The sequence below is a fragment of the Sarcophilus harrisii genome, chromosome 1 (assembly GCF_902635505.1).
Source record: "Sarcophilus harrisii chromosome 1, mSarHar1.11, whole genome shotgun sequence".
NCBI classification, from domain to species: Eukaryota; Metazoa; Chordata; class Mammalia; order Dasyuromorphia; family Dasyuridae; genus Sarcophilus; species Sarcophilus harrisii.
In genome coordinates, this window is record NC_045426.1 from 468,629,872 (window position 1) to 468,764,164 (window position 134,293).

The 134,293-nt window shown below is 34.1% G+C and overlaps 1 protein-coding gene across 1 annotated transcript; it reads right to left on the reverse strand.

The window, feature by feature from the left end:
* Positions 1 to 12,156: 12,156 nt before the first annotated feature.
* RGS20 (regulator of G protein signaling 20) lies at positions 12,157 to 90,204 on the reverse strand. The gene is made up of 5 exons (XM_031946401.1): positions 89,723 to 90,204; positions 41,872 to 42,020; positions 24,986 to 25,072; positions 17,537 to 17,771; positions 12,157 to 12,681 (listed from the first exon to the last, which is right to left on the reverse strand). The coding sequence occupies exons 1-5, from the start codon at positions 89,825 to 89,827 to the stop codon at positions 12,493 to 12,495; spliced, it is 765 nt and encodes a 254-aa protein (XP_031802261.1). The 5' UTR covers positions 89,828 to 90,204; the 3' UTR covers positions 12,157 to 12,492.
* Between the last annotated feature and the right edge of the window lie 44,089 nt (positions 90,205 to 134,293).

The window sequence follows — 134,293 nt, forward strand, 5'->3', positions numbered from 1 at the left end:
ATAAATGAAGTGAAGAGGAAGAATGGGCACAGAAGCATTAGAGGGGGGAGGAGGGCTTGTTTTAAAAACCTGTTCACATTGGGAATGAGTTAAATAGGCAACATTGCATATATACCATGACGGACATAGCACTCCAAAATCTATAAAGAAAGAGGAAGAGGGATGAGTGGACAGGAAAGCAAATGGTGAGGGAAGAAGACAAGGAAGGGGTCCTAAGGGTGAAGGAGATTAAGTAATGGGAAGGCAAGTTAAGAGCAGGATTAAAGGGTCATCAGTGATAGGAAAGATGTGTGTAGGTATGTGTGACTGAATATATTTACATAGTAAACGTAAATATATGGGGGGAGGGAGAGGAAAGAATAAAGTAAAAAAGGTACACAGCACAGAACAAAAGAATATTTACAAGGAAGTAAATATATATTTGTATATATTTATTATATATTATAATTATTATTATATAATTATATTTATATATATATATATATATACACACACACACACACACACTTTGTTGGGGTGTGTGTGTGTGTGTGTTTATCCCCAGCAATTGGGGTTAAGTGACTTACCCAGGGTCATATAGCTAGGAAGTGTTAGGTGTCTGAGACCAGATTTGAACTCGGGTCCTCTTGACTTCACAGGGTTGGTGTTCTATCCACGGTGCCACCTAGCTGCCCCTGTTATGTTTTGAATCCTCCCTGATGTATCAGAGGCCTCACATCATCATAATGGAATGACTTAAGTACTTCTCCCTCATGATTCTTGGTTAGTGAGAGAGTCACCTCAGGTATTCATTGTACATTTGGTATATTATAAGTCACTATTTAATCAAATGGGTCATAATATGTCATAATTGTACCCATTTCTCTGTCACCTTTGTGCCTCAGTAGCTGTGAACAACTTAACTATAGGAAATAAGCTAAAGACCTTCACCCTTGTTTTGCCTTGGATGGTCACCAAGCTCAGTTTGGCAGAGGTGACAACTACATGGAAAGTCCTCCCAAATATTTTTGTTCTTTCAGACCAATCACTTGTCCAACAGGAGCAAATGATCATCTTATGACTATTTAGGTCACTGACTGTGATGGCTTGTACTCTTTCCTCCTACCCAAATTAAGCAGAAGCTTATCCATCTTATGTGGAGATATTGCTTCATCTGACATGTGACCCAACTGATTATTCTTATGCAGTGGGATTATTCTATATTTGGTATAGATGTTCCAGAATGACTGAACATTTAGCCCTATAAAAATAGTATCTTGGAAGGAGGAGACATCTGAGAGTGTGAGGAAGATCTGAGATCCACTTAATTAGAAGGGACCGTGGACCCTTTAATCAAGTGCCATTGACTCAGATCTTTACTCCAATCTTATTTTAGATGGGATCATTTTATCTACACATGAGATCTGCCATTACTCTCAGACAGAATAGTCTGTAAATATGCTTCTGTATTCCTGTTTCAATCATAACTCTAGAGAAAGGAAGGAAGAGAAGAAGCATTTATTAAGTGTCTTCTATGTCATTCACTTTACAAATAACTCATTTGATCCTTCCAGGAACTCTGTAGGTGCTGTTATCCCTATTTTATTGTTAAGGAAACTGAGACAGAAAATTAAGGGACATGTCCAAGGTCACACAAACTTATGAAGCTAGATTTGAGCTAAGGTTTTCCTGATTCCATGCCTGATGCACTATCCACTGTTACCTAGGAATGGTATTTAATTTTGTAGAGTTTTCTATTGATAATTTTATTTTCTGTTATAAATTACATATCATTACTTAAGAGCTTCAACATTGGGGTTGTCTTGGTAGAAAATAAAAATGTGGTTTCATTATTTTGACTTTTCTTTCTACTGAAACATTCTTAAATCTTACAACTTAGTTTTCCTTTATATTGGCTGAAATCTTTCTGTCATGGTAGGATTTGTCATCTTGATTTCATCAAATGAGTATGTGAAAAAAGAATTTCTATAAACTAATAATCATAGTTAGGATTTATATAGTGTTTAATATGCACCAAGCACCCAAACATTTTACAAATATTATCTTATTTGATTACTCATAACAACTCTTACAAGGTAGGTATTTTTATCCCCATTTTAAAGATGAAACTAAGGCAAACAGATTTAGTGACTTGCTTAGGATCACAAAGGTGCTAAGTATCTGAGGCTAGATTTGAACTCATCTTTATTCATTGTTACCTAGCTGCTTGCCCTAGGTTCAGTGTTGGAACATATGAGATACTTTTGGGTATTTTTGAAGGGCCCCACAAAACCTCTGAATGATGCCTGTAATCAAGGAAATTCATAAAATAGTTTGTAAATATGCTTCTGTATTCCTGTTTCAGTCATAACTCTAGGGAAAGGAAGGAATGCTAATGGAACTTCAGTTGAACTTTTTATCAGCTGGATGCTATGTTGCATTTTGGAGCTCCTCCTTATGACTAAAACTGTACAGGGACATCATCTTCATTTTTTAATCCTAAATTCACTTGGCAAATTTTCTTTTTTTTTGCCATTTTTTCTTTAAATTTTATACTTAATGATTTTTTTTTTTTATATGCATGGGTAATTTTACAGCATTGAGAATTGCCAAACCTTTTGTTTCAATTTTTCCCCTCCTTCCCCCCATCCCCCCCCCTGGCAGGTTGACCAATACATGTTAAATATGTTAAAGTATAAATTAAATACAATATAAGTATACATGTCCAAACAGTTATTTTGCTGTACAAAAAGAATCGGACTTTGAAATAGTGTACAATTAGCCTGTGAAGGAAATCAAAAATGAAGGTGGACAAAAATATAGGGATTGGGAATTCTATGTAATGGTTCATAGTCATCAACCAGAGTTCTTTCGCTGGGTGTAGCTGGTTCAATTCATTATTGCTCTATTGGAACTGATATAGTTCATCTCATTGCTGGAGATGGCCACATCCATCAGAATTGATCATCATATAGTATTGGTGTTAAAGTATATAGCAAATTTTCTTTTAAAAACTTTTTAGACTGAATTTTCAAAGTAAAGGAAAAGATTTGGTTGCTGCTCAAGTTCTGTGCATGTCAAAACTTTAGAACATTTCCTACATGGAAGTAATTTCAAAGTGTAAGAAAAAAATATTCTATATTGTGGTCTCTCTCTGGTTAGTATTTCAATGAGATTGTCCATGATAACAAATCCTTAAAATCTGGAATTTGGTATTTTTTTGTTTCTTGAGAAAACAACTAAGAAAGAACAGGAATGTGTACTCTCTGGACTGTTGAAGTCTTCAAATCTTACAGGGCAAACTACTCTGAAATTGGAACTATATATAGAGACAGACTTAAAATGTAATTTTTATTTTCTATTCAAATTTCTTTCTTTCCCACTTTTTATTTTCTAAATGTTGAGAAAGCAAGAAAAACAAAACCCATTATAGTCATGTAAAGCAAATGTCTGCATTAGTGGTCCATCCTATACCCCACAACCCTCACTTTCCCCCCCACCCCTCAAAAAAAAGGGAGAGGAAGAAAGAAAGAAAATATGCCTGCCTTCTCTGAGTTCATCAGCTTTTTTTTTTTTTTTTTTTTTTTTAACCTGGAAGTCAGTTTTTGGTGAGAGCAATTAAGTGAATTTGTTTTTTTAAATTCATTTGTAAAACTAGGTATTGTAATACTGAAAATCTCATAACATCTTAGAGGTCATTTAGTCAAGTTCCTGATGCATGCATATTCACCATAACAAATGGCTCTCCAGTTTTTTGCATGAACTCTAAACAAGGAATTTATCCCATCGTGATTCAACCCATTCTAATTTTGTATAGATCTAATCATTAGGAAGTTTTCTATATATTGAATTGAAATCTGACTTGTGCTTTCTATTCATTATATGGTCAATCACATATGAAATCCTTCTTTCCATTTGAGAACCCTCCAAATATTTGAAGACCACAATTAGGACCCTCATAGGTTTTCTCTATCATAGAACTGTAGAATCTAATATTTGAAAGGAACTTCAGAAACTCTAGTCCAACCATGAATAAGAGTCCAGCCTGAGATATACCTAACAAGTGATTATTGCCCAGCCTTTGCTAGATAATATCTGTTCAGGAGGAAACCACTGTCTCACAAAGCAGTCTATATTGGAGAACTTTTATGAGGAGGCAGATTTTCTGTACATCAAACTTTAACTTGACACTCTCCATCTTCTACCCTTTGCTTTAAGTTCTATTTTCTAGGATTGAATAAAACAAATACAATTTTACTTTCTTGTGACAGTCCTTCAAATACTTGTAGACAATTATAGTCTACCCCTCCCACATACCAATATTTTTTAGGCTAAACATCTCTGATGTTTTCATGATCTTGTTTCTTTATAAATGTAGTTGTTCTAGTAACACTATGGTTTGTTACACCTTGAAAATTATATTTTTGTTGCACATTTATGGTATTCCAACCCAAAGGTTTTTATGGAAGTAATTCATGAATTTTTGAAGTAGCTCTTACATGAAGAGTTGTGAAGGAAAAAATTGTTTAAACTTTGAGTTTGTAGAATTACTTACTGCCTACTCCTAATATCAATTAACCCTTACAAAAAATTTTAAGTGGGGATTTATTAGCAATTAACACATTCCTAGAGATGTGGTAGCACTTTACCACTAATACTAGTGACTATTTTGAGCATGTGATATTTGACACATGTAGGGATGTGAAAATTTTCCACATACGTAGAAGCCAGGTACATTGAAAGCTATGGGACCAGCTCTAGTCTCATAATCATAGTTTTAAGCTGAGAAATTGAGATAAATTTTGAAACATACCTTGCCTCCAACCTAAGGTTTCATGACCATTTTCACAATGAGGGACCTTTTTTCTTGAATAGTCCAGCTGAAGCTGTGTCCAAAATTGTTCTCTGCATGCCAGACAGTTTGATACCTCCTAAAAATGTAGCTTTTTCATGTTATTTCAGTGCAAATTAGATAAGAATTAAATTTTGTAGTAAAATTCTGAAAGGTATGTTCCCCAATAAGTAGGTGAAATGGACCATATACAGGGCCAACTAATAGGGAAAAAAATCCCATCATCTATGCTGCTGCATTGCATATCTAAAGCATGAGTGGGCACAATACTTATTTGTTAAGAAATTTATGGTCAGGAGTTGTTTTAGGTTCATAGCAAATATGTGTTCTAAAAGTGTGAAACTGCACTTATTGATAGGATTTTGTGCAACTCTATAGGCCAAGGTCTAGTTAGGGAAGCAGATTTGATTTCAGGGAAACCAGTGCAGAATAGATTGATAGAGCAAAGAGAAAGTCTATCTGATTTGTAAGGTTCTTTCTCATTCCCCATTGGAAAATATATTCCTTCCTTAAAAGTAATAAAGGAAATGGGACTAAGACTTAGGAAATCAACCCTGTGCTTGAAATCTTTTAGTATATATAGTATATCATTCTTTTAGAGTTGAGCAGTATTCAATATTCCTGTCCACAAATCTGCATGATATCCAGAATTGTCACAGTGGCAGGTGCATGTAGTCCCCAATAATCATAACCTTTTTTTTTTTTCCATCCTATTCTCCCAGTGTTTTATCCTTACCGAATGTAATCTTGAGAATAGTGATAATTTCACTTTTTTCTTTATATCTCATGTATGTAGGGAGAGTACCTTTGAAAATAGTAGATGCTAAATAAGTTTGTTGTTAAATTGCCTTGAGTTGAATTCATGTTGGGTCACAAGGAAGAACATGTTAAAAAGGGAACTAGACCACTGGCATCACCTGATAGCATTGAAAGATACATTTTCAAGGACTAGGCATGGAAATAGATGGAGAATGTACAGCTAATCAGTCTTTCACCACAAGCACCTAGAAAGGCCACAACTGCCTTCCCTTGGGAAATGGGCAGGGCAGAAGCTTTAAGTCATAGGATAATGTTGGTGAAAAAGTCCTATTTGAACTCAAGAACATGAGTCTTCCTGACTTCAGACCTAGCACTCTATCCACTGTACAACTTAGCTGTCTCATAGGGTTTAAGTATAGCACCATACAACTCAACCTTCATTTCATTAGGTTGTGAGCTCCACCACATCAGGGATGTGTCTTTTGCATATTTCTGAATAAGGATGGCATGTTTAGCTCTAGGGTATGGCTCCAACGTAAATGATATCTTTGAATGTAAGGGCAGAAGGGTTGAGCTGAGTGTGCCCCAGAGGTGAATATTAGGGACTTCATTTTTATTTGCTGGGTATTTTATTAAACCACCTCTGTACTTCTTTTAGTGCCCATCCTTTTATACCCAGATCACTCTGACTCTCACTGATTGACCTGTAACACCTGCTCATGGTTTGGGTTTTGATGACTCAGAATGAGAATAAATACCAACTGTTTCTTTTCTAGCTAGAAACCCTGAAGGTCTCCTCCCAGACGGATTCTTTTGAATAGACAAGCAAGGCTATCTTTTGCCTCAATTGTAATCTAGCCTCAGATAATGTGATCTTAGTTTAAAAGGCCAAGCTTCCCACTACATCTAGGGCAATCTCCAGTTGTCCTGACCTACATCTTCCCTGGACTTGGAAGGGAAAGTGAGGCTGATGACTGCACAGCTCTGCCTCACTTAAATCCAATTCATTTGCAAATAGAGATATCACCTTCCTGGTGTCATTAGTTGTCTTCCATGAACAAGGACAGCTAGTATCTTGGGTGTATTGGTCTAGAATTTTCTCTTGATCTCTCACAGAATTTTTTTTTTTAATATCTTTGAGAAAAGAGTCATGAGCTCATGAACTTGCCATCTGTTTCATGAACACATGAACATGTTCATATGAATTTGGTATAATTTGGGGACCAAAATACAGGTTACATACAAAAAGGGATTTGAATATTGATATGTACTACAGATTTTAGTCTTTGAATCTTAACCTTCACAAGTCCTTCACAAATCCTATGTATAAATTGTACAGATTGTGATTTGCATTGATAGAAGGAATATACATGAATGAAATCCCAAATTCACCAAAGTGTCTATAGTGCCAATAAATGGCTTATGTGTGTGTAATTCCCCTCTTCCCTTACTTTACATTGTACTGATATTGAGGAAGAGAGGCTATGAATACCAGGTCCCCTCATCCTCCATGGCAGTAGGAATTATTTGTATAGTTAAGAGGTTTGTCTCTTAGGAACTGCCTTATTAAACTAGGGAAATTGTGGATGAATCACTTATTACTGCAATTTATATGTTCTTGAGGCATTTGTGAAGATAGAAATTAATAGACATTACAGTAAAGAAACAGAAAATGTTTTCAAAGGTTGTTTTTGTCTTTCTTAGTTCCTTTTTCTTCCTTTTTTTTTTTTTTTTTTTTTTTTTAAGAGACAGTTGGGGTTATGTGACTTGCTCAGGGTCACATAGGTAGTAAGTGTCTGAGGTCAAATTTGAATTTGGGTTCCCTCCTAACTCCAGGGCCAGTATTCTACCCTCCACACTGCCTTGTCCTTTAAACAAAGTACATTGAGTAACTTAGCCTGTGTAATTTGTCATATTATTCTTTGAATTGTATGGGAAAGTAAAATTCCATGTGTATTGTTGAAATAGATAATTCAGATTATTAAGGGAAATAAAGCAATTTCTTTCTCCGAAGATCTTGAAGAATAGAAAATATTCTTTCCTATTTGTTGATTGTAGTTAACAAGGAGCAAGGTAATGAGCTAGATGATCTCTGGAGATTTCTCCCAGTGTTGCAAAGGGATGTAACAGTGTTATTATTTTTTATTAAATCATTTTTAAAACCCATCTGTGTACTCTTACACTTTAGCTTGTTTATGGCTCTTGTGGATGGAAAATTAAAGCACAGGTGACTGTGCCACAGATGACTTAGTATGTTCCATATCCTCTCCCTTGACACCAATGAGAGCTTATTATTTTTTTATTGGCATCAGCTACAAAGATAGGAACACACATTTCATATATGATATGCTAGACAGCTATGTTCTCTCAGTAGGCAAGTTCTAAATTCCTTTGAACTCTTCAGAAGAAAAAAAATAGAGATGGTATATTTTTTGTTACCAATAGTCTAGAATCTTTTAAAATTCCATATTAGCATTTTTTTTACCATCCCTTATGAACCCCCCAGAAATGATTTGGAAGTTTAGTTGACTTTCCCTACCAGTAAGCTAGTAGTCTATATTTTTATCTAAATATATTTTTGATATGTAAGATATTCTATCCTACTTTTCACTTGGCCTCTTCAAAAAAGCCAGGAAAACTAAGGGGCAGAGGTGAGAAGGGAGAACATCCCAGGCATTGGGGACAGTCAATGCAAAGGCATGGAGATGGAGATAAATCCTCCTATGAGAGGATCAGTAATTTGGCCAATATGGATGGACCAGATATGGATGTAGCATGGAAGGAGACTGGAAAGAAAGGAAGAGGCCAGGTTGTAAAGTGTTTAAATGTCAAAAGGGCTTTATATTTTATCCCAATGATAGTAAAGAGCCACTGGAGTTTATTGAATAGGTGAGGGTCATGATGAGACCTTTGCTTTAGGAAAATTACTTTTGAGAGGACAATCAAAGATATATACTGTTATAGTAGTCCACATGAGAGGTGATATGGGATTGAACTAAGATGGTGATTATATGAGTGGAGAGAAGAGATCAATATATAAGAGGTATTGTAGGGGAAAATATTTGGCAACTGATTGCATATGTAAGGTGGAATAAAAAGTTGAGGATGACACTGAGGTTTGGAATCTGGGTAACTGGTAGTAGGATAGTGGTATCCTTGATAGTAACAGAAAAATTTGGAAGAGGGTTGAATTGAGGGGAAAGATGATGACTTCTCATTTGGACATATTGAATTTGATATGCCTATGGGGCATTCATTCCATTTGATATGTCTAATAAGTAGTTGTTGATGCAAAACTTCAGGAGAGACTAGAATTGCATATATAGATCTAGGAGTCTTCTGCCTAGATGGTAATGAAGTCATTGGAGAGGCTGAGGTATCACCAAGTAAGAAAGTGTAGAGAGAAAAGGATCTAGGACAAAGTCTTAGGCAACCAGTAATTAAAGAGTATGACATAGATAAAGACCCAGCAAAGGATACTCAGGAGAGGCAGTCAAATATAGGAGAAAGAAAATTAAATAAGACAGAAATTTCATGAAAACTCAGAAAAGAGAGTGCAGCCAGGGAGAGAAAGTAGTCACTAATGCCCAATTCAAAGATGTCAAGAAGAATAAGGAATAAGAAAAAGCAATTAGATTTGGTAATTAAGAAGTTATTATAAAAGCAAAGATCCATTTCAATTGAATGATGAAGTTACTGCTTCATTGTTATACTATATAGAAGTATTGATGATATGATAATTTTGAAAAATCTGAAGGGGGAGAAACTAAATAAGCATACATTACTTCAAAAGACCTCTAAATTCTTTGAACCTAAAGGGGAAGCTACTCATTTGTTTTGCTGGAGTAACATTTATAATGATTTATGCTTTTCTTTTACCTTCTTTTTTTTTTGAACAGTTCTTATATTTTCTTCTGTGGCCATGGTGACCAGACAGTTATTTTCACTCCACTAAGAGTAATAAATGACATTTATAAAGTACTTTGGGATTTGCAAAACATTTTGCACACATTATTTCACTTGAGCCTTACAAGAGTCTTGTAAAATTGGTACTACAGCTATTATACAAATGAGTGAACTGAGCTCTTTATGAGTTTTGCCCATTGTCACAAAACCAGCTTAGTGTCAAAGGTAGGATTCAAATCTATATCTACTTGATTCCACATTGAACATTTTCAAATCTATGTCTATTTGATTCCACATTAAATTCCACATTTTATCCTAAATGCCAGAGTACTACTTTAAAACATCTTCTATTGATATAAATATCAAAAATTAAAGATAACTTTTAGGCTTCTTATGGCTAATCTTTTATTCTGATCACTAAATTGAATTTACCTCTCTCTGTTTCTGAGTTATGTAAATCGACTGGTTAGAAAGAAATGCTAATGAGATCAAAGTTATAGCTTTAAACACTTAACTAACAAGTTAGCACCAAAAGGAAAAATCATATTCTGTGATCACTAGTCATCTATGATTACTCTACCAGTACCTGACACAGCAGGTAAAAGATTGTTTTTGTCTTTCATTCTTGAAGAGGACCATCTCATCAGGTAAGTGATAGTATGACATGCAAGTGAATTGTATTTAAATGAGGGAGGGGTGTGTAAAGTCACCAGCCTCACTTTTTCCTCCTGTAAAAGATTGCAGATGACGCTAATGCACACATGCCTCACTATTAGTGGGGGGAAAGTTTTTTTTTTTATATACTAATGGCTAAGTAAAATAATTATATATATGAAGGCTGTACATATAAATTTGTTTTCAACTTTTCATAGTATGATGTCTAAAATAAGATGCAGAACTGTTGAGTATTGGTTCATGTCAATTGAACAACAACAACAAAAAGTTGCCTATATTGAAGTGAACCTGAAAAACATCCAAAAGTATCTTTTGTTGCAAATATAATTAAATTATTACAGGCGATAGTTAAACTGTTTTGGGTATCAGACATATCCAGCATATAGCTGTAATAACAAAATTATGATGATAAAATGTTATATATTTTAAAATATTTGTTATATAAAGTATAACAAATATGAAGTCACTAAGCTCATTGTAACATTAATTACAACAATTTTATGATGTTCCTATGAAACAAACTATTACTTATAACATTGTTTCATTTAGCATGTTTTTATATTACTATATTATATATCATTTTATATACATATTATATTATGTATTCTTTTACATTTTCTTGTCATTACTTTCTAACTTATTATCTTATAACCAAGCATATTACTAATGTGCCAGATTTGCTGTTTTTTCCCATATTGGTGAAGACCATATTGGCCCAAGTATCCTTGTTCCCAATGATATAGGCAGAACATGTCTTTGAAAGAGTTTCTTTTCTGTGTTCCGCCTATTAGAAGGCTAATTCCATAACATTTGCTCCTGAAATATCACTCTGTCCAATTAATTTAATAATTTCAAATGATAATTTTCTTTTTTTGGTCTTGACCTGTTTTTTTCATCTATATACAGAAATTTCTGCGTCTAAAAGTTGTTCATTGATGCATATATGTAGCTCTTCCTAGAGAGTTGTTTAGGGGTATTAAGATATCACTTGGTTTGCCCAAGTTTACACAGCCAATATGAAGCCAAGGCACTCTTCCTCCAATCTTCCCATCCCTACATGGCATTATTTCTGTGGCATTTTATATAAAAGAAAAAAATAGTCATGAATGCCTTTCAGCTTCCCTGAAAATTAAACAAGATTTTTCTTTAGTAGTTTTTTAGCTATATAAGTATTTCCCATGCAAATCAACAAAGAATTATTCCCATTTACTATGTCAACCTTATTGATTTGAGGGTAATTTTATTTTGTTTTCTTTGGTTTGTTTGGCTTTTTTGGAGGCGATCAGGGATAAGTGACTGACTTGCCCAAAATCACACTGCTAGTAAGTCTCTAAGACTGGATCTGAACTCAGGTCTTTCTGGTTCTGGGCTGGTGCTCTGGAAGGTAAATTTCTAGACCTGGAAGTAAGGAAACTGTAACAGACATAATTTCATTCAATCAAATTCTCTCCCTTCTATATACATATATGTAAGAGAAAAGAAAGAAACAATGAGCTAAAACGCTTGTGCTTTATTTTTTGGAGTGTAAAAATGGAAGCAACCTCAATTGACACCATTTTTGTAAACATGAATACTTCAGTAACTTAATTCATTTTTTATCCAAACCTTGATTTTAAAATAACAGTAACTCAGTAAAAGAATTTTCTAAGCAGTGTGTTTCAATGTTATTGCCCACACATTTGAGATTGTTTTATATTAAGAGAACACTGCTTACATATATTGTATATACATATATATGTATATTCATATACATGTGTAGCAAACTTCTTTACACATCTTCTAAAGAATACCTATATGTGAATTTCAATCTATTTTGTGCCCAATGGTAATGGCACAAATGTATGCTGCATTCAGAAGTGAGAGTACCAGTGGAAGGCAGGACTTAGCAGATTTCTACTGAGTAGCTTTTCTTTTTGGAATGACAATTAGCCATTCTTATAAATCATACAAAAAATCCAAATGTTAACCTTTCTTTTTTTCAGTGCTTATACCAAATCAATCAGAATGGAAATCTTCTATAAGGGTAGCTTTTACCTTTGAGAACATGCTGCTATAATTTTAAGAATAAAAATATTATCTTTGTAAAAGGACAAACTATATTTTCCATATTGCTCCAAAACTTCACTAAAGGTGATTGGTAAATATATTTTGGTTTGTGGCTTTAAAGCCCTCTGCCAAAGAAAACAATGTCCATTATTAAAATATGCCTGAGTATTAAGTCAGATAAAGATACTATCATCTCTAAATCTCTTGTCCTTAGATGTGGCTCACAAATTTATTGTTGATTTTGTTAATGTTAATAATAAATACAGTTGAAAATCCTATGCTTCAATGGATTTCTCAGATAAGGACTGAAGTAGATCCTTATAAAGAGCAGAGTTCATAAATCGAGGATATGAGTCTCTGTGCATTAAGGTATAAATTTGAAGTTGTGCATCATCAAATGTATGTTGTGATGGCTCTAGCATGTTCCTATTGATGACTTCTCTTACTCGGGAATCCAGGCTAACCTGTGAATAGAAACAGATAATATTGACATTAGACTCTGAATTGTTCCATTTCTTATCCTGTCTTCATCTTACCAACTTTATTTTCCCATTCTCAAGTCCCTTTTTGGAATAAAAGTAAAGAATTTCCAATATCTGACATTTGTTATTTTCTTAAAAATAAAAGAAAAGGAAAATATAAGTGGTTTGAGTGCTTCATTTGGAACTGGAAAAACTTAATTCTTTTAAAGGTCCTGACCTCTAGCTTTGTGAGCATGAGTTTGACTATGTTGTTTAACCTGAGACTCAGAAATCTCTTTAATTTATACTTAGAAAGTAACAGGTTATGATATGTTGGTAGAGGGAATTGGCATGCAGAGGATATCACATGTCCTTGACATAAAGAGGCAAAATTTTCTTTCTTTTGAAGGCTTTGAAAATTTTTCTGGAGCACTAATAATTAGGTTGCTCTCTCCCCAGGTTGCTGTAGAGTCTGATATACATACATACATATATATATATATATATATATATATATATATATATATATACACACACACACACACACACACATACAGAGAGAGAGGGAGAGAGAGACACACACACACTCCTCTTTGAAGTAGTGAACTAAATAGTCATATCTTAAAGCTCATAGGCATAGTTACATTGAAGGGTAATATATTTGGTAGGATCAATGAGACTAACTGAAACTGCCTTCTATGTTCCCTTTTGCTCATCTATTACATGACAGATAGTAGCACATCATAGTGTAGAGTGCTAGACTTGGAGTCAGGAAGCCCTGGATTCAACTCCTGATTTGGATACTTACTAGGTGTGTAATCCTATGAGACTCACTTAAGCTCTCAGCTTCAGTTTCATTTCTTTAAAATAGGGAAGTTAGACTTGGCCTCTAAAGACCCTTAAGTCTATGATCCTCTCATCCATATTTCATTACATAGGCAAGCCAAATCTACCAAAAGCATGTGAAAACCAAAACTTTAAAAAAATAAAATGAGTACTTTTTCTAGTTCTAGTAGGTCTGTGCTGAAAGAACAGAAGTTTATAATAGTAAGTAGTGATCTGTAAAGTAGTATTACATGCATATACTGTATTTCATATGCAAAATAAATATGGAAATATAATTATCTTTCATCTTCAAGTTATTCGGTGATGTTTTTATTATTAAAAAAAGATCATTTTCGGAGAAATAGTTACCACGGAACACATTTGGCTATACTTTTGTTCACTAAATAGCCAAGAGACACACTGGTATTTAGGTAGAACACCAAGAGGCTCAAAAGCAACCAGAATTTTGAAGGAATTTAATACCCATGCACATATTCTTCATAGGAACTGGGGATGTTGAACTTGTATAAGAAAAAATCTAGTTGGTGGAGAGGAGAACATAATAGTTCTCTTCACATGTTTGAAGGATCGTGTAGAACAAGGGATTATACTTGTTCTATATAATCCCAGAAGGCAGAGTTAAAAACCAGTGGGTGAAAATTATAGGGAAGTAAGTTTTGGTTCAGCATTTATTTTTATTTCTTTTTTTTATTATAGCTTTTTATTTATAAAACATATGCATGGGTAATTTTTCAACACTCACCCTTGAAAATCTTCTGTTCCAAATTTTCCCCTCTTTCCTCCCATCCCCTCCCCTAGATGGCAGGTATTCCAATACATGTTAAAATATATGTTAAATCTAATATATGTATGTAAATCCATATAGTTATCTTGTTGCACAAGAAAAATCAGATCTAGAAAGGAAAAAAAAAAAAAAAACCTGAGAAGGAAAACAAAAATGCAAGCAAACAACAACAGAAAGAGTGAAAATACTATGTTGTGGTCCATACTCAGTTTCCACAGTCTTCTCCCTAGGTGTAGATGGCTCTCTTCATTACTGAACAATTGGAACTGGTCTGTGGTTTAGCATTTATTAAGTGCCCATTGTGTGTTAGAAGCTGGCGATATAAACATGAGAGTGAAACAATTCCTTCCCTCAAGGAATTACATTTTAGTAAAGGGGTGCAATATATTGTTAATTAAATAAGTAGAGCATATAAACGCATATATATTTAAGTGCATATTATATGTATGTATATAAAAATTACACAAGGAAGCTAGGTGGTGCAATAGATAGAGCACCAGGTCTGGAATTAGGAAGATCTGATTTCACATCCAGCCTCAGACACTAGCCATGTGACCCTGGGCAAGTCATTAAACCCTGCTTGCCTCAGTTTCTTCACCTGTAAAATGAGTTGAAGAAGGAAAAGGCAAACCATTTCGATATCTTTGCAAAAAATAAAAACCCAAATGGGGTCTCAGAGTCAAATATGGCTGAAATGACTGTGTGTGTGTGTACACCCAGCATATGCTGCATTACAGATACATATGTAACAATATATAAATGATGTTTAAATGAATATATTTGTATAAATGTGTTGTATTTGTGTCTGCATAATGATTTGAGAAGGACACTATGATCAGGTGAAATTAGGAAAAGCTTTTTGAAAAAAGAAGCAATGTGAGATGAGCCTTCAAGTCAGATATGCGTTTCAAGAGGAGAAAGAGGTGAGAAGAGCACAAACGCAAGGAGGTAAAAGGTGGAAATATCATGGAATGGAATGTCATGTCCTGGGAACAAGTCAGTTTGTAGTGTTCATGAATGTCAGCCTAGAAAAAGATACTAGAGCCATATTATGAAGGGGTCAGTGTATGGAGAAATTTAACAGATCTGCCTAAGAATGAGAAGGGTAGTAAGAGAAAGTGAGCTCTTTGTGAAAGATCTTCTGGCAGAGACTTTCCCACTTATCTAGGATACTGCAAAGGAGATTCTCATTTACTTTGATTTAGATTAAGTCACCTCTGAGATCCCTTTGAGATCTGTGGATTTTATGATATTATAATGCATTATAGAAAGTATTTGTTGTCATGGCTCATAGATTTGAATCCTGGCTCACACACTTACTAGTTATATGAGCATGAGTGAATTAGGTAATCTCTCTGAGCTTCAGTTTCCTTATTTGTAACAATGAGGATAATAATTTTCATAATGCTTCTAAGAAACATGTTTTATAAGATTTAAATTCAATGTACATATGAATTGTCATTATTATAATAAAGCACCATATCCTGGAAATCAATCAAGGCCCTTGTTTGAGATCTCCTGGGCAAGGTGGTCTCCTCATTCATATAATTAATGAGGATAATGGGGAGAAGATCCTTGATCTAACATTGATGAAATTTTAATTAGGTATGAAACTATCTTGCCCTAGGTATTAACTGACCCCCTGACACCATATTAAGGAGAACCAAGTATATGTAAAACTAACTGTGCACCTAAGCTATATCATTAAACTTGGCCTTTAAAAGAAAAGTGGCCATAGATAGAAATAGAACCAGAGTTAAGATGGCCAAAGAGAAGCTTCTTTCCAGTTCCCTGGGCACTAAAGGTGGTAGTGGAGGAGACAATAATAGCTCAGGAGTTCAAAATCTACCTCACTGGGCAAATCACTGACCCTCTCTGTGCCCTGGACACATTTCTTTCCCAGCTCTGCTCCTAACTCTGGACTTAACCATTTTTCTTCATTCCTTGGCAGCTCCTTATTATGTGTTGTCATTTCTCATTACAATATAAGCTTCTTAAGAGCAGAGAGTGAGTAACTTTGTTTTTTTTTTTTTTGTTGTTGTTTATTTATTTGTTATTTGTATTCCCAGGAAATAGTATAGTGCCTCGAACAGAAGGAACACTTGGCAAAAGGATGTAGTCATTGCCTCAGTTTTCCCATCTGCAAAATGGAAATGGGGGTTGCACTGATGATTTCTGAAGCGTTCTCCAACTCTAATTCTAATTTTACTCTAATCTAATTCTAATATCCCAACCAATATGTTAACACCAATTTCTTCTAAAACTCATCTAACAAATTGTCATATATCTGGCCTTTAAAGAGCAAAGTAGTGATTCCTTAGTTCCCCATGTAGATCATTTAACTTCTGGAGTAATCTAGTTAGGTGTTTTTTTTTTTTTTTTTTTTTTTTTTTTTCCCATACATAGCACCTAAATTTGCTGATTTGCAACTTCTTTCTGTTGTTCCCAGGTCTGACCTCAGGCTCCAAGCATAAGTAATTCTTCTGCCATATTTATTCACTTGGAATTTTTGTGGTATATTTCATGTTACCTTTCTAGAGTTTTTGGCCAAGTGAAGAAATTCTAAGACTTAGGACCCTAGACACAGAAAAAGAGTTCTTAGACAATGCCAAGTTGTACCCAACTGGAGCAATAATTGAGGACTCACTTTGAAACAATGCCATAATACAGGAAAAACTTCTGATGCTGCGATCCAGTATGGATTATGCTATTATAGGGCAGAAAGGGATTGACTTATAGTAAATTCAAATGTTTTCCCCTTTTGGAGAAGCTCTCAGCCTTAAGATTCTACTATAAATCTGAAAAACTACATAGGTCCCTGAGGGGAGGTGAAGTACACTGAGAGATGTGGATTTTTTTTTTTTTTTTAAATCTGTTAAGCAAATTCAAAAGTTTTTTCCTTGGGATGGATTCCCAACCTTTAAGTAGTACTGTATGTCTGAAGATCATATAGGATCCTTGGGAAGGTCAAGGAAGGACAAAAAAAAAAAAAAAAAAAAAAAAAGGAAAGAGGGAAGAAAAGAAAGAAGGAAACTGTTAAAATGAGTTTACTCAGGTTCAAAGACAGGAGTTGGACGTATCTTCCAGAATGCTGAATTGAAATGTGGGATTAGACCTCTAATGTCAGAATAAAAAAAGTATATATGCCTAAACAATTGGAAAAAGTATATTATCAAGTTGACTGAAATAGTTAAACTAATAGAAATAGTCTAGAGAATTATCCCCTACCTCTTTAGGAGAAAGAATGGAAATATAATCTTCATAAATCAGCCTTGCCTTTTCTTCTATAACACTTTTGTTAACCTCCTGTTTCAGTTCTTCACAGGCCATCCAAAATAGCATATTTTCTTCACTGAATTCTGTTCGGAGGAACTCCCGGAAAATATTTCTTCCCGCTGGAGTGACCATTAACTTGTCAAATGATTGAGCCCAGGCATTCACTTCTTCCAGAGTAGGTGTGGGGCTTAGGAGAGACCCCACCCCCACATACAAACAAAACAAAAAGTAGAGAGGAAGAGAAATTAATAATTGTTTATCTTATTTCAACTGTTAAAAACAATCTCCCCCAACAGAAAGAAGGAAAAGGCCTATTTAATATAAATTTCTCTTATCCTTGGGCAATTAATGCATTTCAATGTGTTATTTCCAAAGCATCTGAATGAATTATTTAGGTAGGACTAAAATATCTGCAATCCAAAGTTGTTGAATTATTCCTTGGAAATGGATATTTTGACTATTAACATCGGCCTTCAAAAAAGGAAAAATGAATTTTGTAGTTTTGTATGTTATAAAACTATAGTTATTTCTACTTTTTCTCATTCTATTTTTCATTTATTCAAGAGTACAGAGGATAATATATTAGTTTCATATTTGAAACAATTTACTTTTGTTTGCATATGAAGTCATAATTGTCAACAACCATCATTCTAATGGTTTTCTTGAAACTTTTTCCCTCAACATACTTACATTTTAGACTACATACAGTTGGAATTTGGCAGCTAAGAGATTCAGTGGTTAGAAGGTTGGATTTGTAGTCAGGAAACCCTGATTTTGAATCCTGCTTCAGACATACTAGCTGTGTGATTATAAATTTTCCTTTTCTTCTTCTAACCCTATTTTCCTTATCTGTGATAGCATTTTACCCAAGGTTGTTGTAAGAATCAATGTAAAGCACTATATAAATTAGCTATTACATTTGATAAGACAACATAAATTTGTTGCTAAGTGGGACAATGGGACATAAAAGTCATTTTTTTTGGAAAGCAAATCTTTTTTTCAGTCCAGCACAGCTTGGGGAGACAGAGAGTTCTGTAGATGTTGCTGACAGTGTCCAGGAATGCACATTGTGGAGCATCCACTACCCCAGGGGCTAAAAGAGAGTGAGACTAGGCAACAGGGCAGGGAAGAGATCCTAAGGGGTCCTTGAATTAGTGCAGCGTGAAGGAATTGGTGCCACCTGATAGCTCTACAGTTCACTATCTAGATCAGGGTCACAGATCCAGGGCAGAAAGGATGAGAATGGTCCCAGAGGAGTTGTTGCTAATAAGGACCTAGCTATATATTGAACAAGGAATAAATTCTGGAAGAAAACAATAGCTCTGATCTTCACTTCAGAGTGAAGAATTGTTTCTAGCTTGTAGTCCAGGTACAAACTTGCAGTAGAATTACCAGGACAGACATCCCAGACCAGAAGGGAGCCTGCAGTTCAATTGCTCTGAATCCACAGAACCTTCCAGCAGGCTAATAGTGGCTGAGCACAGAAGCAGTGTACTTGAAACTCCTAACTAGGAACAAGGCAACAAACCCAAACCTGGGTCAAGAACTTGTGCTTAGACCAGAAAGAACAGTGAGCAAATTTCATTCCAGACTACATCACTTTAGTAGCACTGAAAACTTGCAGGCTCTTGGCCCAAGTTGTCAAAACAGTAGGACATAAGAGGACAGAAGCTCAGACCAGACTTCCTGTATCCTCCTCACCCACTTTCTAAAGTACACAAAACCTGGAACTAACAACAAAAGAAGTCTAATGTCAAGAAGTATGGAAGCTTTTCAGAATGTTGTAAGAATGAATAAGCAAATTATCATATTGTAAAGAGCTATTATGGTGATGGACACTCAAGACAAAAACCCATAGGAAGAGAATGTTTCAAAAACAGCTAAAAATAAAACCTCAAAAAAAAGTGTACCTTGGCCAGAAGTCCAACAAGAATTCCTGAAAGAATCAAAACGAGTTTTTTTTAAAGGTGAAAATGATTTAAAAATCAGATTAGAATAGGAAAAAATGAGAAAAAAATTAGAGCAATGAAAGAAATATGTGAAAGAATATTAACAGAATAAGAAGTACAAAACCTTATCTTAGAAATTAACTCCTTGAAAATTAGGCTTAACATTCTCCAGTTGATAAATGGTCAAAGGATATGAACAGACAATTCTCAGACGAAGAAAGAGATTTTAAAGAAGGGAAAGGGACCTGTATGTGCATGAATGTTTGTGGCAGGTCTCTTTGTAGTGGCCAGAACCTGGAAACTGAGTGGATGCCCATCAATTGGAGAATAGCTGAATAAATTGTGGTATATGAATGTTATGGATATTATTGTTCAGTAAGAAATGACCAACAGGATGATTTCAGAAAGGCCTGGAGAGACTTACATGAACTGATGCTGAGTGAAATGAGCAGGACCAGGAGATCATTATATACTTCAACAACAACATTATATGATAATCAATTCTGATGGATGTGGCCCTCTTCAACAATGTGAACCAAATCAGTTCCAACAGAGAAGTAATGAACTAAACCAGCTACACCCATCGAAAGAACTCTGGGAGATGACTATGAACCACTACATAGAATTCCCAATCCCTCACTCTTTGTCTGCCTGCATTTTTGATTTCCTTCACAGACTAATTGTACACTATTTCAAAGTCTGATTCTTTTTGTACAGCAAAATAACTGTAACGAACATGTATACATATATTGTATTTAACTTATACTTTAATATATTTAACATGTATTGATCAACCTGCCATCTGGGGGAGAGGGTGGGGGGGGAAGGCAGGGAAAAATTGGAACAAAAGGTTTTGTAATTGTCAATGTTGAAAAATTACCCATGCATATATCTTGTAAATAAAAAGCTATAATAAAAAAAGACTTAAAAAAAAAAGAAAAAAAAAAAAAAGAAAATTAGGCTTGACCAAATAGAAACCAATGACTTGAGGCATGAAGACATAATAAAGCAAAGTCAAAAGAATGGAAAAAATATAAGGTACCTCATAGCAAAAACAACTGATCTAGAAAATAGATCAAGAAGAGATAACTTGAGAATCATTGAATGCCCTGAAAACCAGACCAAAAAAGGAGCCTAGACATATTTTAAAAATATTATCATTTATTATTATATATATAATATACATAATAATTATTATTTAATATGTTAATTCTATGTTACATAGAATTAAATATGATTACCAGGATCTCTTAGAACCACAGGCAAAGTAGAAATTGAAAGAATCCACCAGTTACCTTCAGAAAGAAAGCTCCCAAATTAAAATTCCCAGGAATATTATAGCCAAAATCTAGAACTCTTAGGTCAAATAAAAAATTATTGCAAGGAGTCAGGAAGAATTCAAGTACCCAGGAACCACAGTTAGGATGACATATGACTTAGCAGTCATCACTTTGAAACAGCTTAGAATATGATATTCCATAAAATAAAATATCTAGGGTAACACCCAAGAATAAATTATCCAACAAAACTACATCATCATTATATAAGGAGTCTAATAAGACTCAGGGCCAAAAAATGATTCTGTTATGTTTTGATGATCTTAAAAGAAGAATGGAAAGAGTGGGGAAGAGGAATATGCTGAGAGATAGGGGGAAGGGAAAGAGAATGAAGAATTATCTCACACAAATTAGTTGAGAAAGTAGAAGTTTATACAACAAGGAAGAGGGAGTGAAGGAGAATGGGTAACAATTGAACCTCACTCAACTGAACTGGTAACAAGAGGAAAGAATACATGTGGGCACACATGCACATATACACACAGACTTGGGAACAGAAAAACATTTCATCCACTGGGAAAGGAGAAGAAAAGGAATAAGAAGGAAGGCAAAATTAGACGTTAGAATAAGGGCAGAATTAGACAGAAACAAATAATCTCTTAAGGTCAGGGAAGTCAGAAGAAGAAAAAGTATAGGATGAAAAGAAATACATATAAGGAGACATAATTGAAAAACTGAATAGGATAAATTCATATATAAAACAGAAGAGGATTAGAAACCAAAATCCAATAAAACATTGTTTACAAAAAAACATAGTTGAAATAGAAAGATGCATACAGAATGAAAATAAGAGGCTATAGCAGAATCTATTATGCTTCAGCTGAATTTTTAAAAGATGGGGTGGGGCAGGTGAGAAGGGTAGAAATGATAGACAAAACAAAATAAAAAAAAAAGGCCTAGTTAAAAGTAATTAACAGGGAAACCATGGCTAAAGGAAACCATATATAATGAATTAATATCAATATTGAACATAGTAGGCACCAAATAATACAGCATTTGAATTCTTAAAGGAAAAATTAAGAGAATTAAAGGAAGAAAGAGCAAAACTAAAAAGGAGGACCTCAATTCACCCCTTCTTAGACCAACATAAGTCTACCCCCAAAAAATTAGTAAAAAAGAAATAGAATAAAATTTTAGAATAGTTAGATATGATAGCCCTTTGGAGAATATTGAATAGGAATTGAAAGCAATATACTTCAGCTGTGAATGGTACCTTTATAAAAAATGACCATGTATTTAAACATAAAAACCTCAAACAAATTGGGAAGAAAGGAAATACTGAATATATGTTTTACTGATTAAAATACCATAAAATTGCATTCAATAAATTCCCTAGGGAGAAAAAATTGAAATGCCAAAAATGAACTTTCAAAGACAAAAATTCCAGGACTAGATGGATTTCTTAAGTGAATTTAAAGACAATTAATTCTAATACTATTACTACATTGCATCAAAAAATAGGGAAAGATGGAGTTAAAATTCCTGTTATGATACAAATATGGTCTTTATTCCAAAATCAGAGATTCAAAACAGAAAGAAAACTATAGGCTAATGTTCCTAACAAATATTGGTGCAAAAATTTTAAATAAATTCTTAGCAAGGAGGCTATATACAATGCCATAAAAATTAAATACGCTATCATCAAGCTGGATTTACAGTAAGATTGCAGGACTGATTCAATATCAGGAAAACCATGAACATAATAGACAACATAAATAATTAAAATAACAAAAATTATGATTATATCAATTGATGCAGAAAGTTTTTGATAAGAGATGATATCCATTCCTGTCAAAACTCTAAAAATTATAGAAATAAGTGGAATTTCCCTTAAAGTGATGAATACTATCTACCTAAAACTAGAAGCTAGCATTGTTCCACTTGAGATTAGGAATAAAGCAAGGATATCCATTACCACCATTACTACTAGAAATGCTATCTTTAGTAATAGGAGAAAAAAATAAAATAAGCACAAGCAAAGAGGAAACAAAATTATTAATTTTTGGTAGATGAGGTGATGATTCATTTGCTGAATACCAAAGAATTAACTAAACAACTAATTAAAACAATAAACTCCTCAAAGTTCAGGATATAAAGTAAAATCATAAACATTTCTGATATTATTAAAAAACTTAGAAGAGATAGAAAGTGAAATTCCATTCAAAATAACTATAAATAGTGTAAAATATTTTGGAGTCTATTTGCCAAAATATACATAGGAACTATATGAACACAATTACAAAACTTTATATAAATATAACTCTATAAATAATCAGAGAAGTGTAATTGCCTCCTAAAACAATGTAATTCAAAAATAATTCTGCCTAAATTAATTTACTTATTTGGTGCAATACCAACCAAACTACCCAAGTATTACTTTATACATTTAAAAATAATAATAAAATTTATTTGGAGGAGCAAGTTCAAGAATATTAAGGGAATTGATTTTTTTAAAAAAGTGGGAAGGAGCCTGGCAATACTAGACTCAAACTATAATACAAAAGCATAATCTTTAAAATAGTTTGTACTGGGATGAGAAATAGATTGATCAATGGAATAGATTAGATACTAAAAATTTATAGAAGCAAATGAGCACATTATTCCAATGCTAAGACCCAAAGGTCCTAAATGTTAGGACAAGATCTCATTATTTGACAAAGACATTTGAGAAAACTAGAAAGTAGTTTGGCAAAATTTAGGTATTAATTTCTCACTCTAAATTAAGATAAGCTGCAAATATGTACACAATTTGGAAATAAAAGATCACATCATAAACAAATTAGAGGAACATGGAAGAAATTATTTGTCAGATCTCTGGATAGAGGAAGGATTCACTACCAATCAAAAGATAGAGGGCTCACATGAGATTAAATGGAAAATTTTGATTATATAAAATTAAAATCCTTCTGCTAAACGAGACAATGCAGCTAAAATTAGAAGAGAAATTTGAAATTGGGTAGGAAGATTGTTGCAAAAAGCTTACTCTAAAAATATTTCATTTCTAAAATATATAGGGAATTGTAATTTATAAGCATAAACTCCATTCCTTAATTGTTAAATGGTCAATGGATATGAATAGATAATTTTCAGAGGAAGAAATCCAACCTATCAGTAATCATATGAAAAAATGTTCTAAATCACCAATAATGAGAGAAATCAACATGAACACTACTCTTTTACCTTTCAGATTGGCAAAGTTGATGAAAATGAAAATGACAAAAGCTGGAGGAACTATGGGATAATAGATATATTAATGTACTTTTGATGAAATCATAAACAAACCCAGCCAATGGAATCATAAACTAGTCTAGCTGATGATATCATAAACTAGTCCAGCCATTCTGGAAAGCCATTGGGAACTATATCCAAAGATCTATTAATTGTGCAAATCCTTTGACCCATCAATACCAACTATCTCTATATATCAAAGATATCAAAGAAAGAGCAAAAGGACTAATATATGTGAAAATATAATGGCCCTTTTCATGGTAAATTGGAAACTGAATGCCTATCAATTGGCAAATGGCTAAAAAGTTATGGTATAAGAATATAATAAAGTTATTATTGTGCTGTAAGAAATAATAAAGGGGATGATTTCAGAAAATCCTGAGAAGACTTTTATGTACTGATGCAAAGTGAAATGAATAGAAGAAGGAAAACAATTTATCCAATAACAGCAATACTGTAAAGAAAAATAACTTTTAAAAACTTGGGAATATTTACCAATGCAATAAAATAGCTCTAGTGGACCCATGATAAAATGTGCCATTTGCAGATGGAGAAGTGATGGATTCAGAGTGTAGACTGAAGTGTTTTTTTTTTTTTGTTGTTGTTGTTGTTTGTTTGTTTTTAAGGGAGAAGAGGTTTGGACATGGCTAATAAAAGAATTTGTTTTACTGGAGTATACATTTTTGTAATGTATTTTTTTTTCTTGCTTTCTCAGTTGGTTGAGGAGTCAGTGATGGGAGAGGGAGAGAGAATTGGGAACTGGAAATAAACTAAAATTGAATATAAAAACTTAAGGTAAAAAAAGGAATAATATGACTTCTAGTTTTCGGATCCCTGTGAGTATTTCTGGAACTGTAGTATATCCTATCTAAATGTTAGATTTTTACCTTTCTTCACAGGTTGGAAGTCCTTCTGTTCTAAGTTCATAGGAAGCCCTCCTTGCTCTTTCATCTTCTTGGTTTCTAACAGTAAGACTGTAAAGAACAACATGTTCACAAGTCAAATTCAGATAAACCTATAGCCATACAATTATCATTAATATTATTTGTAAAAGAATTTTAGTTCTGAAAACAGAATTCCTCCCTTTTTTCAAAAAATGATTAGATTGGGACAGCTAGATGGTGTAGTGATAGCGCACTAGCCCTGAAGTCAGGAGGACCTGAGTTCAAATGTGGCCTCAGCCACTTAACTTGGCTGTGTGACCCTGAGCAAGTCACTTAACTCCAATTGCCTCAGCAAAAAAAAAAAAAAAAAAAAAAAAAAGATTTTTCTTTCTCCATGTAGATCAGGTAAAAATGGCAACTCAGCATTAACAAAAATATACAACCTTAATAACATTGTAAAATAAATTGAGTAATTATAACTTTACATTCATGTTGTTGTAGTCATTTTGTTTACCTTTTTTTTTTTTTTTATACACATCTAGGTGGCATAATGGATGGAGCACTGAGCCTGGAATACAGAAGACCTGAGTTGAAAGCTCAGGTTTTTTTATTGGAAACTTGGTGGCTCAGGCATAAAGTGCTGCACCTGGAATCAGAAAGACCTTGGTTCAAATCTAGCTTTGGACACTATTGTGAGGATTAAATGAGAGATGTATAAAGAATGCAGCATAGTTCCTGGCCCATAGTAAGTGCTGTTTAAAGGTTAGCTATTATTACAACAATAAAACAGTATTTTCCTTATTCTGCTTAATTACATCAGTTCATATACTGTTTGTCTTTCTCTACTTTTCAGTATTCATCACTTCTAACATACAGGATATTCCATTACATTTATAGACCAAATTCTTTAGCTCTTCCTCAGTTAATGGATATATACTTTTGTTTCTAGTTCTTAGCTACTACAAAAAAAAAATTCTCCTATAAATATTTTGGAGAATAAAGGATCTTTCTTTTTTCCATTGTCCTCTTTGTGTAATATGCTTAAAAGAAAGATTTCTGCATCAAAGGTATGGACAATTTAGTTACTTTTTTTGAACATAATTCTAAGTTGCTTTCCAGAATGGTTGAAAAACCACCAAGAATGTATTAGCATGTCTGTCTTTCTATAAGTATTCCAACATTATTATCCTTGCCAATTTGTTGTACATAGAGATTTCAAAGTTGAATAATTTTAAATTGTAGAAGATACTTAATTTTTTTTCTCTTCATAAAAACAAAAGTGTTTAACATAGTATCTGGTAAATGGTAAATGCTTAATAAGTTCTTGTTGACTGACTAGGACTAAAAGGATCCTGGCCACAATGTTGGGAAAACGAAGGGATTATCAGTTGCACAATGAATTTCACTTTATATCTTAAACAAGAAGTAGCATTATATGAATTTTACAAGTTTAGCTTAGCTTTCAGTTTCTTTCACAGATAGTTTTCAGAAATATGGTTTGTTAAGTTTTTGATTTATGCCTACCACTGTGTTAGGCACTCCAGGTTTAGGGGAAAAAAAATGAATATATTCCTTGCCCTTGAGAAATTTCCAATCTAAGATAAAGAAGAAAAAAAAATCCTTCAGATAAAAAAACAAAATAAAACAGTATTATTATTCATTGCTACATTATATAGTATGGACTGTCAGTATTGAAACTGTTACTGTATCTTTTGTGTCTGTGTTCTGTTTTCATTTTTTTTTAATAATAAGCTTTTTATTTTCAAAATACATACAAAGACTCTTTCTCTTGTTGTTTGCTTATGTTTTTGTTTTTCTTCCCAGGTTATTTTTCCCACCTTCTTTCTAAATCCGAATTTTTTTTTTGTGCAACAAGTATAACTGTATAAATATGTATACATATATTGTATTTAACATATACTTTAACATGTTTAACATGTATGGGACTGCCTGCCATCTAGGGGAGGAGGTGGAGGGAAGGAGGGGAGAAGCTGGAACAGAAGTTTTTGCAAGGATCAATATTGAAAATTACCCATGCATATGTTTTTTCAATAAAAAGCTATAATAATAAAAGTAAATAAATAAATATGTGCCTATAGAGGAGGCAGTAATTCCTAATGGCTTTACAAACAAACAAACAAATAAAAAAACCAAAATACATGCAAAGACAGCTTTCAACAGCAAAACCATGTGTTCCAAATTTTTCTCCCTCCTTTCCTCCACTTCTGCTAGACAGGAAGCAATACAATATGGGTTAAATATGTGCAGTTCTTCTAAACATATTTCCACATTTATCATATTGCACAAGAAAAATCAGATCAAAAAGAAACAAAAATGAGAAAGAAAAAAGAAGCAAGCAATCTGTTTTCATCTTTACATAGTCATACACCTTACATCTTTAAGGAGGTATCCTGGAATATGGCTGTATTTCAACCAATTTTAGTAGATATATCCTATGGCATTCCTTGAAACACTTGGACAGAAAGTGAGCTGTCCATGGTCACATAGTATGTTGCAGAGGTAGTATCTGAATCCAGATTTTTCTAACTCCAAGTTCAGAATACTATCTATTTCATAGTATTGCCTCTAATTAAGGCAATAATTCCAATCTGTTTTCACCATATTTAATTGATAAATATCACACTGCTCTAGAAGCTCTTAGTGTGATTTTGACAAAACATTTTTATGTATATACCAGTATTGTCAATTCTGTTCTTATTAAAATGTAAGAACTCTTGAGTTTTTGTCCTTACATAACCAGAGCAAGGAGGTATTGTGAGATGGAGGTGGATAAAGAAAAAGTAGAAAGGCACTTGGCTGATTGGTATATAAACTGCTCAGTGGGTTAAAACAAAAAGAAAAAATAGAGATAAAAATGGGAGAGAATGATATAGGATTCTATAATGGTTGAATTGAAACTATATAGTAAATATTGGCACTTAGGCTTTGGAATTATCTTTCCATGAAACCATTTATAACAGTACCGTATTTTAAACAAGTTTCATTTAATGCAGCATGTTTGCATGAGGAAACAGATTATATTTTGTTCTCAATCTTTACTTGTCTATTTGTCTATTTGGTCTTTATACAGGAAAAACAAAATGGAGAGTAGGGAGGCAAAATACAATAACGTGAAGATATGGTTTCAGAATTCTGACATTCTTCAAAGCAACAAATTATACTTCAGGAAATTTTAAGTCCCCAATTGCCAACAAACAATATTCTCTTCATTGAGGACTACTATGGGGCTGAGAATTAGTTAAGAAAAGGGAAAAGGGGGAAAAAGGGAACTTAGGAACAATAGGATAAAATTTGAAATCACTGGGGCCTCAAGCCATCTCAGACTCATGTTGATGATAGATGTTACTGTTTTTTGCCTTATTTTTTCCTTCTTCCTTAAACTTTGCCAGGTTTAATCCCACAGATTCCCTTCCTTCTAGCTATCTCCTCCCACTCAAATTACTGTTTCCTTTTTTCTAAAGATGATGAAATTTCTTTCTTTCTTTCTTTCTTTCTTTCTTTCTTTCTTTCTTTCTTTCTTTCTTTCTTTCTTTCTTTCTTTCTTTCTTTCTTTCTTTCTTTCTTTCTATAACTTTTTATTGACAGAACCCATGCCAGGGTAATTTTTTACATTATCCCTTGCACTCACTTCTGTTCCGATTTTTCCCCTCCCTCCCTCCACCCCCTCTCCCAGATGGCAAGCAGTCCTATACATGTTAAATAGGTTATAGTATATCCTAGATACAATATATGTGTGCAGAACCGAACAGTTCTCTTGTTGCACAGGGAGAATTGGATTAAGAAAGTATAAATAACCTGGGAAGAAAAACAAAAATGCAAGCAGTTTACATTCATTTCCCAGTGTTATTTCTTTGGGTGTACCTGCTTCTGTCCATCCTTGATCAATTGGAACTGAGTTAGATTTCTTTGTCGAAGAAATTCACTTCCATCAGAATACATCCTCATACAGTATCATTGTTGAGGTATATAATGATCTCCTGGTTCTGCTCATTTCACTCAGCATCAGTTCATGTAAGTCTCGCCAATCCTCTCTGTATTCATCCTTCTGGTCATTTCTTACAGAACAATAATATTCCATAACATTCATATACCACAATTTACCCAAACATTCTCCAATTGATGGGCATCCATTCATTTTCCAGCTTCTAGCCACTACAAACAGGGCTGCCACAAACATTTTGGCATATACAGTTCCCTTTCCCTTCTTTAGTATCTCTTTGGGATATAAGCCCAGTAGAAACACTGCTGGACAAAGGGTATGCACAGTTTGATAACTTTTTGATCACAGTTACCAATTGCTCTCCAGAATGGTTGGATCCATTCACAATTCCACCAACAATGTATCAGTGTCCTTGTTTTCCTACATCCCCGCCAACATTCTGCATTATCTTTCCCTGTCATTCTAGCCAATCTGACAGGTGTGTAGTGGTATCTCAGAGTTGTCTTAATTTGCATTTCTCTGATCAATAATGATTTGGAGCATATTTTCATATGGCTAGAAATAGTTTCAATCTCTTCATCTGAGAATTGTCTGTTCATATCCTTTGACCATTTATCAATTGGAGAATGGCTTGATTTCTTATAAATTAGTCAATTCTCTATATATTTTGGAAATGAGGCCTTTATCAGAACCTTTGACTGTAAAAATGTTTTCCCAGTTTATTGTTTCCCTTCTAATCTTGTCTGCATTAGTTTTGTTTGTACAAAAACTTTTCAATTTGATATAATCAAAATCTTCTATTTTGTAGTCAATAGTGATCTCTAGTTCTTCTTTGGTCATAAATTCCTTCCTCTTCCACAGGTCTGAGAGGTAAACTATCCTATGCTCTTCCAATTTATTTATAATCTCATTCTTTATGCCTAGGTCATGAACCCGTTTTGACCTTATCTTAGTGTACGATGTTAAGTGTGGGTCAATGCCTAGTTTCTGCCATACTAATTTCCAATTTTCCCAGCAATTTTTGTCAAATAATGCGTTCTTATCCCAAAAACTGGGGTCTTTGGGTTTGTCAAACACTTGATTATTAAAGTTATTGGCTGTTTTGTCCTTTGAACCTAATCTATTACATTGATCAACTAGTCTATTTCTTAGCCAATACCAGATGGTTTTAGTAACCGCTGCTTTATAATATAATTTTAGATCTGGTGCAGCTAGGCCACCTTCATTTGATTTTTTTCCCATTAATTCCCTTGAAATTCTTGACCTTTTGTTTTTCCATATGAACTTTGTTGTTATTTTTTCTAGGTGAAATTTCTTTAGAGAATAACTTTTGGATATAGACATACCGAAATAAATAAGAAAGTTTTCATTGGAATAGCATACTTAAGTTCCCATTATGTTAGAACAACATCTTTCTTTGAAAAGTAGTTCTCTTGTTAACTAAAACAAGGTTTTTCCACAACTTTGTTCTAAAGACCCAATGACAAATCATATTGTTTATTCCATTAAGATAAGTTTCACACACAACTGTCTTCTTGTTCTGCTATTCTTTATATTGGGGTAGAGTTAAAATTGTTAATCCAACTCATTACTATTAACAATTTAGTAACTTGGACCTCAGACAAAACTTGCTTGGCCCAAGGGAAGGATAGATCTCTGAATTATTGGGAGAAAGATTACTTGAGATTAGTTTACAGTTTCTAGAGAATTATGTATTTGTGTGTGTATGTGAGAGAAAGAGAGAGAGAAAGAGACAGACAGACAGAGAGACAGAGTTAGAGACAGAAACAGAGACAGAGAGGCAGAAAAAGAGAGAATGTGTGTGTATGCATTCTTGGGTGCATATATGCATGCATTGGAGCATAGGTGCCATTAGGACTTCCTTAGGGTTTTTACAAGCAATTATGACTTTTGTACATGATAAATTATTGTCTGTTTTGCTGAGGCCTAAGGAGAAATATTTCAGAAAGTAATTGTAAATTCTTCATTTACTAGAATACTAATAAATTCCCAATACCTGCTTTGAGCTGGGTAACAGAGATAAGCTAAGATTGGGTCTACCCCAGAGAACAAAATAGTAGATTTAATATTCATCTGCCCGAGTAATTAGGTCTTCCAGTGCAAGAAATAGTTATTAAGTTGCTTACTATGTATAAGGCACTGTGCTAAATATATAGCAAAAGTAGTCTCTCTTAGCAGACAAGCCCTCTGACTGACTACATGTTAACGTGTTCTGGCAATGAACAAGACAGTGGTAGTATTCTTCATGGATAACACCACCCATTACCTGGCAAATAGGTAATTTTTTTTTTCCTGAAGCAGTTGGGGTTAAATGACTTGCCCAGGGTCACACAGCTAGGAAGTGTTAAGTGTCTGAGACCAAATTTGAACTCAGGTCCTCCTGACATCAGGGTTGGCGCTCTATCCACTGTGCCACCTAGCTGCCCCGTGGCTAATCTTTTAATACAGAACTTTTAAAGTAGGTGTCCCATCATATTTCTCATTTTACATGAAAGTTTTGGATTGTGTATATCTTATTTGGGAACTTATTATTAATCACAATTTTTCCTTCCCAAGAACTTTTTTATTTTTAAAAGAAGATACCCACATAAATAAAATCAGATCTAAACAATTATAAAAATATTAAGTGCTCTTGGATAGGTCAAGCAAATATAATAAAGATGATAATACTACCTAATCTATTTATTTAGTGCTATACCAATCAGACTCCCAAGAAACTATTTTACTGAAAAAATAACAAAATTCATCTGGAAGAACAAAAGGTCAAGAATTTCAAGGGAACTAATGAAAAAAAAAATCAAATGAAGGTGGCCTAGCTGTAGCAGATCTAAAACTATATTATAAAGCAACAGTCACCAAAACCATTTGGTATTGCTAAGAAGTAGACTAGCTAGATCAGTGGAATAGGTTAAGTTCACAGAATGAAATAGTCAATAACTGTAGCAATCTAGTGTTTGACAAACCCAAAGACCCCAACTTTTGGGATAAGAATTCACTATTTGACAAAAACTTCTGGAAAAATTGGAAACTAAGATGGCAGAAACCAAGCATTGACCCATACTTAATATCGTATACCAAGATAAGGTCAAAATGGGTTCATGATCTAAGCATAAAGAATGAGATTATAAATAAATTAGAAGAACATAGGATAGTTTGCCTCTCAGACCTGTGGAGGGGAAAGGAATTTGTGACCAAAGAAGAACTAGAGATCATTATTGATCACAAAATAGAAAATTTTGATTATATTAAGTTAAAAATTTTTTGTACAAACAAAACTAATACAGACAAGATTAGAAGGGAAGCAACAAACTGGGAAAACATTTTTACAGTCAAAGGTTCTGATAAAGGTCTCATTTCCAAAATATATAGAGAATTGACTCAAATTTATAAGAAATCAATCCATTTTCCAATTGATAAATGGTCAAAGGATATGAACAGACAATTTTCAGATAAAGAAATTGAAACTATTTCTAGTCATATAAAAAGGTGCTCCAAATCACTATTAATCAGAGAAATGAAAATTAAGACAATTCTGAGATACCATAATATACCTGTTAGATTGGCTAAGATGACAGGAAAAGATAATGATGAAATGTTGGAGGGGATGTGGGAAAACTGGAACACTGATACATTGTTGGTGGAACTGTGAACAAATCCAACCATTCTGGAGAGCAATTTGGAACTATGCTCAAAAAGTTATCAAACTGTGCATACCCTTTGATCCAGCAGTGTTACTACTGGGCTTATATCCCAAAGAGATCTTAAAGAAGGGAAAGGGACCCGCATGTGCAAAAATGTTTGTGGCAGCGCTTTTTGTGGTAATAAATTTTTTCTCATTTTTAGTCATTTTGGTCATTTAGACTCATTTTAGGCATTTAGTCATGAAGTTATTTTTAAAAGTATGTTTCAAAGCATCTCTCTAAAATCAAAAGCAACCCGGGCAATGGAAATACACTAGAAGCTTTCCCAAAAAAGATGGACGTGAATCAAAGTTGCCCTCTTTCTCTATGATTTTTGCTATGGGTCTAGACATGCTAGAACTAGCAATAAAACAAGAGAAAGAATTATAAAGTTATAAAGCTAGACAAAGGGAACACACAACTATGTCTATTTACTGAGAAAATACTGGGAAATTAGCTAAGAAACTAATGATGACAATGACTTCAACAAATTGGTAGCTACAAAATAAACACACACAAAAAAAAACATATAATAAGAAAAAAAACTTTAAAAAGTCTTTTCATGACTAAAGTATCTGCTTATTTCTCTTGTTGGAAACACTATTATTATTATTATTTGCCCAAAATCATTGTACTAGCTACCCCTTTTGAATAACCATTTATTAAACTGTAGGAACATATAAACTCTCTTACATATAAACATTACATATAAAAACATATGTAACATATGTAAAAAAAACTCTCTTACATATAAAAATTTAATGAGAAAATAGTTGTGAAAATTTCTCCCCTTACTTGTATGTGCCATAATGTTTGTGGCAGCCCTTTTTGCAGTGGCTAGAAACTGGAAATTGAATGGATGCCCATCACTTGGAGAATGGCTGAATAAGTTGTGGTATATGAATGTTAAGGAATATTATTGTTTTGTAGGAAATGACCAGCAGGATGATTTCAGAGAGGCTTGGAGAGACCTACATGAACTGATGCTGAGTGAAATGAGCAGAACCAGAAGATCATTATATACTTCAACAACAAGACTACACAACGATCAGTTCTGATGATCATAGCTCTCTTCAACAATGAAATGATTCAAACCAGTTCCAATTGTTCAGTAGTGAAGAGAATTAACTACACCCAGAGAGAGAACTATGAATGAGTGTGGATCACAACATAGCATTTTCACTCTTTCTGTTATTGTTTGCTTGCATTTTTGTTTTCCTTCTCAGATTTTTTTACCTTCTTTCTAGATCCATTCTTTCTTGAGCAGCAAGATAACTATATAACTATGTATACATATATTGTATTTATCATATACTTTAACATATTTAACATGTATGGGATTAACTGCCATCTAGGGGAGGGAGTGGGAGGAAAGAAGGGAAAAGTTGGAAGAGAAGGTTTTGCAGGGGTCAATGCTGAAAAATTACCCATGCATATGTTTTCTAAATAAAAAGCTATAATAATAATAAAAAAGAAGGTTCCGCTATAAATCAAGACCATTATGGGACATTTAATTTCATTCATTTCATTTTGTTTCATATTTTATGGTATTCCAAGACAATGGTTCTTAGAAAATGATTGAGTTTTAAAATGAAAGAACTATCTTTTGTAAAACTTGGGCTGAATTCCCAGACCTTGAAATTGATATAGATATGGAATTAGGGTTAAATCAAATAAAGTTTTTAATTGTAATAAAAGCTGTTATTTTAAAATTCAATTGAGTAAACTTAAACAGTTTACTCTTTTTATTATCTACATGCACATGACAGGTTGAATTGACCTGAATAGCTATTAAAATAGGGTTTTTATTTATTTAGACATTAAAAAATTAATATTTTATCTGAAGATCAGTTGAAGGAATTGGGTGTGTTTAAGCTGCAGAAGCAAAGGCTTAAATGTAGCATTATAACTGTCTTTAAATATTTGAAAGGTTGTTGGGGGGAGGATCAGATGTGTTCTGCTTCCATCTTTGCAGGTTTTCTTTTGTTCTTTGCTGTGCACTTTTTTATTTTACTCTTTTTTTTTTTTTTTTTTTTTCCTTTTCTCCCTTCTACCTTCCCCAAGAAGGCTACAATTAAGGGCAGGATATGTGTGTGTGTGTGTGTGTGTGTGTATGTATGTGTGTGCATACGCATATCCACAAATACAAAGATATCTATAATCATACTCGTGTATGCACATATGCATTCATATATATCTATGTAAAGCTTCTCTAGCACCCTGATTCAACAATCATTCCAGCTTATGCATATTTTACCATCTTCTCTTTATGGGCTTTTCCCCAACTTCTTTGTCCTCTGTTTCTCTGAAGGTAGATAACATCATTCTTTATAAGTCCAAATCTTTCCACATTTTTCTCAACTCATTTTATACAACAGGGCGATATTACAACTTTATACTATCTAGTATTATTTTAGTATGTAATACTATCTAGTATTATTTTTAATAGTCTAAAACAATATTGATTAATATGATTGACACAGTTTCTTTTTTTCTTTTGATTAAATCTATTTTAGCTTTAACTTTATCTGAGGTCCATAATTATTTTTTTCTAATAAATTCTACACCTAATCATTATTATTGTTTATTTTCTATCCCTGCTGACTCCTCTGCTTTACTTCTACCTTGCCTTGCTATTACTTTATCCTCCCAAGGATTCCTCCCTTATACTTTTTCCTACCTTTTCCCCCCCTTTATTCCCATTAATCTATACACTTTATCCCATTCCTGTTAATCTATACACCCTTCTATACTCATTTTATCCTATTCCCTTTCTTCTTATTTCTTTATGAATTTAGAAGCCTTTTCTATGCTTCTTAATATATGTATGTATGTATGGTTCCTTCTTCAGCCCATTTTTGATGTGAGTAGGATTTCATTCCTCATCTAATTCCTGTGTCAGTTCTTGCTCTCATACTTCATTTGTATAGCATTCATATAACATAATTATTCTTTTTTAACTTTTCCTACATGGTTTTGCTTTTTAGAATAATATACTCAGTTCTAACTCCTGTTTGTTTAATCTTGAAGGAACCTGCAAATTTAACTTAAAATTGGTATAAAGTATTAAGATATTTCCCTCACACCCATGCACACCCATACCTACTTATACCCCAATACATGCATTCACATGACTGCACATGCACAAAACACACAGTGCATACACATATGTATATATGTGGGTATACACATATGTATATACATGACCATCTTATTTCCTCTGTGCCATTTTTTGAGCAGTGGTAAGTAATGAAAGAAAAGAATAATGACCATGGCCAAGAAATTGTGCTGGTATAAGGGAATGTATAGCAATCTTTCTCAACCTTGTCATTTCTCTTTAAATGCCCAACTACACACTCATGCTTCACATTAAAGCAGATGACAATCTATGTTGTTGAAATGATTAAAACTGTCCCAAATGCTCCCTCAACTCTCTTATTTCTCAAAACTTCCCAGCATCATTACTTACCCCCTTTGTGTCCATCCATAGAAGAAGAGGATAAGAAGAGGTATCCTTACTAATTACTTAAGGTTAATTCCTCTTTGTCCTTGATTCTAATCCCCACTGGCTTCTCCAGCACCCTGATCCAACAATCATTCCTCCTTATGCATATTTTATCATCTTCTTATGGGCTTTCCCCCAACTTCATAAAATAAGTTTAGATCTCTCTTACCCTTTAAAATAACAATGACAACTAAACATAAGAAAAAAACAAAACAAAACTTCCCTTGAACCTTCTATTCCCATCTAGCTATTACATCTTTTTTTTTTTTCACTACTAAGTTTCTTGCAAAAGTAACCTCATCTCCATGACCCCTTGTCCTCATTACCCACTCTATTCTTTCTGACTCTTTTGTGTAGGATAGTGGGGAAAGAGGTTAGAAGCAATAGGAACAGCTAAAAAGTTTTCATCTAGAGTGTGTCTGTGGCAATTAAATGGAAGGGGTGGATTTGAGAAATATTTCTGAGAAAGAAACTGAACTGGGTGACAGATATGTAGGTGGCAAAGGAGAAAAGAGAGAACAATGATGATCTGAGTCTCATTAAAAGACAGTGAGGATGTTTACAAAAAAGAAAGCTACATTTGAAATAGAGGGAAAAGAAAATTACTGAATTATTCAATTCAACAAATTTTTATTAAGCACCTATTATATACAGAACATTGTATTAGGTAGTGGGCTAGAGACTGGTGGTGAGAAGATATGAAGATAAATAAGGAAAGGTTCCCAAAGGGTCTTCTATATCATGAGGTGTGTTGCAAAGAATAAGATGCCAAAATTAAATATTTTATATACTTAAATAGCATTTACTATGTCTTTAATGTCTTCTAGTTTGTATGCTTCAAATGGTGATTAAAAATTCAGTCCCTTTGCAAGTACAGTGTTTCATTTGACATGCCCTGATACCTCAATGGATCTGTGACTTTATACAACTCTCTTTTCCATTGGGGCATATCACAATGCATCCTTGCTTTCTCAACTTCTGTGGTTATTGTCTATGCTCTCCCATAGATTGTTCTTTCATAGATCTTCTGCAGAGAAGAAACCAAATGTGTTGGAGGTATTGCTCTAGGTCATTTTACAGTTTGCAGTTGGTGTCAACACTTGTACCATCCCAACTGTTATTATTTCTTCCCACCACAGGCTAACCTGCTTTTTCCATTCATACATTTCTTCAGTGCTTTCTTTTTTTTAATCTTTCTGCTAGAAGGATTTTCCAGTAGATCAAATTTGAGTAATCATGGATCTCATTGAAGAGGCCCTGTAATATAATCCACAAACATGAAAATTGGGAGGGTCTTACTTTAAAGGAATTCCTCTTTTATTTTGAATCCACATTTGTTAAATTTGGTGAGCAAACAGCTCCGTGTTTTATGCCTTGTTTCAAAGTATTAATCAGAAAATTGTTATCTCTTGTTCCAATTATCAAGGAGTCTTGTACAATCTTAACATATGCATGGTTGAAAGAGAATCTTTGAGGTTACACTGTGTGCATTTCTGTGTGTGTCTTGTTTGTATGTATATAGTTTTTTATATATTGTCTCCTCCATTAGAATGTGTGTTTTTCGAGGGAAGAAATTGTTTTTGTCTTTCTTTCTTCTAATACTGTGCCTGCTACAGTGTTAACTGATAGACAATGTCTAATCAGCAAATAATAAATCCAAGGGGTATCTTGTATTCTTTGTACCTTTCAGTCATTTGTGTAATTGAAAAGATGTGGTTTATGGAAGATCTCTTGCAAATGCCTTCCCTTCTTGTATTTTTATCAAAAGTATCTTTAAGAACATTCTCATGAAGGGAGTTTAAAAATAAGAGAAATAGGCATAAGGGTTGATAGTTATAGGTGCCTTGTGGGGATACATTATACTTTCTTTTCCCCCCATTCTTTTGATATTTTTTCTTCCCAGTAATATGAAAAATGATCCCAAATGTTTTAAGATTATGTTTTCCACAGTATGGGTTGATTTATGGTAGTTGACCTGGTAAAGCCTTTCTTCTTGATTTTGTTTTTTAAGTCCTAATTTGACTTTTTTTTTTTGTATAATTCATTAGGGATTAGGATGTTAGGTTCAAATGTTATACTTCTTCAGACTGTATCTTGTGAAAAGACACATAGAATCATAAAATTTCAGAGCTGAAAGAGAATTCATTAGACATCTGGTTCAACCCATACCTCCAGATTCCTAGTTCAGCATCTGATAAGTGCTCATTTGCCTCCCTTCTTGAGGATGAAAAAAAGTTACGAGTGTAACAGACTTCTACTCAATCCTATGTAAAGACTAAATAATTAGTAATTTTATGTATATATGTGTATATTTTCATTTTCTTATTGTCTTCCTGCCAGTTTTATCTATAATGCTTTTGGGGAAAACACAAAAGATTATGGAATCATAAAGTTCAAATTGGAAAGGACCTTAAACACTATCAAATCCAAATCTCCCTCCTACATCTTTTGCCTTCCCCCATTTTATAGATGAGGAAATGGGCTGAGATAGATTAAATGATTTGCCCAGGATAAAACCAGCTAGTAAATATTTAAGGAAGGATTAGAATTCAGGTTTTCTTGTCTCCACGCCTCCTTTCCCATGTCAACTAGCTTATTTGTAAAGCATGAATTATGTCTCCATGTCCTATTTTAACTTTGTCTCATGTTAAGTTTTCTAAAGACTCCTTTTAATTTCTATACTTTGCATTGTTTTATGGGGCAATGTTACTTATAATCTGCCATCTTCCACTGTAGTGTCTTACAAATCTTTGTATTATAATAAATAAATATCCAATTGTGGATTAGATTACTATTATATCTGTTGTTGACATAAGAATAATATAAATGAGATTAAGTGCTCTCTGATTTACTCAGCTTCTTCATATATACTGGAATCCCATTGTGATGGAGATGTTGCAATTACAGATTAAAATCCACTTTATAATGTATCAGATCATGTTTTTGCTGTATAGACTGAAGATGTGATTTATGTGAATTGGCTTATAAAAATTCATATTCTATAATAATATTATACTCTGCCTCAACAGATATCCAGCCCATTTTTCAAATATAGCAATATTGGATAAGTAACATTGCAATAAGAATTCTTAATTATGTTTGACACCAGGACTAATTTTAATTTTGTTTAAAAATAGGAGGTTCAATATGACAAAAAGATCTTTAAAAGTTAATTATTTAGTTTTCACATAGGATTAATAGAATGGTCTGTTTATATGTAAAGTTTATGTCATATTATGAATTTATAAATACAATTAAGGTCTTATTAAATGATCTCTACTATCCCTTTGAATTCTAAAACAATATAATTCTAACAATATGCTGTAATATAGATATGAATTTTTTGTTTGTTTATGTCTCTCATTTCATCAGTGCAGAGACTTCATTTCTATCAACAAAACAATAACTTTATTGTAACTTATCATTTTAGAGAATTGTTTGGGGCATAAAAATACATAAGTGACTTATCTAGACTCATATAACCAAGTATGTCAGAGGTGTCCTGACTTAGTGACCCTTCTATTTACATTGCCATATTATGAAAATATAACTATATCACACTTTGAAGTTTAGTGAGAACTCTGGCACTTTGAACTGGTGCTTTGAAACTAAATTTAAAAATAGAGCTTCTTCTGTCATAATAAAAGCCTCTTCTAAGTTGTTTCTAGAAAGCATCACCAAAAATAATTACTCTGGTTCCACTCAATTTTAATCCTAAACTGAATGATACTGTATTTAAAAGAAGGAAGCTTAGCTAATTCTTTTAATTCAGTTACTGTAATTTTCAATCTCAACATTTTGATTAAAAAATACTTACAGGTTTTCTTGGTTTGCTTTATAAATAAGTGCTAACTTTTAAAAGAAAGAAACCAGACTGTGAAGTAGCATCTATTATGTTGATGTGCTGACATTTTAAAGAAAATGGCTTTTCTCCATTAGATGCACTATAAATATTAATGTTTTTCTTATGAAGTAGTGCATGATTTCTAGCATCTCTAGCATGAAGTAGAATGCGATTTTCTCAGATTCCCATAATCATATAAGAACACTTTGTAGGGCTTAATTTATAAATGAATGCATTTCTGTACTTTTGCTCAGTCTCTCTCTCTCTCTCTCTCTCTCTCTCTCTCTCTCTCTCTCGCTCTCTCTCTCTCTCTCTCTTTAATAGCTTTTTATTTACAAGTTATATGCATGGGTAATTTTACAGCATTGACAATTGCCAAATCTTTTGTTCCAATTTTTCCCCTCTTTCCCCCACCCCTCCCCCAGATGGCAGGTTGACCAATACGTGTTAAATATGTTAAAATATAAATTAAATACAATATAAGTATACATGTCCAAACAGTTATTTTTCAGCCTATCTTTTGATTTGATATTCATTCAACTTTACTCTTTGAAATCTTGGAATTATTATAAGATACTTGTCAATTAAATATTAAGTAATCTAATATTTGATGAAATCATGTCTTTAGAAATATGGCATTATATATCTAAACTAATTGAAGAACATCACATCCTCCAGCCATTTTTGAATTTTGGATTCATTTATATTTCAGATTTATCTCAGACTATACACCATTAGAATATTCATTTGAATATTCTATATATTCTATATATAATATATGAATTACACAGTAATTCTGGTCAGGTCAACTGACTTTTTATTAAACTTGGCCACTTCTCTGTTGTGTAAAACAGTTAAAACAAACCTCAGTAGGAACATGTTATTAGGGTGGGATATTGGAAAGATCACCGGATTTGGGACCTAGAAAATCTAGATTCCAATGTGTCACTTTGGAAAAATTACTTCATCTCTTTGAGCATGTTTCCTCCTCTACAAAATGAGATGGTTAGTTTAGAAGACTATCTCTAAGATTCTATAGACTAGTGATATAAATTGGACCCTACTAAATTAAATGAGATCAGGGATATTTAGTCATTATATGTCACTGTTTTGTATGAACTTAATACCTAAAAGCTTGCAAAAATTTTATTAGCATAGCACTACGTGCAGGATTTCAAAGTTCAACTTAATTTTCCTATAATTCTGACATATGGTGTGCTATTTATCAGATTGTTAATGGTAACAAAAAAGATTCTGCATAACTCTACTCATATTTCAACTAAGACTATGTGTCTCTATCTGTGACACAGCATCCATCAATATAAGACTCTTTATTGTAAATTCTTTGTGGTTTTCTCTCCCCATTTTAAATAGTTTACTTCTGCATTAATTTTAATGAGAGGAAAAATTCCTTTGGCATTCTCTTTCCTGCATGAAATCTTCTTTGTTAGCTCCAGACCACACTGATCTGGTTTTCTTTCTTTCTTTCTTTCTTTCTTTCTTTCTTTCTTTCTTTCTTTCTTTCTTTCTTTCTTTCTTTCTTTCTTTCTTTCTTTCTTTCTTTTTTTAACTTCTTATCCTCACCTAGTACTTCATGTTTGTAATAAGATTTTTAATTTGATTGTATATGATTTCATATTGTTATTCAGTTGTTTCACAAATGCAAGTTTTATCTCCTTATGTGTTGATGTAGAATGTAAGCCCCTAAAGGGGAAGAATTATAATCTATTTCTTTTGTAGCCTTCATCATATTGAGTACTATTAGGCATATACTAGGTGTTTATATAGCTTTAGTCATTTAAATTAAGAAATCTGAATTTGTTCTATTCTGGGGTGCAATAACCCAAATGATTTAAGTGTAGAAACTGAAAAACATACCATGAGCAGCTACAACAGCAGCACCAACAAAAGCAACAGGCATTAGATGCTCTATTCCCCACTTCATGTTGGCCTGTAGTACAGTCTGCTGTCTCCTGGGGTACTGACATCTGCCGTTTACGCATCTCCATCCGCTCTGATCCCATGGGCTGTGAAAGTGATAATGAAAATGGTAAGTTTAATATAGAATGGTACTAAGATTGAACCTATTTTATCCATTGCATAGATAAAATCCTTTGCTTGGGAGATAAAAGCTTCAAAGAACCTAAACAAATTTGAGATGACTTATTGCTGACAGGTAGACCACATAAGTGAGATTGAAGTGGAAATGAGTAGATGGTCAGTCTTTTAACTTTCCCAGAATTACAGGCTACTCAGGAGAGAGGAACAATAGTGTTTTAAAAAGATAGCTATTAAAGATTATAACATCATCTCTTTCCACATTTGCAGGTATAGATGTTAAGAAAATCTCAGTGTCCTAAAGGGATAGTTCTATAGCTATGTTTGTGTCAGGGGAAGTCACAGATTATGTCCCAAATGTAAACTGGACTTTCTTGATGCATAATAAGCTGGAAGGGAACTTAGAAGTCATAAAACCCAAAATCCATAATTATTATAATAAGTAAACTAAGACCCAATAGCTAAATGACTTCCTCAAAGATATATAACTCTTTAGCTGCAGAGTACCAATTCTAGAATCCAAGGCTCCTGACCCCTAAACTATCTCAAGAATCCTGAGACTGCAGAGGAAATGAAAACACCTCATTGGACTAAAAGAAACTCTAAACTCTTTATATTGCATATAAACTTGGAATTGTCAAATATAGGAATAAACAGAAATTAGTTAATGATGGAGGGAGAGGCATTTAGCCTGGAAATTTCAGCCATGTAGGAAACTCCTGGTACCAATGGATTTTAACAATTCATTTATAACTTAGAGTTTTAGAGATTTTCCTGAGGTGTCAAATGACTTGCTTTTGATCATACTGCTAATACATGTCAAAGACCTGGAACTCAGCTCTTCTTGATTCTAAGGCCTGCCTGCTATCACCTATATGATATGGTTTCTCAATGTCTCCATTTACTTAGATGTAAATACTTTAAAGAATAATTCATGTTTAATAACAATTTTAAGTTATCACCTATTGAATTTATCAACAATCTGTTAATGGCTAAATCTGGTGATCTTTTTTGGATTTTGCATCTGATTTATCTGTAGCATTTGATGGTATTAACGACCCCTTGCTTCCTAGATATTTTCCTCTCTGAGTTTTTATGATGCTACTTTCTCCAGATTTTCTTATTTGTCTAATGGATTTTTCAGTCTTTTTTGCTGGCTTATAAAACATAGCACATATCCTAAAGGTGCATGTACCCAAGGTTCTATTCCAGATCCTCTTCTTCCTCAGTACTATTTTTTGGTAACCTCATTACCACCCATTTATTTAATGTTATCTATGTCAGCAACTCACAGATCCAGTGAAGTCTTTCCCTTGAACTTCATTTCATCACAGGATATCAAACTGGATGTCCTGTAGATATATCATACTCAAAATGTGTAGAACAGAACTCATTATCTCTTCCCTGAAATCAGCTCCTCTTCTAGACTCTCCCTTTTCTATCAAAGATGCGACCATTCTTTTTAAGTTCATTAACCTGACATTATACTTAACTCCTCCCTTTCATTCTCCATATATACCACCAATTGCTAAATCTTGCTGTTTCTACTGCCACAATGCTTCTCTTATCCACCCACTTTTCTTTACTCATACTGCTAACATTTTAGTTGAGGTCCTTTTCATCTCCCACCAGATTGTTGCAATTGCCTCTTAAACTGGTCTCCTCCACATCAAGTCTCTCCCCATTTCAGTCCATTCTCCATATAGCTACCTAAGATTTTTCTTAAACCCAGACCTGACCATGTCACCCTCCCACCCCAACACATACCCCTTTATTTCATAAACTTTAGTGGCTCTTTATTGCCTCTAGGAAAACACACACACACACACACACACACACACACACACACACACACACCTTCCTTCCTTCTTTTCTTTTTCTTTCTTTTCTAGCATTTAAAACTCTTCACGACCTGACCCCAAACAATCTATCAAATCTTATTGCTATTCTACCTGCTGCTCTCTATGATACAGAACAAATTGGCTTTCTCCCTATTCTTCATTGTTCCGTCTTTCCTATACACAATACTTGTAAAACATATTTTCCTGGGGGCAGCTAGGTGGTACAGTAGATAGAGCACCAGCCCTGAAGTCAGGAGGACCTGAGTTCAAATTTGACCTCAGACATTTAACACACGTCCTAACTGTGTGACCCTGGGCAAGTCACTTAATCCCAATTGCCTCAGGAAAAAAAAAAGGCATATCTTCTTTCCCTTCATCTCCTAAAATCCCCCTTTCTTTCAAGAAACAACTGTAGCACTACTTTCTAACATAAAACTTTCCCTATCCCCTCAATTGTTAATTCCTTCCCTTCCCAAACTACTTTTATTTAACTCATTTATATTTATTTGTATTAAAATTTTATATTCTGCATATGCTTATATTTGTACTGTCTCTACTGTTATAATTACACTACTTATAAGTAGATATTGTTCCTTTTTCTAAAAATTTGTATCCCCAAGCACAGTGCCTGACACTTATAATGATGTTAAATAAATGCTTCTAATAGGAGTTAAATAAATGCTTCTAATTTATTGTTGATTAATTGATGAGAATTCTGTATTAAAACTGAGAAAGATGAAGGAAAACAGCCAATACTTCAGTAACTCAAAAAGGAAGATTTTATAAAACAAGTAGAAATTCATAAACTATTTAAATTGTAGAAGAGAGCAGACAAATAATACATTTACTGAATGTTTACTATGGGCAAGGCACCATATTTTTGTATCACCTTACTTTGAAAAAGTTGAATGGCCCTATTTTTGAGAAGATAGGTGTGGTTCATGACAAGCTCAGGTACATAAAAAGATAGAATTTCAGAAGTTATTTAAACAGTGAAAAAGAGGTGGTTTTACAGACAGATGGAAGTGGTGACTGTGGTTGTAGGGTGGGATAGGCCAACAATTTATTGAATGTTTACTATAGGCAAGGTCCTATATTTTGTTTGTGGTCCTACTTTGATAAAGGATGTTTGTTGAAATAAATTGTTAAAATAAAGGATCAAAGGTGGATGTGGGATGAACAATGAGAGGAGACTGGGTTGATGCTTCTAGGATTCATTTAAAGTCCTTTAATTCAGTTGAACAGAAATTTATTGTTGGGATGGTAATCTGGTGCTAACCCTATTGTAAGACATTGAAGTACATGGTAAAAATCTTACACTTGATCTATATGGCAAAAGGAAATCATTATAGAACTTTATGAAAAATATCTAAAATTATGGTTGAATGTGGATGCTTTGGTGGCATCAGCTTCTTTGTGAATGCTTGCAATATTTTTTCTTTTCCATATGAATTCTGAACTTTGGGTTTGACTTTCCTGGAACTTCCCTTTGGGACTTACTTTAAGGAGTTTATCAGTGAGTTCTTTCTATCTTTTCCTTTCTTCTGATCTCTGGTGTTAATAGATCTGGGCATTTTTCATTTATGATTTCTTGAAATATAGTATTCTGGCTTTTTTTGTCATGGATTTCAGGGCATAAAATGATCTTTAAATTATTTCTCCCTTTTTTATAGTTTTTTTTTAATAGGTTAGTTGTTTTTATTATTTGATATAGATCTTTTATTTTATCAATTTTTAAGTTTTGAAAAAGATATTTTTAGCTTTCTATTGAAGTCATTGTTTTCTGTTTGAGTTATTTTAGTTTTCAAGAATCTATTTATTCAGCAAGGTTTACCACTTTCTGTTCTTTATTCATTCTTCTTCCAAGTCTTTCCTTCAAATATTTTATTTATTTATTTTAATCTCTTGTTTTATTTCTTCTAATACTCATGTAATCTTTATGGAGAATCCATTTTTCCTTTGAGTTTTTGCTTATAATTTTTATCAGTTTTTTTGCTCCTTCTTATGGGGGATTTCTAGATCTATAATAATTATTGATCCTGGTAGGTGCTTTTTTTTTTTTTTCAAATTCACTCAGTTCTAGAGCTGTAGTTATTAAAGTGGGGCTGTGGGTAGCTTCATCCTCTACTGTGTTTTAGGGTGAGGGTAGTCAATCTTGTTTGTTCTCCATCTGGGGCCCCAAACTCTGACCTTCATAACCTAGAAGTAAGTTTTGTTGGCTCTTTGAAGCTCTTTCCATTATATTTCTGTATCACAATTGACGTAGTAGTAATATTAGTCATGCCTTAACATTCACTATACTACTGACAAGCTAATTATGCATAAAACTACATTGAACATGTTATACTTGTGTATATAAATATTTATAATTATCCTTATAACAGACTGTTCAGACTTACAAAATTGTAAGGATAAATGAATATAAAGGTAACATAAATGATGTTAGGTGCTTTATTCTATAATTTATGGCATTTCAAGGCAAACTGAGGAAATGAGGAGCAGCCAATTCTTTAACAGGCTTCAAATTGTTACCAAAAGAGAATCCCAGTTAAAAACTGAATTTTCTTCCTCTTTAGGACTTCCAAGAACTTTACATTTAAATGATCAACTTTACATACTACATATGATATAGATTCATCAGATATATAAACAAATTGAGTTTGTTAATAATGTATCCTTTGCTGGGGAAGCGGAATTCAGCCTTGCAATTGCATAAGTTTAGGAAACTCCTGGCATGGAAATTTCTTATTCCAATGCAGATCATCAATTCATCTATAATTTATAATCTTAGATATTTGGCTGTAATAGTGAGGGGATAATTGATTTGCCTATAGTCACCCATCTAGTTTATGTCAGACATGGGATCAAAATCTAGGAATTTCTGATTCTTAGTACTAGATGGTGAAAATTGGTTTGATTGGTATGACCCTAGTCCCTAAGACACATGTATGTTGAAGTTTAACTCTCCCCCAAACTAGGTATTGACCCCTTCCCCAGCCACTTGCTAACACTCATTCCTCATTCATTATTAGGCAACTCAGAAAATTCTGTTTGCAGTGGTTCAGATTATCCTATTGCCTTGTCCCATTGAAGTGTCATGTCAGCTGTATCTAAAACTCTCTATAAGTTTGAGTCCTGAGTAGCTTTGGGATCAAGTATTGGAATGTTCAGCTTGTTGCAGGTCCAAGTCTTTAAGGTGGAGAACAATGAAGGAAGGAGCACTTGTGCTGTTCCATGTTGGTATCTGTCCCTCTGCTATGGTTACCATTCCTATGTGGCAATGCCACGCCTTGCTAGTAGTCCCCTATTTTTTTGCCTTGCACTAAGGCTAGCCTGCTATCTGCTATGTCAGGTTGCTTCTCTAAAACAATTAACTAAACTATTTTATTTTTTACTTTTGTAAAAAGCATTAACATAAATGATAGATCTAGAGAAATATTGATTCTTTGAAATGCCACCCATTTCTTACAGAGTACCCTTTATTTTTCAAGTATTCCATCTCTCTTGAAAGTAAATTGTGAGCTTACACCCAAGAGGCATCTAGAATTGTCTGAATGAAGATGTAAAAGTGGATCCTCAAGTACTTTTTAAAATGTAGAAGTTGTAGGGTCAAGTTGTAGTCTATGGAAGAACACTTTATTTATTGACATTTGGATGATAAATCCTACTGTATACTAAAGTTCCATCAAACACCTCCCCCAAAGCCTTGAAACTAGAGTTGTCTGGGATGCATAATTTCGGAGAATTGTTTCAGTGAAAAGGAAGCTGAACTCTCTCTTCATCAAGGCCAACCCTTTTAGACATTACCCTTGATTCCAGTAGATCACCCTCATTATCATCCTCTGTTTCTCTCTAGTCTTCAACTCTAACTACTGGTTTCTTTTCTGCTGCCTGCAAACATGCCTGTCCTTGCCATCTTTAAAAAACTCTCACTGACTTCTACAACTTTTGCCTTCTTTCTCCTTTTTTTTACTCAACCAAACTCCATGAAACAGACTCCTGTATATACTCAGTGCCTTCATTTTCTCTTTTTTCATTCTCTTCTAAACCTTTTGCAAATTGATTTTTTTATTCCAGTATTCAAATGAAGCTATTTCATTCAAGTTACCAATAATTGGTTTTGGAGTCAGATGACTTGGGTTTTTCTTAATACCTGTGGGACCTTGAGCAAGTCACCTTATGTTTTTTTTTCCTATTTATAGAGGGAATTATATTAGTTAATCCCTAAACTCCTCTCTAACTGCATATCTGTTATCCTTAATTGCCAAATCTAATGGGTTGTACTTAGTTCTTAGCCTTCTTGACACTATTAACTTTTTATAAGGTAAGTGGGTTTATATGACTTGCCCAAGGTCACACAGCTAATACATGTTAAGTGTCTGAGATGACATTTGAACTCAGGTCTTCCTGACTTCAGGGAAGGTGCTCTATCAACTGTACCATGTAGCTGCCCCCACATTATTAACTTATTCTCTCTTCTTGTATACTCTGTCTGGATTTTTTGTTTCACTGTTTTCTCCTAGTTCTCCTACGTCTGCCCCTTCTTACCTTCCCAGTCTTCTTAATTACTCTCCTCCATAAAATCTGTGACCAGATCCTGGCACTTGACACTCAATCTTCAGATTCTATGCATTCTTACTGGCTGTCCCTCATGCCTGGAACTCTCTCCCTCCTCATCTTTGTCTCCTGGCTTTCTTGGCTTCCTCCCAAACTCAGATAAACTTCCACCTTCTGCCAAAAATCTTTCCTGGACCTTCCCTCTGAGATAATTTTTAATATCTATGTAGTCAAGCCACTGGTCAGTAATTAAAGAACTTCTGGGTCTTGGGAGAGCTTATTTTGTCATGCTGGTTTATTGGTTTAGGCCCATGATTTCAACAATGTAGAGAAATCTTATTGTGGAACTCACTAGAGTTCAACTTCTCTGGAAGTGACAATCTTGAAAAGTTGGTTAGGATACTGAGAGATTAAAGTTACTTGTTCAAATTCATATGACCAGTATATGTGGACAAATTTGATCCCTGATTTTTCTCATTCTTACCTTTTATTCACTGCATATTCATTGACAATAAGATATTCTTATCTCATCCATGCTATTATACTCAGAATAAAAGGCATACATTTAGTTTGTTAAAAATCATGGTATCCATTTGATCAGCAGCTCATGAGAAAGGTATTCAGACTTTGGTTGAATACAATATGCTGATAACATATATAAACTGTTAAAGGAATATGTAAAACAGAAAATGTAAAGCAATATAAGGTTTGACATGTAAAAACCATTTTTAAAACTAGTTTTTTTTTTTTAATTTTGACTAACAAATTCTCCCTCTTCCTCCCATCCTTCTTCATTGAGAAAGCAAGCAATTTGATATAGGTCAACTATATGCAATCATGTAAAATATATTTCCATATTAATCATGTTATGAAAGAAAATACAAATTAAAAAAACTCTCCATACAAAAATAAAGTGAAAAATAGTATGCTTCAATATGAATTGAGACTCTCCATCAGTTCTTTCTCTGGAGGGGAATAACATATAGAATAATCCATTTAACCAGCCTATATTTAATCTCACTATAGGAGATTGTGCCTTCAATTTAATAAAATAAAGATATTAATATACATATGAATAAAATGCATTAGAGAATTTTTTTTAATCTCTTGAAAAATAGAGGTAAATGGGACACTTGAAAGTAACCTGCTTAGTTTATTATATACTTTAGAAAAGCAAGCTGTTCATAATACATATTCATAGCTTCATATACAATCTTCTTTTTTGTATATGAAATGCTCATTTTATTTGGTATTGATTAAGTTAAAAATAAAAATAATAATCAGGGATTATTCCACAGGGAGGGGAGCAGAGTGTAAGAGAAGAGGATAGTTTTTTGAAGTGACAATACTGTGCAGTAAAAGGGCAACAATGAAAGTTTTTTTTTCTTTTTAAAAAATCATTATTTATTTATAACATTCTTTTCTTTTTAAATTTTGAGTTCCAAAATCTCTCTCTCCCTTCCCTCCTCCATCCACTGATAAGGCAAGCAAAGTGATATCAATTATACATGGGAAATCATGCAAGATATATTTTTATGTTACCCATATCACAAAAAAAATGTGGAAAGTGAAAATATTATGCTTTCCATTTTACACTCAGTGTTCATCAGTTCTCTCTCTGAAAGTAAGTAATATTTTTCTTGACTATCTTGGATCACTATATTGAACAAAGTAGCCAAATCTTTCGTAGTTGACCATTATAATGATCTCACAACTTTTCTCATTTCATATTGCGTCAGTTCATCTAAGTCTTGCCATATTGTTTTTTTTCCCTGAAAAAACCTTTGTCATTTCTTATAGCACAATAGTATTCCATCACAATCATATTTTACAATTTGTTAATCCATCCCTCAATAGATGGGCATCCTCTCAATTTCAAATTCTTTGCCACCACAAAAAGAGCTACCATAAATGATTTTGTATGTATAGGGTTTTTTTTCCCCTTTTTTCTTTGCTCTCTTTGAGGTACAGACCTAGTATCAGTATTGTTGAGTCAAAGGGTGTCTATAGTTATAGCCTTTTGGGCATAGTTCCAAATTGTTCTTTAGAATAGTTGAACCAGTTCACTGTTCTTATCAACTAGGCTTATTAGTGTGCCTATTTTTCCTCATCTCCTCAAGAATTTGTTATCCCTAATAGACGTGAAGTGGTACCTGAGAGTTCTTTTAATTTGTATTTCTCTAATTAATAGTGATTTAGAACATATTTTCATATGATTAGAGATAGCTTTGATCTCTTCTTCTGAAGAAGTTAATATCTCCTTGATATATTATTTATTTATTTGTAATCTCCTAGTCATTTGTCAACTGGGGAATGGTGCTTATTTTTATAATTTAACTCAGCTTTATACTTAGTATATATTTGAAAAATGAGGTCTTTATCAGAGAAACTTGTGGCAAACATTTTGATATTACTTCATTGTCTGTGGTTTGGCTCCCCTCAACTCTCGGTCAAGGAATCAAAAATGATGAGGTTTGGCACAGGTCAGAGTTGTAGGAACCCACTTCTGGTCTGCGCAGGTCCTTCATAAATGAATTTACGAACCTATAAAGTTAGACTGGCAGAAGAAGTTTTTTGGCATTGGGAAGTCAGCTTTTTGCTAGGAGACTGACTTCCTTAGTGGCAATGTCCCAACAGAGAAGTAAAGGTCTAGCAGAGAAATCCTGACAGAGAGATAAAGAGGGGTGAGGTCTTGTTAGGGAAATAGGTGAGAGAGATAAAGAGGAGTTAATGTTGAAAAGAGAATGTCTTTTCAGAGGGCAGAGAGTCCCTTGCAGGCAGCTATGTCAAGGGAGGTCCCTTGGCCTGGCATGATTCTTGCTTTTGGTCCTCTGCAAAGGAATTGAGCTGAATGAAGCTTGCTATATGGGTAGCTCTTGGTGGGGGCTGGGAGCAGTTTGAGTTGAAATCAGAATACAGAATCTTCCAATTGAATGAGTGTCCCTGGGCTAATGTCCAACTCAATTGGGTCTCTCAGGGGAAAGCTGAGGGAGTTTCTCAAGCGTTTCCCCCAAAGTCTGAGACTGGGGGGGGGGGGGGGGGGGAGGGGGGGGGGGAGAGAGAGAGAGAGAGAGAGAGAGAGAGAGAGAGAGAGAGAGAGAGTGAGAGAGTGTTTCGGGGTTTCCCTCCTCATTGTCCTTTAGCAAAATGTAGTTTCCCAAATTCTCTCTTAAGGGCTATTTTTGGATTTGCATTTTCTGAGATTATGATTGCCACTTTTGTTCTTTTTACTTCAGGTGAAGCATACTAGATTCTGCTCTAGCTTTTTATTTGAAGTCTTTCTGTGTCTTTCTGGTTTCTAATCCATTCTACTATTTTCTCATCCCATTCACATTCACAGTTATGATTACTGTGTATTTACCTCCATCCCACTTTTGTTTATTTATAGTTCTTTATATCCTCCTCAAAAGTTTGTTTTGCTTCTGACTACTACTTCCCTTAATCTGCCCTCTGTTTTGTCATACCTATCTCCATATCTATTTTTACATGAGAAAATATCCCCATTCTACTTCTCCCTTTCCTTTTCCCTTCTTTTCTTATTCCTTTTATTTATTTATTTTGGATAAAAAAAAGCAACTTGCTTAGGATCATTCAAGTTAGTATCTGAAGCAGGATTCAAATCTATGTCTTCTTGGCTATTTCCACTAAAACGTGTTGCATCCGTATCTTTTATATCAGCTCTTGCTCTTAACATATGATGTAACTGCTGAAGTCATCATCTACCCATATACCTACTATATCTCTCTCCACTGCTTTTGGATTACCAGTTTTCATTCTTTATATATTATTGTGGTCCGTAACTATATGTATTCCTGCCAGTTTAGTGGGGTTAAAATGATCAATTTTATTTGAGGGAACATTTTAGAATTGTTGAAGAATTTCTCAGATATAATCCAACTGGCTCTTTTCTTCTTAGTCAATTCTGGACTTTGTCCATTGTTCATTTATCTGTCCAAATAGATGTGCTGGTGGACCAGTCAACCAATTCTTTAACTTAGTCTGGACCAAAGGCATTCTTTATATACTTTTCCCCATTGTGTGTATTGTTAAACTAAATTTTTTGTGGCTGGGAAATATTATCAAGCAGGCTTTGTAGTATTCTGAGGCTCAGTGCAATCAGAACAATAGCATCCCCTAACAGGAGAATCATCTGGAGGACCTTCCTGTTCACAGAACAAAAGAACCCCTTTTCCATTTAGAACTTTCACTGGATGGCCCCCATCATAGGAGCAGACACTTCTCAAAATCTATTTAATCAAATGGTTTCTTCATTCAACTTTTCCTCATTTAAAAAGTCAATTATGATAAGCCATTCCTAACTAAAATGTTTATTAAGAGATGTAATGGGCTGAAGCTCGAGTTGATGCACTGAGGTCCCAAGCATGTGAGGCTAAATAGTAATTGGACCATACTCTATTAATATATACTCTTGGAGAAAGAATGGCCTCCGCCCACTCTGTGCAAGTCCCTGTTGTATAGGAAATGACTATTTTGGTGGGTGGAGGCAGAGGGGCAAGGAGAGAGGTGGAGAGAGACTGCTGGATTGCTTTCCCGATCCTTCTTCACCTCCACAAAGAATAAAGATCGAAGATTTTCCCCTAACCTGAATTCCTGACTCCGGCTGATTTTAAATACGTGGTCATCACAAAGAGATTAATTTTTACATTTTCAAATGTCAAGTTTCTTCTTACTAATACTGCATCATACCAATGAATATTAAAGATTGCTTCAGAATAACAAATATTATTGCTTTATATCTTCTATAGTTCATATACATGTAAATCAGTAAATTTTAAAATGGAAATAGCTGAATAGAATCCTCATCCCTAATCTCACAGACACCCCCAATTTTTGCCCTGAGGTCCATTGAAGCAGCATGCTATTGTGGAAAGACCATGTGAGTAGGATTTAGGAGACCTGAAGGTTAATCTCAGCGTGTAAGTATTAGTCTAAGTATTTTTCCTTATCACCTCAAGAATTTGTTATTCCTAAGAGAAATGAAATAGAGTTGTTATGATTTGTATTTCTCTAATTAATAGTGACTTAGAACACATTTTCATGTATTTATAGTAAGTTTAGTTTCTTTTTCTGAAAACTGCCTGGTCATATTTCTTAGTCACTTATCAATTAGGGAATGGCTCTTATTTTTTACAATTTTATAATAATATCTCTCTGAGCTTCCATTTCATCACTTACAAAATGAAATTATAGCATAAATAGGTTGTTATGCATAATGTATTTTATAAGCTTTAACTCCCAACATCACTGTCTCTTGTTGTTATTCTAGAATTTAGTTTCCTTATCTGTTCAATATGGAGATTGTGTTAGATAATCTCTAAGGTACTTCTCAGCTCTAACATTCTAATATTCTGGGATGGAAGTAGATTTTGAATATCCCCCCAATTTACTGTTTCTTTATATCCTTTTTATAAGTAGTTTTAGAGTTTCCATGTGAGCTATTAAAGTGTTAATTGCCTTTCTCGAGTTTTGTTTTTTATAATCCTTCCTTTAATGATTCCACAACAGTTTAGGAATATTAATATACTCTAATTTCTGTTCTTGAGCATGAAATTCCCTAATTTTTTTTTTTTTAACTGAGGAATATATTCTTTTCAAGCAAAGAAAAAAGATTTTAACATTTGAGTACAAGCCAATAACAATTGAAATTTTGTAGTATGTTTATCTTGTTTCCTGGTTTGGCCTGATTGTCTAAGGTGAGGATTATGGGAATTATATAACAATTCTGGAGGTAATTAGAGGAAAGCAAACTTCCCTTGTTCTTGACCTCTACTTGCTTCCTTCTCTTCATGCTTAGTTCTTTCACATTTTTTCAAAGTTATTAATATTTTCATTGGATATTTGGATATGTGTGTGAGTTGTAAATAGAAAGAGTGAGGTTGTCATTCCATGCTTGAAGTTGTTTTGAGAATTGTCTCTCCCTCTCCTCCGCTATCTGCCTGGTGGAAGCAGGGAAAGGTTCTAAAATAGAATTGTGTTTGTCGCACTTTTTTCTGCAAGGAGGAACCAGTAAAGTTATAACATGATGTAAAAGAAGCACAGAAATTCTTAAGGAAAAGGGAAAAGTCACATATAATCTGCAAATATTCAACTATTCAGTCACATGTAGGATACTAGCAAACAGGATGGACCTTATTGTTATGGGCCAGAACTCTGAACTTGAAGCAAAGAATTCTTACAAGGTACTAAGTCAGTGGAATTGATAGGGACAATAGTTATTTAATTTAGGGTGGTTCAGTATGATTGATTTAATCTTACAAGGAGATGTTATGGGCCAGAACTTGAAACAAGGTACTTGGTGGAATTGAGGAGATGATGGTTAAATCTAGTTTAGCATTGATTTAATCCTACAACAAATAATGGTTTCCTAGTGATATAATAATTGATTTTTACTCAGTGCAGAGCATATAAACTAAAAGCCTCAGCCAGGGAGATTCAGAGACAAGCAGACAGAAGCTGGAGGCTGAAGGCTGGAGCACAAACCCTTGCTTGGACTCAGACACATTCATCCCATCTCACACCACTTTGGTGGCAGGCTTTCCTCCTTTGCTTCTCCACTGAGACCAAGACTCTGGAAGGCCTCCAGAAAATTAGTTGAGCCCCAAATGAAGGAGATAAGATTTTGAAGGAGACAATAAAGTATTTGGACTTTAACACCTGGGTATACTTGTGGTGATTACTGAACTGAAACGAAGACTGCCTCCAGAGATCCCAAGAAAACCTCAATAGAGAACATTACATTTTTGAGAAACATTACACCTTATTGTTGCCACTCCTTTTCCCTCTAAGGTACGCTGAGAAATAGGCATATCAATCTCTTCCCTTATACTAGTTAGTATTTTAGAACCCATTTCTCCTTTTCACTATTTGCAAGTAGAAGGCTGACTCTTCAGCATGACTCAACTATCATTTCTTTCTTTACAATTTGGTGCCTGATATATAATATAAATCGCTTAACTTGTCTTTGAAATACAGACTTTTTAGTTTTGTTTCCACAGCTGGTGTAATACCCATAAACATATGAATATACTAAAATTTGCACAGCTTCAAAATAATGAATATTCACATTCAAATGCACAAAATCACACAACTTTAAAGTTGGAAAAGATCCTATACATCATTTGTTTCAACCTTGTCATTTTTCAGATGAGGAAATAAATCTCCAGAAATTAAAATCACAGAATTATAGAATTCCAAATTTGGATGAAATGACAGTGATCATCTAGTCCAACCAGTTACTTAAAAAACAATTCTCAGGAGAACCCACCTGATAAGTGATCATCCAGCCTTTGACTGAAGACCCCTAATCAGGAGGAGGTCACTACTCCTGAGCTGGTCTAATCTAGCTAAAGTGCCTTCATTTCAGATCTAAACCTGTTCTGCACCTTAGAGGATGGTTTTTTTCCCCTAAATAATATTTTTCACCCAATTATATGTGGAGACAGTTTTCAATATTTGTTTTTTTATAAGATTTTGAGTTCCAAGTTTTTCTTCCTCCCTCCCTGCCCCCTTCCCAAGATGGCAAACAAGTTGATATAGGCCATATATATGCAATCATGTTAAACATATTTCCATATTAGTTATGCTGTGAAAAACGAAACAGAAGAAAAAAGAAAACACATAAAAAAAATGAAAATAGTATCCTTTGACTGTATTGTGACTCCATAATTCTTTCTCTGTAAATAGCATTTTCCATCATGAGTTTTTTGGAATTGTCTTGGATCATTTTATTACTAAGAAGAGCTAAGTCTATCATAGTTCACCATTGCACAATGTTATTTATTATTACTGTGTACAATGTTCTTTTGGTTTTGTTCCCTTCACTCAATATCAGTTCGTGTAAGTCTTCCCAGGTTTTTCTGAAATCTGCTTGCTTATCATTTCTTATAGCACAATAATATTCCATTACATTTACATGCAACTTGTTCAGTAATTTCCCAATTGATGGGAATTGATTCCCTCAATTTCCACTTATTTGACACCACAAAAAGAGTTGCTAGAAGTATTTTGTACATGTAAGTCCTTTCCTCCTTTTTATGATCTCTTGGGGATATAGATCTAGGAGCTGCCCTTTAGAGTTTTAGAGATATGTTCAGGATGAAATAAGTTGTCCAGAACCATACATACAATGTCTGTTACAGGCTAGACTTGAACCAATCTTGCTGAATTGTTTAATCAGTGGAAAATATCTTAACAGTCATCTAGTCCAACTTCTTCCTTATATAGATGAGGAAGCTAAGGTAAACTAAAGGTTTAGTTATTTGTTCAGACTCACACAGCTAATAAGTGTCAGAAACAGGGTTTGAACTTAGGTGTTGAAGCTTTCAAATCTAGTATTCTGTCTATTATGCTATTCTGTCAACTACCCCATGCTGCCTTTCTCTTCACTTATATATATAACGTATATACACAAACATACACAATTTCAGGCATGTATTGAGACCCTTATATATTCCATCTTTATTTTTATTTATCTATTTTTTTGGAAGAGAATATTACATCTTCATTTCATTATGACTGGTTTCCTTGGCAATCCTATTTACTTTATTTTATGCATTTTAAAACATTATTCTGAGTAGAGGGTCTATAACACACACAAAAAAAAATGTTTTAGAGTTTCTAGAAACCAGAAAAAAAATTTTTCTGTCAGTGACAGATTGTAATCTATTTAGATGTAAAAAAGGCTTCTAATATAGTTATGCCATGGATTAACCTGCTTTTTCTTTCTGATTAGAATACATAACAATAAAATCAAGGACATTTTCTTTTTATCCCTCCCTTATCCTTTTGTGTTCTATAAAGATATATATATATATATATATATATATATATATATATATATATATATATATATATTTTTTTTTTTTTTTTAAAAGGCCACAGAATATCTAAGAGTTTGCTACAGTTGAAACTATCATTTTTTTGATGTGTGATTAAGTCAGGGGAAAATATATTATAGGTTTAGACTGACAGAATGAAAAGGGCAGGTTCCTGAAATGCAGTGAGATTCTGTGTTTGATTTTTAAATATATAATATCTGTACAAAAAGTAGAGGAGAGTTTTAGGATTGATTCAAGGGTTAAAAACAGTAAAATCAAGTTTTATAAAGTTGTATTGATTTTGAAATAATGAATAAAAATACATTCTCATTGATTTTTTTTTTAATTGGGTGAAATTTTAAAGTTAATACTATTGCTTCTATATTATGTAACTCAATATGTTTCCTGCAATCTGATGAATTATTTTAAAGCCTAGTTCTTTTGAAATCAGTAAAAAACATGTTAGTTCTTCAGGAAAGCAATGCTGTGTAATAGAAAGGACACTCTACTGCATATCATGAGACCTGAGCTTGAAATCTGGTACCTACACTTAAGAGTTGTATGAGAAGGAAATGGATAGGAATATATAGGCAAAGATGTCTGATTATCTTTGTTCAGAGCATGTCTTGCCATTAGTTGTTTCACAATAAAATTTAGGTTTAAGTCTGGGAATTTGATTTCCAGAAATGTTATCATGACACAATTGTTCTTGTCATAAGTTCTGTCAACTTAACTTGACAATTCCACAGTGACAAGTGTAAATATTCTGACAAATCATCCCAGCTCTCCAAGCTTCAGTTTATTCATCTGAAAAATGGGATTAATCATACTTGGCATTATGAATAAGGTATTTTACAAACTCTAATGTATTATGGAAATGAACACTATTATAGATATGAACATTTTTAAATATATTTAGAAGATCAGATTTTCACTTTTCTCTTTGCTTGAGAAGATCCTATCTACAATTTAAAGGTGAACTAGTCTATTTACAATAAGTTCAGTTTCTGCCTGTAAACCAAAAATCATTTTGTGTACTTAAAGATTATGTTTCTGTGGAAGAGTTAATTTTAAAATCTCTTTAAAATGAATAGAGCATCCAACATTTTGTTTGGAAGTTCATTATCACATTCCTAAACTGGATTTCAGATGTAAGTCTAAATTTTCTAAGTAAATGAAAAGATATGCCATGAATGCAGAGAATCATGGCTTTATTTCCATCTCTTTTCTCTTTAGAGTTCTGACATCTTTTTTGTTTTATGGCTAGTTTGAAAATTTAATATACTAAAATGTTTGAGATGGAAAAGGGGATCAGTAAAGTTTAAGGCTATTTATTGTCTGATAAAGTCAAAGTTTTTTGAAAAGCTCAACTTTTTTTTTTCCTCTGTGAAATAATAGAGCTAGAAGATATGTGACAAAGAGAGCAGGGTAGGGTCTAATAGGATGGGATTTTATTGTGGGTTCGTATCTATAGAGAGATTGAAAAGGAAATGTGAATTTGCTTTTATATTTGGACAATTATATTTCAATATTTTTTGTTTTTGCTGTAATGTTATACATTTTATTTCAATATTTGAAGACCTTAATCTATATTTTTATTTAGGAGCTGCAAATTTTCTCTTTATGGAGAATAACTGTTATATGGAAAGAACCATGGAAAGCATTTTCTGTGAGATTTTTTTGCTTATGGTGGGGCAGGATTCTTTATGATCTACTCAGCAAAGTATTGTGCTAAGATATTAAAAACTAGTTCTTTATTCAGAAACTTGATTATAACAGAATTCTGTAATGGCATTTTGCCTGGATTCACACATACCCTCCAAAATCCCTGGCAGAGCATTTTCTGTTTTCTCTTCTGTCTAGCCTGAAGCAACAGTGACACTTCAAAAGGCAGTTTTTGCTGTTGTCACCTTCCTCAGGGGTGACAGATAAAGCATTTTCATTCTCGCAGCAGTTGGAAAGAAAAAGGAGCAGAAGTTTCTGCTCCTCTTCTTCCGCCAGTAACAGGGACAACTAACCTCCCTTAGGAGGGAGAGGAAGTGAAGAAAGAGCAGCACAGCAGAGGTGTGCTGTGTGTCCCCAGCAAAGATGAGAGATCTGGCCTTTTGTGCATGCCTTTTCTCCCCAACTAGATTACAACTTGCTGTATAGAAGGGAACCATATTCTCTATTCCTTTATATTTCTCACAATGATTTGCTTAATGTTATATACAGAATGGTTGCTTCATAAATATTTGTTGATTAAGACTTCCTTTTATATATGTAAACATGTATACTTTCCTCAATAGAAATGTAGCTGTAATGATGGCAGCATAAAATAGTAATTACAGATAACTTCATTAGCCTTCCTCCTGGATCATGATACATTTCATTGCCCTAAATTTTCTGTGCCTATTGCTCTGCCCTGAACCCTCTTTTTTCTTTTTATCCTTTCTCATTTGGTGACCACATTAGGTCTTGTGAGTTTAATTAGATACATAGCATATATTAAGCACTCAATAAATTCTTATTGATTATTTGACATTCACCTTAGATTTTGGGAAAAGACATTCTAAAAGCTTAAGGGAAAGTCTAGGCAATATTCCACGAAATAAAATTCTTTAAAAAGTATGGTAAACTCTCAAGAATGAGATTTTGACATATATGTATACATTTACATACACATATATTTATATAAAATTTCAAATACATGCTAAAATCCAGGAGACAAATATCTATATTTTTATCTATGTCTACCTAACTACTTTTATATATTTAAGTTACATAGACAAAAATAGATTTAGATCTATCTGTCTCTTGAATTTTAGCATATATTTGACAAAGACTCTCAAGGTATTTCTAATGGAAAAGATAAGGAGATGAGAATGTCTAGACCTAAAAGGCAACTTAGGAAAAAGTTGCCAGGATATATATACAATCCTATGCTGGTACACATGATTTCCAATGTCAGATAAAATAAAGACCAACAGATCATAGGCTCTTTGAGGACAACAAATGATTTTCATTTTTTTCTTTGTAACCCCAACACTTAGCATAGTGCTTTGTATACAGTGGGACTTAATAAATTCTTGCTTGATAAGTTAGATGGCATGCCTTTGAAATTTTCAGGTGACATGAAAGTGGGAGATAACTAACATGTTGAATGATGTATTCAGGTTTCAAAAAAGATTTTGATAGTCAGAGCTCAGAAAAAAGACTAAGGATGAATATATAGAGAGCTGGGAATCATCTGCATAACAGTACCCATAGAAGTAAAAAAGACCACAACAGAGTATGGAGGAAAAAAAGCAGAGGATCCAGGACAGAACCTTGGGGACATTCAATGGCTTTGACATGAATGAAAAATCAGCAAAAGAATATGAGGAGTGTTCAGATAAGAACTAGGAGCAATGAGTCAGAAAATATCCAGGAAGAGAAGGGACTCAGCACTGTCAAAGGCTGCAAAGAAATCAAGAAGAATGAGGATTGAGAGAAAGGTCATTAGATTTGGTAATTAAGAAATAATTGGTAACTTTAGAGTATTATGCCACAGTTCTCTTTTATTGTCCTGACTCAGTTTCCCTAATTATCCTGATTCAGTTTCCCTAAATTGTCCTGCCTTGTTTCCCTAATTGTTCTGCCTCAGTTTATAATTGTTTCCCTCAATTCTGAAAAACCACCCCTCCCCATCCCAAGCTATCAGAATATCAGATACCGTCTTATCAAGATGCTTCTCCTCATTCCTCTCCCCATTATGTCATCCCATCTCTGGTGGCTCACCCCACCCTGTCAGAGTGTGTTCTGCTCTCAGCACCCTGATTCCACCCCTGCTTCAGTCTACCCCTTGAGTCTGAGCCACGTGTATATATGTCATTGAGAACTTACATTGTTTGCTGAATTCTTTGGAGAAGATAATCTCATTCAGCCCTGGCATGGATCCATTTGGTCCCAGTAAATCTCTCCCTTTTAAATAAAATATTAAATACTCTCTAATCTCTATCTTGCCTCAATGTCTCCAGCATTACAAGAGAGAGTAGCTTCACTTGAATGATGAAATAAAAAACCATATTTCTAAAAGTTTAGAAGAGAAGGAAAACTACTCTCCTTAGTTATAATTTTTTTTCTAGTACTATACCCAAACACTATAATTATTCTATTTTTTTCTACCTCTGTTCCTACATATAATTTTTTTACTTTCTTTTAGTTCTTTAAAGTATTCTAATACAAATCAGAATCTTGCCCATTTTAAAAATCATTTTTTATCTTCTTTTCTCATGAATCAATTTTGCTGGGTTTTTTTTCCCCTTTCTTTCTTGTCCCTCCCATTTTCTGAGCTGCCACTAATTTGACTACACTTTTTGGTACTGTACTTTGTTGCATGAAAAGGAAAGTAATAATCTAGGAATGCTTTTGCCATTATAACCTCAGGAGGCACTGTTTTTTACTTGTTCCCTTGTGCAATATTTCTGTATGTGTATGTGGCTCAGAATAGCTTTGAAAATGTGGTCCAGTTTGCTTTACGATTTTATCATCTTGGAAATGCTGCCTTCCAGGTTTCCCTTCCTATGAAATCTCTTTTTTTTCCTTTATTATTTTCTTATGGAAAAGTCAGATGTTTACAAGTGAAACTTGGAAAGATACATACTATTCTATGACAGTAGAATAGTATCATCCTAGGAAATTAACTTTTTGAACATGATGAGTGTTCTTTAAAAAAAAAAAAAAGCCAAACATGTCATACCCTATTGATAAATCAAAGGATGTGGTTGCTGGAATATTTAGGAAAATGACAAAGATTCAAAAACTTTAATCATGTATATACTTCCTTTAGCCTTGACAAGTACACTGTCAAAATAAAGAAATGAATAAATATTTCTTATTAAATTTACCTCAATAGAATATTTTAATGTAATATCTTTGTCAAATATTACATCATTGTGCCTAAGAGAAGTCACTCTTAAATTTGCCAATAATATTAGAAAAATAATAGAAAATGTATGTTTTTTTGTCATTCAGTCATGTCTGTCACTTCATGACCTTATTTGGGGTTTTCTTGGCAAAGATACTGGAGTGGTTTGCCATTTCCTCACCTAGTTCACTTTACAGATGAGGAAACTGAAAAAGCAAGGTTAAATGAGTTGGTCAAGGTGTTACAGCAAAATTTGAATTCAAAAAGGTAAGTCTTCCTTTCTCCAGAATGAGCATTCATCACTGTAATACCTAATTGTCCAGGGAGCAAATGTATCTGATAGTAACTGAACACTCTCTGATCATTTACTGTCCCATGATTTAGATGAATGATTCACTTTGGAGTTCTTTAAGGTATGACTATAAAGCAGCAAGACTGAATTATAAGCAAACATGTTAGATCAATTCTATCCAAATAAGGGCTATCTTCTGTCACCTTGGTAAGCTATGTAATCATTCCAATGATTATACCACTTCTCAAAACATTTCCGGAATTTCTTTTTTGCTATTGCTTTCAGAATCAGGTTGTGAGCTTTATAAGAAAGTTGTTTGTTTTTTTTTTTTTTCCCACACTAAAGCCATATTGTTCTGTTCTTCTACTTTCTTTTGCATTTTGGTTCTAAATGATTTGAGATTTTTTCCAAATACTGAGAATATTCAAAAAAACTTCCCCAGATCTTGAAGAAAATTCCAAAATTATTTTGAACAATGGTACTCTCACTGAAATGAATTGAAGAGTTTTCTATAATGACTACTTTTACCTACTATGTTTTTCTCCATTACTTTTTGGTTAACCACAGTTCTGACTTCAGAAATCACAATATTCCATAAAACACAATAATGTGACATCATTTGGAGAATATTTTTAATATATGAGTTTTTGTGTCAGGGAATACCTTAGGCTTATTGAAAGTGTACAATTTCATAAATTTAGTCTATCTTTTTTCCTATTCAATTTGGAACACAGTTCATTGTCCATCTCTATTGCTTATCTACACATATACACATTTATACCTCTGATTTCAGTTAGTGGTTGATAATTGGGGCAATATTCATACTTTATCTATCTGTTTTATTTATTTTTTTATTATGTGGATTGTAGTAGTAATCTCTTCTGAGGAGTGCACATGATCTCATTGAGGAGGCTGCCTAATATTTTGGAGCTTTGTGCAATCAGCACAATGTTACCCATAAGAAGGATTAATAGCTCTTTTTATTTGAATTTTGCACAGAAATTCTCCATGATATGACAAATACCTTTGTCAAAAATATATCTCTATGTGTTATGTCTCTTGTGATATTAATGTGAAGTCTTAAGTAATATAAACATTGTTATAAAATAATAGAACCCGTGGGACCAGGCAGAAATTGTGTCTTTTATTTACAGGACTTGCATATAGTAGATATACAATCAATATTTGCTGAATGGATGAGCTTATGCTTATAGAGAAATCAAATATGTGTTTGGTAATGGTAAAAATTATTAAGGAAAGTATTCATTTTAGAGTTGTTTTATTTCTTTAAATCTTGCTTTTTAAGATAACTGATTTTCACTCTAAGTATGTGTCCATTTATTCAATGTGTATTAAGCATCTGCTTCATTCTTAAAAGTTTTAAAATGTCTATTTTTTGGAAAAGGACACACATATATATAAATATTTGTAGCATCTCTTTTTGTGGTGGCAAAGAATTGGAAATTGAGAGGATGCCCATCAGTTGGGGAATGGCTGAACAAATTGTGGTATGGATATAATGGAATACTATTATGCTATAAAAAATGATGAGCAGGCAGATTTTATAAAAAACTGGGAAGACTTACATAAACTGATGCAGAGCCAGGACAACATTGTACACAATAACAACAACATTGTGTGATGATCAACTTTGATAGATTTGGCTCTTTTCAACAATATGATGAACTAAGGCAATTCCAAAAAAACTCATGATGGAAAATACAATTCCACATCCCAAGAAAGAACTATGGAGTCTGAATGCAGATTACAGCCAACTATTTTTCACTTTTTTTTTTCTTTCTCATGGTTTTTCCTTTTTGTTCTGATTCTTCTTTCACAGCACGAACAATATGTAAATATGTTTAATATGATTGTACATATATAAACTATATTAGATTGCTTGCCATCTTGGGATAGTGAGAAAAGAATGGAAAAGAGAAAAAAGATTGGAATTCAAAATCTCATAAAAATGAATGTTAAAAACTATCTTTATATGTAATTGAAAAAAAGTCTGTTTTTGTTAAGCAGTTATTGTTATTATTCAGTCATTTTTCAGTCATGTCTGATTCTTTGTGACACCTTTTGGGGGTTTCTTGGCAAAGGTAATGGAGTGGTTTGTCATTCTTTTCTCTGTCTTATAAATGCAGAAATTGAGGCAAATGGGATTAAGTAACTTGTCCAGATTCATACAACTAGTAAGTGTCCAGACTAGACACTCTACCCATTAATCTGACCACTGCTCTTTTGTTAATTAGGCCAGCTGCAAAAAAGAAATTGCTTTTAATTAATTAGTGTTAATGTTTTGTGAATCTCTAAATGAGGGCATGAATTCAAGAAACTTGATAACAATAAGTAAGGGTCTTGCAAAAAGTCAAAGAGTACCTTTAAAAAATTGGGAATGGGTAGAAAACAGAAAGGGAAAAAAAAGCTACACAGTTTTTATCTGTTTTAAGCTATGATTATCTAATAATACAACTTCTCTGATATAGATAGGGGCAGTGCTACAACCAGACACTAAGGGGCAGCAGAGAACCAGTCACAAATAGGTACAGAGCAATTAATGTCATAGATTTGCAGTTATAACAAAAAATATCAGAATTGAAGAAGAAATTCGGGTGTAATTAGAATTCTAAGCCACAGAGCAGTGCAGTCATGGAATAGTGGGAAGAGAGTATGCATTATTTATCTTTTTATATCCTTTCCTATGTTTTGCAGGCTGCTCTATACATAGTAGGCAGGGCACTGAATAAATATTTGGTTGAAGCAACCAAATCAACAAACCTTGAGACATAACAAAGAAGTAGGAAGTAGAGCAACAGAGAAGCTGGCAACAGAAGGCAAAGAGAAAAAAAGGGAAAAAACTCAGTTGGTGAGAGTAGTTCCTTTTGGGACAGTGGTCTAAGTTAGAAACTCCAAAGGAAGACCCCAAGACAACTAGCAGGAAGGTACTTTATGCCTTCAAAGACTTAAAGGAGGCAAAAGTATCTTACCCTGATACTGGAGGATAGACCTCCAAATGGAGGTTCATCCAGAGGGACCTTATCATCATAGGTCAAGACTAGAGAATTAAAAGGGGAGAGACCACTGGGAGCACTTGGAGGGGATTATTTCATATCTTAAATCTATAGCAGACTGAATAGTGTGAGACTACATTAATCATTCACCTATAGCACATAAAGTTTGTTTCCATGGATTCCCATTCAAATCAAGTTTATTTGTTCACCTGCTCCAGTAGTGTGTGTGTGCTGGCCTGTAATGGAAAGATAAGCAGGAAAGCCTACTGCAGGAGGAGAGAAATCAGAGGTAGCCAGGACTAGGATCTTAGAAGAAAAGATTTCCTGCATCATATGGGATGTAGGAAGAAATAAGTCTAAATCATTAACATATTTATCAGAACCTATATATTTAGATAAATACCATTCTTCAGAATTCTTGGGAGAAATTTTAGTTCTGTTTTTAGTAAGGGTCATTTTAATAATGACTGTATAGCCTTCCAGTGATGGCATTAATGAAAGAAAATTCTAGTACTTCTTGTATGAATAATGATGGGCAAGGGATAAAGCAAAGATCTGCCAACAGTAGAGGGGACAGTTATCTTGATTGGAGTTGTAAGTTCTTCAGTTGCATAATGCATACTGAAATAATCCTTAACAGATTCTTATATTTTTAGCTACTTCTTTTTCAGTGGCTTTAGTTGCTCAAAAGATTATAATATAGACCCTCCCCCATATGTACTTAGGAATAATGAAATATTATCTTTTAAAAATAATAGTAGTTTTTTATTTTCAAAATATATACAAATATAATTTTTGACATTCACCCTTGCAAAACCTTGTGTTCCAATTTTTCCTTCCTTTTCCCCCACCTCTTTCCCCAGACAGCAAGTAATCCAATATATGTTAAACATGTGCAATTTTTTATACATATTTCCATAATTATCATGCTGCACAAGAAAAATCAGATCAAAAAGGGAAAAAAATGAGAAAGAAAGCAAAAAGTAAGCAGTCAACAACAACAAAGGTAAAAATACTATTCACAATTCAGTTCCCACAGTCCTCTTTCTGGATACAGATGACTCTCTCCATCAAAGATCTATTGGAATTGACCTGAATCACCTCATTGTTGAAGAGCCATGTCAATCAGAATTGATCACTGCATATTCTTGTTGTCGCTATGCATCATGTTCTCTAGGTTCTACTTCCTTCACTTAGCATCATTTCATGCAAGTCTCTCCAGACCTTTCTGAAATCATTTTGCTAATCACTTCTTATAATAATATTCCCTAACATCCATATACCATAACTTATTAGCCATTCTCCCACTGATGGACAGGTAATGAAATATTTTTGAAAATTACAGCTTGAATAGTCTCCCAGGAATAGAAATAATGTCAATCTAAAACTTCAGCTTGAAATGAACATATATTTTCCAGTGACAATCTGGTAGGGACAACTTAGATCTACTTTATTTTTCTATTTCTCTATACATGGCTCATATATTCTGAGATAATGTAAATAAGAAATTATGGAATATACTAGAGGAAACTTTGTAAAATCTTTTTTTTCTTCTTTTATTTTGAAGTTCTATTCTAACTAACATTCTGAGATTTTGTCATTTCTGAGTGAAATGCTTACCAGGGAAAAAAAGCTACATTTATGAGATATGAAGTGAAAAAGTCTAAAACATGGACACATTTTATTTAAAAGGTTCTTCCTACTAAAGTGGCCTTTGAGACCACTGATAAATAATGAAAAAAAGTCATGTTTTATGTCTTCTCATTCTCTATTGATGATCTTCACTATCAAAGATAATTAATAAAATAGAAAACACAAACTTGACCTAAGAAATATGGGTAGCTTTGTTTTCCAAAGGGCAGCATTAATATGAAGAATAAAGCTAACTTTATACATTATTTCAAAGATTTTGGGATTATATCCTAATTCTTAGAAAGCAAATTAATTGTCTTTTCAAAATTCAGCCTTAAGAGTTTAGATAAACCTTAGTATAGGGCTTTGTACAATTCACCAAGTTAAACTTGTTAAATTTGTATTATAAGCTAAAATACTGACTATTGAAAGCAATTAAAATGGATGAAAAAGGATTTCTTGAAAGGAAGGAAATTAATAAAATGTTTAAGCAAATGCATGTCACTTAGCATTTTTTTGTGTTCTTGTTTGTAAAATAAGGACACTGAACCAGATGGCTTCTGAAATTCCTTTTGCCTCTAAATCTATGATATATTCTACAGCTTTGTTCTAATATTTATTAGAAGATAAATCATGATTATATCCCTTCCCTATCATTATTATGTATTCTGAATCTGGAACCCTCCACCCCCCAGAAGTGCCAAAGCACAGAAATAACTTAGTATTTATGAGTATAGTGACAAGGAGATCTGATAAAAGCCAGAAATGTAAAGTTTCTAGAACAAGGAATTTTAAATGTTCATCAGCTAAAGGAAAGGAGCCCATTTATTGGCAGATAATGGTTACCAAGAGGCCCCAATGGAGTCGTGTTTTGGCCATGACACCAAATTGTATTAATTAACTTGAGCAAATAACATACTTTTTCTATGCTTCAGGTTTTTTTTTTTTTTTTATTTATATGATGTAAGGATTGGATTTGATGATTTCTTCTTTAGTTTGTTTAATTTTGTGATCTTAAGCTATTAAAATCAGAGAAGCATCAGGAAAAGTTGAAAGAAATAAAGAAAAAATTGTGTCCAACAGGGAAGAAAGTAGCATTTAGCACACTTAGTTGCAGAAATTAGAAATGGCAACTGATAAAACAAACAGACTCAATTAGCCAGCAATAAAAATGAGAGCAGCGAACAGGAGATGGCTATGAGTAAGAGAGAAAAAGCACTAACTAAAATATTACAACAATCTGGGGTACTCTATTTAAAGGTAAGCAGTTCAGCAATCTTTTCTGTATAAGGATTAGCTTAGAAAAACACATTATATGATTAGTTGCTAGGAACTGGATAGCTTCTGAAGGTATCACTGATGGTCTACTAATCGTATGGTAATTGTCACCAGGAAACAGGTAGATTATCTTTGTCATACTTTTAACTACTACTACTACTATTGCTACTACTACTACTACTACTACTGATAATAATAATTATAATAATAACTGCTAACTTGTATATAGGTTTTAAAGTTTGAAAAGTATTTTGCATATATCATTTCATTTGATCCCCACAATAAGCCTATCAAGTAAATGCTATTGTTATCCCCATTTTAGAGATGAGAATATAAAACTAGTGAGAAGTTAAATGTCTTGCCAGGGTCATACAGTTAGTAAATAGCTAACACAGGATTTGAATTCAGATCTTCTTGATTCCAAGTCCAGTTCTCTGAACACTACACCACGTGGAGAAATAGAGTTCTATAAAGTTCAAAATTAAAGAAAAAACACCTAAATTTAGACCTTCATTTATTTAGAATAATTACAATCCATACTAAGTCATAACACTTCCTTTCTTCACCCACTATACTAGTTTCTAGGGGTGGCACAGTGGATAGTACACGGGGCTTTGTATTCAGGAAGACTCATCTTCCTAAATTCAAATCCAGTCCCAGACATGTAATCCCATTTGCCTCAGTTTCCTCATCTGTAAAATGAGCTGGAGAAGGAAATGGCAAACCACTCCAGTATTTTTGCCAAGAAAACACCAAAGGAGTTATAGAGAGTGGATCAGTCTGAAACAATTAAAAAACAACAATTTGATCCTAGAGGTAATAGAGAACCACTAGTATTTATTTAATATGTGAATAATGTAGTCAGATCTATGTTTTAGAAGAATCATCTTGGCATCTGAGTGGAAAATGGATTGGAATGGAAAAAAACTTGAAGCAAGGCAACCAATTAGGATGCTATTATAATAATTCACATAAGAAATGATGTGGGCTTGATTTAGGGTGGGTGGCTATGTGAATGGAGAGAAGGGGACATATCTTGAAATGCTATAGAAAGATTTTTTTTTTTTTGAGGCAATTGGGGTTAAGTGACTTGCCCAGAGTCACACAGCTAGGAAGTATTAAGTGTCTGAGGTCAAATTTGAACTCAGGTTCTCTTGATTTCAGTTCTGGTGCTCTATCCACTGCACTACCTAGCTGCCTCCCAAAATAATAATTTTTAACAACTAATTGAATATGTGAAGTGAAGCTCAAGACTTGAGGATAACACCAAGATTTTGAATGAGGGTGACTGGAGGAATAGCAGTACCCTTGGTAGTAGAGAAGCTTGGCAGATAAGTGATTTTGGGGTGGGGAAGAAAATGAATTTTGTTTTGAATATGTTATTTTGAATTTGAGATACTAATGGGATATCCAGTTTGTAATGCATAGTGCTTATCACAGGATACGTGTTAAATAAAAGTTTATTGAACTTGAATTTTAATTGAATCTGAAATGATGAATAAACAGTTTGGAGATGTGCTACTGGAGCTCAAGAGATATATTAGAGCTGGCTATATTGATCTAATAATCTTCTACATAGAGATTATAATTGAGCCCATGGTGAAAAATATAGAAAGAAAGAGAAGAAAATCTTGTTAAAAGCCTTAGGGTACAACCATAGTTAATGGTCATGATCTAGATAAAGATCTTATCAATGAGACTGAGAAGGAAGTAATCAGATAGGAGGCAAAGGAATAGAGAATAAAATCACAAAGCAGAGAAAAAAGTTTTCAAGAGGAGATGTTTGAGAATGTCAAATGCTACAGATGTTAAAAAAAAGGATAAGGACCAAAAAAAGGTATAAGATTTAGCAATTGAGAGAACATTATGGGAAGGGAAAGAGGAGGGGTTCAGTTCAATAATGAAATTGGAAGGTTAATGAGGAAGAGGTATAAGGTTAAGAGGAGGAAGGAATAGAGAGAAGTGTTATGATATAAGATTATGAAAAGAATTTTGTGTTCTGGAACATGGAAGTAGAGGGTGATATTAATATCAAGAGCATGACAATAAATGTAGTTGAAGTGGAGCAAATGAGTAGGCATTATGTTGATTACATTGAAAAATCGAGAAGTTATGGTTTTTGAGGGAACATTAAGATGTACATTGAAGTCCTTAGCATGAAAGCAGGAGTTGGGCTGGAAAGGGAAATTGAATCAGGCACTGAGAAAGGAAGGAGAGTTTTGATTGGTAGATCACAACTGTCAGAATTTTGATTAGTGGATAAATTTGAATAGTGTGAATCTCAAAGAAGTTTCTGAGAAATATTGATAGAGGAAGAGTCTGGAAGTAGCAATAGGAGTAAAGAATATTTTGGCTTCTCTACAAACTAGTGATTGGGGGTTATAAGAGAAAGTACAATGAGTATTGCAAAGTATGTCTAGGGATTCATTGTTATAGGTACCAGGTCTTATTTGTGTGCTAAAAGGAGAAGGAAAAGGAAAGTAAGAAGTCTAAAATAAGAGGATGTTTGTTAATTTTGGAGCACAATGGAAGGGACAGGTAGAACTAGAATGAGACATTGTAGGTAGATAGCACAGGATTGAGAGTTAGGAATTAGACAACTGGGATTGGAGAAGAGCTGCATTACCACTAGGATAGAAAAAGTAAGAGGTGATTGAGAGTTTGCTAACATTCAGGACATTAGTTCAAATAAAGTATTCCTGGATAGGGTTGTTGTTTGTCCTTCATGCTCTCAGAAGATCATGATATCAGGGAAGAGGTGTCATGACATGCAAGTGAGTTGAAGTGAGGGAGAAATGTCCAGGTTACCTGGCTCACTTTCCCCTCCAGAGCCATCTGAGTCCAATGCCAAGATATAATTCAAGAGAAGTGGAGATGGCTCTGGATGTAATGGGAGACCTTGGCTTTTTTGAACTAAGGTTTTCAACACGTTTAAATTTGACTGAGGCTATACCTATTCAGTGATTAAAGCTAAGTAGCTATTGGAGCAAAAAAAAAAAAATCTCCTCTTTCCTCTACTTTTTTATTACAAAAAAAAAAAAAATCTAAATAAGCAAGTAAATGAATGAATGAATCTGGGATGGGAAAACCCTTAGAGTTTCTGGCCAAAGCAGAAATGACTGCCATTTACATTCATGGATAGGGAAAAGTCTGCTGATATTGGCAAGTGATTAAAAGATTCCAGGTTTCCCTCTTGTCCCCCTTGAGATCTTAGTATAATCGTATAATTGTTAATCGTATAATTGTATAATTAGTATAATTGCTGCTATAGTAGACCATGTCACTCTGTCCAACCTATGTTAAGCAAGTAACTAGTAGGAGGTGAAATGTCCCAAATCCATTTCAGTTTAAGCATGAACAGGAGCTGAAAGTACTGGGTTTGGGAAGAGTGGGGCTGAGAACTTATTAAAGAGGAAGGAGGTGTTGTGTGAGAAGAAACTGTGGTTCAAGTAGAAAGAGTGAGAAAGGCCAAAACATGTAGAAAGGACAGAAATCTCAGTTTTTTTCCATCAGAAACACTTTTTTAGAGAAAAAAATTAGTAGGTATCCTGTAATGAACATCAGATAACATCACAAAAAATAAAAATGATTATATTGAAACATAAAGAAAAGACTATTACTGTAAGAATGATTTATTAATCACCTGTCAATAGTAAGACCCCTGACTTATCCAAGCAAAGAATCACAATTCTTAAAAAGTTTAAGAGAATAATAATGAAATACATGAAATGTGATTTAAAAAATCCAATCTTGAGTTGTTTAAGAAAGAAATTGACAATGAAAAATGGGAAATGAGTAACAGAAAGGATACTGACATCAGTTATAATTTTATATAGAATATTTATATAGAATTTATATATTTATATAGAGTATAGTATTTATATAGAAATTTAGCTATCAAAAATTTAGAACTCAAAGAACTTTGGAGATTATCTAGTCCAACTTCCTCATTTTACAGCTAATAAAAATGAGGACCAGAAAGAGAGAAAGATTAGATGTCTCATGGTATCTTATAGGTAGTAAACAGCAGAAATGCAATTTGAGTCCATTTGAATCTTTTTAGGTTCAATGACTCTGAATCCATCATTCTCTCCATTGTTTTACAAGTCAACTCATCCTAATTTATTTTATCTTATGAAAAACATTATTGCCTCATTCATTGCTATTTTCAGCAGAGGTGATCTCAGCTTAGAGTTTATATGTAAGCTATTCTTTTCATTTATATATGTATTATATATGTTATACATGTTTATTTATATATGCTGTGTCAGGTTCAGGCAACCTACATCTTTACATCAGAGCCATAAGATATCCTGAAGAATTAAGAGGTATCTTTTCATTGTTGTTATCACTTCAAGCCCCTAGTAATAATTCCCCTCAATTATTATACAGTAATATCCTGTGCATAAATATGTAAAACATAACTTTCTTCCTTATAATTCTGTTCATGAGAGTATATCTACCCTTTTCCCCCCCAATAAAATTTTTGATTCTATTGTTGGGCAATAGAATACATTTTCCTCTGCTCTGTTCTTATTTCTTTCTTACTGAGAATTTTTCACTCCATGGTGAAATCTATAGGTAATACATTGTTATGGAATGCATGATATAGGGATTTCTCATCCTATTTTATCATTTTGTCATATGGAATATGAGAACTGATCTAGCCTTTCATTTTTACTTCAATTTAGACTTTGTTCAAATAGAAGTTCTTCCACAACCCATTCTGTTCATTAATCCTAGCTAATTTCAGTATACAGCCTCCAAGGAAATACTCTCCTGAAGTGTAGTGTATTGCTAGGAAGAGGCCTGTGAGGATTTGAATGATTAGGCATACTCCTAATAGAGATCCAAAGTTTCATCAGGCAGAGATGTTAGATGGAGCGGGGAGATCAATAAAAGAGTGATAACAGTAGAAGTTAGAATCTAAAAGGAGTTTTAAATTATGTCCTTTGGTTTTCATTTGAGATTTTCTCATAGTGTCTGTAATTAGGTTTTCACATTTATTTTTTGTAGATGCTAGCTTCAACCATCCCAGCAAGGGCCTCTTTTGTAAATATTATTAGCAGTTAAACTGCATATAGTATCTATTTACTTCCCAAACGGTTTCTTACCAAGAGAGAATAAATCCCTCCTTTTTATTTGCATTGTAGATACATTTGATAAATCTCTGACTTCTTCCATAAAATGTTTACAGATACCTGGAATGATATGGCAGCTTTAGAGAAGTTATTTTATTTATTAATCAAAAGAATTTTCTATAATAAAACCTCAATAATTGTAATAAACCACAATATTAAGTCTCTGAATAAGAAATTTCTATTAATAATTTGTTATGAGTATCATTGAACTTAGATTCTTCCATATACCAAAATCTAACACCTACTCTCAAAAAAATTATCTGGACTTGTAATTTCACATGTATCAAGAATTCCCAATGGGTAAAATCCCTTCATCAGTAAAGCTCAGCAACTTTTCTGTGATTAAAGATTTGCTTTAGGCAATAAGAGGTCAAGTGACTTGTGCATAGTTGCACTACTAGTAGGTATCAAAACAGAACTTGACTGGAAGTCTTCCTCATCCACAAGGTTAGATTGTGCATTATGTCATGATGTCTCCCTAATCATATATATATATATATATATATATATATATATATATTTGGGGGGCTGAGGCAATTGGGGTTAAGTGACTTGCCCAGGGCCACATAGCCAGAAGTGTTACATGTCTGAGACCAGATTTGAACTCAGGTCCTCCAGACTTTAGGGCTGGTGCTCTATCCAATGTACCACCTAGCTTCCCCTCCCTAATCATTCTTTATCACATCTTTTCTACTTGTCACCTTACCCAGTTTCATCACAATATACAAATATGGGGAAAAGGAAAATTATATGATAGAAGCCCAATAATCAGCAGATGAACATCACATTTCTAAGTGACTTTCCTCTTTGGTACCTTTCCCCAATATTTCTATAGGGTATAGAATCAAATTAATTAATTAATTATATGATACTTTGTAGTTCTTTGAGCTATTAATGAAAGTGGATGATCCACATTTATATTACAGTTATTGTAATAATTTAAATTTACATAAAGCATTAGGATTTTTAACATTTTTTATAATAACCCTGTGAGATAGGTAATACCTACCTCACAGAGTTATCATGAGATTCAAATGTGAAAATGGATATAAGATGCATTGCAAACTTTGAAGAACTATATACACATTAACTACTATTACTACTACTACTACTACTACTACTACTACTACTACTACTACTACTACTACTATTACTATTACTGTTATTACTGCTACTACTACTATTTCTTTCTTTTTGTTTAAATGAAGTTTGGAGACAATCTGGGGATGGATTGTTACCCTGATAGTAGTCGTGTTATGCTTAATGTCCCACTAACTACTATGCATTGAATAAAATGGCTGCTCTTTGTAAATAAATAAAAGTTTTAGAATGTTAAGTCATCTGTTTTAGACTCATTTAAAGCATCTTTGAAATAACTGCAGAAGAATTAAGATAACAGAGATGAAAGATACTTCATTCTGGTCCCAATGTGATTTTGATTTTATCTGTTAAATCTTTAGATTTCATTCCATGTATCTCTAGATTTTGAAAACTTTTCATTCTATGTAGTATGAAGATTATGTAAATTTAGTATGGTGATATCTAGCAATATATTGTTCTTAAATTTTTATGGATCACAAATTTAACACCCACATTTTAGAGCTGAAAAATATGGAGATTGAGAAAGGTTAAATTATTTGTTTAGAGTCACATAGTGATGGAGGCAGGATTTCAATTGAGAATTCCTGACTCTAAATCCTGTCCATCTTTCTGTCCAATATTTCTGTCCAATATTATGCCTTTGTAATTGTAAACAACAACTTTGTCCATAATAATGTCCCAGTGCCAGTATTATTTGATGAAGAAAATGATGATACCCATTTTGTAGATTAAGAAACTATGGTTTAGAGTTGTTTCAATTATTCAAGTTTTATCTTCCCAGATATATTGTTTACTCTTTGATGGCAGGTGTGATGTTGTTTCCTGGGGCATAGTAGTGAATATAAAGCAGGAACTCAATAAATCTTTGTTGAATGATTACATAAACACTCACACAGGTCATCAAAGATTCCTCAGGGAGTTTTGCTCAGATAATTCATTTTTAAAAAATATAAAAATAGAACAAAGAAGGAAAAGTAGTTATCTGAGGTTGAATTTGGTGGTTTAGCATCCCAGAACTCCTTTCTCTATAAAACTTCTTAATATAAAAGAGACTAATTATTCCAGGTTAATTTCCTAAGGATGACAGATATAAACACATATATGTATAGATAAATACACAATATACATGTATGTATGTATTTTAAGTGTCAATAAGCTCAGAATTTTCATAGAAAAAGCCTCTACTCCAATTTGGGAAGTCTAGCAAGATGATAATGATAGAACACAGTACTTGATGTTAAGATTCTGAGATTCAAAATTGTGGCTCCTTTAATATGACAGGATAAGTTTGAGTCCCAAACTCATAAAAGGAAAGAAACAAGTATTATAAGATCCCTACTATGTGCCAGCCAGGCATTGTATTAAGCACCTTACAAATATTACATCCTTTGGTACTCAAAACAAACTGTGATGATAGGTACTATTATTCCTCTTTATAGGTGAAAAAAATGAGGCAGGTAGAGATTAAGTGATTTACCCAACTAGTAATTGTTTGAGATCAAATTTGAACTCAGTTCTTCTTAATTCCAGACTCAGAGTGCTAGTTGCCATACCATCTCACTGCCTCTCAAAGGAAAATTGAGAACATCTCTTCCTTGTTGCTTGTTAAATTGTTCTTACAGGGACTGGCTTTTCTGTCAACCATCCAGCTTCTTTTATTCTGACTTAGAGTTATTCAGTTCTACATCATCCTCTTTGTCTCTCTTCCTTAACTCTGGACTCATTAACTTGTCTCAGGTAGTGACTCTTCAATTCTTCCAGAAACCCTGTTATTTACCCTAACTTCCTGGTGCCCATAATCATGGTGATTCTCCCCTATCTTGAAAAGGAAGAGAGGGAAGTTCATTTTCTCAGCTCTTTCCTAGGGATACGCTTGATCACTATTGCCCAATGTTCAGTCTTGTTATTTCTATTATTCTTTTCATTAACAATATTGGTAATATTATTTTCCTACTTTTGCTTACTTCAATACAAGATCATGAAATTCAGAATGGCCATAGAGATCATCCCATCATCTTCATCAAATCCTTCATCTTACTGATGATGAGACTGAGAGGCCCAGAAAAGGAAATTGCCCAAGACTACATATTGCCCATAAGTATATTTTTGCTTCAAACTCAGGCCCTTTGATTATAAACTCAGCCAAACTCTTTAGACTTGGATTGTTCTATAACTTCTCTTTTATAACTACTTTTGCTTGTCTGCCATATAAAGTTCAAAGCACTTAACTTGACATTTAATGCCTTTCACCCTTCCAAGATAGTCAGCATATATATGTGGAATTATAGGAATAGAAGGGACTTTATTGGGCCAATAGGATCAAATAAGCTGTATTAAAATGGTTGGTACAATGCCCATCACATAGTAAGTGCTTAATAAATTTGTGTTCCCTTCTCTCCTCCCCCCTACCCCCCATTTTCATTTTTTAGACTGCAAGTTATTTGGCTAAAATCATACATTCATATAAGTTCAACCTGAGATTTGAATGTAAATCTTCTGACTCCAAAATTTTCCATCATTCCTTACAATCTTTATCTTGAATATCGCTCCCCTTCTTTTTCTTCTTCTTCTTCTTCTTCTTTTTTTTTTTGGCGTCAATCTATACTTCAAAATCCAATTCAAGTTTCAATTTCCTTTTGAAACTTTCCCTAACATTTAACCAAGAAAAGAAATACATGCATCTCCCCAACTTTGATCTCTTATTTCAAATTTCCTTAGTAAATAGACAATCTGATCCATACTATTATGTAAGGATTCATATTATGCATAGCTTTAGAATTATTCTTTGTTTGTTTTCAATGTTATCTGTTTCATTGATACAATTTGATACTGTTCATTCACTGATACTGTTTTAATTCAATTGTTTACTATTTTATATTTACTTGCTGTTCATTTTATATAATCTTTAGGGAGAGCTGACTGATTTTTAATGAAATTTGATATAATGTAAAAGGGCATCAAAACAGCTCTTAAATTCAATGTGTGATTCAGTTTGCCATATCAAAACAAAATTATCACTGATGAAAATGTTCAAATAGACATGTAGTTTACCAATTTTTAGTGATTTCCAATGAAAATTGGAAATCTAGATGGAGCCTAGATGGAAATTAAGGACTGGGATTTATGGTTCACAATTATCTCCCTTGTAATAAATAAGGTATTATAATACCTTAATCAGTAGGTCAAAGATCTATGTTTTCTTTAGAGTAGTAATTCCCTCTACAACACTGTATCTATCACACTCTATCTTATTTATAAGCTGATTGATTTAGAGCTCCATTTAGAGAAGGAACCACAGAAAACACTTAGACTGACCTCCTTATTTTACAGCCAAGGAATTAAATTGTTTTGAAGCTAAATTTACCCAAGATTATATTGGTTATCAGGATCAGATGGTAAATTTTAGAGTTTCCAGAAACTCAGAGATTATGCAGTTAGTAAGCGTCAGAGGTGAGATTCAAGCTCAGTATTTCACTCTGACTCTAGCTTTGGATGCCTTTCTCCTTCAGATAAACAACACTTAAGAAATCTTCTCAAAACAATAACCCATGTAGGGACAATACTCAATTTTTACTATAGTTCAGGACTTCTTAAACTTTTTCCATTTGTGATCTGTTTTTACATGAGAAATTTTTACACAACCCTGGGTATATAAAATAGATAAACATATCAAATATTTACTGATAATAAATCATAATTTCATAGCTTCCACATTTAGTTACATGACCTCATATAGGGTCCTGACCCATAGTTTAAGAAGCTTTGCTATGGACAATTACCAAATGATGTACAACCTTCCCAATCTCCAAGGCTAATATGGGTATTGACCATGATTAGGGAAATACTGGCATTTGCTTGTTCTCATTAACAAGTGCCTCTGGAGTCCTTTTTCCAGCAGGCCTGCTGTTGATTAAAATAGGCTAATAGGAAACCCCAGAGTGTTCTAACATGTCTCAAGCTGCCATTAGTACTCCCAGGGCAGATCTTCACAGGTCTGGTTAGTGTTGTATTTTCTCCTTCTGGTTTCTGTTTTTGCTGTTGTTATTTGAAGTATATTTGTGACTCCACAATCTTCATGGTTTTGGCCTTCACCAGTGTAATTAAAGTGCTTGATGGAACTGAGGCCTTTTTTGATGTTTTCCTTTTTAATTCCTTTTTTCTGTAGTTATTAAAAGCTATACATACCAGATACGCAATTCTAAAAATGGAAAACCAGAGAACTTAACATGGTGATCTTTATTTTAAACTGTTGGGGTTTTTTTGTTTTTTTTTTTTTATTTCTTGCTGTTCAATTGTATCTGACTCTTGGTGACTCCATTTAGGATTTCCTTGACTTTGCTGGAATAGTTTGTCATTTCCTTCTCCAATTCATTTTACATATGAGGAAACTGAGTCAAATAGGTTTAAGTGGCTCTCCAGGATCATACAGCTAATAAGAATCTGAAGCTAGAGTCAGAGTAGTCTTCCTGACTTTAGGCCCAGTGCCCTATCTACTGTATCACCTAACAGTCTTGAACTGTATGTAAGACTTTGGATACTTAATAAGATGTAATTCTGTGATGGACATTGGACATGTTAGCCATAGAAATGGGGAAAAAGTCACCAATGTAAGGCATGGAATCATGCATGCAGGGTTGAGAAGGATTCTAAAGGTCATCTAGTCCAATTCACTTTATTTTATTTATTTATTTTTTCATAGCAGAATAATATGAGGCACATAGACTTAATTGATTTGGCCAAGGTTACACAGGTAGTAAGGGACAGACAGGATTTCTGACTTCAATGCCAGTGCTCTTTTCATTGTATATCAATGTTTCCTTGAATGTTGAAGCTCAATTTTTTTAGAATTTGGTACAATGTGAAAGGGCAGCAAGATATCTCTTAAATTCAATTTATTTGAAATTGAAGGATTATTTTTGCCCTCTAGCAAATGAACTAAAAAATCACATCTAGTTCTGGGAGTTCTCAGGACAGTTACGATATTCACTAAATAAATGTATTTTCCAAGTAATAGATATTTAAGGTATTTTTAAAAATAAGTTTATGGTTTTGATAATTTGATAAATTGTGTAGACAAATAACTAATTTTATTGATATTCATGATATTTGTATGTTCTATACCAGTTTTTTATTTTAATCTAGTCTTTAAGAAATTGTCATTCACTCAAACCCTGAATATTCCTCATACCTTTCCCCTCAATACAAATTTAAGATAATCTGGTTAAAGATTTCTAATATATTTTGTAGTTGGTACTGAAGAAAGGCTAGATAAATAATTTTAAAAGGCTGAAAGCAAGTTTTTTTTTATTGTAAATTTAACCCTTATGAAAATGTGACATATTATAGGATGTTATATAACTGCCTTCTCTTGACAAATTGCTACACATTTGTCAAAGAAGTTGGGGGAAGTTCTCTTTTCAAGAATATCTAGTTCAAACTAATGCTGCCAAAAGGTGATTATACTTAAGCTTTCAATCTGAACTAATATCTCAGCAAATGTTTTCCTGGCACAAATCTTGCAGGAGGCATTGCACTATGCACATGATCTTGGAGAGCCTAAACTTGAGAGCAAAAGGAAAAGTTGTCTCCATGTTTATGATCTTCTAGAACTTCACGAGTTAAAGCTAGTTGTTCATAAGGATTAAAACATGATTTTGTTAAAGGAAACATTTGTAAATTTAAAAAAAAGTATTAGGGATAACAAGATGTAAACATTTTATATCATAATCACAATTAATTATGTTTAAATTAATCATGTAAGTCATATTCCAAAAAATCCAAATTCTGCTAAGACATGTAGTCCTTGTGGTAGAAATGTCTGTCCACAGTTCTGGAACTAAATATCATGAATAAGCAAAGAAAAGAACCATATACAAGTATATTAAGAGGAAACCATGCAGAGTACTCAGAGTACTCTTTTCATTCCATAGATTACCACATCTACTTTTGTACAAGCTAAGAATCTTGCCTTAAGCTTCAAAACTATTGATTTCCTAATTTTGCCCAACTTGAGGATCCATTAGCAAAGGTAAGCTATGGAAGAATTTTCTTGAATGCCTCTTTAGATAGATTTACACAAATAAGGAGATAAACACTTGTTCCTCCTATCCTATCAATGAATAGATTGGTTCTGCATGGTTCTATTAGTTTGTATACCCTGACAGTGGATAACAAAGGTAATGAAGACAAAACTTCTTTGTAAACACTACTGCATCCTCTTAGAAATGTTTGTTTTATTGACTTCATAGCAGGAAAATAATACACATTCTTGGTTGTTTAATATCTCAAAATGCATTTTCAAGGAGGGTAAATTTTCATTTTAATCAGTCACAAGTCCAGATGAAAGAGGCAACAGTACAAAGAGGAGCAAGAAAGAAGGGATAATTTTTTCCTCCACAGTTGAGATGATGCTTAGGTTGGATTCACCTCAAACTCACTATAATTTTGAACAAAACTTTTGTCTAAATTGGAATTTTTTACCCTACAATTGCAAGTTGGGACTCCCATTAGATGAGCAAAAAATTTTATCTTTATTTTCATTAACCTCTAACTGAAACTTAGCATTTTCTCCAAGTACTTAAAATCCTTCCAAGAAGGATTTCCTAGGCTTACCAAATTTCTAAAGGAGTTCACCACACACACACACACACACACACACACACACACACACAAAAGGCTAAGAACTCCTAGTCTATATGAGGACTTCTTAAACTTTTTTCACTCATAACCTCTTTTTGCTCAAGAAATTTTATTTCAATCCCAGGCATGTAAATATATAAAATAGGCATGCAAATCAAACATTTATTGATAATAAATCATAATTTCATAATCCCCACATTCAGTTACACAATCTCATATGGGGTTGCAACCCCATATGTGATTACAACTGGTATTGAAAAAGTATTTTCAAATCTTAAGTGAAATTAATTGTTAATTAAAAAGTAAGCATCTCAGATCCAAAAAATATTCAATTGTCTTTGGTGATTACATGCAAAAATATTATTTTTGAAGAAATGTTCACATTAATTATATTTTAAAATTAATCTGTACAAATAACTAATAAAATGATCACGTATATTGGAGATAAATGTATCTGTTCTATACATTCCTAATCATAGTTATATCTTATTGAGCATTCAGTCACATCCCACTTTATTGTGAATGGCCTCCAAAATCCCATTCAACTGTACTATGAACTGACTCACAACATAGTGTTGTCTATACTCTTTAACAGCATAATGTAACTTACTGGGTACAGATTTGCATGGTGCCAGATTAGTCAATGACTCACACTCATATTGTACTGAATGTTAAGCTCTGACTCATACAAAACTGTGTTAGGAGCTGATTGACATTGTACTTGTTTGAATACTAGCTCACATCATGACTCACTTCTTAGTGCATTGGGTACCAATTCACAACATTCCCCTTTGGACAATGATTCACACTGATCATATTGGGATCTGACTTTTTCCATAATGTTTTAAAAGCCTCATTTACTGGGCTGCACTGAGGAACGAAATAGTAAGCCATGTTCCTTGATTTAGTCTCTGAATCTATCCAAGGATATATGGTAGATGTCTTTGAAATTCAAATTGATGGGTAATAGTTATTTCATCCACTGGACAAATAACCTTGGCTTCTTTGAATTCTTTGAAAATATTTTTCCTAGAAGATATCACTTTCTTAAATAACTTTGCAATGCCAGATACTCAGTTGAAAAATTCTGCAATTTTATTTTTAAAATATTCACATTAGAGATACTTTTTAAAGTCTGTTATTGGACCAACTTGTCATAGAAGTTGGCATTCTCTATGTGGACACAGTAGAAAATGATATTTTCATTCATTTCATTAGATAAGAGGGAGTAAGATAATAGAACTATGTTCTTATCACCTTCTCTAGCCCATAGAAGTCCAGGATAATTATATCCCCTTCTAAGTGGCTACAAAACTTCTTTCTACAAGAGCTTGTTTGTATTCTACAATTTAAGAAAGAATCAAAATGAATTTCAATTTGAAATTACTATGTCTTATTGTGACTTCAGGGGATTAATTATTGACTTCCATCATGTATAAAATAAGTAAGAAATTGGATAGTTGAGATTGTGGGTGATGAACTTTATATTGTAATCCTTATTTGTCCCTATATGCTCTAAATTTAGGCAAGTCTTTGAATCTTTACTTTTAGCAAATGCCCAAGTAATACAGAAGTCCAAATTGGTTTAAAGTGTGGTCTTTTTTTTCATGGTGGAAAAAAGCATCTGTGTAATCATTTTTATTTTTTTTAAAAAACACCAAATGATTGTATTTTGTTCTTATATAATACCATTAATTTTCCAAGTTACTTTAAATATGGGACTTGTAAATAAATCTTCAATATGATGTAGAAATAGGCCTGGCGTGGGAGATAAGAGATAAAAATTCCAAACTTGCCTCTCTATTCTGTGATATTGTGCAAGGACTTATCCTATCTTAGCCTCAGTTTCCTAATGTGTTAAAATTAGAGGAGTTTGAATAAATGATTTCTAAGAGTCTTTCCAGTTCTAAGATGTGATTTTTACATTAAGGATATTTTAGAGAATGAATGCAAACCATCCAACCAACTAATCAGTCAATCAAAAACATCAAGTACCCACTAAATACCAGGCACTTTGGTAGGTGCTAAGGATACAAAGACATTTTAGTTTATAATTTTCTTTCTTCCCCCCCATCCTAGATCAGACTTAAGTGATTTGCCCAGAGTCATACAGCTAATAAATGTCTGATTTGAACTCAGGTCCTCCTGACTCCAGGGCTGATGCTCTCCATTGAGCAAAAAAAAAATTTCTTTAAATTAAACATATAATACAGTAACTAGACAGTGCATCTACAAACCTAAAGACCTCCTTATACTCTATATGGAAACTCCACAGAGAAGACTGATGACATCTCCTTGATGGGGTTAAATAAGAGAGAGGAAGGGAGGGAGAAAGAGGAAGAGAAGGAGAGAGGGAAAAAGAGAGAGAGAGGGAACGAGAGAGGGGGGGAGACACACACACACACAGAGTCAGAAACAGAGAGAGGGAGAGACAGAAGACACACACACACACAGAGACAGAAACAGGGGCGGGGGAGGAAAGAGAGAGAGAGAGAGAGAGAGAGAGAGAGAGAGAGAGAGAGAGAGAGAGAGAGAGAGAGTTTGTGTAAGAGCTGAGGGACTTTTACCTATATCTGTTAGAGACCTAGGCTTGAGTGACAGTTTGATTTTTCTCAAGTAAATTTCTATATAGGGTCAAAATGATCTAAATTCTAAGGAACTCAGGAGCATGAGCCAGAGATTTTGAAACTTTCTCCCTTCCCACCAGATTGAACTTGGTCTAGGTAAATCTAGAGTCTGAGGTACTGGAATATAAGTTATAGCAGTATCTAAATGAAGTTAATTTATATGTAATATGTCAAGGATCAGAATACATTTTATATGTATACATTACCAATATATAACTTTTTTTTTTTAAATCAATGACCTATTTGAAAAACACGGTATAAAGGATATCCCTAAGGAAAAATGTATGATTATAAAAAGACATGGGTCAGAAATGTGAGAAGAGCAATGAATAGTAGACAAACAACTGTCTGTTAACTGCCTGTCAACTGACAATTGTAGAGATACCTAGATACCCATAGATATAACCACAGATACCCATAAAAGTGTGAAGTAAAAACACCTAGAGGAAGCACACTGAGCAGATTCTCTTCAGATGAAAAGATTGGTGACTTCCTATATTTCTATATAAGGAGAGACTAACCAATTTGTTTCTGGAAGTTACATGAATAAGATAAACTAATATAATTTGACATAACTTCAAAGCACTCTAAATAAGATTTCTAATTCTGAAGAAATGCATTCTATATGAAATGATTTAGAATGAAAAATTGAAATGGAAGAAACACGTCCTGTTCTCTAAGATTACTACTTTATTTCAGAAGACAGTTTGTTCAGAATAACCTGAAATTGACTGAAAATAATTCAGGAATACATAATAATTAATAAACTGTATAATGTATTAAAATCTGTAGTTGGAGACTTAACCTCCCATTTTTTGAAGTTTTTATAAATTCATCTTTGAGGGAATACTATTGTCAAATATGTTTGACCAAAAACTTTAGTTCTTATATTTTTTAATATCTTACATTGCTTAGTATAGTACCTACAGGTATCTACTACAATTTTATAGATTTTTAGAAAAAATATGAAAATTTTCATTATGCTTAATTTAATATGCAATCATTTTCTATATATTTCAAATATTCAATTTTCAAATTCCTTCAAATTGATAATACTAAAAATTATTCTGCAGTAGTTAAATTGTCAGATGATATGAACAGTTTTCAAAAGAAGGAATCCAGAGTATCAACAACCATGTGAAAAAATTCTCTAAATCACTACAAATGAGAGAAATTATATTAAAGTAGTTCAATTCTATCAGATTTGCAAAAATGATAAAAGAGGAAAATTATAAATATTAGAAGCACAATGGGAAAACAGGCACAACAGTGCTCTCTTGGTAGAACTGTGAAATAATGAAGCCATTCCAGAAAGCAATTTGGAACTTTGCCCTTGGAACTACTAAATTATGCATACCCTTTGACCTATCTTTTGATTTCCCATCTCATATCTCCACCTACTTATTAGACATCTTGTACTGTATGTCCTGTCAACATCTTAAACTCAACATGTCCCAAATTGGCCTTATAGTCTTCCCCCCAAATTTCCCCTTTTCCTAACTTCACTATTTCTATTGGGGGTATCCCCATTCTCCCAGTCATCAAGTTCACAGCCTAGGTTCATCCTCAATTCCTCATTCTCACTTGCCTCCCTTATCCATTTTGTTGTCAAGACCTGCCATTTGTATTTCCAGAAACAGCTTTTGTGTATGTGTGTGTGTACATGTATGTATATATACTAGTCTTCAATGAAATTGATACAACCTCAACACAGAGTAGTTTGTTGATTGGGATCCATGCCTCCAGTCTCCTCACTCCTATTCACTCTCTACTAGCTGTCAAATTTACACCTATCCATACCTATCTTCATTCAATAAATTCCAAAAACTTCCTATTGCCTCCAGGATCAAATGTAAAATCCTCTATTTGGCTTTTTAAAACCCTTCATTATTTGGCCCCCTCCTACTTTTCTAGTCTTCTTATACCCTATATTCCCAGTACTCTGCAATGCAATAACACAGGCCTTTTCACTATTCTTCAAATAAGACACTCCATCTTCCAGTTCTAAGGATTTTCACTGGCTGTCTCTATCCTTAGAATTTTCTCCCTCCTCATCTCCTCCTTTTTCTTTCTTGGTTCCCTTAAAATTTCAGCTAAAGTCCCATCTTCTACAAGGAGTCTTCCTTATATTAGTCTCTTTAATTAATATTAGTTTTCCTTAATATTAGTCTTTTCCCCCTGAAACTATTTCCAATTTATCTTGTATATATCATTTGTAAGTAGTTGTATGCATGTTGTCACCCCATTAGATTGTGAACTTAAGAACCTTTCCTTTCTGAATTCCCATCATTTGGCACAATGCCTGGCATGTAGTAGTAAGTGCCTAATAAATGCTAGTTGACTGACTATACCACTACCATTGCTGTATTCCAAAGAGATTTAAGAAAAAGGAAAAGAGCATGCGTGTGTGTGTGTGTGTGTGTGTGTGTGTGTGAAACATTTATAACAGCTCTCTTTGTTTTAGCCCCAAACTGGAAACTTTGAGAGTTGGGAAATGGCTAAACAAATTATTATATGAATGTGATAGAATTTATTGTACCATTAGAAAATGATGAATGGACAATTTCAGAGGAAACTGGGAAAATTTCTGTGAACTAATAATACAGAGGAAGTGGAGCAGAATTAGTACAATTTTTATATAATGACAATGAAACTGTAGAGGAAAATAACTTTGAAAGACTTTAGAACTGTAATTAATATAATGAAAACCATGAGTCCAAAGGACTGAAGATGAAACTTGACCACCCACCTCAGACCAAAGAAATGACAATATTAAAATGAAGACTGAGAAGTAAATTTTTGGGACAAGAAATTTATTTTGCTGGACTATTCAATTTATTATGAGGGTTTTATTTCTCATAAAAGCTGTTCAATGAGGGAATAGGAGGCAGATATAATAAATGCACAAATACATCTTTTAGAAAGATAGAAGTTTCACCCCATCCAATCATTTTATTTGAATTATAAAATAAGAAGTAGATTTGAAGAAAAAAGGTTGAATACTATATTTAAATAGGTTAAGAAACATCTTTAAAATACATTTCACTAATATATTGACTATGCTTCATACTCTCTATCTCTCAACATAAATATTGGATAGAGAAGTATTGAAAGGGGTATAGGAATCAGGAAAACGGTTCAGGTTCTGTTTCTGATACATTCTTTCTGTATAACCATCTGAATGCTCCTACACTGAGGAAATTGCAGAACTCTATTTCAGAGAATAGTATTTTCATGTTATTGATTTATTTCAATAGCATGATTTCAAACCCATTGTGCCAGCCAATAAATTAAAAAAGGTGCAGGGATATAAATTACTATGTGAACAAAAATTTATTAAAAATCATAAACTGTCATTCATAACTCTAGTAACTTTCAGTTTATAGTCACAGCCATCAGCTATGTTATCACAACCAACACTGCCAGGATTTTAAAGAATAGCAGGCAACCTTGCTGTAGTGGGTAAAATTCTGGGGTTGGAGTAAGGGAGATCGGGAATTTGAAGTATGCCTCAAATAATTGATAGTTGTGTGTTCTTGATCAAATCCTTTAACTTCTCTGGGCATCATCTTTATAGAAGCCCAATATCCTCCAAAGTCCCTTACAATTCTTAGTAGTTTTCACTTCTCCTGATCCCTTTTTGGGTTTTCTTTGGCAAAGATACTGGAGTATCTGCCTCCAGCTCATTTTTACAGATGAAGAAACTGAGGCAAACGGGTTTAAGTGACATATTCAGGGTCAGACAGCTAATGTCTGAGGCAAGAGTTGATCTTAAGTCTCCATACACTCCAGGTCTGGCATTCTATCCAATTTGCCACCTTAGTGGTCCACAGTTAAAAGTGCACAAGCCTGTAAAATCTTCAGCCTTTGAAAAAGCTCATATTCAGCATCAAAACGGGACACTTGGATAATAGAATACAAATGCTTTGAACTGAAAGTACTGGTGTGAATTTGGAAGAAGCTCTCCACTTTTGACATTTCAAGCACCAGGGATGCTAAGGTAAATAAACTGTTTTGGAACAAAGATCCGCTATAACTACTAATATCAATCCTATGACCATAAATCAGTGAAGTCTGAGAAAGTGTATGTGCATATGAGCCCAAAAAAGAAATCATGATGTCCAGTTAATTGATGGTGCCTGGAAGCAATCGGGGCAATTAGTAAGCACCACGAAGAGACTTCTGGAGGGGAAGAAAGAGTATTGGACTCTGCCCTTTGCTGAGTATGAAAAGTAATAAAGAAGGGTTTTCCTATCGACTCTTCTAAAGAGAAATCTGTTCCTGTAAGCAACTTCTCCATCTCCTCCACTCTCGTGGCACTAGTTGCCTCACGCCTAGCCAACTTTCTCTCGCTGGGAGATCTAGGTTGCTTTTCAACAACCATCCCCCGCCACCCCCTTTCCATAATCTTCCCCGCTGTCTTTCAACTAGAGGGTTCATGTTAGAACGCGAGCCGCCCCCTCTCTTTCACCCATGTCTCTGGTTTCTAGGCGGAAGATTCTTTCCTCCTGGAAGTCTCTGGATCAGCCTCCTCTCTCTTCTGAATTCCGGAAGCCCACTCGTTGTCTGCCTTCCTCCCCCATCACCTCCATCCCCAATCTTAAAGCTTGAGGGTTGGTGTCCTCAGGGCTCCCTAGTCTGTTTCACAAGGTTCTGACGGAGAAAAGGGGGGGGGGTGGTTCTTCCCAGGGGAGAATGAAGCCACTTCTTCCTTAGAAGTGGGAGCTCCCATTCCCCTTCTCTTCATGCCAGTGGTCTCGAGACATTAGCTGTCATCTCCCCGCAACTCCTACACCTTACAGTTACAAACTTCTCCAGTTCCGCTCGTAATTCTTTCCCAGCTTCTGTAGCTTCCAGCTGAGGGTGTGGAAGGATAATAATTCACAGGTTTGTTCAAGGAGGGACTGCCGGAACTCCCCAATTCTACCAGTCTGGGAGGGCTCAGTTTATTGATGTTCTTAGATTTTTCACTCTTTAGAGAACTTAAGTAAAGCTCTCTGAAAATATAATAATTCACTTCTGCCCTCCTTGGTATTCGAAGGATACCAGAGGGATCTAACTTATTCCCTCACTTTCGACCTGTCCGCCTCCTCCACCAACCCCGCTCCAGGCCATTATCTTCTCCAGAAGATACACAATTTATTCTGGGGGAAGTGGGGGGGGGGGGGGAGTTGTTCTGCTCTTCCTTACTAATAGTTGCATCTAAAGTCTCCCACCCCTATTTACAGTCAAGTTCGAGAATTTGGGCTCCTGGAATGTCCTTTAGTTTGTTTAAACACATTTTTTAGTTTAAATGTAAAGCTATTTAGTTTCCCTCACCATCCCACCTCCTTCCTACTCATCCACTTAGGCTAGAGTCAGTTTAATTATGCAATCTTTAGCTAGACCCACACAAATAATCGATCTAGTAACCCATCCCCCATCCCCCAGCATTCAACTCATTAACCAAAAAAAAAAAAAAAACACCTCAAAAACCGAGCACTTAAAAATGAATGGAAGAAAGTAACGCACGGAAAGAATAATACCTCGACGCCGTACATCTCTTCCAGGCGAAAAAAAAAAACCTTTATAGTGGGGGTGGGGGGGAAGGAGCTGAATTCTATAAAGAAAAGTGGCAAGAAGCTTCTTTCTTCTTGTCCCCAGCGCAGAAAATTAAACTGAGACCCCCCAGGCCCCGCCTCCGCTCAACCCCAGCTCTGAGAACTTCCCCACCCCGCAGATAGTCCACTTTGTTCCGCAACTTTAGGGAGGGGAAGGTAAGGAAGATGAGGAGTTTGGAGGTGGCGGAGCGAAGAAGCCAAGCTGAGAGACGATCGGTACTTACAAATTCACCATCAGTACCAGGAGACAGATGGAAATCTTTGTTTGGATCGGATCGGTTAGCGGCGGGCTCCTCACCCAGGGACGGCGGCTCGCCAGCCATGCGCATGCGTCCCCCAGCTTTTCTATTCTTTTTAATTATTATTATAATATTGATTAAAGTGATTCTTACTACATTGACTACCCCACTCACTCCGTTCTCTTCTTCTGCCCCCACTTCTCTACTCTTATTTTCCACTCCTTCCCTTTCTGATTACAAACAAAAATAAAGGTACTCGCTGCAATTAATCCTACTCCTTGCCAGCTAGCTATCTGGATTTCCCAGGCTCTGCCTTCAGCCTCTGCTGCTGCTGCTGCTGGGGTGGGGAGCGGGAGGCAAATACAGAGTCAGCGGCAACGTTAGGCTGCATAAAACAGGGAGGAGGCGTGGGTTAGATTGGAGTAAAAGAGAAGTGAACCGTGAACATCTGTGAGACTGAATAAAAGTATCTCTTCCGAAAGGACAGCTCCCTTCCTCACTCAGTCCCTGGACAGCAGCATCATTTTCCCCGCGGAAGCTGAGCACAGCTGTAATTTGACAAGCTAAAGGAAAAAGAACTGAGGTGCTTAGAGTTGTCTTGTGTTTTTCTTTTTCTCCTCCCCCACTCATGCTTCACCCATTGCTCTTTGTATTATGAAATACTGGAAGTGTTTACTCGAAAGATAGACAATGTACAGCTGGAGTTCGAAAAATCACATCTGTGAGAGAGGAATGGGGTAGATGAGTGGGACAAAGCATTCTTTGAATACGTGTATGTGCCTATGTGTATATGAGAGAATATGTGGAACTATGCTTATGAACTGTAAGTGTGGTAAGTGAACTACTGAGATGTGGAGTGTGGGTTGGACTAGAGTCGGGACGAAGGCTATGCCTGTTTAGAATTTTTAAAAAAACTACACATAAAAAAAATTCCAGGACACACTTCTGCCCAAAGGGCTACATCCTACGTCTTCTTCAGTTCAGGAACACGTTGCCCTGTCCTGCCGCCCCCACTCCTGCTCTTAATCACTACCATCTCTTTTCTTATACAATGAAACTGAGCCTACTCTTCTTTTGAACCCAACCCAAGGTCAGGAAGAAAGGCTAACACTTACCTGCCTTTTGTGTCTACCCTCAGAAACCAGACCCCAGATAGATCTCATTGAGAAAAGGCTTCTCTCATCATCTGAGAGACCCACATTAAAGACAAATTAGAGTCCTGGTTTGGGAGAAACCACCGTGGTCCTGAAGTTGTAAGGAAAACTCTTTTCCCTACCCACACCTGCTGAAACAGCACTGATCCTGGAAAGGAAGCAGCACCAGAGTTGGAAAGGAAATGAGGCATCTTCTAATTGATGAGAGTTAACGCTTGGAAATCAGTAGCTGCGATCGCTTGGGGGTTTTGTGTCGGACTAGGACTAGATATTTCTCTGAAGCTGTAAACTGACCTGACATATGAATAACATCACGTCATTTCCTCCCATTTCTCGGGAGCCCTGGTGACAGAACGACAGAGAAACTAGGGGTGGGGAAAGGAGACAGAGAAGATGAGAAAAGAAGGAAGAGGAGGAGGAGAAACTTTAAAAGCAAATCATGGAAATAGCAATGGTGACCGGCAGCTTTTGAGGGGAACTAAAGATAGGAAATACACCAGGAAAAATAGCCTTCAATCTGTCCATGGAGAAATAGAGATGTTGGAGACATTTCTATCCATCAAGAAGTATTATTAAGGAAGTGGGACCATGGTTAGTTCTAGTTTCCCCAAATATTCCTGCCGCTCCTTGTGTTGATTCCCTCCTCTTTCTTAGAGGTGGGAACTAGTGAAGGTTTTGAAAAATTGAGATTGGTTTGGACAGTTTTAGGTTGGTGTCGGTTTCTTCTAGAGTGAGACTAGGCTAAGATTTTAAAGGAACGTGGTTGAAAAAAGCGGTACTCACAGGGATGGACGAGGGTGGCCAAGTAGTCCCATCCTCTTTCCCGAGCCAGGCGTCTTTCCATGTAGGGCTTGGCGAACTCTCCCAAGATTTCCTGACGGGCAGGGCCAGGGCTATCCAGAGCAAGACTCTGAAACGACCTGGAGCTGCTGTCTCCCCCCAGGAGAGAAGGGGCTCTGCAGAAACTGGGCAGCAGCGAGTGAGGGCAGCAGCTGGCAGAGCAGGAAGCAGAGGGGAAAAGTCAGGACGTCGCCTTTGAGCCTGAAGTGAGGGTTGCTGAAGAAGATGAGAGAAAAAGCAAGGGAAGCCAGAGAGAAGTCTAAAAAGGAGTCTGGCAGCTTTCGGGGCAGGAGAGGGGTCTGGAGGCAGCTGGGCAGGACGAGGGCAATAGAGGAGTTAGGTGGGAATGAGGAAAGAAAACAACAAAATGAACATACCATTACTATGGGTTCCAGCCACAGTTAAGCCAGCTTGCAGTTAAGATTTCCTTTCCCTATAGCACTGTAGTTCTTTTTACTGAGGAGGGGGAAAAAGCAAAACTAATATTGTGAGTTTTTTAAAATCCTTTCTGTTCTCTTTAGTTTTCCAGTGTTTCTATAAGCATGTTCACAACAAAATTCTTGAGGATCAGGAAGCATACAGTTGTTTTTTCAACTTTGTCCCTAAGCTGAATCTATGCTTAGGGTACTTTGGCAATGGCCAACTTGGCTCCATAGGAATAGACATCTAGGAAACACTTCCATGATAGTAGCCCTGCTAGAATTAATAAAGATTAACCTCAGATCTAAGTCTTGGAGTTTTTTGGTTTTGTTTTTGTGGTACTATACAGAAAAGAGACCTGTTTACTGGACTTGCCTCACAGCTGGAGCTGTCACTAAAAATCCTGCACAAACAAATTAGGTCTCTTTTTGCCATGGCATGCCCTAAAAATATTTGAATCATTGACCATTCTGGTCGCTCTTTGCTGCTTTCTTTGTCGGTCTGGGGGAGGGCCTTGAAGTGGGTAAGTATTTTACTTAGAAGACTCCTGATAGGAAGGTTAATCAGGCAAACCAAAGCAAGCCATCTACAAATATAAATAAATTCCTCATCCCCTATTCCTCCAAACCCCTAAACAATTGGATTTGTTTTCCTATGGTTAATAAACTTTGGGAACTATTGATGAAAGTACAGTTTGTAGATCAGGAAATCCAGCCCAGCCTGACTCTGTCAAGAAAAATGAAGGTGTAAAGTGAAAGCTGAAAGGAACCATCCAGTTTATTTAGAAATGAAATATACCAGGACAAGGTTATTGGTAAACAAAAGTGAAATGGAAGGGATATGGAGTAGGAAGGAAAAAGTGGCTCATGTGCCCATGGCTTACCCTCTCTGTAAGATACCAGGGTGCCAAGTGCTCAGGGGCTACATAGGTCAACCATTAAGGGGCCATTGCTGCTCTCCAGGGTCCTGAAATCTTCGATGATACAGGGATCATTCTAGGACTGTGTGTGTATATATATCCTTGTATGCAAATTTGGCAGAGCTAGAGATTTTTGGGCTGTTTATTTTGGTTTTAAAAGTCTTGGGGGAAATTGGGGAGGAGGAGAAAACACTGAAGGAAGGAAGGAAACCTAGCAACAGCTTTTCATTCATGAGGCCCTTTTCTGGGAACCCGCAGAGCCTTCACTGTTGGTGAATCAATCTGACTTAGTTTGTATGCTGGACCTGCTCTAAGTGACCCACCAGGAGAGGCTTAGTTGAGTACAATTTTAGTACTAAAAAAGTTCACTACTGTTTAACTTTGCTTTATCAGCTTTTTCCTAGAGAATGCTGGTGTTTTCTAATATTTTCGTTTTCTCACTTCAGATTCTTCTCTTTTCATTCTCATTTTTCCCAGTTTTGGTTTGTTTGGAATTGAGGTGGGGTAATGCCAGATTAGCTAGGTTTCTAGAGCCCAATAGTTTTTTTTTTTAAAGTATTTACATGTAGCGGTGGTTCCAAATAAGAAAGCAAAAACAAAATGAAACAAAACCAAACTTGTAAATATACTGAAGAAGAGGAAGAAGAACTGCATTTTGGAGACATCAGGTGTTCCCGAAGTCATTTACAGTAGCAAGTTACTGACACTGTTGAGCAGGTGGACTTAGCCCTATGAAGGGCTAATTATAGAGCAGATCTGAATGTTTGAGTGTCAGATCTGTGAACCATAGGGAAAGCTTCTATTCCTCGAGCTCCTGGGAGTCGTGCGGTTGCTTAGCAGCAAAGCTTTCCCCTCTCAGTTTGGGCAATGGGAAAGGTCTGAGACAGCCCTAATCAACCCAGAATTGGTGAGCCTGGATTTAGACTTGATGTGAAGGGCTCCTTTCAAGCTGCGAGTGTGAGGGGCCTGGAGTGTTCTTAAGCTAAGGAAGAAGAGAAAAGAACTGAAACAGTCCCCAGGGCAACACCAGTCTTTTAGATAAGAGCAGAAGCTTAACTCGTTTATTCCTTCTTAATGGGCCTTACGAAAACTCTTACATGTCTGACTTTCTCCATACTGATAAGAGTCAAACAGAATAGAAAAAGAGTTTTTTTTTTTTTAAACTGATACTGAAAATATACTACAATATACTTTCCAATAAATTAGCAGGTTTGTGAATGCATGAGTCTGAACAGCCAACCCTCCTGCCCCCCTTATCATCCCTGCCTTCACACTTCCTTTTCTTTCCCCCCTCCCTCCCTTCATGCTTCATTAGGCCTTTTGCTTTGGTTTAATGCTTTCCTGCAGTCTCTTGCGAGAGAAGTGATAGGAAAAAAAGTTAGGAAGGAGATTTTAAATATATTTCTGGGAAAAAAATCAAAAGTGATAATTGCAACAAGAAACCCAAAGGAATTTTGAAAAAGATCTTGCCTTCAACATTCCTTCCAGATACCACTTCTCTGCCATTCCTGTAATAAAGACAACTCCTCTATCTCCAACATACTCCTAGGTTAAGGTTTTGTTCCCAAATCAGTAGTTACTTGGCCATTGTAACCCTCTTTGTTCTAGTCTAAGAGTCAAGAGACAGTTGGCTGGTACCGGCTCCGTGCATTAGTGGTGATATGTATGATTGGTTTGGGCTTTTGAAATCCATTAATATCCTTCTTTCTTTCTTACAAAAGGCAGCATCACCTAGTATCTTTAGTGCCATGATAACAGATCTGAGAAAAGTCATCAAGCTGGACCTGGTTGTGATCATTCCGTGATCCTACTTTCTTGACTATTGGTTTTGACTGGGAATTTTCAATAAGTAACTATATAAAATAGTTACAATCAATTTCTGACAGTACTAACTCTTCAGAATAGTAGAAGAATGGTCAGTCACTTGCTCTGATCTATATGGACATTACTCTTTTTTTTTTTTTTTAACAATAGCATGTTCAATCCATTTATGCAGATTAGGTATTTCTTTACATTTGTAAACAAATATTGAAAAACCAGTACAAGCAGATTTGAAATTACTACCTTCTAAAAAGCAAATATCAAATTATATTTTAGGTCTTAAACATACCTAGATATAAAAGACTATAGCAGAATTAAGGTATTTTTTGGTCAATTATTTCTCTGTACTTTGAGAAATGGAATTCATAGCTCATGCTTAAAAGTAGAAAGGAATTTGAGATACAATTTCAATTTAGAAAATAGCTTCTTAATTTCTAAAATTATGAGTTTAATAAACATTAGGAAACCTTTTACTTCCTTTTCTTTATAACTCTCATTCATATAAATCCTCCTCTCACATTATAATTTGCATTTTGAATCACAATTCTGAATTTATGTTCTGAAAATGAAGAATCTAAAAAATAATGGCCTCTTGCAAAGCATTTTTTTCTTCTGTTCCTTCTGTTTTTTTAATTAAAATTTTTTTTCTTTTATTTTTTACACCACTGATAATTTCCAATCAACTTTCCTTTCACAGATTTCTGCCTGGTAACAAAGAAAATAGTTGAACAAAGTCAAACCAGTACCAGTGATTTCCTCTTACTGGTCTGATGAATCTGTAGAATTGTGTTTATAATCTCCTCCCATTTCATAGCTATTTGTCCTTTGGAACCAATATTGGTCATTGCTTTTAATCTGAATCTAGTTGCTTTTATTATTTCAACTACACAGGACTTTCACTAGGATGGGATGTGGAGACTTTTTGCCAGGTCATTTAAATTTAGAGTGTACAATCTTTTAGCAATCAAGAAATAACTAAATGCCAAGAAATAACTAAATTTAACACATAGTCAGCAATTAAAATTGAAAAATATCAGCTGGTGGGCTTCTACTTGCAATCCCCTACAATGAGATTCATCCTCCACTTCATCCCACTTCCAAAGCCCCCTTTATTCCCTATTCCCTTTCACTAGAAGTAGCTTTCCTGGAAATATCTCGAAGGTATCTTGGACTTTATCTCCTTTCTATGGGATAATTTCCTATATTCTCTTTCCATTTTGAATTGAATTTGTATCAAAAGATTAACTTGAAGGACCAGTTCATGTTGCTTGCTTCTTCCGATTTTGGTCAATTATATTTTGAGAACCAGAATGGTTAATTATAGCTCTTCATTTACATATTGTAGTCATTGCCCATATTCTTCTGTTTCTGCTTTCTTCACTCGACATCCATTTCTACAAATCTTTTAATCTTTCTCTAGATTTCTCACATGCACAATTTTTAATAAGTCACAATTTGTTCAGCCATCCACCAATCATTAGACATCCATTTTGTTTTTAGTTATTTGCTGCTAGAAAAAGTACAGGTATGAATATTTCTGAATCTCTGGGACTTTGCTTCCTATTTTTTACTGCTTTTGAGTATATGTCCTCCACTAGGACCACTAGGTCAAAGAGTATGGATAGTTTTCTGACTTTTCTGACACAAATCTATTTTTCCCCTAAAATGGTTTGCACTAATTTATAGCCCTACTAACTCTGCTTTGGTAGGAGGTGAAACCTCTCAATGCATATTTTTAGATACATTGGTTATAAATCATGGCAGATTCCAGAGACCTGATTTTCACTGTAGATTCTGCTACCACTTTGCTGTGTGATCGTAAGTTTCATTTTCCTCATTTACAAAATGAGAGTATTAAATTAGATGATATCTAAGATCCCATCATCTTTAACTGTCTATAGGTCTATATGGAATGGAAAATGACAATAAATAAACAGATTATATATTTTCAACTATAAAAATAGTGATAGATTGATGTTATTTTGAAGCCAAACAATTGATGAAATGTGTATATTAATATTATTTTATTTTCTCAGTTATCTCAATGATATGGAAAATATCTTTTAAATTTATCTCACTTGTATTTTTTTTGCATTTACATCACTTTCATTTTAGAATAAATACTTTCCCTTTCCCTATTCAATGAACCACCCCTCACTACAAAGATTTTATAAATAAAGAGGAAAAACAAAGCAGCAGTTCAGCAAAACCAGCCGCCATCAACCATGTCTAACATAATAGATAATATTCAACATCCATAGTCTCCACCTCTGCTTTATGGAGAAGGCATATTTTCTCAAATTCTCTCTAAGATCAACTTTGATGATATAATTATACATCATTTAGAAATGTTTTTGTTCTATTTACATTGTTATATAATTGTGTATATATTTTTTTTTCAGTTTTGCTTACTTCATTTTGTTTTGGATCATGTAAATCTTCTCATGCTTCTCCAAATTCTTCATTTTAACTTTTCTCTTGTAGTACAATAATTTTCCATTACATTCTTGTATTAAAATTTATTTGTTCATCCTGATAATTGAAGTAGATGCCCAATGGATGGGCACTTACTTCATTTCTCATTCTTTCCTATGAAAAAAAATGCTGCTATGAATATTTTCATGCATATGGAAACTTTCTTTAGATCTCTGACTTCTTATGCCCCGTAGTAGGGATCTCTAGCTCAAAAATTATGGACATTTCAATTATGTTTTTAAAAAACAAAATTGCAAATTGCTTTTCAGGGTGGTTAGATTAATTCACAGCTCTACCAACAATGGATTAGTGCCTAAGTATTTTCTTAGGAAATCTATACAAATACTACAAAAATTTATAAGCAGTACTTTCTAAATTTCTTCCTTCAAATTTTATTTATTTATATTCTTGTTAAAGTATATAATGATCTGGTTCTGCTCATTTCACTTAGCATGAGTTCATGTAAGTCTCTCCAAGCCTCTCTGTATTCATCCTGCTGGTCATTTCTTACAGAACAATAATATTCCATAACATTCATATACCACAATTTACCCAACCTTTCTCCAATTGATGGGCATCCATTCATTTTCCAGTTTCTAGCCACTACAAACAGGGCTGCCACAAACATTTTAGCATATACAGGTCCCTTTCCCTTCTTTAGTGCCTCTTTGGGATATAAGCCCACTTATAATAGCACTGCTGGATCAAAGGGTATGCACAGTTTGATAACTTTTTTGGGCATAATTCCAGATTGCTCTGCAGAATGGTTGAATTCGTTCACAATTCCACCAACAATGCATCAGTGTCCCAGTTTTCCCGCATCCCCTCCAACATTCACCATTATTTTTTCCTGTCATCTTAACCAATCTGACAGGTGTGTAGTGGTAACTCAGAGTTGTCTTAATTTGCATTTCTCTGATCAATAGTGATTTGGAACACTCTTTCATGAGTAGAAATAAGTTTCAATTTCATCATCTGAAAATTGTGGGTTCATATGCTTTGGCCATTTATCAATTGGAGAATGGCTTGATTCTTATAAATTTGAGTCAATTCTCTATATATTTTGGAAATGAGACCTTTAACAGTGAAAATGTTTTCCCAGTTTGTTGCTTCCCTTCTAATCTTGTTTGCATTCGTTTTGTTTGTACAAAGGCTTTTTAATTTGATAAAATCAAAATTTTCTATTTTGTGATCAATAATGATCTCTAGTTCATCTTTGGTCACAAATTCCTTCCTCCTCCACAAGTCTGAGAGATAAATTATGTTCCTCTAATTTATTTATAATCTCATTCTTTATGCCTAAATCACGGACATTTTGATCTTATCTTGGTATACGGTGTTAAGTATGGATTCTATTTATATTCTTAATATTTAGAGAATAGCCTATAAAGATTTTAGAGAAATAACAAGTATCATAAATTGTCAAGTTAGCATTTGCTGTTATCTTCATGGTAGCTTTTAATAATAAAATTGTTATTTGGGATCTTTTGCAATTTTTTACATCCTTCCCTTCTTTGATATATCTTGAAAATCTGTCTCACAACCCCTGGAAAACTATGTCACCACCAATTTATATTTCTTTTGAATGTTTTTAGTCAAATGCAGTTTTCTCCAACTTCTCTTTTGAATGCCTTTGTCATTTGTTAACACAGCACATAGAATAAAAGCTATAATCACTCCCTTGTGAACACTGAGGAAGCTAAATCACCAAATTCTTGCTAATAAGTCTGCCTCATTTTATATGTTACCCTTACAGTTTCATGATTTCATTTAAGACTAATATGACTTAACTACATCTCCTACCAAATTGTACCCATATTTTGTCCTCAACTACTTTTCTTTTTTGTTAGATAATACTGTAACATTTCTTATTCTTCTCTGAAATGTTTTGCAAAAGACTGTATGATAAACTCATATTACTCTTGGCTACCATATCACTCTGCTTCTCAAGGAGATCAAGAATATGGTTGGAGACTATGTTGACTAAAGCATTTTTTTGATCTCCCTTGTCATAGTAACCAGTTTGTATCAAGTAAATGTTTCTAATAGTGATAACTCCATGTCTTTTGCCTATTTCCTATTCTCATAATTTAAATAGGTTTGGATAAGACTGCTATGTTCACACACAATATATTTTCATCTTTAGCTTTTCTCCTTAATGTAATGGTAATTTTTTTTATTCCTGCTTCAGCCAGTTGATGATCTGTGTGCAGACAACTAATTTTGAAATGATTCCTGTGTCAGTGACCAGTCATTAACTCTCTATTATGACATAGTCAATTTCATTGTTCTGATGTTCACTGCTCAGCAAATACTAAGGGCTTACTTTCTTTTTGGAAAAGGTGGCTGTGATACAGATGTGAAGACTTTAAAATATTTTTGATAATTCTTTATTATATCCACCTTTACAGTATAAGATATGTTAACTTAGTTTGGTGAATCTTGACTAGTTTCTCATAGGATTTTTCTGCTTCTTCATCCTATGAAAAAGATATTGATGCAGAAGCTGCCATTATCTTTATGATTGTCTATTTGTTTATGCTCAGTATGAGTACTGTAAAGTGAAATGAAAAAGTCCAAGGAACGAATAATTATTGTCTTGGTTGCAAGATTAAAAAAAAAAAAAAAACAACTTTTGCCAACTCCCCATTCAACCATCTGGATATTTGATCACCCAACCTCCACTTAAACTTTTCAATTACCACAACTCATCTATTCCTGCAGCACCCTTTCCAATTTTGGCACAGCTCTAATAGTTAGGAAAAAAATGTTTTCCCCCTTATATTTTGCCATCTTCCTTCTTTCATCAATGGGTGACACTCATCCATTGCTCTTTGGCTCCACTGGGGCCAATCAGGAAAGTAGAATTCCATTCAAGTCCTATTCAGATGATTTTTCTTGTCAAAATAACTCTGGGCTTTTTGGAGGTTTAATGCCAGTGGAATGTAAGTTCTGTCAGGTTGTACCAAACTGAAAATGAAAAACTTAAAAAGGTCTGAGTCTCCCACTGAACCCAGAGCCATCTCCTGTCATTTTTTTTTTTTTTGAAGCAATTGGGGTTAAGTGACTTGCCCAGGTTCACAAAGCTAGGAAGTGTGAAGTGTCTGAGGTCATATTTGAACTCAGTTCCTCCTAACTTCAGGGGCTGGTGCTTTATCCACTGAGCCACCTAGCAGCCTTTTTCTTGTCATCTTGATCAATATCTGACTATGAGATCCAAATGGCTCTGGAGGAGAAAGTGAGACCAGTGACCTTACATAGTTCTTCCTCACTCAAATCCAATTTACCTTCATTCCATGTCTTCCCTCATGTTTTTGAAAACAAAGGACAAATAACCATAGAGGTTCATGTTAAAAATTCTACACTGGCTTACACTTAAACAATAAATAATTTCAGAACATTATGGGTAGTATACTAAATTGCCCTGGGAGTTCACAATGCATTTTTTGTTATTGTTGAAAGGGGTTCTTGAAATAAAAAATGTTGGGAATCATTGCTTTACAATACTTCTACATCACCAGAGACTTCTCAACATTGTACCACTAGATTCCTCTAGGGAAAGGACTGTTTTTGCCTTTCTTTGTATGTCTGGTGTTTATCGAAGTATTTGACACTCTGTAGGCACTTAACAAATGCCTATTGACTAAATGATTTTAATTAACATTTTTGGAGCCTAATCTTTGGGCAAGTTCTAAATCCATTTAATTATATAATAACTCAACCTACATCTCTCTATCTTATCCCCAAGGCTATGGTAAATGGACACATTCTTTGCTGAAACACAAGTATTCTATTCTATGGCATTTACTTTTATGTATAGGTTTAGTAGCCCTATCAAAAAAGGAAATAAATATGACCTGTAGTGATCACCCTTTCCCTTTCTAAGCACTCAAAAGCCATTTATTTAATAAAACATTCTATAATATTTCTGGGAATCTATTTACTCACCGTTCCATTTAGAGTTTGTATTTTTTCCCCTTTTTTTGAAAATTTGGGTAGGATTGGCTTATGTCCAGGCTTGTACTACTTCTCTCATTCTTATCATTTCTCAAAGATCACTGATGACAAAATAAAGATTTGCTCCCAGTCACACCTGCAAGTTCTTTTTAGTAATCCAAGATTTAATCTATTTGGGCATGTGACTTGAATCTTCTGGGGGTAGGGATTCTCTTTCAATCATTTTAATTCTCTTTTTTCTAGGCTGTAGATCTTTCTCCTTGATAGGAAAAAAATAGAAGCAAAATAGAAACTTAAGTAGTTCTACTTTTCCTTTGTCATTCATTAAAATCATTACACCTACTCACTCTTAACACCATCCCATCTCTTTTTTGTTCTTTTTACTTCCTACTTAGCTTTACATATGAAGAAAAACTTTGATTCCTTTTGTGTATGTGTCATATCTGTCATGTATATGATATACATATAATATATATTAGTGAGAAAAAAAGAAAGAGACAGGAAGGAAGGGATGAAGAAAGGAAGAAGTAAGGAAATAGTTGCTAGGTTTTGTAGCTCTGACAGAATATTGCCTTTGTACTTTTTTTCATGCAGATCACGTCTAGGTTAGTAAAAAGTCCATTTAGTTACTCTGAACTTTGACCTTTCTACTCTTCTAGCTAATTTAGGAAAATTGAGAGCAGGCCACCACTGGAGACTTGAACAAGTTAGGAGCTGATGAAAGTACAACTTCCCCTGGGATTGAGAATGGAAGGAAGCGCTTGGAGGATCATGGTTAATACTCAGAGATCTGTGTGAGTTGTTTAATTTTGTCTAGTACTTAATGCTATAGGAATCTCAAACTCAAGGGTGAATTCTAAATTCAAGGGGATAGGGATTGTGTCCTATTTTTCTTGTATCTTCCCTAATAAGTATCACATTTTTCTTTACATAACAAGTGCTTAAATAGTTGTTAAAGGAAGAGAAGGTTTTTGATTACTGACAGGAAAACTCTCTCTCACCTCCTAGCCTAGTTACATAGTTCTTCATGGTTTTAACACATTTTTCTAATTACTCTGATAGGGCTTTACATATTTGTTATCTGTACTGATACCTGTGTATGGAATTCATCAAGCCTTAACTTGGATATTAGTCTGCAGAGACCAACTACTCTATATACTGTCTTAGTAAAATAATCTATATGTAAAGTACAGGACAAATATCTGGTTAATTTGTGTGTGTGTGTGTGTGTGTGTGTGTGTGTGTGTGTGACTACTTATGACTGTGAATCATTTTGTAAACCTTTTAAAAGAATTTAGATTGTGCTTTTTTTCTTACAAAGAAATGAACAGTTCCAGGAATGTAAATTATAGACGTACTGAGATCTATGGTTTTAGTTTACCAATATCATTGGATAGTGCATGATACAGATTTTTCCACTACTACGAGGCTACTCTGTGACTCATCAGTAAAATGAATGAAGATGAACTTAATAACCTTTCAAGTAAAAATATTGTGCCACTATGTGGTAGTAAAACAACAACTCTTGTGTTTGTTTGGATTTTTGTGGGGGAGGGACATGGGGGAGTCTTTTTGTGTCCTTTAAAGATTGTGTGCAATGGACTGCCTTTGATATAAATACATTTCATCTTCTTGTTGGCACCCCTGCTTCTATTCTTTTTTTTTTTTTTTTTGAAAGGTTCCATATCTTAAATATTCAATGCTAGAAACCTCCAGGCCCATACTGTTCTCCACTTTGTCTAAATGGGTAACCAAACCCTGGCAGCTCCTTGCCTTTCACATCAGAGATAGATGACCAATTGGATGTGTCTCCTAGAGACCTCACCTCTTCCTTAAAAACATGTGGTTCCTACCTGCTTCCTTATTGCACACAGGCAGGGGTTGTTTCAATTTTCATGTCACATATCCCTTTGAAATAGGCTTGGTGAAGCCTATGAAACCTCTTTTTAGAATAATATTTTAAAATATATAAAATAAAAAACATAGGATCACAATGGAAAATAATTATTTTGAAATATAGCTATCAAAATATTTTTAAAAGTAACTTCATGGACCCCAAATTAAGAATCATTAGTTTAATTTGTGGACTGTCCTAGTTTAGATTATTCTAGTGGATTGAACTATTCTAGTCTGGAATAGGACTTCTTAAACTTTTTCCACTGATCCAAGCAATTTTTAGGTGACCCTGGGTATATAGATATATAAAATAGGTATATAAATCAAACATTTGCTGATAATAAATCACAATTTCATGACTCTTACATTCAGCTATGGGGTTATGACTCATAGTTTAAGAAGCTGGGGGCTAGAGGACGGAATTCCCATTTTGAAGTAGGAGGAGAGCTAAGAGATTGTCATCATTTATGTATTATGGGTTAAAGCATTATAGGTATGGACTTGGAAGGAGCCTTAAAGAACAAGAAGTTAACTACTTCATTTTATAAGTGAGGAGAACAAAGCACAGAGAGGCTCTGAGAGTGGCCTTTTGCTCTCTCCAGCTGCCTTCTTTCTCTTTCTGTTGTTTGATGACAATGTTTCTCTGAGGTTTGGATATATACTTCCCCATTTGGTGACTGAGAGGTTGATGATGAATTCATTTGAAGGTCATATTCTTTGCCCATAACTCTCTTCTCTGGGCCCTTGCTTCCCAATGTCCCTAAATGTCTCAAGTTGGGCCTTATGCATTTCTCTATATTCATTAAAACATATTAGTAATACAGCCTTATTGTGGGTTTGTTTTTTTTTCTCGCACCACTGGCTACTATCTCTCTTTTGTGAAAGTGTTTTAAGTCAAAACAGCTACAAATGGATAGGTAACACATGCTGTGCCATGTGAAACATTTTCCAATTTTAGAAAAAGAAAGGTATTTGAGGAATTATTCTTTTTGTCTGCTAGGGAAATTCCAATTTATTGAATAAAATGAGGATTTGGAAATTCTTAAATTAATCTACTTAGTAGTAGTAATTATCTGATCAGAATTTTCAGAAGACTCTGAAAGTAGGAGATTGTATTTCTTTGGATATCTTTTGTTTTTAAAAGAATTAATGAAATATTGAAAGGTGTCTAATTTACAATAGGAAAGTAATTTAAGTACTATGAGAACTAGACCCTAGAAACATCTTTGTTTTCTTCATCATCACCACTTCAGATGATGTATTTACCCAAATACTTTTATCATTCTAAAAACAATAACAACAACATAGGAGAGTGAAGTGAGCAGAACTAGGAGAACACTGTACACAATAATAGCAAGATTATGTGATCAACTATGATAGAGTTAGCTCTTCTCAGCAATGTGGTGATTCAAGACAATTCGAAAATTCAAGACTTAGGGTGTCATCCCAATGCCGTCCACATCCAGAGAGAGAATTATGGAGAGTGAATGTACATCAAAGCATTGTATTTTCAACATTTTTTGTTTGTTTGTTTTTTTCTTTCTCATGGCTTTTTTCCTTTTGGCCTGATTTTTCTTGTACAACATAACAAATATATTAATATGTTTAAAAGGATTGTACATATTTAATTTAACCTATATCAGATTGGTTGCTATCTCAGGGAAGGAAGAGGTAAGAGAGGGAGCTTTATGTGCAAGGCTTACATTGAAGTCAATGAACATTTGTGAGAATTGATAGAAATTCAGATTCTATGTAAAAAGGAAACTTATCAAATCTTCCTGATGGATGTTATATATGAACTATTCCTATAAGCCTAGGCAGCAAGGGCTTGAAATCATGTAGAGTGTATGTGTTGGTTAGTTTTGCTGACTTTTTTTCTCTTATAAATTCATTGCTACAAGGGATCCCTCTTTGGGAAAGATACATTTGGAAATGTGTGTGATACAAAACCAAAATATGTCAATAAAATTTATTTAAAAAACCCAAAAAAGATCTTGAAATATTTGGAAGCTGCTTTCATGACCTGTCCCCAGTTCTCTCTTTCAGTACAGACTATATATTTCTAGTCCCTCAAACCATAATCCATATGATTTGATGTTCAGACTTGTCCCTCTTTTGTTCACTTTTACCTGATATACTCTAGTTTGTCAACATCTCTCAAAATGTAGTACCCAAAATGGAAGTCAACTCTTCAGATACAAAGTGATCAGGACAAAGTAAATGGGAATAATACTTTCAACGAGGTGGTTCCCAACCTTTTCAAGTTGAAGATAAAAGAACCCTATTTGATATTGGTTGAAGTGTTAAGTATTTATTTGCTCATTAAATATGTGATGATAAAAAACTATTATAAATTAAATGTACTTAAAATTAATTTTTATTTTATTAGTCCTTCCTTGGTCTTTCCTTATCTACAAAATGAGGATATGGATTAGATAGTCTTTTAGTTCTCTTCCAGTTCTATATGTTAATGCCTATGATCTCTGCTCACAGATTTGAAATCAATGATATAACAGTACCACTTCTATTAAGTCTAAGGCACTAATGAATGTTGTGATGTCTTTGAAAGCAACACCTATTCACTCATAATTTGCTTTTAAATCACTTCCCCCCCATATTATACATGTGGGATTGGTATATTGCCAGGTTTTTCATTTTTCACCTTGTTAAACTTCATCTTGCTTATTTTAGCCATTCTAGCCCTTTTGAGGTTCAACCAATATTTACTAAGTGGGTGCTACATTCAAATTATATAATAGACGAAGAATATGATAAGGTCATTGAATTCATGGAGTTTACAGGATAATGGAAGAGATGACATATGCACAATCAACTTTAAAATAAGGCAGATTTTAATAGTTATGATTAAAGGTACAAAATACCATGTTGCCACATCAGAGAATAGGGAAGTCACTTCTGGATTGGTATTACTAAAGCCTGATGAGTAAAGGGAACAAAATGAGCAAAGAAACAGAGATAGATAGTCTAGGGCTGCCCAAATTTTATATTTGAGATACTGTATGTAGTCTAATTTGTCTGGGATGTATTGGGTGTAGAGGATATTAATGAGTCATAAAGTTGGAAAGGTAAATTGGGACCAAATTATGAGGGACTTTGACAAATGAAGGAATCTGGACTTTTTGTAACTTCTGAAATTTGATTCTGTTATCTACTTTATTAGTTGTTTTTGAGAAGACGCTATGCTTCTGGTATTTTGATAGATTAACAACAAATATAAATACAAAATGAGTAATTCCTTTGACAGTTTTTTGTTAAGAAGGAAATAGTAAGGAGCTATGGTTATGACAATTCTAGTTTAATCACTGACATACACAAGGAGGCAAGTTTTTGCTGCAATTAAAATATTTAAATAATTTTAATATTGTTATACCACAAAGCGCAAATGTGATTGAAGTTCTCTGGATAATAAAAGAAGGGTATGTCTAAATAACCTGAATAACTATTAACACATGCTGGACTTGGATAGTGTGACTGAATCATAAAAGTTCACTGAATTTAACTCATGCAATATTTAATTATTCCAGCAGGTGTCACCATTTGACAATACTTTAACTCCAATATGCATTCCTTTAATAATGAAATATAGAGATTCTCACAAAATTATGTCTGATGAATAAGTAGTTATAGTATATGTAAAACAGTATTTAAAAGAATTAAGTAACCGTATAAAATTTTTCCAAATTACTACTAATAAGAAAAATATAAGTCAAAACTACTATGAACTTTTTACCTCACACACAACAAATTGGCAAAGATGACAAAAGACAGGAATAATCAGTTTTTGAGATATTTGTGGGGAAACGCACATGAATACAATATTGACAGAGCTGTGAAATGTTCTAACAATTCTAGAAGAGACAATCTTTTCATCTTGAAACAAACTGATATGCTCTCAGGAAAGACAATATGTGGCCAGGTCATAAAGTGGGAGCAAGACTGGCTCTGGACTCAAGAAAGAAGGACATAAGGACCACTACTACTAACCACTAGCACTAACTACTGCTGCCACAGTCTAAGGGATAAGCCATGTAAAGAGACTATGCCAAAACAGATGGTTGTGATATTTTTACCTTTCTCCTCCCATTTCAGGAAGAGTGAATTTCTTTCCAAAACTTACTCCTCTTCTTTAGTGTTACATTTATATTTTCTGTTTAGTTGGTCTTGAATATGTAACCACCACACAAAGTGACTGAGCACAATTGATCTTGATTGTTTTATTATCTGTGAATAGGGAATTGTAAAGAGGAGTAATGAATAGTTCTAGTTTACAGACAAGAGTGAAAGTATGGTCTAGATTATCAGAATTTTTCATGATTGGGGTGCCTAAAATATAAAAAAGAGACTATATGTTTAATTTTTTTATAAACAGATGAGCAGTAAACTCAGATCTCACTACTGCTGGTAGACATGATTTAGTTAAAACAGTGTCATCAAGAGAAAGAGGCTTATTAAGAAAGGATGTTTTGGCAAGTTGCCCCTATCACTATTTCTGTCACTGTTCTCTTGAGTAAGAAGCTAAGTAGAAGTGTTTGACTAAGTAAAGTGTTCTAGTCTCTTCAGCCATTTAAGAGAATTGCAAAGGGTAGTTCTGAGGCCTATATAAGAAGAAATAGTAGTTTTCTGCTAACTTAAACACTTCTAGATCTGCTATACACTTATGACTATGCATCTAAACAAGATGCCATCTCTGAAAAGGAGGGAAAATAACTATAAATTTCCAACAGAAGCTATATTTCCCAGACTGGGCAACTCTTTCAGAGAACCTGAGTTAAATCTTGGTGATATTGATTAAGTGGGACATAAAAGACATGACCTTAAAAAAGTGGTGCCAGAGGTAATTGTATTATATGAAATTAATAAAGAATAATATAAAATAGTTAAATGGAAGAAGCACTTAAATGGAATGAGGGGGAAAGCACTAGCAATAAGAAAGAATCAGGAAAGGCTTCATGAAAAAAGATGGTACCCAAGCAAAATCTTAAAAGAAGAAAGGGTTTCTGGGAGGTAGCAGGAAGAAGGTAAGGAGAGACTTCCTTAGTACTGTTAGGGAGTATGTTTTCTAGCAATAGAGAATGACCAGTGAAATGACATGAAGAAGTGGAAGGAAGGAAGGAAGGTCAGTCAGGACATTTATCTTGGAAGGAGGCAGCCTATCTCGAGAGTATAAATTATGTTCGATTCTCTTTCATCTTAGAGAATCTAACTCTCCCTTCCCCTCCCCCCTTCATTTCCCAAAGTTCTTTCACTGGGTATAGCTGGCTCTATTCATTACTGAACAAATGGAACTGATTTGGTTCATCTCATTGTTGAAGAGAGCCATGTCCATCAGAACTGATCATTATATAGTATTGTTGTTAAAGTATATAATGACCTCCTGGGTCTGCTCATTTCACTCAGCATAAGTTCATGTAAGTCTCTCCAGGTCTTTCTGAAATCCTCCTAGCATCCTTTTTCCATTAGTATTTAGCAAAGCATTGAAACTAAGGATTTAATAAATATTGATTGAGTGATTTAGAACTATCACTTCTTTCTTGATATTTAATAAAATTCATATTAGGAGCTCATGATACTGCCCTTCTGCTTCTGTTTTTAACTTGTCACTATATAGCCACATGGTACAATTGGCAGAGTGCCAGATGTGGAGTCATAAAGACCTGAGTTCAAATGTGACCTCAGATACTTACAGTGTGACTTGGGCAAGTCACTTAATTCTGTTTGCCTCAGTTTTCTCATCTATAAAATGAGCTGGAGAAGAAAATGGCAAAACTATTTTGTGCCTTTGGCAGAAAACCCCAAGTGGAATCACAAAAAATAAGATGTGACTGAAATGATTCAAAAACTATTAATATGTAGTATTTAGGAGTACTAGATAGTACCTTTGTTTCCTGAAAAAATTAAGTGTCATTCAAGTGCTCTACCCTGCTAGAGAAGAATTTACTGTCTCCTAAATAAGCCTGTTTAATTATTTCCCTATATATGCTTACTAAGTTTTAGGCACTGTGTAGGACTTTGGTGATACAAAGACAAAAGAGTAGCTATCATTGTCCACTTGCAATTAGGAGGATGAGGAAAGGCTTTTGTAGAGAAAGTGGTATTTCTACTGAGCTTTAAAGGAAACCAGGTATTCTAGAGACAGGTGAGGCAGATTACATTCTAGGCATGAAGCAGCTAGAAGAAAGACCCAGAGCTAATAAGTGGAATGCCATATCTTAGTAATAATAAAGAATCTAATTTGGTTAATAATGTGTAATAAAACTGCAAAAAAGTTGGGGTCAGGTTGAGAAGAGTTTTAAAGATCAAAAAGAAGAATTTATGTTTTATTCCTCTGGCAATAGGGATCCATTGGCATTAATCAGGAAGGAAGTAATGACAAAACACCTAAATTTCCAATCTAGTAAGGCAAGCTATCTCCCACATGAGTACATTCTAAAAAATATTTCCCTAATCTGTAATCAGTCTCCAGTAGTGGTCTAAACATTGTCAACTATGAGAAATTATTTGATTCTCTGATAAAATTTGTTCATTCATTAACTACATTAATTACAAAGCTGTGAAATTACATCTGTTATCATCAACAAGTATTTGTTAAGCACTTACTATGTACCAGGAACTGTACTAAGCCCTAGGGATTAAAAAAAAGGGAATGTATGAAATGAGGTGTGAGTGGAGGAAAGAGTTTCTGCCTTCAAGGAGTTCACATTCAAATAGAGGAGAGAGGACTTTTGTGAAAAAAGAAAAAAAATTCACCGTATCATATCCAATTAAGTGTCCCTTTCATAAGAGGAGATACTGTAGAACATTCTGGTCATAGAGTTGTGTTACTATATTGGGCAAGAGAACATAAATTCTTTTTATTATGTTCTGTAACTTATCCCCCTTCCCTCTCATTTTTTTTTTTAAAAAAACAAAATTCTGATGGTGAAAAGACTGTCTCTTAAGCTCCTATGTAACTATCCTAAGCCTTGAAGTATATTTTTCTCATCTTAATGAATGAAGTTTAAGAACATGTCCTTAATTTGCAGTAAGAGGGTCAAGTGAAATTAAACAAAGAGGAAAGAAAAGGTGATGTTTTAATAGCATGAGCAAAACTGAGATGATCTGAATGAATCTCCCTAAATTTTGAAAAAAGCATTACTAACCTTTTATACAAAAATAAAGTGGTTCTTTTTTTCCTTCCACAAGAGGCTTTGTACAATTTGTTAAAATTGTCAATTTGTTAAAATAAAATTTCAATCCTACTAAGGAAACACTCTAACTTGTTCAATAAACCAAAAACATTTACTAAGTTACTATTATGTGCTAGACATTGTGTTTGGGATACAAAGGCAAAGTGAAACAGTGGAAATTCTTTTACATATTTAACATATGGGCAAAGTAAATTCTGAACTGTTCAGATACTGCTCAGTTTAAAAGTATGGGGAATAAAACAACACAGGAATTTATTAAAGGAACATTTATTTATTTAATTAACTCTACGTTTCATCTTTCTAGTAATTTAGGAATATGGAATTAGAGTGTCTTAAAGAACAAAGCTCATTAGATTGTAAAGAATTGTGTTTTTGAAATGTTGTATTTCCCCCCAGGACATAGTATAATGCTCTGTATATCATGGTCAATTAGTAACTTTCTGTTAAATTGAATTGAATAAAACAAAAAAAGTCTTCTAGATGAAAACCAAATAAATGCATCTTCACTGAATTAGAGCCTAATCTAATACTATCGAATTCAATAAACATTTATTAGGATCCAACAATGAGCTAACCAATGTACTAAGTGCTATGTATATAATTAATAAAAAGACAGTTCTTATCCTAAAGGTGTTTACAGTCTAGAAGAATACAGCATGCACTCCCTGAAAGAATAAACTGCATAGCCATTAATTCCTCTTCCTATTTTCTTTCATTTTTTTTAAAGACAAAGATTATTAAACATCTACTATATGTTAAGTGTTATACCAGGTGTGAGGAAAACAAAGATAGCAATGACATAGACTATGTTCTGAAAGAGATTAGAAGCCTATACTCAGGAAAAGAAAAAGAGATTTACAGAAATAATCATGATATAAAGGCATGTGATAAGTACAAATAGATAGGTTCATATGAAAGATTGCTTCAACCTTGGTGAGGAAAGGTATGAACTATATGGATGGTTCTATACATCTTTTCACATGTGGGTCCTTTTCCAATTTTTGTGATCTTTTTGGGATATAGACCCAATAGAAACACTGCTGGATCAAAGGGTATGCACAGTTTGATAGCCCTTTGGACAAAGTTCCAACTTGTTCTCCAGAATAGATGGATCAGTTTACAACTCCACCAATAATGCAGTGGGATTCCAGTTTTTCCACATCCCTTTCAACATTTATCATTATCTTTTTTTTGTCATCTTAGTCAATCTGAAAGATATGAAGTGGTACCTCAGAGTTATCTTGATTTGCATTTCTCTAATCAATAATCAGAGCATTTATTTAAAAAAAATATATAAGTAGAAATGAGCTCTAGAGTTTCCTTGGCAGTTATTGAGTAAGTAACTTCCTGCATGGAGGATCGTTAGGGTAGTCTGATCTTTGGAAAAGAAAATTCAGAGGCATAAAGAATGCCAGCCCTAAGCTAGAGAAATTAAGGTCTACCCCAAACATACAAGTCCAGAGACCAGTAAATTCAGTCATGAACAGATTTTATTCCTAAGAAATCTAACTGGATAGGATGAATTTGCTTTGTGTCATTTTGAATTTGGCATTTGATTCAGATAATCCCTTGTTGGAAATGAGAAGTCTTTTAGCCAAGAATCTGGAAAGGAATAAATAGATCACTTCTCTAAAAGAAGGGGGAGAAAGGCAGAGGTTTTTAGGGAAGATTTTTGTTTTTTTCTTGGTGCAGTGAGTCAGGTAAGAGTGTTTGTTTTTCTAAAAGAACTATCAAAAATCCATGGAACTTTGAAGAAAGAGAACATATCGATCGGAATCTACTTTTTTATAAAGAATCTACTTTTATATCTAGCCAAGGATCTATCTGAAACTGAAAGCAGAGAGTAGCTCCAGAGTTATATACATGCTCTATGGGACTATGTCTGACAGGACTTGGTGAAGATCACATAGCTGGTGGAGACAATAAAGGAGAGGTTACATAATGAGCAGGGCAGCATTTGTTTTAAGCCCCCCCCCCCAAAAAAAAAACCAACCAAACAAAAAAAACCCCCAAAAACAAAAACAACCAAAAAACATGGCCAACAGAGATCATTACAGAATAAACCTGGTTAGAATAGTAAAATGACATCATCAGGAACCAGAGGAGAGATTAGTGATCCTCAGTGCTAGAGGCATGCCGTGTCCCTCCATGAATAAAAGCTAGCCAAATGTATCCCCTATCTATATGGCCTTCCATATTTGGGCCCTTGTTATATGTTTTCCCTGAAGTGTATCTATATATTCTTTCCCACTGATATTTGTCATAGAGGATCTCCAAGCTTTATGAGGAAAATGTTTTTAGCAGTGATTATCTTGCTATTGATTTCACCAGTCCTCTTTGTTTTCAATAAACTGTTTTCTCTGACTAATTATTATAGGTAAACACACTAGTGAACCTCATAAGTATGGTTTTATTATATGTGAAAACATAAGAGTATTTAGGCTCAGGGTTTATCGGGGAAATCTGCTCTGAAACCACTGAAAGTTTTTCAGTGAAGGAATAAAATGGTCAGGTTGATCTGTGGGAATAAGAAATAGGGACTGGACTTGTGAATTCAGGTGAATGTAGATCCTTTGCTATTTCAAGTCATCACCTTCTCTACAACTCAGAGAGTAATTTAAGAAAGCTGAGAGATTTGCTTAGGATCACCCCGCCTGTATGTGTCAGAGATGGGACTTGAATCCAGGTTTTCTTGTCTTTTCTTGTTATGTTGCCTCTCTCTGAAGTGAATTAATTAATTTGATAGCAGTCCTCAACAATTCATTCTTTACATGGGCACCAAATAATAGTACAAATTCCCCTGCTTTATATTTAAAGCCCTTCACAACTTGGCCCTAATCTACATTTATTACATATTTCCTCCCCTCATTAGCCTAGTTGATGGTTTTTGCTTAAAAAAAACAAAAAACAAAACAAAACAAAAAAACACATCCATCTCTCCTCTCCATGCTTCTGCCTTTCCTTTTCCATGTCCTTGTTCCCATGAATGGACTACATTCCTCCCTCCACCTCTCAGAATTTACAACTTCTCTTAAATCTCTGATTGTATCATTTCCTATTTGAGATCTATTCTAATATTTCCAGTGCCTTCTTCACCGTGAAATTGTTTCAGAATTACTTATTTGTACATATGTTGTTTCTCTTCAATACAAACTCCTCAATGTGGGGGATAATTTTTTTTTAATTTGCATCCCTTGTGCTTAATATCTAATATGTGGTTAAATATTTGTAACTAAATGAATAAAAGTAGGTCTGGAGAGAGGATTCAAAGCAGTTTTCAGGAAACCAATTAGGATACTATTAGGATAGGACAGGTGAGAGGTAATGAAGGCTTCTTAGGATAGTTGTTTGATACTGCTCTTTTTTCACTGCAAAACTCTTAGAAAAAAAAATTAACTATAGCACAATTTCTGGAACTAACTCTTCCAACTTCTACTTACCTTAGTTGGTTAAGTCCCCAGGACTCAGTTGTTTTTGCTGAGGACTCTAGGAGTAGCCCTAAAGGGTTGGAGGATTATTTTACAAGCTCCCACCAGCAGGTTTGTCCCCATAATTATCAGTTGATATCAAATACTAAAGCAATTTTTTTAATTAACGAGTTTCCAAAAGGAACAATGGAAGAAAGCAAAGGGCATTTGATAGGGAAGAATGAGATGGGCTAAAAAAAGAGGGTTTAAGTTCCAGTTTTTTTTTAAATTGAAAATCTTTATCCCTCATGATTAAATAGAAAAGCAAGCAAATTTCTTCTTCCTTTCATCTCTACTTTTCAGGGGAATATTCCACTTTTATATAGACAAAAAAAAACTGGTTAGTATCTTCTGTCTACGTCTAATTGGATATGGGTAATAATCCAAATATCTTTCTGCATTATCTAATTAAATGTATATGTTTATGTTGTGTATCTTCTAGTTCTGCCTTAGGATTCTATCCAAGTTATTGGAATTATGACCAAAATGGCCTGAGAAGGAATTGTTTTTCAAATTTTACCTCACTGATTATACTGATCTCATCATAATCATTTAGTCATGCATAGAGCTGCTGCTAACCAACAATTTACCACTGATAAATGCTGACACAGTAGCAGCACACTGCTTCATGACTGGGAAGAACATTTTATTCTTGATTTCACCAAGTTTCCAGGAAACTCATCATTGGAAAATCTCATCATCCTGTAAGATCCAATTAATCTTGGTTTTCCAAACAACATATGTACTGATTGGAGGGTAGAGTCATTAACTCTTCACCCTCCACTTAAGGAGAGCAACATAGGACATCCTACCTCCTCCTTTGACTTCACTCATTTTGAACTTTTTCCTATTTCTTTACTATGCCCTGAATTTAGTTATCTTCTACACCTTTTTCCCCTTTCAACACCCTTTTCACCTTTTGTGTTCTGTCTTTTCTGTTTAGATTGAAAGCACCCTAAGGGCAAGAACTATATTTCTTCTACTTTTTTTAAAAAAATTAATCTCCAACTCTTAGCAGAGTTGCTAGTTCATAGTAGTTGTTTAACAAATTTTTGTTGACCAATGATTTTATCCATATTGGATAATTTAAGACATTTTGATAATGGTAAAATGATGAGGAGATTGATGAGAAATGAATTAGACTGCAGCCCAGGTCTGAAGATTCTTACTTGAATTGTGTTTTTCTTTCTCTATATATTCATAGAACCCCACCTCCACAATCTTCACAGTTTTTAGTCTTCACTGACTCATCCTATGTTGCATGCCCCTCATTTTAACTGATCTATCCAGCTGTGTCCATAGTCTTTTAATTTTCATGCATTTCCATTTTCCAGCTGGGCAAAAAGCCAGGTATGGGTGTATTATATTATATTAGCCCTTAGAGACTATAAAATTAGATCTGAAAGGGGACATCTGTTGTCTTCTGAATAATAAACAAATATTTTGTTGTCTAACCATCTCTCTGAACTGCAGAGATTTCATCCTTAGTGGATGACCTTAATCCTTAAGAAAGCACTAATTATTTATTTAAAAAGATCTGCTAATAGGGGGAGATAATAGTTCTTTCTCTGGTGTTTTTTTTTTTTTTTTAACCAGACTTATGATTTCATCGTTGTAAGGGAACTTTCAGTGAGGAAATGTCCTCTATCCAGGCAGAGCTGTACCTATTCAGTAATATACTGCCATGTGACAGAAATGCCTAGGGTATTGGAGGTTGTGACTTAGTTGGGGGTCATCTAGCTAGTATAAGTCAAAGGAGGGATTCAAACTCAGGTTTTGTTAACTCTGGCCATTCATTATACCAGAATTATTTTTCATTTCAATGGTCTTAACTATTACAATTACTTTCAACCCTTTACCTCCCCAGTTTGCTTCCATCCTGCCAAAAACATACATAAAGACTTCCACTTAATTGGATGTTTATGACTTTCTTCCTTCACCAGCTTCCTCAGCTGCAAAATGAGGGGAGTTAATTGATTGATTTCTAAGATTCCACCTAGTTCCACCATTTAATAACTTATGATTCTTATCATTCTGATGGAAATTAAGAACACACTTTTAAGGCAGGTCAAATCTGGAAAAAAATGACCAAAGTCACAGAAATAATGCAACTGCTGTTAACTTTGAAAATACCAAAGAGTTCACACAAATTGTCACAACCACAGTTAATTCTAAGAAATAAAATTTAAACAAAATAAAACCAAAAAACTAACAGTGGTCAAAAGCAAAAACCTTTCTTCATTTCTTTGAAGGAGGGCAACTAGTCTGCTTTAGAAGAAGATCTGTTTTAGTGAAGCCAAATTTTAATATATAGAGCAAAGGCTATATATAATGAGCTGGGGCCCTAACAATGTGGAGTAACAGCAACAATGAGACAAGTTTGATTCATAATAGGGCTTTGTGACTGGACCTTTCAGGTGTTTGTCCAAGCTTAGGAACCATATGGGGCTGGTGTGAACCAATTCTGGGATTTTGCTAAATCTGAGGTCATCCAGAGTATGAGCTCAAAGGATTGTTATTGTACCAATCTCAGGGAGCAGTTACTTATAGGGCCGTAGCTCTGGAACAGGGTAACTCCTAATAGTAAAAAGAGAGGGCTGATCTTGGTATGGGAATCCTGGCAGCAATATCCATGTGATCTGTTCTTTAAAAAAGGGAAGTTATGTGGTGGAAAAGGCATGTGTATAACTCACGTATCAGTTGTAACACAACTGAAAAGTGGGTTGTGTTAGACTTGGAGTCTTATATACAATTCTGTAATTTTTACATCTATTCTAGAAATAGATAAACACTACAAATCATAGTTTGATTTACTCTTTTGATTGTCAACACTTAAGATGGAGAAATGTTAATAATAATAATAAACAATAATAATAAACTTAAAAGTATATCCTGCCTATATTCTTTTGGACAGCTGATTTTTAAATATGTACCAGCATACCCTACTCACATTGACATATAGCACTTTGCTCACAACTCCATTCAACCTTTGTCCTTCTGCCAGTAGTCAGTGACTATTATCTAAGTTCCAAGTGTAGATTAAATATCTCTACTCACTTTAAAATGTTAGGAAGAATGAAGTGTGTCTAAAAGAAATAGACTTTCTTTTAGGAAGGGAGTGAAGGGGAAAAATGGATATGAGGTGGTGAAAGAGATCTGTAGAATGCTTCCTTTTGATAAGTCTATGTAAAGAAAGGGAGTTATTTAAAATAACTGAACAATTGGTTGGTATAATAACTGTTGGCCATATATAAGAACCTAATTGGAAAGAGATAATCAAAATAACCTAGATTATTGAATCACAGCATTTCTGGAAGACCACTTAGCTCATACCTAAGGCTTTTTTTTTTTTTTTCTGCAAGAATTGAACATTTTTGTGCAGTGGATATCCCTAGTTTGTTTTCAGCCAGACAGTGTACCATCATTGTACCTTAACGGATTTATAGGAAATTCCAGAGTTAGAGAAATAGAGAATTTAAATAAATTAATGTTCTTTTTTAATGTTTTTTTTTTTGTATATAGGAATAGCAGAATTTTTGGAAGGAAGCTGACTTGGAGGGGTTAATATGAGTGTGAATCCCATAAATGTATACAGGAGCAGAATTCTGCATTATGGAATGCTACAACTGATTTACTTTGTCTTTAATGTATGAGCCCAGATGAATGAATAGCTTTACAACTATGCTTCAGATATCTGGTTACCTGGATTAACAAATATCTAGGCAGAATTTCAAGAAAATCTAGTTAATTATGTAAGAATTTAATTTAAAGGGTAGCAGATAGGAAGAAAATTATGGTAGTTAGATGTGTACAGTAAGAGTTGATATTCACAATAACTTTAGAGAAGACATCTGTTCTTACTAAAGTAAGAGTCTGTTTTACAAGGCCTATTGAGAGAAATTATTATAAAAGGAGAGGTGGGTCCTAGGTCCATTAGGGGCTCTGCCTCTGATTCTTAATCGGACTTTGGACTGAGTACTATTCCTGGATTCTGAAATCACTCTTCTATGAAATGAAAAGAAATGTTTTTTTCCAAAGTTTTTTTTTCTACTGCTATATGTTTTATTCCTTCTAGATAGATAAAGCCCTCGAATGCTTACTGTGTGCCAGGCAATATGCTAAGCACTGGGAACACAAATACAAGAAAAGAAGAAGATCCCTATTTTCTAAGAGCTATAATTCTACTAGACAAAATTAAAATATTAAAAGGAGACCTGGTGTTGGGAGTGAAAAGTTGAAAAAGAATGTTAAAAGGTAGAATGGGGAATTATCTCAATTATTCTATAATGACATATTCTATATGATTATATTCTGTAATAAAAGCAGATATCTAGTTATCATTTTAAGGCCTCCATTACTTATTGGTCTTCACAACATCCCTGTGAAAGAGTAGCTAACATATTTTCTATTTTATAGATGAAGAAACTGAGGTTGACTTTCTCAGGATCACAGCTAAAAAGCATTGGATCCAGGTAGAACAATGAGACAATGTGAGATTTCCAGTTTTTCTTTCTGCCAATATGAGTTTGGCCCATAGGCATAGATCAGTAAGAGATTTCAAATGACCTGTTATTTATTTTTATGTCCTACTACTAAGAGCACTCTATCTGTGTCACTACCTTGTCAGGATAGAAGGTTGATGCAATTCAATGAAACTATGAGCTTTGCTATGCAGAGTTACTCAGGATGGACAGGTCATAGTGGAGAATTCAGACAAAAGGTGATCCAGTGGAGAAGGAAATGGCAAACCACTCCAGAAACTTTGCTAAGAAATCTCATGGCCAATATTAAAATGATAAAAGAGATGACATTGGGAAATGAGATCTTCAAGTCGGATAGGCTTTTCCTCAGACCTGGAATATATTCTTTTCTCACCTCCACTTTTTACAATATAAACTTCTCTCAAAGTTCAAGTCAAACATTACCTCCTACATTAATCAATTGATTGATCCACAAACATTTATTAAGTACCTACTGTCTGCCAGGCATTTTGCTAGGCACTAGAGATACAAAACCAAAAATGAAATAGTCCCTCCTCTCAAACAGTTTATTACAGTCTATAGTGGAGAAATCAGTCAGGAAACAATTATTTGTTAAGTACTTACTATGTCCAGGCCCTATGCCAAGTGTTAGAGAGACAAATAAAAGCAGAATCATCATTCTTGCCATCTAGGAACTCACATTCTAATAGGGAAGATAACATATTAATAACTAGGCACATAAAAAATCTATATACAAAATATATGTAAAAATCCCAAGTAATTTTTTTGAGACTAGAAGCTGAGGGGATCAGGAAAGGATTCATTGTAGATTGAGCTCCTCATCTGCTAGTGCCCTTCCCTCACTCTGAGAATTACATTGCATTTATTTTGTATGAACTTCTTATGAAAGGCAATCTTGCTTAGTAGAGAATCAGCCTTCAGAGTAAGGAAAACTGGGCTCAAATTCAACCTCTAAACAAATTTTGGTTATGTGATCTTCCCCAGATCTTACTTACCCTGTCTGTGTCCTGGACAATACTCTATTACTTCAAGCTGTAAAAGAGCTGTTCATTTATATTGGGAGAAGAGGTTTTTCACTGGGAGTCTTCTACACCAAAAAGACCCCAAACAAACCCAAACTATGAGTTTAAATTTATATAGAATCTATCAATGCTTTTCCTCTAACAGAATATTAGCTCATTGAAATCTGGATTATTTCAGTTTGTCTGGGTATCTCTAGCACCTAGTATAATACCCAGCAAATGATAGATCCCTAAAAATTTCTCATTGATTCCTTTGCTTTTCAAAACTCAATTTAAAATATAAATAAAATAAGAAAGCAGAAAACCATAGCAGGTTTGTGGGTAAGGATTATATTATAATATGATTTATATAACACTAGCAAAAAGTATATATGCTACAACAACAATAAAAACTTATTCTTAATTCTAATACATTTTATTATGAATTATGAAATTATTATGAATGAATCCAACTCAAGATATTGAAATTCAATTCAATTCACCACTTGTTAAGTATTTATATGTAAGATACTATGCTGACAATCTGAGGATACAACTAAAAAAAAACCAAAATTTCCATTGAATGGTTCTATTAACAGGTAATATTATTTATAGACAAACATAAATGAACATATTTTCTGCAAAAGTATTCATCTACCTCCATCAGTAATGTTAGGGAAACTAAGAATACTATTTCATTATTTTTCCTTTTTTAACTATTTCCAGAAAATAGAAATAATGAATATGCACTGATTTCATTGATGAGGACCCAATTAATTTCATTGATTGAGGAAAAGGCAAGACAGACAAGTTACATAATCATCTTGAATGTTTAATTCAAAATAGAAATTCCCATTTTAGGATTTCTATTACAGCTCAAAAAAAAGAGGAGAATTTAGATTCTTGAGTTTATTCATATGTTCACAATTTATCCAGACACACCTTTCTACCTGGATTGTAGTAATGTTCTTACCTTGATATAGTGAGGCACTTTTGTGTCTTCATGTTCATCCTCGATGTTTTCCTTAGTTTGGTAAATATTTTCATTTTGTCTTTCAATCCTAAATTGGAGCAGAATTTGCCTCCACATAGATGGTTTGGGAATTATTTCTGGAGTCACACTTGATTGTCTTGGGGAAAAACCTGAATAGTCTTTGTACTAAAGAAACAAAATGAATCCCATGGGCTGAATTGAATGAAACCAGTGGAGAATCAACTCTATTTCTCCATCTTTGAAAAATGCTGGCTAGCCTTGCTAGGCTCAACAGAGAATTTACAGTGGTCAAGACAGGATTATCTATGCTTTGTGAATCAGTGCCTTATCCACAAAGCTTTAGTATGCTATTTCAGCTTAAAGTTGAGAACTATTATATGTTTTATCTTTGTACTTGAGGACACATTCTAAAAGCCAGATTCAAATCCATATAAGTGATACAAGTCATCTTTGCAAGATTTACAGGGTAGTTTACTGTTTTAAAACTAATAATTTTTTTGTAGCTTTTTGAAAAAAGAATTAGACACAGTGGGGCTGGGGGAGGTGTGAGATGTGACACAATGCTATTTTAGTGATGTGTGCAAACCAGCTAAGTTTAGCTTAAGTCAATAGTATTTGTCAATCACCTACTAACCAATTGACAGAACAGATGGTCTGTTGTTAATCCTTCCAGGCTTCTTGAAAAGACCATTTTAATAGCAGCTATGTGTGCACATAGAGACTTATTATAAATTTAAAGCTGAAACTTAAGCTTAACTATTAATAGGCTGCTACACTTAGATTATCAAAGTGTTATTAGAGGTTATTCCTTGGGAAGAAAGGAATGAGGAAAGCAATAAGCACTATGTTCCAGGCATTGTGCTAAATACTTTACAAAGACTATTTCATTTGATTTTGGCATGAGATCACTATTCACTGAGTGTGTTAAGAACTGCCATTCCAAGACAACAATTTTGTTAAAGTATTACTATAAAGTGTGATGAAATATGATATATTAATTAATATATGATAATTAATTTCTTATAATAAAAGTTGTATCTATGGTAGCAAATTCAAATAAAATTAGGGAGCCACTAAATCATATAAAAGGATACCTATGAGCTGGATATTGATATATAAAACTATGAGCTACATTTGGGAGTGTTGTAAGCTTCATGCTCCCCTTAGATCACAGATGATTGTGACATCTATGATGTATAGTGGTTGAAAGGGATCATGCATTTGAAAGAGAGTGATGAATTGAGAGTCAGATATTGCCTCTACTACTCCATATCTGGGTGCCCTTATGCAACTTGCTTAACCGTTCTATAAAATGAGAGACGAAGCCATATAGGCTCTAATATTTTTTTCTGTTGTAACTCTAAAATCCTTTTCTAAGAAAGCAAAAATCTAAGTAGAAAGCAAACTAGACCTAAAATCAGGAGAACTGAGTTTGAATGCTGACTTAAGATGTTAATTGTGAGAACATGAAAGGAATTTTAACTTTAGAGACATAGTATTCTCACACGAATATAACACTAATTTAATTAGGCTTGTCTTTTCTTAGTATTCATTTATGTTTTCCCATTGTAAAGAGACAGGAAATATAGAGTACTGGGAGTGAATTGTCCTACAATGTTAACATAAAAATTTCCCAAAAGATTATTGTTACTTGGGCTGAATTGGGCATTTAAAATAAAGATAACAGACTGCTTCATTATAGATACATCAGAAAACCAAGAGAAACACACCAGAAAGAAGCAACATTGACAGGAGTTTGCAATAGGTGAGATGGGGATTTCTCTGCTTATTGAAAAGGAAGGAAATCTTTCCTCCCCAACAACTTCTGTTGTGGCTACCTGCATGCTCAGTATTTACCAGGCAGAACTGCCAGAATCCTGTTAAAGGAAGGCAGAAACATAACAGGGTAAATGAACAGAGCTTCTTAGGAATACATCCAGATCATTTCAAGTCTGGGAAAAGATCAATGTAGCTTCTGATCTTGAATATTTTGGTTATTTACCACAGTAGGAGAGAGGAAATAGTTATTCCCTCTCTTTCTTTCATTGACTTTGAAAGTGAAATACAGGAATGTGTTCTCTTAAAAAGTCACTCTGTTGACTTGGAGATATCCAGTTGAAGACAAGGAATAATGAAATAGAAGTTTTTTGGATTTTTCCTGAAATGATAGAGTAGAAATGGGTTTTAATACTTTCAATTCTGATTTCCTTCAGTAAATGAATTCTAATGCACAAAGTCTGTGTATTTTTCTTTGGTTCATATAAAGAATATTAATAGAAAATGTAGGTAGAGATAAATTTGGATAAATTTAACAAATACTGCACAATAATGAATCTTATATTGTAAGTCCTAGGTTGAGCCCAGAGGAACTTGGGCAGGCAGAGAGTTTGTATATGCTTCTTAAAACATGCACAGTGATCCAGTGCATCACATATATATAAGAGAACTGAGGTTGGTAGCTAGAACTTGGAGTGCCATCTTCTGATTCAATTGGACTCTGAGTAACAATTAAAGTCTATGATTCTGGGAAGCAGATGGGCATGGATACTTAGCTACCTGCCTCTCCTCATGTACCCTATCAATATAGAGGAAAACTACCAGTATCATGCACTCCTTTACATGTAAAATAAAAATAATATTTACACTATTGTCATGAGGACAGCATATGAATTAATATTGTTTATCATTTTGCATGGGAACATGAAATTTATATTTGTGTTTCATTTGGATCAACAGCATGAAGTTGTGGAATGAGCAATATTCTGGGCATAAGAAGAAGTGGATTCCACTTTTACCTCTTCTTATTTGAAAGATCTAGAAATTTATTTATGTGAATACTCCCTTTATCACTGCAGACTGAAACATGTTATATGTTAGTACTCTTCTTGAGATGCTATGGCTGAAAAAAAAAATAATTTCATAGTGGTGAGCCTCTCCAGATTTAGCAAGGATGATCCTCAGATTATTAGTCTATTATAGTCTATTGCTGGGCCCGCACCTGCTTTAACCTCTTAAAATAAAAAAAGGAGTAGGAGTTGAAATTTGGTCTTGTAGAAAATGTAAACAAGGATGTTGTGAAACTCAAAGGAAGTAATAGATTTAAGTACTTTGTAAACCTCAACATGATATGTAGGTACCAATCTATATACAGATGCTAGTCTTTTCAGTTTGTGAGGCAGGATTTGGCCTTGCACTCCTAGTCAAAATCTCAGCTACCCACGGTAATGACTACGTCCAAAATTGTAACCTACTATAATGCTAAAAATCCTCACATCAACTTTCATGCTTATTCCCTTAACATGATACTCCAAAAAATCCTGAATATGAATCAGCACTACCACACAGTTTTCTTATTAGCATCTGAAGCCTCTCTACTTTATTATCATTATTACTGAGTAGCCTACAGTTATTATTATTATTACAGTTATTAGATCTTCAGTATGGTGATAACTTAATCCCGAATCTTACACTGCATTTTTACTGAGCTCAAGCAATATTTAGAAAGCAATATGGAAGAATTCCAGGAAATATTTAACAATTTGGCTCTCTTCCCCCCAGATTTTATACCCATGCATTTTTAAGTTTAATCTGCATTAATAACATTTTCTTAAGTCTAGACAATCAACAAAAATATAAATCCAGATTGGATTTGTAGTGATTGCTAATTTTTGGAGTCTAAATGATTGCTAAAAATTTAACAATCACTTGGTTACATACCTTAAATATATTTGTTTCCAGCATGTTTTACATATGAGTAAACCAAAGTCCAATCATCATTAAATTACCTGATTTACCATGTACATGCTGTGCAATGAATTTGTTTAACCTTTTGGAGCAATAGGGTCTTAGTTACCGAGTTTATTTCCAGTTGTTTTGAGCTCTTTGTCTGAGAGAATCAATGTGGACAACAATAAACATGATAAAATGATAATATAAACGAAAAGACAAACTGTTACGTTTATACATTGAAAATTATGGTCATTAGATAACTATTTTTGACTATTTTTATAGACCATATAATTGTACTAATTTTAGCCCTATGCTTTTTTTTTTTTGTTAATTTTTTAATAGCCTTTTATTTATAGGTTATATGTATGGGTAACTTTACAGCATTGACAATTGCCAAACCTCTTGTTCCAATTTTTCCCCTCCTTCCTCCCACTCCCTCCCCCAGATTAGCCCTATGCTTTTCTATAAAGGCTACAGTGAAGATTCTTGGCTACCAAGGAGCACTCAACATCCAGCAATTTTCGCTTAAAATGACCATTTTCAGAAAGAAAAGTCTGTTCATACAATTTAAAATAGGTTTTCAAATTACCTCAAGTTGCCTTCAAGTTACCTCAGATTAATTTCAAAATCTTCAGATGAAAGTAAACCTAGTATCACATCTTGGATGTTGTAACTTTCAGCCAAGTCAATTGTCTAGAACGTTTAGTATAAAAAGAGTTGTTGGATCATTTACACTGTTTCCAATTCTTCTAACTATTCACTTTAATAGTATAAGTAAAAATGTTTTATTCTAGTTTGTACACTAAAGCTACAAAAATGATGCACATAGAAGAAAACAGTAAAATGAATGGACACTGATTTTTTTTAGATGGCCTGTGTATCTGAAAAAAAAAATTGTCAGCACCTTATTTTGATTGCTGTGATCTGTGTCATCCTCCTAAGTGCTAAAGAATTATGAATTCTATTTGTAAAAGTGGGGCTAAATGATGGATCAAGCCAGACAAATTATTATTGTTCTTATGATTATTGTAATATGATTATTATTGTTATGATTAAATCAATTATGGTTATATCATTGTTGTTATTATAATGACTTATTGCCTACTGGAACTTCCCTCATTTTGAGAGATTCATTTCTAAGCTATATATTGGTTTTGGTTTATTGCAATAATCCTTTTTGCTTGCATGTTAAGAATTAAGAGTGTTTTCTTGAAGCATAATCTTTTTTATAATCTCATAAATTTGCTTGTGAAAAGTTCAGCCATTTTTATTTTCTCCCCTTCTAATTTCTGTAAAAGGCATTGTCCTCTTACTATACCGGTAGCTTTTATTTAGCTCATTCTAAGGATACAGGATATTTCTTACTATTCAATTTGAATAGACTGCCCATTGTGAGAGAAACATCAGCTCCCAATGTTACCTACTATATATAGTTTATGAAAACTAAACCATTACAGATTTTATCCCAGTCTAGGGTGCCTGTGTTGAAGAGTGATCAGTCCTTGAATAAATCAAAGACTAACAATGAGTATAGAAAAGAAGGTTCTCAAGCTAAACCAGAAGTATAAACCCAACTGATGATACAAGGTATCGCTACAAAGCACATTATCAGGTATTAGGTATAAAATAAGATATATAGTGAGAAGGTTTTATGAAAGATGTTACAGTTCATTGAGATAATTTTGAGACTTAAAAGACCTAAAAAAGTTAACTCTTTAAAGCAGTAGAACTGTTTAAAAAATTTATTTTTAAGACATTTTAAAAAAATTTGATCTGGATTTCATTGGCATAGGGAACTGTAATTCTCTGTAGCAAGACAGATTTGCATGTGCTCTGCAATTTACAACCTGATAGTGGTGTCTGGGACAATGAAATGTTTATTAACTTATCCAGGATGTCTCAGAGATAGAACTAGAACATCTATCTTTCTGACTTTGGTCCAGCTCTAAATACACTATGACACACTGTTTCTAATCACCTCAGGTTTTAACTTACATAAAGGAAATCTTAAGGAGACACTGGAGGCAATTGCCAAAAGGTATAATGCAGCTAAAGTATCAGGGATTGTACTGCTACCTCAGCAACAGCACTAGGGAAGAAATACCACAAAATATCTTCAAACAAGAATTCTACTACGATTCAGGTGAGAGTTTCTAAGAGTTGTACAGGGAGATGTGAAATCTTGTTTAGATTCCTCAGATTGATTTCCCAACTCTGATGTCACAGGCAGGGATACCTTGGGGATTGGTTAACAAGGCCCTGGCTTGTAAACACTGCTTATAGAATGTTCTAGATATAAATGGGATGGGACATAAGTCTAGATTGCAAAGGCAACTTCCTACAAATGAGCCTTCTGGATCCTAGAGAAGTCACCTAGAGAAGCAGAATGGTTCTGTATTCCTAAAAGGGGAAAAAGAACTTGAGGTGAGACTTGAAGGAGAGGTAGGATTTGGATAAACAAAAAGAAGGATGGAACGGCTTTTTGAGCAGGGTTGACAATATTAGCAATATTGAGGAAATCAAAAAGAACACAGTGAGTTCACCACTGAAGTGGTGAGTATTCAGATAGATTTCAAATTGAAGATTCATGTAAGAGAATCATTGGAAATGACACTGGAAAGTTTGGTTGGGGACCATATAATGTAGTCCCTTAAATATCAGACTAAATTTTTCTAGGAACAATATATGGCTGTGAGAGCTGGAATATTAGGAAAGCTGAAAGCCATTTTTGAATTGTGATGCTGGAGAACACTTCTGAGAGTTCTTATAATGGTAATGAGATCAAATCAATCAATACTTAAAGAAAGTAATACAATCTAGGCATTAGATGGTTGAAAAGGCTGAAGCTTAAATACTTTGGCCACATAATGAGAAGACAGAACTCTTTGGAAAAGACCTTAATGTTGGGAAAGATTGAAGGCAAAAGGAAAAGGGAATAGCAGAGGAGGAGATGAATGGATAGTATCATAGAAACAACATACATGAATTTGGACAGACCCTCCAAAACTCCTTTAGTCATTGGATTGGGCTTTGCTCCCAAGGGAAAAACTTCGAGATATATTTTTGTTTGTTTGTTTCTTTGCTTGGTTTTGTTTTGTTTTAGCCTGGAAGGAAATACTATTCTTGCAGGGTATCATGGCTCTATTGATATCATACTGGAAAGTAAACTTCTTTTTTATGAAGCTAGTACTTTTTGTCATTGTCCTGATTAGCTTTTGGACACAAAACTTAGTAAGGGGCAGTTTTGTTCTGTTGTGTTCCAGTTTGGGAGATTTCTATAAATTCCAGGTTTAGAAATAGTGACCCTAAATCTTTTTCTCTAAGGGAGCACTCTGCTCTTTTTATTCTATCTTGTTGCTTAGTAGTTTTAGTCATGTCTGACTCTTCTTTGGCGAATGGCAAAACATTTCCATTGGCTCTTGAATGTTTAGTTGCTCACTTAAGACAAATAAGAGGTTTAACACTCAGCTAATTATTCTTGCTTCTTAAGGAAACACTAATTTTGCAGCAATTCCTAGCACTTAGTATCAGGTATGAGTAATGTCTGGCTAGTGGATCCTATAAAGCCTGCTAAGGCAATTGTAGGCAGTGATGAGCTGAAAGCTAGGTACAACAGCCTCCTGCTGCTTAAGTTTTGAAAGTTGAAAACTTTGTATGGTCTGGAAATGATGTTATAAATATCCAAATAACCCACTGGCAGGAAAAAAATTCTTTTTTTTTTTTTTAAATTTAATAGCCTTTTATTTACAGGTTATATGCATGGATAACTTTATAGTGTTAACAATTGCCAAACCTCTTGTTCCAATTTTTCACCTCTTACCCCCCACCCCCTCCCCTAGATGGCAGGATGACCAGTAGATGTTAAATACATTAAAATATAAATTAGATACACAATAAGTATACATGACCAAAACATTATTTTGCTGTATAGAAAGAATCAGACTCTGAAATATTGTACAATTAGCTTGTGAAGGAAATCAAAAATGCATGTGGGCATAAATATAGGGATTGGAAATTCAATGTAATGGTTTTTAGTTATCTCCCAAAGTTCTTTCTCTGGGCATAGTTGGTTCAGTTCATTACTGCTCCATTGGAAATGATTTGGTTGATCTCGTTGCTGAGGATGGCCAGGTCCATCAGAACTGGTCATCATATAGTATTGTTGTTGAAGTATATAATGATCTCCTGGTCCTGCTCATTTCACTCAGCATCAGTTCGTGTAAGTCTCTCCAGGCCTTTCTGAAATCATCCTGTTGGTCATTTCTTACAGAACAGTAATATTCCATAATATTCATATACCACAATTTATTCAGCCATTCTCCAACTGATGGACATCCATTCAGTTTCCAGTTTCTAGCCACTACAAAAAGGGCTGCCACAAACATTCGTGCACATACAGGTCCCTTTCCCTTCTTTATAATCTCTTTGGGATATAATCCCAGTAGTAACACTGCTGGATCAAAGGGTATGCACAGTTTGATAACTTTTTTGAGCATAGTTCCAAACTACTCTCCAAAATGGTTGGATTCGTTCACAACTCCACCAACAATGCATCAATGTCCCAGTTTTCCCGCATCCCCTCCAACAATCATCATTATTTTTTCCTGTCATCTTAGCCAATCTGACAGGTGTGTAGTGGTATCTTAGAGTTGTCTTTAATTTGCATTTCTCTGATTAATAATGACTTGGAGCATCTTTTCATATGACTAGAAATAGTTTCAATTTCTTCATCTGAGAATTGTCTGTTCATATCCTTTGACCATTAGGAAAAAAATTCTAAATGAAAAACCTTAGTATCATTTACTACTTATTTTAGTTTTGAAGGTGTTTCTCTGGATGAAACCTTGGTATTATTGGTATAATTTTTTCCTCCCTCTTATTTTATTTTTCTCTTATTTATATCAGAGAATCACAGGTAAGACAAGTATAAAGAGATTATAAAGCCCTGGGAAAAGATAAATCAGATGAATAATTAAATCTAATTAAAGATTGGCTTTTTATTTTTTCTAGGGCTTAGGTTTGCATTAGAGTTTATCAGGAATGTTGTAATACTAGAGGCAACTGAGTACTTAGGTAGCCCTATCTAACAAAATGCAAGGCTTATCATAAATTAAGCTTAGCTCAGAAATCCCCAGTGAAAGAGCCTCTAGCACAGTTAACAGATGTAACAAAATATGCTATTTGCTAAAGGCATTACAGAAGAGAGTTAGTCCCTGCCCTCCTCTACCCCTCTCCCCCCCCCCCCAAAAAAAAAAAAAGAGAGAAAAGGAATGCAAACCTAAGGACTAAGGTTCTATCTTCTATTAAGGGAATCCAAAGGAAATTTTGAGCAACCTGTAGAGTATGTAATAGAATTGGTTCAGAGAGAAGAATATACATACTTGGTTGTATACAGAAATCTAAATTAATAAGTAAATAAAAGGGAGGGAGGATTAAGAGAGAGCCCTTGGTTAAAAGTAAAATAATCAAAAAATATCTTTATATTTCTAGTATTATCAAATAATACACACACACACACACACACACACACACACATACATATTATACACAAAGTATTAAAAATTTTTTTTTTTTCTCCTAGGGGAGCAATGCTCAGAAATTCTCCTCTTCTCTATATAATGGTAAATCTCCAGACTTATGAATTTGAAGTTACTCTCTAGGTACCTCTTAAGGGTGGTGAAGCAATCTTCCTAGATTTCTAGAAGGTTAGAATCTTAGACTCTGGAATCACCCTGCCTGGGTGGGTGACAGGGGTTTAGGGGTGGCTGATCAGTAGGACTCCTGGCTCACTTTTATTGTTGTTCAATCATGTCCAACTCTTTGTGACCCCCATATGGATTTTTATTGGCAAAGTTATTTGCCTGGGTCGCCATTTTCTTTTCTAGCGGATTAAGGAAACAGAGTAAATGACTTGCCCTGAGTCACACAATTAGTGAGAATGAATTTAAACTCAAGTCTTCCCGGCTTCAGGCCCAGGGCTTTGTCAACTGAACCATCTAGTTACCTCTAAGAGGCAATTAGGAGTTTAAGGATGGCAGATCAATAGGTCTCTAGGTTCACTTTCATAAGTGGGAGCCTTTGCCCAGTAAAGCTCACCTTTCCAATGTAGGGCTAATCTATTGATATTGAGAGCAAACTCTATTCACTTAAAATCACTTAAAAAAATGACTCTGATAAATCCTGCCATGAGGAGACTCCAAACCAACCACTTGATCCTGAGATAGCTCTGGTCATTGAGACAATAAGGAATTGTCTTTTGTCTTTTTCTTCTTTTTTTTTTTTTCTGAGTCAATGACTTTAAAACTATTAAATGTTATGATGCCAAGTAGAAATTCCTAGAATATTCTACTGGAAATCTGCTAAGTTGACACTGAATTAATCATTAATGACTATTCTTTGGGCCCGGTGATTCAATCAGTTCCATATTCATTTAGTTCTATTATCACATAACTCACAATTTTCTATCTTCTTTAAATCACTTATACTCTTCTAGTAACTTACTCCAATCATACATAAGCTCTATTCCTTTAAATTGCAGTAATACCTTTGAATCAAATTTACCATTTTGCATTAGAATCTCTAGTTCATGCTGTTTATTACTTGTACTTCATCTAGAAGTAGAGCAATGAATAGAAGCTTCTGAGAAGCAAATTTAGGGACATTTTTTTCCCACAGCGGGGAACAAAACTTCCTAATAATTAGACGTCCTAAAGTAGAGTGGATTATTTTGGGAGGTAGAGTAGATACTTAGTTTATAATTTTTGACTACCATGAAAAAAGCTGCTACAAAAATTGTTGTACATATAGGAGTTCCTTCCCCTCTTTTTTTTTTTTTTTTTTTTTGAACTTCTTTAGGAATATAAGCCTGGTAGTTGTATTCCTGGGTCAGAGAATATATACATTTTGGTACCTTTCTGGGCAGAGTTCTAAATTGCTTTCTACAATGTTTGGACGAATTCATAGCTGCACTAACACTGTACTAGTATATGACTTCTTAAACTTTCCTACTTGTGACCCTTTTTCACCTGAGAAATTTTTATGTGACCTTGGGTATATGAAATAGGTATACAAACCAAACATTAATAATAACACATCATAATTTTGCAATCTCCATATTCAGTTATGAGATCTCATATGAGTTTAAGTTTAAAAAGCTCTGCACTGATGTACCTATTTTTCCAGAGCTCCTCCAAAATTTTTCATTTTCCTCATCTTTCCCAGAATAAAGGTAGAACACTGAAATTACTTCCATATGCATTTCTCTTATTACTAGTTATTTAGAACGGAGATACCTGTTGCATAGATTTTTCCTTTAGTTTTTTTTCTTTTCAATTTTTGCTACATTAGATTTATGCAAAAAAAATTTATATTGCCAAAATTTTCCATTTTATTCTGTGTCATTTTCTCTATTGCTTAGTTATGATCTCTGTCCTGATCATATAATTGAAAATTAATTTCTTCCTTGATTTTTTAATTTGTCTATGATGTGACTTTTATATTTAAATCACATCTATTTGAAATGACTCTGATAAAGTTTCATTCATACCATATATAAGGAATTGATTGAAATTTATAATACCAAGAGACATTCCCCAATAGATAATTAACAACATGAACAGGTAGTTTTCTTTATTTTTTTTTTACACTTATTTTTCATTGAAAACATCCTCCCTCCCCCTACTCTTGCCCCACCTGAGAAAAAATATTATATCTATTATACATACATATGAAGTCATGAAAAAATATTTTTGTATTAGTCATATTCTGGGGGAAAAAGCAAGAAAAATAAATATAGGAAAAATATGTTTCAATCTTCAATCTTAATCTATTAGTTCTCTTAGGAGGATAGCATTTTTTCATCACAAGTCCAGAGATATAGTGAATCACTGTATTGCTCACTTAGGATGTCTTTCAGTTGATAATCTTTACAATATTGGTCTTACCGTCTACATTGTTCTCCTGGTTCTGCTCACTTTACTTAGAATCAATTCATATGTCTAACGAGATTTTTCTGAAAGTATCTCTTTAATTATTTCTTGTACCAGAATTCCATAACATTTACATACCATGATTTATTTAGCCTTCTCTTAATTGATGGACATCCCCTCAGTTTTCAAGTTACCATAAAACCATGTGCTATAAATTATTTTTTATTTATGACTCCTTTTCTTTTTTCTTTGATTTTCTTGACACAATTGTCAGTAGAATGGTTGGACTAGTTCATTCCTCCATCAAAAATGCTTTAGTCTATCTATTTTCCCAAATCTCTTCCAACATTTATTTTTCTTTCTGAAGAATCTAACATAGTACTTGGGTTGTTTTAATTTTCATTTTTCTAATTATAAATGATTTAGAACATTTTTTTTTCATGATTAGTGATACCTTTATTTTTTTTTCTCTGAAAACTGCCTGTTCATATTCTGTGATTGGGAAATGACTCTTATTTGCACAAATTTGGTTCAGTTATCAGAGACTTTGATATAAATTTCTCTTCCCTGACCGGTCTCAAGTTTCTTGCTCTTCATCTAATTTTAGCTTAGTTTTGTTTCTGCAAAAACTTTCAAATTTTATGTAATCAAAATGATCTATTTTACCTTCTGTGGATCTATTTCATTTGGCCATGAACACTTCTCCTATTTATAAATCTGACAGGTGACTTTTCCCATGATTCCCTAATTTGCTTATATTACCCTTTGTGTCTAAATTTGATGCTCATCTTGAGCTAAGGTTGGTATAAGGTGTGAGATTGATCTATGCCTAGTTTCTGTCAGATTACTTTCCAGTTTTCCAAGCCATTTTTGTCAAATAGTTCTTGATCCCCCAAACTGGAATCTTGGGGTTTATCAAACACCAGATTGTTATACTCATTTGTTTCCGGATATTGGGTACCAAATCTATTCCATTGATCCATCACTCTTTCTTATTTGGTACCAAATTGTTTTGATTATTGCTTTGAAATATAGCTTGAAATCTGTTGGTGCTAGGCCCCTTTCACGTTTTTTCCAATTGATTCCCTCAAAATTCTTGATCTTTTGTTCTTCTAGATGCACTATATTTTTTCCAATTTAATAAATAATTCTTTTGTAGTTGGATTAGTATAGCACCAAGTAAGTAAATTAATTTAGGTATTGTCATTTTTGTTATATTGTTTTGACTTGGTTTATTTAAATCTGATTATGTATTAAGTTTTTAAAAATATATTTTGAATGGGTAGTTTACAGAAGAAATATAAACTATTAAAATCATATAAAATGCTTAAAGTTTTTAAAAATAAGAGAAATATTAGCATACAGTAACTGAAGACTTTAGGGGTCATCAAACATGATAATACTGTTTGTTTGCCTTTATATGCTGTATTACCAAGATATTCCACTGATTGACTTCTTTTAAAAAAAAGTATCAAATTATTTTTAATGATTATTGCAATAAAACAGTATCCTTTCTTCCCATTTCCTTTATTATCCTTGAACTTCTAACCTCACTTTATTCTTCCATCTGAGTAGTTATCAAACTATTTAAAAAAATAAACTCATGGACCCCAGGTGGTGAATTCTTTTCTAGATCTATAAACAAGATGAATTTGACATTAAGATTTAAAAATTATTTTATGGGCAATATTGCCAGAAACCAACAGATGTAAAGGGTGGAATGAAGATGTAGGCATGATGTACAAATACACCATCAAATTAATGAGAGCTATGCAGATGCTGTTGTGTGGTGTCACATTTCTGTCTGAACTTAGTGCCCTCATGACTGTTGCCTGTTACTTGGACCAGACTCCCTGGTTCTTCTGTTGTTATTCCTATTTGCTTCTTTGGCTGATATACTCATCTAATCTGGACCTGACTAATTTATTGCTGTTTCTGTCTGCTTTCTTGGCTTTGGTCCTCTATTTCTTTTTGGCACTTAAATTTTTCTAGATATCCTTGATTCACATTGAGGGACATTAAAGGCAGGCTATTAAATCTTTCCCTCTGACATGAAAGAGTAAGATGTTATTTTAAATTATAATTCTAAAAATTTTGAGAATAAGGGCTTCTATAATTTTATATGTTGTAATTATTTCTCAATTATTAAATATTTAGATGAGAGAGGGAAAATCTTTATTTCACTTAGATTTCTGGATCTTTAGAAAACTGGGTGGACCCCCTATATATAATTTCTGGAAAAGAA

Coding starts and splice junctions, on each gene's coding strand:
- RGS20 (XM_031946401.1), bottom strand. CDS start 89,827: ATGCGCATGGCTGGCGAGCCGCCGTCCCTGGGTGAGGAGCCCGCCGCT. Junction 42,021..89,722: donor CTGGTACTGATGGTGAATTT/GTAAGTACCGAT, acceptor TCACTTTCACAG/CCCATGGGATCAGAGCGGAT. Junction 25,073..41,871: donor TGCTGTTGTAGCTGCTCATG/GTATGTTTTTCA, acceptor TGTTCTTTACAG/TCTTACTGTTAGAAACCAAG.